A 116,486-nucleotide genomic window follows, 5' to 3' on the forward strand; every position below is an offset into this window, starting at 1 on the left:
TTTTTATTTTTTGTAGAAATGGGCGGGGGTTGGCCGGGCGCGGTGGCTCACGCCTGTAATCCCAGCACTTTGGGAGGCCGAGGCGGGTGGATCACAAGGTCAGGAGATCGAGACCACGGTGAAACCCCGTCTCTACTAAAAATACAAAAAATTAGCCGGGCGCGGTTGTGGGCGCCTGTAGTCCCAGCTACTCGGGAGGCTGAGGCAGGAGAATGGCGTGAACCCGGGAGGCGGAGCTTGCAGTGAGCTGAGATCCGGCCACTGCACTCCAGCCTGGGCGACAGAGCGAGACTCCGTCTCAAAAAAAAAAAAAAAAAAAAAAAAAGAAATGGGCGGGGGGAGTCTCACCATCTTACCTAGGCTGGTCTCAAACCCATGGGCTCAAGCGATCCTCCTGCCTCGGCCTCCCAAAGTGCTGGGATTACAAGTGTGAGCCACCAAGCCCAGTCTGTTAGAAACTTTTTTTTTTTTTTGAGACAGAGTCTCGCTCTGTCATGTGGGCTGGAGTGCAGTGGCGCAATCTTGGCTCACTGCAACCTCCACCTCCTAGGTTCAAGTGATTCTCCTGCCTCAGCCTCCTGAGTAGCTGGGATTACAGGCAAGCACCACCACACCCGGCTAATTTTTGTATTTTTTGTAGAGACGGGGTTTCACTATTTTGGTCAGACTGATCTGGAACCCGTGACCTCATGATCTGCCTGCCTCGACCTCCCAAAGTGCTGGTATTACAGGCGTGAACCACCGTGCTGGGTCTGTTATGAATTTTTTGAGGCCAAAGAAGATGTTGGATGTATCTCCTTCTCTCCCGCTTTACCTCCACGGACGTAACAGATGCTGGATACATATGGGCTACTTGAAGGAATGACCTGGTGTTCTTGTCCTCGAGGAGACAGGTTGCCTTATTAAAAGGCAACCATTCGCAGCACTTATGATAAAGCAGGAGCTTTACTTGCTGAGGTTACAGTGCAACCTCCCCCCCTCCACCCATTCTCTATCTTTACTACCAAGCATCCTTTGCCCTGTGACCTCTCTCTGTGATATATTTCCTACTTATCGTTGCTTCCAATAACACTTTTTCTGAGTACATCTGTCCCTTGGTCCCAGAGACGTGGTATCTCCTAAATTGCTCCTCCCAGGAAATAAATTTCTAATAGCTTTCTTGATAGATTCAATCCATGGTGACATTTATCTTGTAGAGGCACATGCTGGCATTAATATCACAAGTGTACATTGTTTCCAACTAGCAATGTCCTGTGAACTTTATCTCTCTCACCTGTGCAGTGGATTAACTGCCAGAACAGCCGAAGAGACCCCTTTGGAAAGCAATTTAACCCTGTCGTGACCACGCTGTGACTCAGTAGTTGGAATCGTGGGCATATGACTTAGAGAAACTCCTGCCTGGGCCGGGCGCGGTGGCTCAAGCCTGTAATCCCAGCACTTTGGGAGGCCGAGACGGGCGGATCACGAGGTCAGGAGATCGAGAGACGATCCCGGCTAACACGGTGAAACCCCGTCTCTACTAAAAAATACAAAAAACTAGCCGGGCGAGGTGGCGGGCGCCTGTAGTCCCGGCTACTCGGGAGGCTGAGGCAGGAGAATGGCGTAAACCCGGGAGGCGGAGCTTGCAGTGAGCTGAGATCGGGCCACTGCACTCCAGCCTGGGTGACAGAGCAAGACTCCGTCTCAAAGAAAAAAAAAAAAAAAAGAGAAACTCCTGCCTGTATGCACACAGGAAACTCACACAATAATGTTCTCAATGGCAAAAATTTGGAAAGTACACAGGGTCCATTGATGGGAGAATGGAAAAATACGTCCCAGCGCAGCCCCACAGAGAAATAGGAGACAGCAGAAAATTCCTACGTGACAACAGCATGAAAGAATCTTAGTCTCAGCTACTTGGAAGGCTGAGGCGTGAGGATTATTTGAGCCCAGGGATTCCGGGCAGACCTGGGCAACATAGTGATCCTCCCGTCTCGGCCTCCCAAAGTGCTAGAATTAGAGGCGTGAGCCACCACACCCAGCCTTTTTCTTTCTTTCTTTTCTTTCCTTTTTTTTTTTTTTTTGAGACGGAGTCTCGCTCCGTCTCCCAGGCTGGAGTGCAGTGGTGCGATCTCCGCTCACTACAAGCTCCGTTGCCTCCCAGGTTCATGCTATTCTCCTGCCTCAGCCTCCCGAGAAGCTGGGACTACAGGTGCCCGCCACCACACCCGGCTAATTTTTTTTGTATTTTTAGTAGAGACAGGGTTTCACCGTATTAGCCAGGATGGTCTCAATCTCCTGACCTCGTGATCTGCCCGCCTCAGCCTCCCAAACTGCTGGGATTACAGGCGTGAGCCACCGCGCCCAGCCCTTTTATTTTTATTTATTTATTTATTTATTTATTTATTTATTTATTTTTTGAGATGGAGTCTTGCTCTTTTACCCAGGTTGGAGGGCAGTGGTGCAACCTCGGCTCACTGCAACCTCCGCCTCCTGGGTTCAAGCGATTGATTCTCATGCCTCAGCCTCCTGAGTAACTGGGATTACAGGCATGTGTCACCACACCCAGCTAATATTTTTGTATTTTTAGTAGAGATGGGGTTTCACCATGTTGGCTAGACTGGTCTTGAACTCCTGGCCTCAAGTGATCTGCCCGCCTTGGCCTTCAAAAGGGCTGGGATTACAGGTATGAGCCACCGTACCTGGCCTTATGACACCATTTTTATAAAATGAAAATGGCTCAGTGTTATTAGCTATTAGACAAATGCAAATTAAAACCACAGTGAGATACTTCCATACGCCTATTAGAATGGCTAAAATAAAAACACTGACCAGGTATAGTAGTTCTGCCTATAATCCCAACACTATGGGAGGCTGAGGTGGGAGGATGGCTTGAGGCCAGGAGTTCCAGACCAGCCTTGGCAACATAGTGAGATCCTTGTCTCTACGAAAAAAAAAAAAAAAAAGCTGGGTGCACAACTGTAGTCCCAGCTACTTGGGAGGCTGAGGTGGGAGGATCACTTAGGCCCAGGAATTCAAGGCTGCAGTGAGCTATGATTGAGCCACTGCAGTCCAGCCTGGGTGACAGAGCAAGACCCTATCTCAAAAGGCAAAAGAGGCTGGGTGCGGTGGCTCACGCTTGTAATCCCAGCACTTTGGGAGGCAGAAGCGGGCGGATCACCTGAGGTCAGGAGTTCGAGACCAGCCTGGCCAACATGGTGAACCCTCCCCTCTCTACCAAAAAATACAAAAATGAGCCAGGTGCAGTGGTAAATGCCTGTAATCAGAGCTACTCGGGAGGCTGAGACAGGAAAATCTCTTGAACCCAGGAGGCGGAGGTTGCAGTGAGCCGAGATTGTGCCACTACACTCCAGCCTGGGCAACAAGAACAAAACTCGGTCTCAAAAACAAAAATAAAAACAAAATTTGGCTGGGCACAGTGGCTCACACCTATAATTCCAACATTTTGGGAGCACAAATGGGCAGATCGCTTGAGCTCAGGAGTTGGAGACGAGCCTGGACAACATGGCAAAACCCTGTCTCAGCCGGGCGCGGTGGCTCACGCCTGTAATTCCACACTTCGGGAGGCCAAGGCGGGCGGATCATGAGGTCAGGAAATCGAGACCATCCTGGCTAACACAGTGAAACCCCGTCTCTACTAAAAATACAAAAATTTGCAAGGGTGGTGGCGGGTGCCTCTAGTCCAAGCTACTTGGGAGGTTGAGGCAGGAGAGTGGCGTGAACCCAGGAGGCGGAGTTTGCAGTGAGCCAAGATCGCACCACTGCACTCCAGCCTGGGCGACAGAGTAAGACTCTGTCTCAAAAAAAAAAAAAACAACAAAAAAACAAAAAAAACCCATCTATAGAAAAAAAAAAAATTAGCTGGGGGTGTGTTGGTGCACGCCTGTTGTCCCAGCTACTCAGGAGGTTGAGGCAGGAGGATCGCTTAAGCCTGGGAGGTTAAGGTTGCAGAGAGCTATAATGACACCACTGTACACCAGCCTGAGCAGGAGAGCAAAACCCTATCTCAAAAAGAAAAAAAAAATCAACAAAAAGATTAAGATGGTACATTTTATGATATACATGTATTTACCACAATTTTAAAAAGATTGGGGCCGGGCGCAGAGGCTCACGCCCGTAATTCCAGCACTTTGGGAGGCCGAGGCAGGTGGATCACGAGGTCAGGAGATCGAGACCATCCTGGCAAACACGGTGAAACCCTGTCTCTACTAAAAATACAAAAAAATTAGCTGGACATGGTGGCAGGAGCCTGTAGTCTCAGCTACTCAGGAGGCTGAGGTAGGAGAATCGGTTGAACTCAGGAGGCGGAGGTTGCAGTGAGCCAAGATCACGCCGCTGCACTCCAGCCTGGGCAACAGAGCAAAACTCCATCTCAAAAAAAAAAAAAAAAAGAAAGAAAGAAAGATTATATAGAAATTATAGATTGTAGAAAAGGAAAACTGCGCCTTATAATGTTTAGGGATATGAACACATGATTAATTGAATTTCGTGAAGTCTGTGAGTTCCTGGAATGCCGGGAACTCATCCATCTTGGCGTCCCTGGCTGCCAGCACAAAGCCTGACACACGGGAGGTGTTTGGTGAGCACAGATGTGAGCAAGTGAACGTGGCTGTTTTGGGGACCTTGTGGCACGGTGGCAGTGTGCAACCTGCAGGGGTTTGGGGCAAACACACCTGGCTCGAAGCCTGTTCCCTTGGATCACAGGATGTTCTCATCCTATTCTAGTGAGTTCCTGATGAAACCTCTCGCTCTTAGCCTGTGGCCAAGCTCCCAGGATAGAACTCCAGAAACCAATCTGAGCTTTCTTCCAGAGCTGCAGCTGATTAACTTAACATCCTGGGGCGCAGCGTTCAAGGAGAAAAACAGGATGCTCTGAGAGAAGCTTAGCAGTGCTGTGCCGAAGCCAGCTCCTACTGGTGGGTAAGAGCTTATTTGTTCAAGTTTTGGGAAATTTGGGAACTGGTAGTTAATAGCTATGATTAAAAATTAGTCCAGGCGCGGTGGCTCACGTCTGTAATCTCGGCACTTTGGGAGGCTGAGGCGGGCGGATCACAAGGTCAGGAGTTTGAGACCAGCCTGGTCAACATGGTGAAACCCCGTCTCTACTAAAAAAAACTACAAAAATTAGCTGGGTGTGGTGGCGGGCGCCTGTAATCCCAGCTACTCGGAAAGCTAAGGCAGGAGAGTCATTTAAAACCGAGAGGCAGAGGTTGCACTGAGCCGAGATTGCACCACTGCACCCCAGCCTGGGACAGACCAAGACTCTGTCTCAAACAAATAAACAAACAAACAAAAATTCGGCTAGGAGCAGTGGCCCACCCCTGTAATTCCAGCACTTTGGGAGGTCAAGGCAGAAGGATCATTTGAGGTCAGGAGTTTGAGACCAGCCTGGTCAACATGATGAAACCCTGTCTCTACTAAAAATAGAAAAATTAGCTGGGAGTGGTGTTGGGCACCTGTAATCCCAGCTACTCAGGAGGCTGAGGTGGGAGAATGGTTTGAACCCGGGAGGCGGAGGTTACAGTGAGTGGAGATTGCGCCACTGCACTCCAGCCTGGGCAACAAGGGCAAAACTCTGTCTTTAAAAAAATAAAGAAAGAATAGGGAAATATTTTCCAGTATTCAGAAACGATTATGTGATTCATCACAGAAGTCATCCACATTTTTGGCCGGGCGCGGTGGCTCAAGCCTGTAATCCCAGCACTTTGGGAGGCCGAGACGGGCGGATCACTAGGTCAGAAGATCGAGACCATCCTGGTTAACATGGTGAAACCCCGTCTCTACTAAAAAAAAAAAAAAAGGCCGGGCGCGGTGGCTCAAGCCTGTAATCCCAGCACTTTGGGAGGCCGAGGCGGGTGGATCACGAGGTCAGGAGATCGAGACCATCCTGGCTAACATGGTGAAACCCCGTCTCTACTAAAAATACAAAAAACTAGCCGGGCGTGGTGGCGGGCGCCTGTAGTCTCAGCTACTTGGGAGCCTGAGGCGGGAGAATGGCGTGAACCCGGGAGGCGGAGCTTGCAGTGAGCCGAGATCACGCCACTGCACTCCAGCCTGGGAGACACAGCGAGACTCCGTCTCAAAAAAAAAAAAAAAAAAAAAAAGAAGTCATCCACATTTTTGATGAGCAAGTGAAGTTTTTTTTTTTTTTTTTTTTTTTAGACAGAGTTTCACTCTGTTGCCCAGGCTGGAGTGCAGTGGCGTGATCTCGGCTCAGTACAACCTCCACCTCCCAGGTTCAAGCAATTCTCCTGCTTCAGCCTCCTGAGTAGCTGGGATTACAGACACCTGCCACCACACCTGGCTAATTTTTGTATTTTTAGTAGAGACTGGGTTTCACCATGTTGGCCAGGCTCTTCTCGAACTCCTGAACTCAGGTGATCCACCCACCTTGGCCTCCCAAAGTGCTGAGATTACAGGTGTGAGCCACCACACCCAGCCTTTTTTTTCTTTTCTTTTTTTTGAGATGGAGTCTTGCTCTGTCACCCAGGCTGGAGTGCAGTGGAGCCATCTCAGCTCACTGCAACTTCTGCCTCCCAGGTTCCAGGGATTCTCCTTGCCTCAGCCTCCCAAGTAGCTGGGATTACAGGAACCTGCCACCACACCCAGCTAATTTTTGTAGTTTTTTTTTAGTAGAGACGGGGTTTCACTATGTTGACCAGGCTGGTCTTGAACTCCTGACCTCAGGTGATCTGCCCGCCTTGGCCTCCCAAAGTGCTGGGATGACAGGCATGAGTCACCACACCCAGCTGGTTTCTAGAGTTTCTTTTCTTTTTCTTTTTTTTTTTTGGAGATGGAGTCTCACTCTGTCACCAGGCTGGAGTACAGTGGCGCAGTCTCAGCTCACCACAACCTTCACCTCCTGGGTTCAAGCGATTCTCCTGCCTCAGCCTCCCGAGTAGCTGGGACTACAGGCACGTGCCACCACACCCGGTTAATTTTTTGTATTTTTAGTAGAGACGGGGTTTCACCATGTTGGTCAGGATGGTCTTGATCTCTTGACCTTGTGATCCACCTGCCTCGGCCTCCCAAAGTGCTGGGATTACAGGAGTGAGCCACTGTGCCCAGCCTGGAATTGCTTTATGACTTTGTGCCACATCCTGGCCGATGGATGCTCATAACTATTTTATCGCTCTGCAATCAAGGATTTGTGCAGATTAACGGAAACTGCGAGGGAACATGGGAAAATGAAAGGCGTTTAATTGTGGGAGCAAAGAGAACACAAAAAATTTATTTTTCGCTTTCCCATGATTGATTTATTTACACATATTATTATTATATTTTGAGATAGAGTCTCGCTCTGTTGCCCAGGCCGTGGCATGATCTCGGCTCATTGCAACCTCTGCCTCTCAGGTTCAAGTGACTCTCCTGCCTCAGCTTCCCCAGTAGCTGGGATTACAGGCACGTGCCACCATACCCTGCTAATTTTTGTATTTTTAGTAGAGACTGGGTTTCGCCATGTTGGCCAGGCTGGTCTCGAACTCCTGACCTCAGGTGATCCACCTACCTCCACCTCCCAAATTGCTAGGATTACAGGCGTGAGCCACCATGCCTGGCCTTACCAAGTTCTGATTGAAGTGAGATGCCTGTAAGAAAGATAAAGTTAAAATGAGGTTTTCACATGTCGAAATCGCTCTGATCAAAGTTCCAAACCCAAGGTTCTAGAAAGTGCAATGACTTTTTTTTTTTTTTTAAACAAGGGCAATTAAAAATTTCCGAGGCTTAGCAAGATCAAATGGGTGTGTGCAGTGCTCTCTCTGACATGCAATTTATGGAACTGTTTATTCGTAAATGTGATCTCTGTACTTCCTGTGAAGCATTTGAGGTCCTATTTGGAGAATTTGGTAAGTAGGAAGTCTCTCAGAAACACGGGGTCTTCAGAAACGCATCTCAACCTTCTGGGCCTCAGTTTCCACTTTTCTTGTTTTAGAAAGACAGGGTGTCTCTCTGTCACCCAGACTGGAGGGCAGTGGCACGATCATAGCTCACCATGGCCTCTAATTCCTGGGCTTAAGTGATCCTCTCACCTTCGCCACCCAAGTAGCTGAGACCACAGGCACGTGCCACCATGCCTGGCTAATTTTTAAATTTTTTGTAGAGACAGGTTTCACTTTGTTTCCCAGGCTGATCTCAAACTCCTGGGCTCAAGCTCTCTTCCCACCTTGGCCTCCTAAAGTGCTGAGATTATAGGTGTGACCTATTATGCTGGCAATAAAATAACTTAAAACGATTTTTTTTAGAGACAGGATCTCACCTGGCACCCAGGCTGGAGTGCAGTGGCGCAGTCATAGCTCACTGCAGCCTCAAACTCCTTGGCTCCAGTGATCCTGCCACCTCAAACCCCTGAGAAGCCTGGACTACAGGCACCTCCCACCATGCCCAGCTAATTTTAATTTTTTTTTTGTAGAGACAGGGACTCGCTATGTTGCCTAGGCTGATCTTGAACTCCTGTGCTCAAGCAATTTTCTCACCTCAGCCCCTCAAAGTCCTGGGATTACAGGCGTGAACCACCATGTCCCGGCCATAAATTCAGTTTTTAACTCAGGCAGTGAGCTGTGGTCTCTAATTTGCCTACCGCAATACATGGTGTGATTACATTGGGAGGCATTTGAGACATGAAACATGGTCATGTTTGTTTGTTTTGTTCTGTTTTGCTTTGGGCCATGTTCCTTTTTGTTTTGTTTTGTTTTCTGAGACAGAGTCTCGCTGTGTCGCCCAGGCTGGAGTGCAGTGGCGCGATCTCGGCTCACCGCAATCTCCGCCTCCCGGGTTCACGCCATTCTCCTGACTCAGTCTCCCAGGTAGCTGGGACTATAGGCGCCCGCCACTGCGCCCGGCTAATTTTTTTTTTTTTTTTTTGTATTTTTAGTAGAGATGGGGTTTCACTGTGTTAGCCAGGATGGTCTCAATCTCCTGACCTCGTGATCTGCCCGCCTCGGCCTCCCAAAGTGCTGGGATTACAGGTATGAGCCACCGCGCCCGGCCGGCCATGTTCTTTATTATGAAACTACTGTGAGTCACTTCTCTTAAGGGTCATGGATTTGACACATTTTTATAGAAACCCTACTAAGTGCCAAGCGTTGGATGAGGAAAACCCCTGCCCTCACGGAGTTTACAATCTGGGGGAGAAATAGGCCACAAATAAGATGCCAGGAAGAGCCACAGAGATTAATAAAGTAGGGAAGGAGCTTGGGTGCAGTGGCTCATGCCTATAATCCCAGCACTTTGGGAGGCTGAGGTGGGAGGATCACTTGAGTCCAGGAGTTCCAGACTAGCCAAGGCGACGTGGTGAAACCTTGTCTAAAAATTTAAAATAAAGGCTGGGCGCGGTGGCTCATGCCTATAATCCCAACACTTTGGGAGGCCGACGCAGGTGGATCACCTGAGTCAGGAATTCAAGACCAGCCTGCCCAATGTGGCGAAACCCAGTCTCTACTAAAAATTACAAAAATTAGCCGGGTGTAGGGGCAGGCACCTGTAATCCCAGCTACTCGGTGGGCTGAGGCAGGAAAATTGCTTGAACCCGGGAGGCAGAGGTTGCAATGAGCCAAGATCGCGCCACTGGACTCCAGCCTAGGTGACAAGAATGAAACTCCGTCTCAAGAAAAAAAAAAAGTGGGGAGGAAGGGGATAGAACTGTGGAAGCAGAGAGTTGAGGAAAGGTTGGAGTTTTTGCTTTTGTTTTGTTTTTTTCAGACAGTCTTACTCTGTCACCCAGGCTGGAGTGTAATAGCTTGATCTCGGCTCACCACAACCTCCACCTCCTGGGCTCAAATGATTCTCCTGCCTCAGCCTCCTGAGCAGCTGGGACTACAGGTGTGCACCACCACGCCCGGCTAATTTTTGTATATTTAGTAGAGACAGGGTTTCACCATGTTGCCAAGGCCGCCAATGCTTGAACTCATGAGCTCAAGCGATCTGCCCACCTCAGCCTCCTAAAGTGCTGGGATGGGAGGCGTAAGCCACTGCGCCTGGCCAAGGTTGCAGTTTTAAGAAGGCTGTTGGGGTAGGTCTCAATGAAAAGGTGACATTTGGGCAGAGGTGAGAGTGTACCCCACAGATATCAGGGAAAGAGGGCACAGCCCATGCAAAGGCCCTGAGGCTGGACCACGCTTGGTGTTGGAGGAGCAGTAAGGAGGCCTGTGTAGCTATAACAGAGTGAGCAAGGGGGAGAGAAGGAGGAGGGCAAGATGGGGAGGGGGTAGGGGTAGAGGACAGGGCAGGTCATGCAGCGCATTGTGGACCACAGGGGCGACTTGGGCTTTGACCGCCAAGGAGGTGGGAGCCATAGAGGGTTTCGGGCAGAGGAGGGACAGGTCCTGACTCGTGCTCCCGGGCGCCCTCTGGTGTCTGCTATGGGGAAGATCAAGTTTGCAGGGCGAGAGTGGGAGCTGAGAAACAGGTTGGAGGAGAATGGGCTGGTTCAGGCCTGCTAAGGTGAGGTGAGGCTGCACCAGGGTGCATTTTGAACATGGAGCCAACAAGACTTTCCTGGTGTAGTGTTTTGCAGGTATGAGAGAAAAAGTCAGGGATAATGAGAAATTTGGACCTGACCCCTCTGGAAGGATGGTGCTTCTGTTTGGTAAAATGGGAACGTCAGACCAGGCGCAGTGGCTCACGCCTGTAATCCCAGCACTTTGAGAGGCTGAGGCGGACGGATCACGAGGTCAGGAGATCAAGACCATCCTGGCTAACACGGTGAAACCCCGTCTCTACTAAAAACACAAAAAATTAGCCCCGTGTGGTGGCGGGTACCTGTAGTCCCAGCTACTCGGGAGGCTGAGGCAGGAGAATGGCGTGAACCTGGGAGGCGGAGCTTGCAGTGAGCTGAGATCCGGCCACTGCACTCCAGCCTGGGCGACAGAGCGAGACTCTGTCTCAAAAAAAAAAAAAAAAAAAAAAAAAAAAAAAAAAAAAAAATTAACTGGGCATGGTGGCACATGCTTGTAATCCCAGTTACTCAGGAGGCTGAGGCAGGAGAATTGCTCAGACCCGGGAGGTGGAGGTTGCAGTGAGCCGAGATCATACCACTGCACTCCAGCTTGCGTGACAGAGTGAGACTTTGTCTGGAAAAAAAAAAAAAAAAAGGAATGGCAGCAGGAGGTACAGGTTGGGGAGAAAGTGAGGAGCTCAGGTTCAGCTGTGTCTCCTGAAGTGGGCAGATCACCTGAGGTCAGGAGTTCCATACCAGCCTGGCCAACATGTTGAAACCCCTATCTCTACTAAAAATACAAAAATTAGCTGGACATGGTGGCGCACGCCTATAGTCCCAGCTAATTGGGAGGCGGAGGCAGGAGAATTGCTTGAGCGTGGGAGGCATAGGTTGTGGTGAGCTGAGATCATGCCACCGTATGCATTCCAGCCTGGGCAGCAGAATGAGACCCTGCCTCAAAAAAAAAAAAAAAAAAGCCTGGGGTAGTGCTTAGGTCGGAAGTTGGAGACCAGCCTGGCCAACATGGTGAAATCCCGTCTCTACTAAAAATACAAAAAAATTAACTGGGTGTGGTGGTGGGTACCTGTAGTCCCAGTTACTCAAGAGGTTGAGGCAGGAGAATCGCTTGAACCCGGGAGGCAGAGGTTGCAGTGAGCTGAGATCGCGCCACTGCACTCCAGCCTGGGCAACAAGAGCAAAACTCCATCTCAAAAAAAAGAAAAAAATAATAATATAAGAGGTTATCGCCATATTTATGAAAGGGCTTTGAAAATCCACACTGCTGTTCAAATTTGCTAGTATCTTTGACACTAATTAAACACCAAAACATTTAATTCCAGCCGGGCACGGTGGCTCACGCCTGTAATCCCAGCACTCTGGGAGACCGAGGTGGGCAGATCACCTGAGGTCAAGAGTTCGAGACCAGCCTGACCAACATGGTGAGACCCCCTTCTCTACTAAAAATAGAAAAAAAAAAAAAGCTGGGCGTGGTGGCAGACGCCTGTAATCCCAGCTACTCGGGAGGCTGAGGCAGGAGAATTGCTTGAACCTGGGAGGTGGAGGTGGCAGTGAGCTGAGATGGCATCACTGCACTCCAGCCTGGGCAACAGATCGAGACTTCATCTCAAAAAAAAAAAGAAAAAAAACCCAAACTTTCCCCATAGCAGAAGAAAGACTGGGGGAGGTTAGGTAGTTCCGGCCGCAGTAGAGAATGTCAGTATCTCGTAAGATCCTCTAGAGGGAGCCGGGAGCTGGGACGCGGGTCCATCCTCCTATCCCACGTCTTCCTGGTATCCCCAGTTCCCCAAGCAGGACGGGCCTGGGTGGAAAAGGTGGTGGGGTCAGCAGGGGTGGTCTCTGTCTTTGGAACTTGAAAGCCCTGTCTACCCTTCCAGAGTTGGGGGCTTGGAGGAGAGGGGGTGCCAAATTAGCACAAGGGCTGGCAAACATTTTCCTAAAGAGCCATATAACAAATACACACACACTAAATAAATATATACACAGTTTAGGCGGGGCATGGTGGCTCATGCCTGTAATCCCAGCACTTTGGGAGGCCGAGGCGGGTGGCTCATTTGAGATCAGGAGTTCAAGACTAGCCTGGGTGGTCGGGCGCGGTGGCTCAAGCCTGTAATCCCAGCACTTTGGGAGGCCGAGACGGGCGGATCACAAGGTCAGGAGATCGAGACCATCCTGGCTAACCCGGTGAAACCCCGTCTCTACTAAAAAATACAAAAAACAAGCCGGGCGAGGTGGCGGGCGCCTGTAGTCCCAGCTACTCGGGAGGCTGAGGCAGGAGAATGGCGTGAACCCGGGAGGCGGAGCTTGCAGTGCGCTGAGATCCGGCCACTGCACTCCAGCCTAGGCGAAAGAGCAAGACTCCGTCTCAAAAAAAAAAAAAAAAAAAAAAGACTAGCCTGGGCAACATGGCGAAACCCAGTCTCTACTAAAAATACAAAAATTGGCCAGGCATGGTGACGTGGGCGCCTGTAATCCCAGCTACTTAGGAGGCTGAGGCAGGAGAATCGCTTGAACCCAGGAGGTGGAGGTTGCAGCGAGCTGAGATCATGCCACTGCACTCCAGCCTGTGCGAGAGAGCAAGAGTCTATCTCAAAACAACAACAAAAACAAAACACAGACACACATACACACAGCCACCCAGCTTAAACTGTCTCTGTTACAACTCCTAAAATCTGCTCTTCCAGTTTACAAGAGGCCTTAGATAACCTGTAAGCAACTGGGCATGGCTGTGTTCTAATACGATTTTATTTTTAGACACTGAAATCTGAATGTCACATCATTTTCTGTGAATACTACCATGAAATAATTTTTTTTTTTTTTTTTTTTTTTTTTGAGACGGAGTCTCCCTCTGTCGCCCAGGCTGGAGTGCAATGGCGCGATCTCGGCTTGGGGGGCGGGGTGCCAGATTAGCACAGGAGCTGGCAAACTTTTTTCTGAAGAGCCATATAATAAATACACACACACTAAATAAATATATACACAGTTTAGGATTGAACTCGGGAGGCGGAGGTTGCAGTGAGCAGAGATCGCGCCGTTGCACTCCAGCCTGGGAGACAGAGCTAGGCGTCGTCTCCAAAAAAACAAAACAAGCTGGGCGCGGTGGCTCATGCCTGTAATCCCAGCACTTTGGGAGGCTGAGGCAGGCAGATCATGAGGTCAGGAGATGGAGACCATCCTGGCTAACACGGTGAAAACTTGTCTCTGTTAAAAGTACAAAACAAAATTAGCTGAGCATGGTGGCAGGCGCCTGTAGTCCCAGCTACTAGGGAGGCTGAGGCAGGAGAATGGTATGAACCTGGGAGGCAGAGCTTGCAGTGAGCTGAGATCACGCCACTGCACTCCAGCCTGGGCAACAGAGCAAGACTCCATTTAAAAAAAAAAAAAAAAGGAGAGACAAATTAGCAAATACGTGTTAAAGTACCCAGTGTGTGGGGCGGTGGCTCACACCTGTAATTCCAGCACTTTGGGAGGCTAAGGCAGGTGAATCACTTGAGGTCAGGAGTTCGAGACCAGCCTGGCCAACATGGTGAAACCTCGTCTCTACTAAAAATACAAAAATTAGCTGGACTTGATGGCGGGCGCCTGTAATCCCAGTTACTCAGGAGGCTTTGTCAGGGGAATTGCTTGAATCTGAGAGGTGGAGGTTGCAGTGAGCTGAGATTGTGCCACTGCACTCCATCCTGAGCAACAGAGCAAGACTCCATCTCAATAAATAAATAAATAAATAAATAAATAAATAAATAAATAAATAAAATAGAGTACCCAATGGAGAGTTCCCTTATATAACAGGAAGGCTTAAAAGAGCCTGGGTGGGCGGGGCGCGGTGGCTCACGCCTGTAATCCCAGCACTTTGGGAGGCCGAGGCGGGAGTATCATGATGTCAGGAGATTGAGACCATCTTGGTTAACATGGTGAAACCCCATCTCTAATAAAAATACAAAAAAAAAAAAAAAAAAAAAAAAAAACTAGCTGGGCGTGGTGGTGCGCGCCTGTAGTCCCAGCTACTTGGGAGGCTGAGGCAGGAGGGTGGCGTGAACTCGGGAGGCGGAGTTTGTAGTGAGCTGAGATCATGTCACTGCACTCCAACCTGGGCGACAGAGCGAGACTCCAACTCACACCCACACACACACACAGAAAAAAAAAAAATCATAATAATACTTATTAGTGGACTGAAATGTCTTCCATCATTACTTTTTCCCTCTGGTGAATTGTAATATTTCTTTTGTTTTGTTTTTGTTTTTCGAGATGGAATTTCACTCTTGTTGCCCAGGCTGGGGTGCAGTGGCGCAATCTTAGCTCACCGCAAACTGCGCCTCCCAGGTTCAAGTGATTCTCCTGCCTCAGCCTCCCAAGTAGCTGGGATTACAGGCGTGCACCACCACACCCAGCTAATTTTGTATTTTTAGTAGAGACAGAGTTTCTCCATGTTGGTCAGGCTGGTGTCGAATTTCCAACCTCAGGTGATCCACCTGCCTCGGCCTCCCAAAGTGCTGGGATTACAGGCATGAGCCGCTGTGCCTGACCTGCAATACTTTTTTTTTTTTTTTTGAGACGGAGTCTCGCTCTGTCACCCAGGCCGGAGTACAGTGGTGCGATCTTGGCTCACTGCAAGCTCTGCCTCCCAGGCTCACACCATTCTCCTGGCTCAGCCTCCCGAGCAGCTAGGCCCTTACAGATGCCCGCCACCATGCCCGGCTGATTTTTTGTATTTTAAGTAGAGACAGGGTTTCACCGTGTTAGCCAGGATGGTCTCGATCTCCTGACCTAGTGATCTGCCCGTCTCGGCCTCCCGAAGTGCTGGGATTACAGGTGTGAGCCACTGCGCCTGGCCAATACTTCTTTATTTATATTACTGGCATGATTATATACACAATGTTCAATAAAATAAAAAATTTTTACTCTATTTCTTTTCTTGCCATTACTATTACTTGTTGCATTTTATAATCATCACTGAAGCTTTTCGTCATTTGGAGAAGGCAATATTAAAACAGTGTTCACTGCCAGGCTCTGTGGCTCACGCCTGTAATCCCAGCACTTTGGGAGGCTGAGGCGGGCAGATCACGAGGTCAGGAGTTCAAGACCAGCCTGACCAACATGGTGAAACCCGATCTTTACTAAAAATACAAAAAGTTACCTGGTGTGGTGGCGGGCACCTGTAGTCCCAGCTACTTGGGAGGCTGAGGCAGGAGAATCGCTCAGGAGGCGGAAGTTGCAGTGAGCCGAGATCGTGCCACTGCACTCCAGCCTGAGCGACAAGAGCAAAACTCCATCTCAAAAAAACAGAGAAGGAATGAATCCTGCCCACACCTTGATCTTGCGGACTAGATAGGGAAGCATGCGAAGGGATAATTCAGTTTCTGGGGCCTGGAGATGCGATCCTCCTCAACCCCCGCAGGCCAACCAACTCCCATAGGATGAAGCAGAGGAGACACACCCTGCCTCTGCCCTGTTTCCTCCTCCGCCAACAGGAAGGATGCAAGCTGACCGCCTCCACAGCCAGTGGGGGCCTCCTGTCCCTCCTTTTCCAGGTGAGAGGGTCCGCTATGACCCTTGGACCCACCAGCCATAAAGCAATCACCGGGAGCAGGTGGTGGCGAGACTGGGAGGTGCGGACTGGACTGAGGGGTGTGGATGAGGAGATGAGATGGGGTAGGTGCCGGCTCTCAGTACCGCCCTGCTGACAACCTGTTGCCCTGAAACTGGGGACTGACTGACTTTCTTTTTTTCTTTTTTTTTTCTTTTTCTTTTTGAGACAGTCTCACTCTGTTGCCTAGGCTGGAGTGCAATGGCGTGATCTTGGCTCACTGCAACCTCTGCCTCCCGGTTCCAGCGATTCTCCTGCCTCAGCCTCCCAAGGAGCTGGGATTACAGGTGTGCACCACCACACCCAGCTAATTTTTTGTATTTTTAGTAGAGATGGGGTTTCACCATGTTGGCCAGGCTAGTCTCGAACTCCTAACCTCAGGTGATCTGCCCACCTCAGCCTCCCAAAGTGCTGGGATTACAGGTGTGAGTCACCGCATCCGGCCTATTTACTTCTTCTACAGTAATGATATCATTCAGCATCTTCCTGTCTTGGGTGAGGAGTGTGGAATGCCTCCTCAGTCTTGTTCCCTGTTGGATCCCAGCACCCGGTACACAACAGGTACTCAATAAATAACAGTCAAAGGAATGAATGAATGAATGAATGAATTCTCAAGCACAGTGTCCTCCATTCTTTAGGAAGGGCAGAGTGAGTCCCCCAAACTCATGGGATCTGGAGGTTCTGGCTCCAATGTCCTGTCTTCACCCACCCCTCTGAGAGCAGAGGCTGGAACTCCCAGGATCCACCCAGGACATCAGAGGGGAGTTGGATGCCTGGAGGGTCAGGTCCTAATCAGTGTCATTGCCCATGAGGCCGATCATAGTCCCCCTGTGGCCTGCCAGCCTCTGGCTGGCCCCTGGCACACCCACATCACAAGGGTTATACTCACTGCCTGGCTGTATTACAAGGGAGGGAAGAGGAGGAGGGGGAGACGGAGGAGGAGGAAGGGAGGAGGGAGAGGGGAAAGGGGAGGAGTGGGAGGAGGAGGGAGAAGAGAGGAGAGGGGAGAGAAAGGAGGAGGGAGACTAATGGAGAAAGAAGGGGAGGAGGGGAGGATGAGGAGGGGAAATGGAAGGAGAAGGAAGGAAGCACGGATGAGGGGGAGGAAGAGGAGAAGGGGGAGAAGGGAGAGGTGGGGAGGAGGGGGAAGAGGGGAAGGTGGGGAAGAAGGGGGAGGAGGGTGAGAGACAAGAGGAGGGAGAAGAGAGGAGGCAGAGGAGGAGGGAGAGGAGGGAGAGAAAAAGAAGGAGGGAGAGGAGTGCGGAAGGAGGGGAGGATGAGGAAGAGGATGGGGAGGGGAAGGAGAAGAGAGAAGGGAACAGGGAGGAGGGGGAGGAAGGAGAGGGGGAAGAGGAGAGGCAGTAGGAGGGAAAAGGCCAAGGAGGAGGGAGCAGGGAGGAGGAGGAAGGCAATAGGAACAGAGTGGAGAGGGAGGAGGCAGAGGAGGGAGAGGAGGAGGGGGAGGAGGGGGAGCTGCCGCCACCTGGACGCCCTCACTTGTTCCACCGGGAACTGGCCCACAAGCGAGGTGATCGAGGACCCCGGGGCAAGTCCCCCCCACCTCCCATCTGGAGCAGGGGACCTGGGTGTTGTCACCTCTTCTGCCTGACTCATGTGATGGCCAAGTGAGTCATATCCCCTTATCAGCTCCTCTGTCCTCCTGTGCAGACTGGGGACTGTCCTTAATGATCAGAGCTGTGCAGAGGCCAAAGGGCTAAGGCAACCGGGAAGGGACAGCCGGGCATCCGCTTGGCGTCACGGAACTGCAGCGAGACAGATTTCTTTTTTTTGAGACAGAGTCTTGCTCTGTCGTCAGGCTGGAGTGCAATGGCAAAATCTCAGCTCACTGCAACCTCCACCTCCCAGGCTCAAGCGATTCTCCTGCCTCAGCCTCCCTGTAGCTGGATTACAGGCATGCGCCACCACGCCCAGCTAATTTTGTATTTTTAGTAGAGACAGGGTTTCACCACGTTGGCCAGGCTGGTCTCAAACTCCTGGCCTCAGGCAATCTGCCCACCTCGGCTTCCCAAAGTGCTGGGATTACAGGCGTGAGTTACCTCACCAGGCTGGAAGTCCCTTTTTAGCACTTTCCATGGGAATGCTCCCAAGTGTGGTTGGTCCTTTATCCCTGGCTTTACACATGAGGAAACTGAGGCAGGGGGAAGCAGTCGTTTGCCCACAGTCACAGGGGGGGAAGTGGCAGAGCCAGGATTCTGTCCAATAGACCACATAGACTTTTTTTTCTTTTCTGAAAGAGTCTCACTCTGTCACCCAGGCTGGAGTGCAGTGGTACAATCTGGGCTCACTGCAACCTCCACCTCCCGGGTTCAAGCAATTCTCCTGCTTTAGCCTCTTGAGTTGCTGGGATTACAGGCGCAGGCCACCACGCCTGGCTAATTTTTGTATTTTTAGTAGAGACAAGGTTTCACCATGTTGGCCAGGCTGGTCTTGAACTCCTGACCTCAGGTCATCCGTCTGCCTCGGCCTTCCAAAGTGCTGGGATTACAGGCATGAGCACCTGTGCTCGGCTAATTTTTGTATTTTTAGTAGAGATGGGTTTTCACCATGTTGGTCAGGCTGGTCTCAAACTCCTCACCTCAGGTAGATCACCTCAGCCTTCCAAAGTGCTGGGATTACAAGCGTGAGCCACCATGCCCGGCTCACGTAGACTTTTTTTTTTTTAGAAACGGAGTCTCACTGTCGCCCAGGCTGGAGTGCAGTGGCCTGATCTCCGCTCACTGCAAGCTCTGCTGCCTCCCAGGTTCACACCATTCTCCTGCCTCAGTCTCCTGAGTAGCTAGGACTACAGGTGTCCGCCACCACGCCCGGCTAATTTTTTTGTATTTTCAGTAGAGATGGGGTTTCACCGTGTTCGCCAGGATGATCTCGATCTCCTGACCTCGTGATCCGCCCGCCTTGGCCTCCCAAAGTGCTGGGATTACAGGCGTGGGCCACCGAGCCCGGCCTCACATAGACTTTTATTTATTCACTTATTTATTGTTTATCTCCACCTTCCTGAGGTATCCTCTTAAGTTTTCCAGCAGCTATATTTTAAAAGTTCAGGGCAAAATTAAATTTCACTTAAAAAATATATTTGGGTTCCAGCCTTGCCAACATGGTGAAACCCTGTCTCTGCTAAAGATACAAAAATTAGCCGGGCATGGTTGTGGGCACCTGTAATCCCAGCTATTCAGGAGGCTGAGGCAGGAGAATTGCTGGAACTCAGGAGGTAGAGGTTGTAGTGAGCCGAGATCACGCCATTGCACCCCAGCCTGGGTGACGGAGCAAGACTCCATCTCAAAAAAAAAAAAAACCCAGGCCGGGCGCGGTGGCTCAAGCCTGTAATCCCAGCACTTTGGGAGGCCGAGATAGGCGGATCACGAGGTCAGGAGATCGAGACCATCCTGGCTAACACGGTGAAACCCCGTCTCTACTAAGAAATACAGAAAGTAGCCGGGCGAGGTGGCAGCGCCTGTAGTCCCAGCTACTCGGGAGGCTGAGGCCGGAGAATGGCGTGAACCCGGGAGGCGGAGCTTGCAGTGAGCTGAGATCCGGCCACTGCACTCCAGCCTGGGCTACAGAGCGAGACTCCGTCTCAAAAAAAAAAAAAAAAACCCAAAATTTAAATAATGATAAACTATTCCTTGTTTGATGACATCGTATTTTTTGCACAATGGGAAACTCCTGTGGTTCTGGGCCAGCACGCTGTTGTATGCTCTGCTGGATGGGTTTATGAGAACTGACAACAGTATGCAAACACATTAGGCAATGCAAGGCTTTATCCATGGACGTGTTCCATTGTCAAGCTTTTATTGACTTTACCCACTTGGTTCAAAACATGGGAGGAGCCGGGTGTGGTGGCTCACACCTGTAATCCCAGCACTTTAGGAGGCCGAGGCAGGCAGATCACCTCAGGTTGGGAGTTCGAGACCAGCCTGATCAACATGGTGAAATCCCGTCTCTACTAAAAATGCAAAATTAGCCGGGCGTGGTGGCAGCCACCTGTAATCCCAGCTACTCAGGAGGCTAAGGCAAGAGGATTGCTTGAACCCGGGAGGCAGAGGTTGCAGTCAGCCGAGATCGCAGCCAGTGTACTCCAGCCTGGGCAAGAAGAGTGAAACTCAGTATCAAAAAAAATAATAATAAAATTTAAAAAAAAATGGGGGGCCCAGCATGGTGGCTCATGCCTGTAATTCCAGCACTTTGGAAGGCTGAGGTCGGAGGATCACTTGAGCCTAGGAGTTTGAGAGCAACCTGGGCAACATGAGGAAACCTCATCTCCACACACACAAAATACAAACATTAGCCAAGCATGGTGCCACGCACCTGTAGCTTCAGCTACTTGGGAGGTTGAGGTGGGAGGATCACTTGAGCCTGGCAGGCAAAAGTTTCAGTGAGCCGAGATGGTGCCACTGCACTCCAGCCTGGGTGACAGAGTGAGACCTTGTCTCAAAACAAACAAACAAACAATGATGTGTTAGCAATAAAGTGACAGATAGTCTACAGAGGGAACATGTACTTAAACACATTGCTGGAAATGACTGTAGGAGTTTTACTTTAGATTCCGAGTTATTGTTGCTTTGAGATATGTAGTCGTGTTCAGTGGATAAAATGCTATGAGGTCAATGGCAGTGAAAAGTCCTTCTGTTCCCGCAAGTGCTTCTCCCTCCCCCTCCCCCTCCTTCTCCTTCTCTTTCTCCTTTTCCTTCTCCTTCTTCTTTTTTGACAGAATCTTTCTCTGTCCCAGGCTGGAGTTTAGTGGCATGATCTCGGCTCACTGCAACCTCCACCTCCTGGGTACAAGTGATTCTCCAGCCTCAGCCTCCTGAGTAGCTGGCATTACGGGCACGTGGCACCACGCCCAGCTAATTTTTGTATTTTTTAGTGACTGGGTTTCGCCATGTTGGGCAGGCTGGTCTCAAACTCCTGACCTCAGGTGATCTGCCCACCTTGGCCTCCCAGAGTGCTGGGATGAGACGTGTGAGCTACCATGTGGGGCCAAGTGTTTATTCTTATCCTCCCTGTTCACGGATACCTGAAATCCCTTCACTGAGGTGTACAAAAGGCTTCTAAAGTTCATGATAATAAGTATTGTTATTTTTGAGACAGAGTCTCACTCTGTGGCCCAGGCTGGAGTGCAATGGTGCAATCACAGCTCATCATAGCCTCAAACACCCAGGCTCAAGCGATCCTCCTGCCTCAGCCTCCCAAGTAGCTGGGACTACAGGTGCGCACCGCCACATCTGGCTAATTTTTCTATTTTTAGTAGAGATGCGGTTTCATCATGTTGGCCAGGCTGCCTGGCTAATGTTTTAACATTTTTGTAGATATGGGGTCTTGCTCTGTTGCCCAGGCTGATCTGGAACTCCAGGGCTCGAGCAATCTTCCTGCCTCAGCCTCCCAAAGGACTTGGATTACAGGCATGCGCTGCCATGTCCAGCTCCAGCAGATCTTGATAAGAGAAGGGGGAGGGATCTCTCTCGAGGGCGCTAGGGCTCCCAAGAGTCATAAACGGGGTGAGGAGAGGCAGAGAGGAGTCCAGAAGTCAAACTTCACCTACTTGATCCACCCACTGTGACGGCCCTGGAAAAAAACCTCCATGACAAATGCTGAATAAATATTATGACTGGCATCGCTAAAGCCAAAGCCAAGGCAAACAAAGCCCTTAAAATCCAACACAGAGCCGTTTAAAAGGAAATCAGAAAAATGCAGGGGTCAAGGGCGAGATAATTCTAGCAGCACCCAGAGAGGGACAGATACTGTTATTGGGGTCTCTCCTTGGGCCCCATGGGCCTTGGGGACCCGGATCGTTCTATGGGGTGGGGCCATCCCGGGCACTGCAGGTTGCTGAGCAGTGTCCCTGGCCACACCCACCCCACGCCAGGGCCACCTCCCTTTTTTGTAACAACCATAGATGTCCCCAGATATCAACCAGTGTCCTGGGGACGGGGGCGTAAAATCACCCTGGGTGAGTTGCTGCCCTGGATTAGGGGATTCCATGGGCCCCCAAGAGACTGCATCCCGTGATCCTCTGCTCTGCTGAGGTCCCAGGAGGCTGCACACATTGAAATCCATGCCCTGAGTGGGGAGGGAGGAGGAGGTGAATCCCAGGAAATGGGATCCCTGGTTTATACCCTCTGCCCCACTGGGAGTTTATTCTGGTGTCTGATGTGAGCAGGGATCCCACTCAATTTTTTTCCAAATAATTAATGCAGTCCTTCTCCCCCTGGACCCCGTGGCTGTGGAGTGGGAATGGTCTCTGGGGTGGGGCCGTCCTGGGCACTACAGGGTGCTAAACGGCATCTCTGACTTCCACCCACTCTATGCCAGGAGTACCTCACACTCATGACAACCACAAATGTCCCAGACATTGCACAGTGAGTGTCCTGAGCTTCAGCCTGGAAGGTTGAGGCTGCCGTGAGTTTTGATCACACCGCACTCCAGCCTGCCCTGGTGGAGGACAACTGCAGTAATATGAGTTAGTGTTAGATAAAAGAATCATGGCCGGGCGCGGTGGCTCACGCTTGTAATCCCAGCACTTTGGGAGGCCGAGGCGGGCGGATCACAAGGTCAGGAGATCGAGACCATCCTGGCTAACATGGTGAAACCCCGTCTCTACTAAAAATACAAAAAAAATTAGCCGGGCGCGGTGGCGGGCGCCTGTAGTCCCAGCTACTCGGGAGGCTGAGGCAGGAGAATGGCATGATCCCGGGAGGCGGAGCTTGCAGTGAGCCAAGATAGTGCCACTGCATTCCAGCCAGGGGGACAGAGCAAGACTCCGTCTCAAAAAAAAAAAAATAAAAATAAAAATAAGATAAAAGAATCATATCGGGCATGGCATACGGTAGCCCCTTACTGAATTTTGGTTTCCTAAATACGTATGAGTGATCCATTGAAAAATAAAAACCAGGCCTGAGCCTCAGTTTTGTCAACTCTCCAATGGGACCAAGAAGAGCTCATAGCAAGTCTCAAGGGACAAAGGTCACCCAGAGGCCAGGTATCTCCAGCCAGGGCTCTGCCTGGCCCGCCGGGACTGCTTAATCAATAGAGTAAATCATTACTGATCTACTGTTCCCCACATCTAGGAGGGGCACCCTGGAACCTGGGACCCCGTAACCTCATTCACTTTTATGGAGCATCTACAGGCCGGGCGTGGTGGCTCACGTCTGTAATCCCAGTACTTTGGGAGGCCGAGGAAAGTGGATCACTTGAGGTCAGGAGTTCGAGACCAGCCTGGCCAACATGGTGAAATCTCATCTCTACCAAAAATACAAAAATTAGCTGGGTGTGGTGGTGTGGGCCTGTAATCCCAGCTACTCGGGAGGCTGAGGCAGAAGAATCACCTGAACCCAGGAGGTGGAGGTTGCAGTGAGCCAAGATTGTGCTACTGCATTCCAGCCTGGGCGACAGAGCTAGACTCTGTCTCAAGAAAGAAAAGAAACAGAGAGGCCGGGCGCGGTGGCTCAAGGCTGTAATCCCAGCGCTTTGGGAGGCCGAGATGGGCAGATCACGAGGTCAGGAGATTGAGACCATGCTGGCTAACACAGTGAAACCCCGTCTCTACTAAAAAATACAAAAAATTAGCCGGGTGAGGTGGCAGGCGCCTGTAGTCCCAGCTACTCGGGAGGCTGAGGCAGGAGAATGGCGTGAACCCAGGAGGCGGAGCTTGCAGTGAGCTGAGATCCGGCCACTGCACTCCAGCCTGGGCGACAGAGCGAGACTCCGTCTCAAAAAAAAAAAAGGAAACAGAGAAAGAGAGAGAGGAAAGAAGGAAGGAAGGAAGGAGAGAGGGAGGGAGGGAGGGAAGGGAGGAACAGAGGGAGGGAGGGAAGGAAGGAAGGAAGGGAGGAAGGGAGGGAGGGAGGGAGGAAGGAAGGAACAGAGGGAGGGAGGGAGGGAGGGAAGGAAGGAAGGAAGGAAGGAAGGAAGGAAGGAAGGAAGGAAGGAAGGAAACAAGGAAGCAAACCAGGATGTGAATGTTTTTAGAGCAAAAAGGGCACATAAATTACCCCTTCCAACCTAGCGCATGGCATTTTGTCCAGCAAATAGAGAGCTTGATTTAGTCACCTATTTGCTAAACTTCCAACAGTGATGTTTAGCACAAACCAGACTCCTTGCCACAACGAACAGGGCTGTGCACGACCTGCCCCATCCCCTCCTTGCCTTCCCCTCCTCCCTCTCTTCCTCTCCTCACTCTGCTTCAGCCACAGGGACCTTGTCACTGTTCCTCCAATGCACTAGGCATGGACTTGCCCCAGGGCCTTTGCACAAACTGTGCCTCTGCCTGGGACACCTTCCCCTAGATCTCCCCAGGGCCAGTTCCATCTTATTCTTCAGGGCTGCACTGAACATTCCATTTTTTTTTTTTTTTTTTTTGAGACAGAGTCTCACTGTCGCCCAGGTTGGAGTGCAGTGGCGTGATCTCAGTTCGCTGCAACCTCTGCCTCCTGGGTTCAAGTAATCCTTCTGCCTCAGCCTCCCTAGTACTGGGATTACAGGCACGTGCTGCCATGCCCGGCTAATTTTTGTATTTTTAGTAGAGATGGGGTTTCACCATGTTGGCCAGGCTGGTCTTGAACTCTTGACCTCAGGTGATCCACCCACCTCGGCCTCCCAAAGTGCTGGCATTACAAATGTGAGCCACCACACCTGGCCTAACATGTCATCCACTAAAGGGGAACTTTGTCTGGGCACAGTGGCTCACACCTGTAAACCCAGCACTTTGGGAGGCTGAGGCAGATGGATCATTTGAGCCCAGGAGTTTGAGACCATACTGGCCAACACAGTGAGACCCCATCTCTATAAAAAAACAAAATTAGCCAGATGTGGTGGTGCACGCCTGTAGTCCTAGCTACTTGGGAGGCTGAGGTGGGAGGATCACTTGAACCCAGGAGTTGGAGGCTGCAGTGAGCTATGATCGTGCCACTGCACTCCAGCCTGGGTGATAGAGTGAGACCCTGTCCCCCACCACCACCAAAAAAAGAAGCAGGGCTCCTCTCTCTTGGTGGGGGGTGGAGGGGAGGTCAGAAACAGCCTCTCAGCTACCTGGGCTGATTCACAAATATCGAACATTCACGAAAATGTCAATACAGTGACCTAGAGCCAGAGGGGAAGAGCGAGGGTGCGAGAGGAGAGTTCCAGGCAGAGGGGTCAGCAGGTGCAAAGGCTCTAAGCAGGGACCAGTTTGGCTCCATAAATATTTGTTGACTCAATGAACGATAGAAGATTCTAGAGAGAATTGATTGCACAGAATCGGCCATGGGGACTCGGAGGTGGAGTCCAAGCTGGTCTCGGAGGGGGCTGGGGGCCGGAGGTTGGCAGGTGGGGTGAAGGATGGGAGCTGCTGGCAGGAAAACTGACTTCAGTGAAGATCTGGGCTGGTCCTCTTGGTTTGTTTCTGTCCAGGGAGTGGACGGGACCCATGTAAGGGCCCTGGGCTATCCCAGAACCCATCTAGGAATTCTGAAGAGAAAAGGTTCCGTTAACTGGCCGGGTGCGGTGGCTCACGCCTGTAATCCCCACACTTTGGGAGACCGAGGTGGGCCGATCACGAGGACAGGAGTTCAAGACCAGCCTGGCCAACATGGTGAAACCCCGTTTCTACTAAAAATACAAAAGTTAGCCGGTCGTGGTGGCCGGGACCTGTAGTCCCAGCTACTCGGGAGGCGGAGGCAAGAGAATCACCTGAACCCAAGAGGCGGAGGTTGCAGTGAGCCAAGATGAGATGGTGCCACTGCACTCCAGCTTGGGCCACAGAGCGAGACTCCGTCTCAAAAAAGAAAGAAAAAAAGAAAAAGTCCTCGTAAGTGGGGGAGAGGTCACGGCAGAGCTGAGGTACCCCAGACTTCGACCTTTGCCCGCTGAGGGCTGGAAAACCACAAAACACCCAGATAACGGTCTTCCCTCCCCTGCCCCCGCCTGTCCCCGTGTCACTGGCTCGCAACCCTGTCTCTCCACGCTGTCCACCAATCAGCACCTGGAGGCGGGCTGGGAGCTGCCCAGGACTGCTTCAGCATCTTTTGGGAGTGGTGACAGAGCCACAGAGGGCTGTGAGCTTGCCCGGCCCCGGGTAACGCTGGCGGTGGGTGGGCCTCCAGCTTGGAGCAGAGACCCCCCCCCAGGCATCTGCAGACAGAGCTGGATGGACCCATGAATATGGATTTAGCTGCTGGAAAGGTGAGCCCTGCTAGGTCCTGAGCGAGACTGGGAGTCTAGGCTGGGAAAGCCTCCCCAAGCTGCTAGAGCTGCGAGGAACCCCATCTCCACCCCCATTGTACAGATGGGAAGACTGAGGCCCAGAGAAAGGATGCAATGAGCAAAACTGTGTGTCTTTGCCCTGGGGTTGCCCTTGTCTTTCTTCCAAGTGCCCCTGCCTCCCAGGAGTGGGCATTTGGGGAGGCTGTGAAGGCCTGAGAGGCAAGCGGCATCTCTAGCTAGGGCCTCTCCCCAGCACTTTTTATTTTATTTTATTTTATTTTTATTTTTATTTTTTGAGATGGAGTCTCCCTGTCACCCAGGCTAGAGTGCAATGGCATGATCTCAGCTCACTGCAAGCTCCACCTCCCGGGTTCACACCATTCTCCTGCCTCAGCCTCCCAAGTAGCTGGGAGTACAGGTGTGCACCACCGCGCCCGGCTAATTTTTGTACTTTTCATAGAGACAGGGTTTCACCATGTTGACCAGGCTGGTCTCAAACTCCTGACCTCAGGTGATCTGCCCACCTCGGCTTCTCAAAGTGCTGGGATTACAGGCGTGAGCCACCGTGCCTGGCATACTTTTTTGTTTTTTGAAACAAGGTCTTGCTCTGTGACCCAGGTTGGAGTGCAGTGGGGCGGCCATAGCTCACTGCAGCCTCAACCTCGTGGGTTCAAGGGATCCTCCTACCTCAGCCTCCCCAGTGGCTGGGATGACAAGTGTGTGCCACCACAGCCAGCTAATTTTTTAAAATTATTTTTAGTAGGGATAGGGGTCTGCTCTCTATCTTGCACAGGCTGGTCTTGAACTCCTGGGCTCAAGTGATCCTCCTGCCCTAGCCTCCCAAAGTGCTGAGATTACAGGTGTGAGCCACCACATCCAGCCTCTCCAGCACTTTAAGAGAAATTGGCTCTCACACTGTGGAATTCTATCAACCTCAAAGTCCAGATTTGGAAGGGGAGTCCCAGCGAGGGGCAGTGGCTGGCCCAACCTGGAGGCAGAGCGGCCACTGAACTCGAGCTGGAAGGAGCCGCAGTTGTGCACACATGGGAGGTGGGGAGGAGAGGGGCTGTGTGTGACCCTCTCACCTGTTCCTCGCACCCCAGATGGCTTGTTCTGCCTGCCCCATGGACCCCATCGACAGCTTTGAGCTCCTGGATCTCCTGTTTGACCGGCAGGACGGCATCCTGAGACACGTGGAGCTGGGCGACGACTGGGGCCACGTCAAGGACCAGGTGAGGAGCCCACTGCAGTTGCCCCGGGGCCACAGAGCTCCAGGCGGTCCCACTGAGGCCCTGCGAAGGTCTTAGACCTGCCAGAGCCCAGCCAGAGCTCTGCTCGGCTCTACAGTGCACTAATGGGTCACGGTGCGTGATTTTAGCCAAGCACATCATTTTGCAGGTAGCATCAGCTCCTTCTCACGGGTGGGAAGTGGAGGCCCAGAGCAGGGTGGAAACTCATCCAAAGTCACACAGCAATTTGAAGTTAGGTTCAAACTCAAACTTGGGGCACCTCCCTGGCTGGGTTCAGTTCTCTTCTTCCTCTCCTTCCTCTCCTTCCTTTCTCTCTTTCTTTTTTATCTTTCTTTTCTCTCTCTCTGTCCTTCCTTCCTTCATCTTTTTTTCTTTCTTTTCTCTCTCTCCTTCCTTCCTTCTTTCCTTCCTTTTTTCCTTCCTTCCTCTCTTTCTTTTTTCCTTCTTTTCTCTCTCCTTCCTTCCTTCCTTCTTTCCTTCCTTTCTCTCCCTTTCTTTTACTCTCTTCCTTTTTCTTTTTTTCGAGATAGAGTTTATCTCTTGTTCCCTGGGCTGGAGTGCAATGGCGCGATCTTGGCTCACTGCAACCTCCACTTCCCAGGTTCAAGCGATTCTCCTACCTTCAACCTACCGAGTAGCTGGGATTACAGGCACCTGCCACCACGCCCGGCTAATTTTTTGTATTTTTAGTAGAGATGGGGTTTCACCATGTTGGCCAGGCTGGTCTCGAACTCCTGACCTCTCAGGTGATCTGCCTGCCGAGGCCTCCCAAAGTGTGGGGATTACAAGGGTGAGCCACTGCACCCGACCCTTTTCTCTCTTTCTTTTTCTCTCTCTCTCTTTTTTCTTTCTTTCTCTCTCTCTCTCTCCCCCTCTCCCTCCCTTCCTCCCTTCCTTCCTCTCTCTTTCTCCCTCTCCCTCTCTCTCTCTCCCTCTCTTTCCCTTCCTCCCTTCCTTCCTGTTTCTCTCTCTTTCCCTCTCTCTCTCTCTCTCTCCCCCTCCCTCCCTTCCTACCTTCCTTCCTCTCTCTCTCTCTTTCTTTCTTAGACAGAGTTTCACTCTTGTTTTGCCCAGACTAGAGTGCAGTGGCGCAATCTCGGCTCACCACAACCCCCGCCTCCCAGGTTCAAGCGATTCTCCTGCCTCAGCTTCCCGAGTAGCTGGGATTACAGGCGTGCGCCACCACGCCTGGCTAATTTTGTATTTTTAGTAGAGACAGGGTTTCTCCATGTTGGTCAGGTTGGTCTCAAACTCCCGACCTCAGGTAATCTGCCTGCCTTGGCCTCCCAAATTGCTGGGATTACAGGCGTGAACCACCGTGCCTGGCCCTTTTGTTCTTTTTTTTTTTTTTTTTTTTTGAGATGGAGTCTTGCTCTGTCACCTGGGGTGGAATGCGGTGGTGTGATCTCGGCTCACTGCAGCCTCCGTCTTATAGGTTCAAGCGATTCTCCTTCCTCAGACTCCCAAGTAGCTGGGACTACAGACACCCACCACCACGCCCAGCTAACTTTTGTATTTTTAGTAGAAATGGGGTTTCATCATGTTGGCCAGGCTGATCTTGAACTCCTGGCCTCAAGTGATCCACCCTCCTCAGCCTCCCAAAGTGCTGGGATTATAGGCAGGAGCCACTGTACCTGGCCCTGGCTGGGTTTTTTACGCTATGTTACTGTGTTTGAGCCTCAACAGCCCCGGGAGGAAGAAGCATTAATTCCATCTTGGAGAAAGGAAAGACACCTAAGGCCCAAAGAGGGTCACTGGTTTGCCTGGGGCCAGACAGCAATCTAGAAAGAGTGTGCACCTCCTAATTCCTATCCCTCCCTGTCCACCCCAGCAGGTCCAGCCAAACCCTGACCCTGACGACTTCCTCAGCTCCATCCTGGGCTCCGGAGACTCACTGCCCAGCTCCCCACTCTGGTCCCCCGAAGGCAGTGACAGTGGCATCTCTGAAGACCTCCCCTCCGACCCCCAGGACACCCCTCCACGCAGCGGACCGGCCACCTCCCCAGCCGGCTGCCATCCTGCCCAGCCTGGCAAGGGGCCCTGCCTCTCCTATCATCCTGGCAACTCTTGCCCCACCACACCCCCAGGGCCAGTGGTCCAAGTGCCCGAAGCCTCTGTGACCATAGACCTGGGTGAGTTCTGTTGTATGTCTGCCCACCGCCCTCACCTTGTTCCAGGGCCCTTCTTGTAAGTGACGAAATGGAGGCCCAGAGAGGGTTGGCATCTTGTCCAAGGTCACACAACAATTTGGAGTTGGGCCTAAACTCAAACTCAGGACACGTGTCTCCCTTGGCTAGGTGCTTCCATGTTTTCATGTGGATGCTATTGGGAGCCCATTTTCCAGATCGTGAGACTGAGTCTCATCGGGCTGAGCAATGAGATAAAACCACAGAGCTAGGATGCAACCCCGGCGGGTGGCTCAGGCACCAGGCATGGCTCTGACACGCACAGCCCAAAGTCAAGGTCTTGCCTTCTACGTGTCTACCCCATGCCTGGTTCCTAGTAGATTTTTTTTTTTCTTTTTTTTGAGACAGAGTCTCACTCTGTCACCCAGGCCGGAGTAAAGCGGTACAATCTCTGCTCACTGCAACCTCCGCCTTCCGGGTTCAAGCAATTCACCTGCCTCAGCCTCCTGAGTAGCTGGGATTACAAGCATGTGCCACCATGCCCAGTTAATTTTTATTTTTATTTATTTATTTATTTTATTTTATTTATTTATTTTTTGAGACGGAGTCCCGCTCTGTTGCCCAGGCTGGAGTGCAGTGGCGTGATCCTGGCTCACTGCAAGCTCCGCCTCCCGGGTTCACGCCATTCTCCTGCCTCAGCCTCCCGAGTAGCTGGGACTACAGGTGCCCATCACCACGCCCAGCTAATTTTTTGTATTTTTAGTAGAGATGGGGTTTCACCGTGTTAGCCAGGATGGTCTCGATCTCCTGACCTCGTGATCCGCCCGCCTTGGTCTCCCAAAGTGCTGGGATTACAGGTGTGAGCCACCGCGCCCAGCCTAATTTTTATTTTTTAGTAGAGATGAGGTTTCACCATGTTGGTCAGGCTTGTCTCAAACTCCTGAGCTCAGGTGATCCGCCTGCCTCAGCCTCCCAAAGTCCTGGGATTACAGGTGTGAGCCATGGCGCCCGGCCTGTAGATGCTCCATAAAAGTGCGTGAGGTTACGGGGTCCCAGGTTCCAGGGCGCTCCTCCTAGACGTGGGGAACAGCAGATCAGTAATGATTTACTCTGTTGATTAAGCAGTCCCGGCAGGCCAAGCAGAGTCCTGGCTGGAGATACGTGGCCTCCGGGTGGCCTTTGTCCCTTGTGCCTTGCTATGAGCTCTTCTTGGTCCCATTGGAGAGTCGACAAAACTGAGGCTCAGGCCAGGTGTGGTGACTCACGCCTGTAATCCCAGCACTTTGTGAGGCTGAGGCAGGCGGATCACTTGAGGTTAGGACTTCACCAACATGGTGAAACCCCGTCTCTACTAAAATACAAAAATTAGCTGGGCATGGTGGGGGGCACCTGTAGTACCAGCTACTTGGGAGGCTGAGGCAGGAGAATCGCCTGAACCCGGGAGGCAGAGGTTGCGGTGAGCCGAGATCATGGCACTGCACTCCATCCTGGGTGACAGAGCCAGATTCTGTCTCAAAACAAAAAACAAACAAACAAAATAACCAGCTGGGCACAGTGGTTCACACCTGTAATCCCAGCACTTTGGGAGTCCAAAGCGGGCGGATCACAAGGTCAAGAGATCGAGACCATCCTGGCCAACATGGTGAAACCTCTGTCTCTACTAAAAATACAAAAATTAGCTGGGTGTGGTGGCGGGCGCCTGTAATCCCAGCTACTCGGGAGGCTGAGGCAGGAGAATCACTTGAACCCAGGAGGCAGAGGTTGTGGTGAGCCAAGATTGCACCACTGCACTCCAGCCTGGCGACACAGCGAGATTCTGTCTCAAAAAAAAAAAAAAAAAAAAAAAACTCTGAGGCTCAGAGAGGTGAAGTCAGTTGCTCAAGGTCACACAGCCCTGCCCAACCAGGATGAGAACCAAAGGTTATCTGACCCGAAGTTTGTGTGCTCAGACAGCATGCCTACTGCATGCCGGGTACCAGGAGGGGACAACCAGAGGTGAATCAGACCTCATCCCTGCCCCTCGGGTGAGATAACGCCTGGCGGGCTGCAAATCTAACCTGTAATTCTGTGTGATAACAGCCACTCCCTTTTGAATCAGCTGGTGTCTCCTGACAATGTCCTGTGTCTTCCTCAGCCTTGTGGGACAGACAGAATCAAGCCCTGTTGAATTTGGGTCCCCATCTTTTTTTTTTTTTTGAGATGGAATCTCGCTGTGTCATCCAGGCTGGAGTGCAGTGCCGCAATCTCAGCTCACTGTAACGTCCACCACCTGGGTTCAAGTGATTCTACTGCCTCAGCCTCCCGAGCAGCTGGGATTACAGGTGCACGCCACCAGGCCCAGCTAATTTTTGTATTTTTTTTTTTTTTTTTTTTTTTGAGACGGAGTCTCGCTCTGTCGCCCAGGCTGGAGTGCAGTGGCGCGATCTCGGCTCACTGCAAGCTCCGCCTCCTGGGTTCACGCCATTCTCCTGCCTCAGCCTCCCGAGTAGCTGGGACTACAGGTGCCCACAACTGCGCCCGGCTAATTTTTTGTATTTTTAATAGAGACGGGGTTTCACCGTGGTCTCGATCTCCTGACCTTGTGATCCGCCCGCCTCGGCCTTCCAAAGTGCTGGGATTACAGGCGTGAGCCACCGTGCCCGGCCAATTTTTGTATTTTTAATAGAGATGGGGTTTCACCATGTTGGCCAGGCTGGTCTTGAACTTCTAACCTCAGACGATCCTCCTGCCTCGGCCTCCCAAAGTGCTGGGAATACAGGCGTGAGCCACCATGCCTGGCTGGGTTCCTGTCTTATAGCAGAGGGGAGACTGAACCACTAGTGAGGGCTGCCTCCTTCAACCCAGGCCATGGGAACTCCAAGCTCTGGCAAAAGTCCTACGAATGTTGAGATGAAGCATGTGAGACTTGGTGGAGGAGGTGGTTAGAGGCTGGAAGCTCAGGACTCCTCCCATCTCACACTCTCCCTGTTTCCGTCCCCAACTGCCCTGGTCAGAAATGTGGAGTCCAGGAGGAAGGACCTATGCTGAGAAACAGGCTGACCCGGTGCACGTGCCCCCACGATGCAATCTCACCGTGAAAGACCTCCTCCTTTCGGGCAGCGGCGGGGACCTGGTGAGCACCCCCACACCCTCCCACGGGGCGTTGGATCTGGGAAGGCTGCTCGGGTTCGAGGAACCTAAATATCCCCATTTCAGAGACTGGAAAACTGAGTCACAGAAAGGCATGGAATTTGCCCACAGTTAGAGAACATTCCAGTCCTGGGTTCACTGTCGCCTGGACTGGGGCGTCTTCCTCTGTAGTATTTAGCAGTAACAACAGCAACAACAAAAAAAGCTAAAACTGGCCGAGTGTGGTGGTTCACACCTATAATCCCAGCACTTTGGGAGGCCAAGGCAGGCAGATCGCTTGAGCTCAGGAGTTTGAGATCAGCCTGGGCAACATGGTGAAACCCCATCTATAGAAAAAATACAAAAATGAGCCTGGCATGGTGGCACATGCCTGTGGTCCCAGCTACTTGGGAGGCAGAGGTGGGAGGATCGCTTGAGCCCAGGAGGTCAAAGCTGCAGCGAGCTGTGATTGCACCACTGCACTGCAGCCTGGCCAACAGAGCAAGACTGTCTCAACAACGACAACAAAAGGAACAAAGCTAAAACTGAGGATGCACCTGCTATATGCCAAGCACTCTTCTAAATGCTTTATTTATCATCTTAAAAAATTTTTTTTGAGACACGATCTCACTCTGTTGCCCAGGCTGGAGTGCAGCGGCACAATCCTAGCTCACAGCAGCCTCAAACTCCTGGCCTCAGGCAATCCTCCTGCCTCAGACTCCCAAGTAACTGGGACTACAGGCGTGCACCACCACACCCAGCTGATTTTTCTTGTCTTTTTTTTTTTTTTTGAGACAGAGTTCTCTCTTGTTACTCAGGCTGGAGTGCATGGTGCAATCTTGGCTCACTGCAACCTCCCTCCGCCTCCCAGGTTCAAGCGATTCTCTGGCTCAGCCTCCCAAGTAACTGAGATTACAGGCATGCGACATCAGGTCCAGCTAATTTTGTTTTTCTTTTTTTGTTTTTTTTTTGTTTTTTTTTTGTTTTTTTTTTTTGAGATAGAGTCTTTCTCTGTCACCTAGGCTGGAGTGCAGTGGCGCGATCTCGGTTCACTGCAAGCTCCGCCTCCCGGGTTCACACCATTCTCCTGCCTCAGCCTCCTCGGCAGCTGGGACTATAGGCGCACGCTGCCACGCCTGGCTAATTTTTTTGTATTTTTAGTAGAGACGGGGTTTCACCGTGTTAGCCGGGATGGTCTCGATCTCCTGACCTTGTGATCCACCAGCCTCGGCCTCCCAAAGTGCTGGAATTACAGGCGTGAGCCACTGTGCCCTGCCTAATTTTGTATTTTTTAGTAGAGATGAGGTTTGAGGTTTCACCATGTTGGTCAGGCTGGTCTCAAACTCCTGACCTCAGGTGACCCACCTGCCTCAGCCTCCCAAAGTGCTGGGATTACAGCAGGCATGAGCCACTACGCCCAGTTTAGACCCAGCTAATTTTTCTTTTAATTTTTTTCTGTAGATATGGGTCTTGCTATGTTTCCCAGGTTGGTCTTGAACTCCTAGCCTCAGGTGATCCTCCTGCCTTGGCGTCCCACAGTGCTGGATTATAGGCATGAGCTACTGCACCCCGCCTGTAATCCCAGCACTTTGGGAGGCTGAAGTGGACAGACTGCTTGAGACCAGCCTGGGCAACATAGTGAAACCCCATCTCTACAAAAAAATTCAAAAATTAGCCAAGCATGGTGGCACGCCCTGTGGTCCCAGCTACTCGGGGAAGCTGAGGCTGGAGAATCGCTTGAGCCTAGGAGGCGGAGGTTGCAGTGAGCCAAGATAGCACCACTGCACTCCAGCCCAGGCGAAGTAGCAAGACCCTGTTTCAAAAATAATAATAGTCATAATAAAATTAAAAGAAGAAACCTCTCAAAAGGGCCGGGCGCGGTGGCTCACACCTGTAATCCTGGCACTTTGGGAGGCCGAGGCGGGCAGATCACGAGGTCAGGAGATCGAGACCATCTTGGCTAACACGGTGAAACCCTGTCTCTACTAAAAATACAAAAAGTCAGCCGGGCGTGGTTGCGGGCGCCTGTAGTCCCAGCTACTCGGGAGGCTGAGCCAGGAGAATGGCATGAACCTGGAAGGTGGAGGTTGCAGTGAGCCAAGATCGCGCAACTGCACTGCAGCCTGGGTGACAGAGCAAGACTCCGTCTCAAAAATAAAAAAACAACAAAAAACGCCATTTTGTGCATGAGGATATCTGTAGGACTGATTTCTGAAGGTAATGATTTCTGAAGGTAGAATGGCCAAGTCAAAGGACTGTGTGTTGGTTATTTTGAGTCCTGGTGCCAAGGGAGATTGTGGGGTGATAGTTTTTGTTGTTGTTGTTTTGAGACGGAGTTGCTGTTGCCCAGGCTGGATCTCGGCTCACTGCAACCTCTGCCTCCCAGGTTCAAGCAATTCTCCTGCCTTAGCCTCCCAGATAGCTGGGATTACAGGCGCCTGCAACCACGCCCGGCTGACTTTTTGTATTTTTAGTAGAGACAGGGTTTCACCATATTGGCTAGGCTGGTCTCGAACTGCTGACCTCAAGTGATCCACCTGCCTTGGCCTCCCAAAGTGCTGGGACTACAGATGTGAGCCACCTTTTTTTTTTTGAGATGGAGTCTTACTCTGTCTCCCAGGCTGGAGGGCAGTGGCGTGATCTTGGTTCACTGGAACCCCCGCTTCCCAGATTCAAGCAATTCTCCTGCCTCAGCCTCCCGAGTAGCTGGGATTACAGGTGCCCACCACCAGGCCCAGCTATTTATTTATTTATTGAGACAGAGTCTCACTCTGTCACTAGGGCTGGAGTGCAGTGTCACGATCTCGGCTCACTGCAACCTCTGCCTTCCGGGTTCAAGCAATTCTCCTGCCTCAGCCTCCCAAGTAGCTGGGACTACAGGCACACGCCACTACGCCTGGCTCACTTTTTGTATTTTTAGTTGAGACGGGGTTTCACCATGTTTCACCGTGTTGGCCAGGCTGGTCTCAAACTCCTGACCTCGTGATCCACCCACCTCAGCCTCCCGAGTAGCTGGGATGACAGGTGTGAGCCACCGTGCCCAGCCTGGGGAGATAGTGTTTTCAATCTGATGACTCTTTCATTTCCTGAAGGTGGTTGGTGTCCCTGCACCCGCCATCATTCCTCTGCTTTCTTCCGTAGCAACAGCATCACCTGGGGGTCTCCCACCTCCTGAGACCTGGGGCTGAGCACTGTCAGGAGCTGGTGCTCACTGAGGATGAGAAGAAACTGCTGGCTAAAGAAGGCATCACCCTGCCCACTCAGCTGCCCCTCACTAAAGTGAGTCTGGGGGGACTTCCAGCCCCGGGTCTATCTCCCCTTCGTGCACTTACCTGCGTGTGTGTCCCACATTTACTTATTTATTTACAGTCTTTCTGTGTCACCGAGGCTGGGGTGCAGTGGCACGATTTCAGCTCACTGCTACCTCTGCCTCCCAGGTTCCAGCGATTCTCCTGCCTCAGCCTCCTGAGTAGCTGGGACTACAGTCGCCCGCCACCTCGCCCGGATAATTTTTGTATTTTTAGTAGAGATGGGGTTTCACCATGTTGGCCAGGCTGGTCTTGAACTCCTGACCTCATGTGATCCTCCCGCCTTGGTCTCCCAAAGTTCTGGGCTTACAGGCATGAGCCAGTGCGCTGGCTATGTGTCTCACCTTTAGAATACCCGTACTAGAATGCTACGGTGTGTGTCACCAGATCCAAAACAATCAGCCAGAAACTCCATTGTAAATTCAACTGGGAGGTTAATTATCAACATCCAGGAATGAATGGCGGACTCCAGGTGGCAGCAATTTGGGTGCAGCAAACTGCTTTTTTGGAGATAGGGTCTTGCTGTGTCTGGCTGGAGTGCAGTGGTGCCATCATAGCTCACTTCAGCCTTGACCTCCTGAGCTCAACAGATCCTCCCGCCTCAGCCTCTCAAGTAGCTGAGATGACAGGTGCACGCCACTACACTTGGCTAATTTAAACTGTGTGTGTGTGTGTGTGTGTGTGTGTGTGTGTAGAAACGGAGTCTTGTTATGTTGCCCAGGCTGGGCTGGAACTCCTGGGCTCAAGTGATTCTCCGATCTTGGTCTCCCAAAGTGTTGTGATTACAGGCGTGATCTATCATGCCTGGCCCTGCAGACATGTTTTGATTTGACTGTACTGCATTTTATACATTTTTTAATTGCTTGACAATGTTTTTTCTGACCGGTAGATTTTAAATGAGAATTTGCCGGGCGCGGTGGCTCACGCCTGTAATCCCAGCACTTTGGGAGGCCGAGGCGGGCGGATCACAAGGTCAGGAGATCGAGACCACGGTGAAACCCCGTCTCTACTAAAAATACAAAAAAAATTAGCCAGGCGCGGTTGTGGGCGCCTGTAGTCCCAGCTACTCGGGAGGCTGAGGCAGGAGAATGGCGTGAACCCGGGAGGCGGAGCTTGCAGTGAGCCGAGATCGCGCCACTGCACTCCAGCCTGGGCGACAGAGCGAGACTCCGTCTCAAAAAAAAAAAAAAGAGAACTCAGTGACTTGAGGCCGGGCATGGTGGCACCTGTAAGGTGCTTCTCAGCCTCCCAGCTTCTCAGGAGGCTGAGGCAGGAGAATCTCCCTTGAACCCAAGAGGCAGAGGTTGCAGTGAGCCGAGAGGGTGCCACTGCACTCCAGTCTGGGTGACAAGAGCAAAACTCTATCTCAAAAACAAAAACAAAACAAAACAAAAAATCAAAAACATAAACAAAACAAAACCCAGAAAACCAACTCAATGACTTGAATGGCCTCTGTTCCATATTCTGAAACCTCCATAGGCACCAGTCAATGGCTGGGTAGCTGCTTGGGCTCTAGCTAACCACAGTCCCTACTCAGCCTGCTCCACTCTCAATGCCTGAGTTTGATATTCTCATCTGTTTTTTTTTTTTTCCTTTGAGACAGGGTCTTACTCTGTCGCCCAGGCTGGAGTGCAGTGACATGATCTTGGCTCACTGCAGCTCCCTGTCTGGAGTTCAAGTGATTCTCCCACCTCAGCCTCACTAGTAGCTGGGACTACAGGTGTACCCCATTATGCCTAGCTAATTTTTTTTGTTTTTTTTTCTGAGACGGAGTTTCGCTCTTGTTGCCCAGGCTTGAGTACGGTGGCGCGATCTCGTCTCACTACAACCTCTGCTTCCCAGGTTCAAGCAATTCTCCTGCCTCAGCCTCCCAAGTGTCTGGGATTACAGGCGCCTGCTACCATGTCCAGCTAATTTTTTGTATTTTTAGTAGAGACAGGGTTTCTCCATGTTGGTCAGGCTGGTCTTGAACTCCCCACCTTAGGTAATCCGCCTCCCTCAGCCTCCCAAAGTGCTGGGTTTATAGGCGTGAGCCACCGTGCCCAGCCTCTTTTTTTTTTTTTTGAGACAGTCTCGCTCTGTTGCCCATTTTGGAGTATAGTGGCGTGATCTCGGCTCACTGCAACCTCTGCCTCCCAGGTTCAAGCGATTCTCCTGCCTCAGCCTCCTAAGTAGCTGGGATTACAGGCGTGTGCAACCACACCCAGCTAATTTTTTTTTTTTTTTCCGTAGTAGAGATGGAGTTTCACCATGTTGTCCAGGATGATCTCAATCTCTTGACCTTGTGATCTGCCTGCCTCAACCTCCCAAAGTGCTGGGATTACAGGCATGAGCCACTGCACTCAGCATTTTTTTTTTTTTTCCGTAGAGACAGGATCCTGCTATGTTGCCCAGGCTGGTCTCAAATTCCTGGCCTCAAGCAATCCTCTAGGGTTGGCCTACCAAAGTGTTAGGATTATAGGTGTGAGCTACCATGTCCCATCTGTTTCTGTTTCTGTTGTTGTTGTTGTTTGTTTTGAGATAGGATCTCACTTTGTTGCCCAGGCTGGACTGCAGTGGTGTAATCTGCAGTTAGTAGCTCCTGGTCTCAAGGGATCCTCCTTCCTCAGCCTCCCAAGTAGCTGGGACTACAGGCATGTACCACCACACCCAGCTACTTTTGTTTTTGTTGTTTTGTTTTAGTAGAGACAGGATCTTTACTAAATGTTGCCCAGGCTAGTCTTGAACTCCTGGACTTAAGCGATTCTCTTGCCTTGGCCTCCCGAAATGCTGGGATTACAGCACTGTGAGCCACCGCGCCCAGCCTGACATTCCCATTTGAAGACACTTACTGGCCGGGCGCAGTGACTCACGCCTGTAATCCTAGCTCTTTGGGAGGCAAAGACGGGTGGACCACCTGAGGTCGGGAGTTTGAGACCAGCCTGGCCAATATGGTGAAACCCTGTCTCTACTAAAAATAGGCATGGTGGTAGGGGCCTGTAATCCCAGCTACTCGGGAAGCTGGGGTGGGAGAGTCACTTGAACCCAGGGGGTGGAGGTTGCAGTGAGGTTGACATCTCACCACTGCACTCCAGCCTGGGCGACAAGAGTGAAACAAGAAAGAGAGAAAGAGAGAGAGAGATTGAGGGAGGGAGGGAAGGAGGGAAAAAGGGAAGGAAGGAAGGAAGCAAGGAAAGAAAGAAAGAAAAGGAAAGAAAGGAAAGCAAAGAAAGAAGAAAAAGCATGTATCAATTAGTCTTGAAACACTTCCTGTCTCCAGGGAAAGGTACTGTTTCCAGAGATGGCCCCAAGGTGACACAGTGGTACCCGTGCCCAAAGTCCGGTGGGTAGTTGCCCATTTTACAGTATTGGGAGCTGGGAAGAGACCCTCAGACCCAGGCGCCTCCCAGAGACTCTGTGAGGGTGTGCGCAAAGCGTAGCTTCGAGTTATTAGGAATCTGCCTGTGGATCCTCGGGGATGTCTCATATGGAAAGAGGATGGGGTGAAGTTGTGGGGTAAAGGTTAGGTGAAGTGGGGTCAGGACAGTGGGGACTGTCCCACTGTCCCCAAAGTGAAGACTTTAATTATTTTATTTTATTTTTATTTATTTATTCATTTATTTATTTATTGAGATGGAGTTTCGCTCTTGTTGCCCAGGCTAGATTGCAATGGCACAATCTTGGCTCACTGCAACCTCCGCCTCCCACGTTCACACCATTCTCCTGCCTCAGCCTCCCGAGTAGCTGAGATTACAGGCACCTGCCACCGCGCCTGGCTAATTTTTGTATTTTTAGTAGAGACAGGGTTTCACCATGTTGGCCAGGCTGGTCTCGAACTCCTGACCTCAGGTGATCCGCCCGCCTCGGCCTCCCAAAGTGCTGGGATTACAGGCGAGAGCCACTGCCCCCGGCCTCCAAGTGGGGACTTGCTGTCCTGACATCCTCCTCCTCTCCATTTCACTTGGCAGTACGAGGAGCGAGTGCTGAAAAAAATCCGCCGGAAAATCCGGAACAAGCAGTCGGCCCAAGAAAGCAGGAAGAAGAAAAAGGAATACATAGACGGCCTGGAGACTCGGTGGGTAGTGCTGGACCCAGACTCTACACTCGGGGAGGGAACTGAGGCCCAGAGAGAAGGAGACGTGGCTAAGACCACACAGCTTAGGGTCTGACAAAATTGGAGGTGATTCTCCTCTCTGGAAGAGATCATGCTTCTTACTGATTGCAGGGATGGGAAGATGCCTAGAGATGGTGTAGGACAACGGTTTGGGAGACCCTTTGCCCCCTGGAAGGTGTGCGGAGAAAGGACAGTGTGACCCATCCTATTCTGACCCTCTGCCTGAAGATAGACACTTCCTTCCTTTTCTTGTGTGTGGCAGAGTCTCACCCTGTCACCCAGGCTGGAGTGCAGCGGTGCGATCTCGGCTCACTGCAACCTCCACCTCCTGGGTTCAAGCAATTCCCCTGCCTCAACCTCTCCAGTAGCTGGGATTACAGGCACCCGCCACCATGCCCAGCTAATTTTTGTTGTATTTTTGGTAGAGATGGGGTTTCACCGTGTTGCCCAGGCTAGTCTCGAACTCCTGACCTCAGGTGATCTGGCCGCTTCAGCCTCCTAAAGTGCTGGGACTACAGGTGTGAGCCACTGCACCTGGTCTGTCCCCTTTCTTTCTTTCTTTTTTTTTTTTTTTTTTTGAGACGGAGTCTCGCTCTGTCACCCAGGCTGGAGTGCGGTGGCGCAATCTGGGCTCACTGCAAGCTCCGCCTCGCGGGTTCACGTATTCTCCTGCCTCAGCCTCCCGAGTAGTTGGGACTACAGGCACCCGCCACTGCGCCTGGCTAATTTTTTGTATTTTTAGTAGAGACAGGGTTTCACCGTGGTCTCCATCTCCTGACCTCGTGATCTGCCCGCCTCGGCCTCCCAAAGTGCTGGGATTACAGGCGTGAGTCACCACGCCTGGCCCTGGTCTGTCCCCTTTCTTAAATGCAATCTGCTAAGCTTCTCATCATCTTTATCCAGGGTCATTCTCCCCACCACCCTATGTCCTGGGTAATTGTATCCCATTTCACAGACACAAAAACTGAGACCAGAGAGTGAAGTGGCTCAAGGTCATGGGTCGGTGGGGAGAGTTGAAACTTGAATCTCCTAGGATGTCCGGTTGTCCTGATATTTCATCTTCTGGAAACATCACTGCCTGAATCTAGGAGGCTCGGCGGGTTTTTGTTTGTTTTCGTTTTTTGTGACAGAGTTTCATTCTTATTGCCCGGGCTGGAGTGCAATGGTGTGATCTTGACTCACTGCTCGTCCACTTCCCGGATTCAAGCGATTCTCCTGCTTCAGCCTCCCAAGTAGCTGGGATTACAGGCGCCCACCACCAAACCTGGCTAATTTTGTATTTTTAGTAGAGATGGGGTTTCACCACGTTGGGCAGGCTGGTCTAGAACTCCTGACCTCAGGCGATCCGCCCGTCTCAGCCTCCGAAAGTGTTGGGATTACAGGTGTCAACCACTGCGCCCGGCTGGGGGCTCAGCTTTGAATGAAGCCACCTCCGTATTAATGCAGAAATGGGACCTAGGAACCAGGCCGATGTGGGTTCAAATCCCGGCCCCATCTGACCTGCCAAGTAACCTTGGATGACTGACTTCCCCTCTCTGGCCTTGGGTTCCCTGTTTGTAATGTGAGGCCTCCCGGGGAAGATGTCAGTGCGGCCGTCTGGTGACTGGCGTATGCTGAATGTCAATGTGTCTTTCTCCTTTCAGGATGTCAGCTTGCACTGCTCAGAATCAGGAGTTACAGAGGAAAGTCTTGCATCTCGAGAAGCAAAACCTGTGAGTCTGGGTCCTGCTGGGGCAGAGGACAAGGGAAGCAGCCCCAGAGTCCCTTGCAGGAAAAGCAGAGAACCCATGTGATGGCAGAATGACATAGGAAATAAGAGTTTCACCTATGGGTCAGGTGCGGTGGCTCACACCTGTAATCCCAGCACTCTGGGAGGCCAAGGCAGGTGGATCACCTGAGGTCAGGAGCTTGAGACCAGCCTGGCCAACATGGTGAAACACCGTCTCTACTAAAAATACAAAAAATTAGCCGGACATGGTGGCAGGCACCTGTAATCCCAGCTACTCGGGAGGCTGAGGCAGGAGAATCGCTTCAACTCGGGAGGCGGAGGTTGCCATGAGCCAAGATCACACCACTGCACTCCAGCCTGGGTGACAGTGCAAGGCTCTGTCTCAAAAATAAATAAATAAGTCTGGGCGCAGTGGCTCACGCCTGTAACCCCAGCACTTTGGGAGGCTGAGGCGGGTGGATCACAAGGTCAGGAGATCAGGACCATGCTGGCTAACACAGTGAAACCTGGTGTCTACTAAAAATACAAAAAACTAGCCAGGCGAGGTGGCGGGCGCCTGTAGTCCCAGCTACTCGGGAGGCTGAGGAAGGAGAATGGTGTGAACCCAGGAGGCGGAGTTTGCAGTCAGCTGTGATCGTGCCACTGCACTCCAACCTGGGCAACAGAGCAAGACTCTGTCTCAAATAAAATAAAATAAGTAAAATAAAATAAATAAATAATAAAGAGCCGGAGGTCCTTGAAGCATGGATGGAATTTGGACTTTAGTGGGGCTGGGGGACCCCGGAAATGGACGAGAAGCAGGACTGAGGCCCTTTAGGGCTCAGCGGAGGCCTGCCTGTCTCTCTAAGGTCCCTCTTGGAGCAGCTGAAGAAACTCCAGGCCATTGTGGTGCAATCCACCAGCAAGTCAGCCCAGACAGGCACCTGCGTCGCGGTGAGTCCTGGTGCCCCCAGGAAAGCCGGGTACCTAGGCTTCAGCAGAGGGGCCCATAGGGAGGTGACAGTGAGTCCAAGCTCTCCTCGTGCCACAACTCTAGTATGATCCAGTCTGGTCTTTGGGGCCTCAGTTTCCCTGCCTGTGGGATGGAGGTGCTTGTAGGGGAGGGGAGGGAGGGGGTGACCCTGCTGCTGTCTCCACCAGGTCCTGTTGCTGTCATTTGCCCTCATCATCCTCCCCTCCATCAGCCCTTTTGGCCCCAACAAAGCCGAGAGTCCCGGGGACTTTGCGCCTGTGCGAGGTAGGGGATCCCCACCTTTGAAACCCTCGTCTGGGCTCCCCAAGTCTCCATCCTAGGCCTCTGGGGGAGGGGAAGAAGACCCCTGTGCCCCTGTTCCCTGAGGCTGGGGGCCAGGGAAAGGAGCATAGGACCCCACCTCCACCTTGTCCCCTGTGATGCCCCCCTTCCCCGATCAGTGTTCTCCAGAACTTTGCACAACGATGCTGCCTCCCGCGTGACCTCTGATGCTGTGCCGGGCTCCGAGGCCCCAGGACCCCAACCCGAGGCTGACACAACCCAAGAAGGGTCTCCAGGAAGCCCTGGGGCAGACTGGGACTTCCGGGACAGTGCGAACCTGACCAATTCGACGGAGGAGGTAGATAATGCCACCCTGATCCTGAGGAATGCAACAGAGGGGCTGGGCCAGGTCACCCTGCTGGACTGGGTGGCACCTGGGCCGAGCACTGGCTCAGGACGTTCAGGGCTGGAGGCGGCGGGAGACGAGCTGTGAGCCCCGCCAGGACTATGCTCCCAGGCCCCTCTGCCCAGGGGTGCCTTAGGGATACTGCGCTGGACAGCGACCCACCTGGGGATGGGACGTGAGGCCGAGACCCCAGCAGAGATGCCAGAATGGGGGAGGCACAGCTCAACAGCCACACACCCAGGGCCTGACTAGGGCCCACGCAGGAACTGACACTCAGACACATGGCAAAGAGAGAGCCACAGGACCCGGGAAATACACACAGAGCCAGGAGCAGAAGCAAAGAGCAAACACACATACAGCCTGAAACAGACCCGGACAGACAGACACAGTCTGAAACAGACCCAGACAGACAGACAGACACAGCCTGAAACAGACTCAGACAGACACAACCTGAAACAGACCCGGACAGACAGACCCAGCCTGAAACAGACCCAGACAGACAGACAGACACAGCCTGAAACAGACCCAGACAGACAGACAGACACAGCCTGAAACAGACCCAGACAGATACAGCCTGAAACAGACCCAAACAGACAGACAGGCAGACACAGCCTGAAACAGACCCAGACAGACAGACACAGTCTGAAACAGACCCAGACGAACAGATAGACACAGCCTGAAACAGACCCAGACAGAGAGGCAGACACAGCCTGAAACAGACCCGGACAGACAGACAGACGCACACACACAACAGATGCCCAGCAACCGGCCTCCCTCGCACACTGGAAGGAGGCAGCCGCCGAGACTGCAGGGAGCCTGGCCCCGGAGCCCTGGGTGCGCCCTGGTCTTCGGAGCAGCCACGGCCCACAATCACCCCCCTTTTCTAAGACTGCCTGATCCGAAATAAAGTATTTTGACAGAACCTTGTTTTGGTGTGGAGGCGGAGTCTGGGGCTCCTCGACTCCCCAGAAGGAGGGGCTGGGCCAGCCTGGGATGGGGGAGAGAGGTGTGGGCTCCACACCCCCGCCAGATGCCGGCGCTGGAGCTGCGGTGGAGAGGCGCCGGGCACGACTTCAGCACCTTGGAGAGCGGCGGCGGGCTGAGTGCGGGGAGGCAGTCGTGGCGCTTTCAAGGTGTCGCGCCGAGGTTGCGGGGAGGCAGCTGCCTTCCCGGGGATCTGCGCGGTCCACCCTGCTCGTTTTGCGGGTGAGGACACGGAGGCGTCGGAAGTGGAGGGACTGCCCAAGGTCACAGCTGGGGAAGGTGGAACCCGTCTGCGCCTGCGCTCTTCTGTGGGGTCGCCCCCCACTGAGGGGTGTGTGCGCCTGCCAGGCTGCAATCCCAGTTGGGCCCAAAGCACTGGAGGGGGCTCATAGCCTGGCGGCAAATGTTAAACAAACAAACAAAAAATGCACATAAGTGTATAACTACAAACTGAGTGCTTAGAAAATGCCAGCTACCATGTTGACTTCATCAGAAAACTGGCCTGATCCCTCCAGAGGTGGGGTGGGTGAGGTGAGCCCTCTCCAGAGGCGGGAGAAGTGAGCCCTTGTTCCTCGCCCCCAGGCTTGAGGGGCAGGGATTGCAACGGAGCCCAGGCAGGTGGTTCAGGGAGGAGGGGACCACGAACTCCTGACCCGGGGGTGAGGACCTGCCACAAATTGGTAATTTAAACACTCACTGGGCACGGCGGCTCACGCCGGTTAAGTCCAGCACTTTGGGAGGCCGAGCTGGCCTGACTGCTTGAGCCCAGGAATTTAAGACCAGCCTGGGCCACAGAGTGAGACCCCCGTCTCTACAAAAAAAAATGCAGCCTGTAATCCCAGCACTTTGGGAGGCCGAGGCGGGTGGATCACGAGGTCAGGAGATTGAGACTATCCTGGCTAACACGGTGAAACCCCGTCTCTACTAAAAATACAAAAAACTAGCCGGGCATGGTGGCGGGCGCCTGTAGTCTCAGCTACTCGGGAGGCTGAGGCGGGAGAATGGCATGAACCCGGGAGGCGGAGCTTGCAGTGAGCCGAGATCACGCCACTGCACTCCAGCCTGGGAGACACAGCGAGACTCCATCTCAAAAAAAAAAAAAAAAAAAAAAAAAAAAAAAAAAAGCAAACAAATAGCTGGGTGTAGTGGCACAAACCTATAATCCCAGCTACTTGGGAGGCTGAGGCAGGAGAATCGCTTGAACCCAGGGAGGCAGAGGCTGCAGTGAACTGAGATCAAGCCACTGCATTCCAGCCTTGGTGACAGAGTGAGACTCTGGCTCAATAAAATAAAATAACATAACATAAACACACTGAGATGCAAGAAGGAAATTTTTTATTGCATTGAGGACTTTTCCAGAAGCCTGGTGGACCCACGTCTCCCTCCAGCCCCAAAGGCAGTGCAAAGCCTCTACTGTGTCCCCCACTTCGAGGCGGGTCTCCCCTCCTGCAGGGTCCATGGAGGAGGGGTAAGGTGGGGTGTGGGGGGCCCAGTGGGGAGGCCCTGGGGGCAGAGGGAGTTCACTCCTGTTTAAGCTGGAGACCAGGGAGGGCCCAGCCGCACCTCTGGACAACACTCCAAGTCAGAGGATGGGGTGTGGCAGGGGCTCAGCTGTTAGCTCTGGGGTGTGGCTTCTTCTCCAAACCCCACCAAAGGCCCCTAGAGCCCAGGGAGAGACCATGGAGGTCCGGTGCAACCCCTGGCCTACAGCACAGCTCTCAGAGCCCTGAGGCTCCCGGGGACAGAAACAAGTAACAAAGTGAGACCACGAGAGGAAAAGAATCCACAGTTGCTACAAAAAGCCCCACCCTCCCCAAGCACCCTGGTCAGCTGGGGACCGCCTCGGCCTTCACCCTTTTGGGGGGTCTGTTGGGGGCAGGGCTGGTGGGCCGCTCCCGTTTGGGGCTGGCGGGCTCTGAGCCGTTGTGCTGGGCGCAGGGCTCCTGCTTGGGGCCGGCAGGGATAGAGCCGTTGATCCGGGTGGGTGATTCCTCCTTGGGCTCCAGCTTGGGGGTAGGCGGGCGGGGCAGGGGTGGCAGCGCCCTCTCCAGCACGTGGGGGCCGTCCCAGGCGGGGATCTCCAGCCCCAGGTGCTTCATGAGCCGGGTCATGACCTCGTCGACGTAGCCGTGGATGCGGAGGTCAGCATGGCGGTCCTGCCGGGGGACGGGATGGGTCAGGCATGTGGGGCAGAGGGTGCATGGTGGCCCTGGGCAGGGGTGGGCTCAGACACCTACGTGCTTGGTGGGCTGCAGGTTGACGATGACCAGGCGGCCCCCCCGGCGCTTGGTAGCCAGCGGCAGGTTCCCACTGGGTCGGATCTGCAGTGATGTTCCCAGCGTGATGGACAGGTCGGCGTTCCTGGGGCCAGGGAGTGTGGGCTTAGCCTGATCCCTTCCCCAGCCCTGCTCCTGCCAACATCTCGAGCCAACCCTGGGGTCTGGCTCACACCTAGGTCATCTGTGCTCACTGGGGCGGTCAAGGCCAGCCCCGCTCCCGAGTCAGCCTTCGGGATCCTACCCCGCCCTCCTCTGCTGTCCGCTGGCAGGGTCATGGATCTGGGCCAGCCCTTAGACACTCCTAAGGAGCATCACAGTGTGGTAAGAGCTTGGATGGCTAGGGTGGGACCCTGGCTCAGCCACCTCCCGCTGGGCAGCACTGGATAGAGGAGACACCTGGCCAAAGCCTTGGTTTCCTCGTGCAGCACCCACCCAGAGCCATGAGGCGAGGAGTGTGTGTGTGTGTGTGTGTGTGTGTGTGTGTGTGTGTGTGTGTGTGTGTGTGTGTGTGTGTGTGTGTGTGTGTGTGTGTGCAGCCCCTGGCCTGGCCCACCTCCTCCAGGAAGCCTCCCCTGACTGCCTTGAGCCAGAGCCACTGCCCCGTGCTGGAGCTGGCTGTGTTTGTGCTGTCGCCCCGGCCCGCCCCACCATAGGCTCCCTGGGGGGGGTCAGACCTGCTGGCCTCATCGGCGAGTGCCAGGTCCCGGTCAGGCAGGGAGTCCTCCCAGTCTAGGATGGTGTCCCTCAGCTCCCCCCTGCAATGAGGAAGCCGAGGAGAGTCCACAGGGGCCTAGCAGCCTCCCCTGGAGCCCAGGGCATGGGTGGGGGTGGCTCACCTGCAGGCCCGCAGCCCCCTTGCCTTAGCCACGGTGCAGAGCCGGCCCGTGGCCTTCAGGCCCATGGTGCCCACGACTGTGTCCCGGACATACTGCCTGTGTCGGGGAGGAAGGGGGAGGATGGGGCTGGGTCAGCCCCCGTGGGTGACTCTCGCACTGTTTCTAGGGTGACGTTCTCCCAGGAAGGTGGGTGGACAGGTCACCAGAACTAGCACCCAGAGACACGAACGAGGAGCCTTCCAGGAATAACAGGTCAGGATGCTGTTCGGTGCCCACACACAGAAAACAAAGCAGGAAACTGTCTCAGACAAAGCTCGAGAGACAGGACCCCGCATGGGATCCCGGACCAGGAGAAACAGGAACCACTGGAGCATGGGGACAACAGGCCGAGTCTGGATTCAGGATTAGAGAAGGCGATGTCCACTTTACTTTTCCTGACTTTAATCGTCATACTGGGACGGGTGCGGTGGCTCATGCCTTTCATCCTAGCACTTTGGGAGGCTGAGGCAGGCAGATCATGAGGTCAGGAGTACACCACCAGCCTGGCCAATATGGTGAAATCCCATCTCTACTAAAAATACAAAAATTAGGTGTGGTGGCGGGCGCCTGTAGTCCCAGTTACTCGGGAGGCTGAGGCAGAAGAATTGCTTGAACCCGGGAGGTAGAGGTTGCAGTGAGCTGAGATTGCGCCAGTGCACTCCAGCCTGGGTGACAGAGCAAGACTGTCTCAAAAAAAAGGAGAAACACAGAGATAAGAAGGCCCCTGTAGCTATAGGCCCAGGACCACCAAGGGTGGCTGGCTGCCACCAGCAGCCACGAAAAGGCAGGAAAAATCCTCCACTACAGGTTGCAGAGGAGCACGGCCCTGCAGACACCTGGATTTTGGACTTCTGGCCCCCAGAACTGTCACAAATTTCTATTGCTCTAAAATGCTTATCTGCGGTAGGTTGCTATGGCAGTGCCAGGACATGGATGTACCCCCCCAGGAGGGAGGCATGCCCCAAAATCCCTCTAGGAGGCAGATATGCCCCTCAGATCCCCCCAGGAGGAAGGCATGACCCTCAGATCCCCCCAGGAGGAAGGCATGACCCTCAGATCCCCCCAGGAGGGCCACACCCCAGTCCCCCCACATCCTCTGGGTCTCTGGGACAACAGATTCGGCCCCCAACCCCTCTGGCAGAGCCTGCCCTGAGGAAGGGATGGTGGCTGCATGGCTCACACTGTGCACCCGCCTGGGGGAAGCCTGGCAGCCTCTGCCCCTGCACCCAGGTGGCACTCACGTCTTACACTTGGCACATTCTTCCACGAACATGTTCCCATGAAGCTCTGCCAATTTGTCCCTGTGGGAGAAGAAGAGGCTCGATGGTGGGAAGGGCTCCCTGGATGCCCAGGCTTTGGGGCTGGTGCTAAGCCCCTCTACTCCAGGAAGGCTTCCTGGACTCCTCTCCCACAACATTGATCAACTCCTTTCTGGCTCTTCTAGCTCCTGGCTCCACCACTCATCTGCTATGTGTCTCTGGGCAAGTGGCCCAACCTCTCTGAGCCCAAGGAATCATTAACCCCTGCGGTTGAACCCACCTTAGATAACGGGAAGCCCTTTCCACTCAGAAAATGCCCGTCCCCTCCGACAGCATATGGGAACCTCCTGATGTCACCAGGTCAGAAGCACAGGAATTCAAATTCCCAGTTTATAATGGAAGAAACCGAGGCAATGAGTGGCCCTGAAGCATGAGATCCAATCCCAGCTTTATTTTATTTATTTATTTATTTTTTTTTTTTTGAGATGGAGTCTCGCTCTGTCGCCCAGGCTGGAGTGCAGTGGTGCGATATCAGCTCACTGCAAGTTCTGCCTCCCAGGTTCAAGCCGCCAGCTCACTGCAACCTCCGCCTCCTGGGTTCAAGCGGTTCTCCTGCCTCAGCCTCCTGAGTAGCTGGGACTACCGGCACCTGCCACCATGCCCGGCTAATTTTTCTTTTTTTTGAGATGGACTGGCTAATTTTTTGTATTTTTAGTAGAAAGGGGGTTTCACCGTTTTAGCCAGGATGGTCTTGATCTCCTGACCTCGTGATCTGCCCGCCTCGGCCTCCCAAAGTGCTGGGATTACAGGCGTGAGCCACCGTGCCTGGCCTAATTTTTCTATTTTTAGTACAGACGGGGTTTCACCAAGTGGCCAGGATGGTCTTTTTTTTTTTTTTTTTTTTTTTGAGACGGAGTCTCGCTGTGTCTCCCAGGCTGGAGTGCAGTGGCGTGATCTCGGCTCACTGCAAGCTCCGCCTCCCGGGTTCACGCCATTCTCCCGCCTCAGCCTCCCAAGTAGCTGAGACTACAGGCGCCCGCCACCACGCCCGGCTAGTTTTTTGTATTTTTAGTAGAGACGGGGTTTCACCATGTTAGCCAGGATAGGCCAGGATGGTCTTGATCTCCTGACCTTGTGATCCACCCGCCTCGGCCTCCCAAAGTACTGGGATTACAGGCACAAGTCACCATACCCAGCCCTCCTTTGCTTTTTTTTTTTTTTTTTTTTTGAGACAGAGTGTTGCTCTGTCGCCCAAGATGGAGTGCAGTGGCACCATCTCGGCTCACTGCAACCTCTGCCTCCCGGGTTCAAGTGATTCTCCTGACTCAGCCTCCCGAGTAGCTGAGATTACAGGTGTGTGCCACCACGCCCAGCTAATTTTTGCATTCTTAGTAGAGATGGGGTTTCACGATGTTGGCCAGGCTAGTCTCGAACTCTTGACCTTGTGATCCACCCTCCTTGGCCACCCAAAGGGCTGGGATTACAGATGTGAGACACCGTGCCCGGCCTCTCCTTTGCTTTCATAAGCAGAGAAAAAGCTCTTCCTCACCCCTTACCCCTGGGTGCCCAGCTCCTTGTTCAACAACTGACCTGGCTGTCACCGGCTGCTTCAGGGGTGAGACCCGGCAAAGAGGGGCAGGGGAGGGCCACACCTCTATTAGGAAATCAGTCAGCCCCAGAGCACAGGTTCACTTCAGTGTTAGACACGTTTAGTGTCAGATTAATAAAGATGGAAATTAAAAACACAACAGGCCGGGCGCGGTGGCTCACGCCTGTAATCCCAACACTTTGGGAGGCCGTGGCAGGCGGATCACCTGATGTCAGGAGTTCAAGACCAGCCTGACCAACATGCAGAAACCCCGTCTCTACTAAAAATACAAAATTAGCTGGATGCGGTGGCACCTGCCTGTAATCCCAGCTACTCAGGAAGCTGAGGCAGGAGAATTGCTTGAACCCGGGAGGCTGAGCCGAGATTACGCCATTGCACTCCAGCCTGGGCAACAAGAGTGAAACTCGGTCTCAAAAACAACAACAACAACAACAACAACAAACTGCAACTTCTAGACCCTGACAGCTCTGCTCCACTCGGCCCTATCCCAAGGGAAATTCTGCCTCTGGCCCCGGCGGGGACAGCTCTGAGCCATGGGGCTCAGAAATCTCCACACACTGGGCCAAGAAAGATCCAGAGAGCTCAGGGCTAGAATCTTACAGAACCAGGAAAAGGGCACTTTCCCCCTAAAAACGCAAACCCGGTTTATGGGGCCCCAAGTGCTTTCCTGGGGGGGGGCGGGGCCCGGGTGTTACCTAGGGAAGCCTGAGCGCACATGGAGCCCGTCCACGTTCTGGCTGACCAGGAAGCGAAGGAGGCCCACGCGTTCCAGCTGCACCAGCGCCATGTGGGTCTTCGTGGGCCGTGCGCTCTCAAAGGTGGTGTCGAACTTGGGGGCCAGGCCTCGCTCCTCCATGGTCCAGACTCCGTGGGGACCCCTGAAGGTGACAGGCCGGGAGAGATGGACAGGCAGAGGGGAACAGAAAAAGAGACAGAGGGAGCATCAGAGAGGCATAGAGAGAAAGTTGGAGAGAGAGACAATCGGGAGACAGAGAGAGACAGGGAGACAGAGAGAGGGAATCAGAAAGAGAGAAATAGAGGGTGAGTCGGAAGAACAGGGAGAGGGGGATAGAACAAGACACAGACAGAGAGATAAAGAGTGAAAGACAAAGAAAGCAAGTCAGAGACAGAATAGGAGAGAGAAAGAGAGAGGGAGAGGCAGAGAGAGATGAATTCACACCAAGGCAAAAATGACTTGTTCTATTCAACCAGCACTGCTGCTGCAATGAGCCCGGACGATGCCCACATGGACCCAAGCCCTGCCCTCCAGAAGCCCTTGATCTTGGGGGAGACATGTGGACACAGACCCTCTGGCCCCAAGAGTCAAGCCTGGACCAGAGGAGGTACCCGGGCTTGGGGAAGCCCAGTGGAGGTGTTGGGGGCCCTGGGCTTCTCCAGGCCCAGGTATCTCTTTTGGTCCAGGCTTGACTGGGCTTCCTGGAGGAGGCTGAGCAGTTTCTTGAAGGGTGAGAGGGAAGATCAGCCAGAAGGCGTAAACAAAGGCCTGGGTGCTGGGAAGAGCTGGGAAATGCAGGTGTTTTGGGGATGCAGCAGGAGCAGGAGGGGCTGAAGTTGGAGAGGTGATTCAGGGCTGGAGCAGGAAGGGCTTCAGCTTCCAGCACAAGGTATTCAGAACTCTACACTGCCTGGCAATGGGAAGCCACAGCAGGTTATGGAAGAGGAGGAGGAGTAGAAATTCACGCCTTGGAATTCTTTTTTTTTTTTTTTTTTTGAGATGGAGTCTGGCTCTGTCGCCCAGGCTGGAGTGCAATGGCACGATCGTGGCTAACTGCGAACTCCACCTCCCGGGTTCAAGCGATTCTCCCACCTTGGCCTCCCAAGTAGCTGGGATTACAGGTGCCCGCCACCATGCCTGGCTACACTTGCAAGTGTGAAAGACTACATTTCCCAGCATTCCTTGAAGCCAAATGTGATCAGGCGACTGTGTTCTGGCCAATGGGGTGAGTGGAATGCTGGTTGTGACAGGGACACATCTTCATTTTGTTTTGTTTGTTTTTAGACAGAGCCTCACTCTGTCGCCCAGGCTGGAGTGCAGTGGTGCGATCTCGGCTCACTGCCTCCACCTCCCAGGTTCAAGAGATTCTCCTGCCTCAGCCTCCCAAGTAGCTGGGACTACAGATGTGTGCCACCACACCTGGCTAATTTTTGTATTCTTAGTAGAGACAGGGATTCATCATATTGGCCAGGCTGGTCTGGAACTCCTGACCTTGTGATCCCCCACGCCCAGCCAAGGGACACATCTTACGGGGAGGGGGTGTTACCCCTTTCCAGTACCCAGGACACATCCAGGAGAACAGCAGATGGATGGGTTCTAATTCCCAGATGTATATGGCTCGCAAGGAAGCCCCTGGCAGCCTGGTGGGCCTTGCCTCGAATTCCCCTGCACACTCACAGACCTGAAGTCGGGAATGCCAGAGGCAGTGCTGATGCCGGCACCCGTGTGGAACACCACATGGGAAGACTGCCAGACCAGCCTTGCCAGCTCCCACACCTTCCGCTCCAGCTCCTCCGGGGGGTCAAAGATCTGTAGGGGGAGAGAGCAGATGGAGGGGTCAAAACAGTTCCCCGAGTGGCAAGGCCACACACAAGCCACAGACTGAGCTGTCCCTGTCTTGCCTGAGGGAGGAAAACGGATTGGAAAAGGCAGCTTGTCCTCATGCCCCTCCTCTGCCTACAACCTTCCATGACTCCCACTTGCCTTGTCAAAGCCCTAGCCCTCCCCACGGCCCACCAGGCCCTGTACTACCTCCCCTGCCCCCTCCCTGCCCTCTTCTCCTCCCTCTCCCCGCCTCACTCTGCTCCAGCCACACAGGTCTCCTCCCTGTTCCTCCATCACACCAGGCACAGTCCTGCTTCAGGGCCACACCCTTTAATGCTCTTCCCCTAGATACCCACATGGCTCCCTCCCTCACCTCCTGTAACTTGTGGCTCAGATGTCACTTCTGTGACAGTGACGCCTCCCTTGGCCACCTGGTTTCCATGCAACCCCTAGTCAGTCTCTCTTACTAGAAAGAGGGGTTTTTATTTACTTATTTATTTATTTTATTTTATTTATTTTTTTTTTTTTTTGAGACGGAGTCTCGCTCTGTCGCCCAGGCTGGAGTGCAGTGGCCTGATCTCAGCTCACTGCAAGCTCCGCCTCCCGGGTTCACGCCATTCTCCTGCCTCAGCCTCCTGAGTAGCTGGGACTACAGGCGCCCGCCACCTCGCCCGGCTAGTTTTTTGTAGTTTTAGTAGAGACGGGGTTTCACTGTGTTCACCAGGATGGTCTCGATCTCCTGACCTCGTGATCCACCTGTCTCGGCCTCCCAAAGTGCTGGGATTACAGGCTTGAGCCACCGCGCCCGGCCGAAAGAGGGGTTTTTAATCTGTCTTGCTCCTGGCTGTGGCCCTAGTACCTAGAAAGTGCCTGACCCACGGTAGGTACTCCATAAATGTTGGTAGAATAAAGTGACTAACAGGCCGGGCGTGGTGGCTCACGCCTGTAATCCCAGCACTTTGGGAGGCCAAGGTGGGTGGATCACTTGAGGTCAAGAGTTCGAGACCAGACTGGCCAACATGGTGAAACCGCGCCTCTACTAAAAACACACAAATTAGCTGGGCGTGGTGGCAAGTGCCTGCAATCTCATCTACCCTATAGAGGAGGCTAAGGCAGGAGAATCACTTGAACCTGGGAGGGGGAGGTTGCAGTGAGCCGAGATCGTGCCACTGCACTCCAGCCTGGGCGACACAGAAACTCTGTCTCAATAATAATAATAAATAATAATAATAATAATAATAATAAAATAAAGTGACTAACAGCAGCATGAAGAGTGGGGCTTCTGGACGGGCGCACACCATCGGCTCTCATTAAATGCATGATTCAGAATGCATGGGCCAGCCTTTTTGGAATGGGGCCATCTTCCCCTCGTTTGCAGGAAGGATAGAGATGGAGACCCAGAAGGGAAATGACTTCCCCAAAGTCCCACAGTGCGCGGTGGGGGCAGCCGATCCCTCCACTTCCCCTCCGAGTGGCTGGAGGGATCTTTCTGGCACATTCTGTCCAGGCCCCTCGCCAGGGCAAAACCGTTCCCCATCACCCTCAGGATAAAGTACCAACTCCCCAGCCTGGCATTTGAGCCCCGTCCTGGCCCAACTCTGGAAACCTCCCAGGCCTAATCGTTCTCCAAATGTGTTTATTCCCACCTCCCTGCCTTTGCGCCTGTCGTCCCCTCCTCCTGGAACTACATCCCCTCTCTCCCCCATCAGCCCGGACAGGCTGGCCACAGAGTTGGGCGTGTTCGCGTCCCCCGGCGCGCAGGGGCGTCACTTCCCGCCCCTTCCTCACTGGGAAGTCCCTCCCATGGTCTAGCCTCAGTGCCTCCTGATATTCCCACAATGCCCCGCGGCCCCGGGGCGCGAAGCTCGGGACCCTCGGACGCGCTCACCTCAGGGAGGCCGCACTTGCCCTTGTCCGCGTACGGCGACAGCCCCGCCGCATAATTCACCGACATCCTCGCCTACCCCACGGGAACAATAAAGTTTCCCTTGTTGAGGCCGCTTCCGCCGGAAGCGGGGCGGGGCGGGGAAGAAGGAGGAACGGCGTTCTAGTCCTGCGCACCCGGCCTCCCACAGCAAGGCGCATGCGCCTCGTGCTGACGCCGCAGGCGCCATGTTAACTGCTGTCAGAAGGAAACCTGGCTCTTTGCATGCAGGCGTTCGCGCGGCTTGGGAAGAGGCTGCCCTATGACCCGGGCAGGAAATTGGGGCGGTCACCTACGTGACAGTTCTCCAGTCACCTCTAAAATGAGGGACACAGGCTATCGATGCCCCCACAACCCCTTTTACGGATTAGTAAATTCCGTAAGGACGGAGCCGGACGGCAGGGACCCCAGTCCAACGGTTTTGAATGCCACTCAGAGTTATCAGAGTATCTTTTTTTTTTTTTTTTTTTTTTTTTTTTTCTGTGAGGGGGAGCTTCGCTCTGTGGCCCAGGCTGGAGCGCAGTGGAGCGATCTCGGTTCACTGCAACCTCCGCCTCTCAGGTTCAAGCGATTCTCCTGCCTCAGCCTCCCTAGTAGCTGGGATTACGGGCGCCCGCCACCACGCCCAGCAAATTTTTGTATTTTTTAGTAGAGACGGGGTTTCACCATGTTAGTCAGGCTGGTCCTGAACTCCTGACCTCAGGTGATCCGCCGGCCTCGGCCTCCTAAAGTGCTGGGATTACAGGCCTGAGCCACTGCGCCCGGCCAGGTTATTTGAGTATCATCCAACTGGAGGTTCTGCGTTCTGCAGGACGGTCCTGCTCAAGGTCAATGGGGCTGGTGGCCTGGAGGACTCATTTAAGAATCATGTGTTGAGTACCTACTTTGAACAAAGGTGGTGCCATCTATGCCCTGGTGGCTGGGGGTGGACACAAACATGTGACCAGGTAATGGTGACATGGTGCGGTTGGGGTGCAATGGGTGACAAAGAGGGCACAGGGCAATGAGGGAGCTCACAGGAGGCACCTGACCCAGGCTGGGGGCATCCGGGAGGGCTTCCTGGAGGAGGAGATGTTGCAGCAAAGATCTAAAGCCAGGTAGAGCCGGTTGGGGGTGACATGAAGTACAGAAAGAATGTTCATGGTCAGGGGAACAGCAAGTGCAAAGGCTGAGAAGAGAGGAAGAGCATGGCTCCTTCCAGAAACTGAAATCAGTCCAGTGATGACAGGGAAGATCGTGGGTGTCTTCCCGCCAGAGCCAGTTGGCCAACAGGCAGTCCGCTGCCAGCCTGTCTCCTCCCTCGGCTCATCCTCGGCCCCCTGGGGCGGCCGCCCGCTCAGAGCCGATCAGGTGTCAGAGTGGAGCGGCTGGAGCTGCTCGTGGCCCAGCTGGGAGTGGGTAACCGGAGCCGGCAGTGGGCACTGTGGCCGGGAGCTCGGGGCACTGGAGCTGCAGGAGGTAGGGGAGGAAGGAGGTGGGAGAGGCCCAGGATGGAGGATCCCTTTAGGGCCCCAAGCCCCTGAGCCCTTGTGTGTGGGAGAAAGAAGCTGTGCTGGGTCCCAGCCAGGCTTCAGAGCTACCCGGGCACCCTGACACACACATGCACTCCTTCACCCACGCACTTCGCACTTGCCGGCCTGTGCCCTGCCTCACTTCCTCCAAGGCTGGTGCTCAACATCCCACCCGGCCATCAGGCCCTTCTTATTTACCATCACCTCTTCCAGCAAGCAGCTCCCTAAATTTAGCAGGCATTTTTCCCTCCCCCAAGCCCACAGACTGTCTTCTCCCAAGCAGCCTGTGAACTCCTCTGTTGGGTGTCTTATTACCCCCTGCTTTGGGTGTGATTGAATCCTCCAGTCAGAGGTAGAAGAAGAAAGGGTAGGTAGTGAGTGAATGGGTACTGGTGGAGGGGTAAGTGAATGGATGGGTGGGTAGATGGATGGGGGGCGAATAGATGGATTGGCGGTTCGGTAGATGGATGAATGGGTAGATGGATGGATGGATGGATGGATGGATGGATCGATCGATCGATCAATGCATGCATACATGGATGAATCGGTGGATGAATGGATGGACTGGTGGGTGGGTGGCTGGATGGATGGATGGATAAGTGGATGGATGAGTGGATGAGTGGATAGGTAGGTGGGTTGATGGGTGGGTGATTGGGTGGGCAGATGGATGGATGGATGGATGGATGGATGGATGGATGGATGGATGCGCGGATGGATGGATGGGTGGTTGGGTGGATGGATGGAGGGATGGATAAGTGGATGGATGGGCAGATGAGTGGATGGATGAATGGTGGGAGTTGGTAGGTGTTTGGGCAGGTGGATGGATGTGTGGGTGAAGCCTGAATAAAGGGTGATGAAGAACCATGAGAACACAAATTGGGTGGGTGAGTTTGTGGGTGGTGGCCAGTGGGTGGGTGTACAGTGCTTAGGTGGGAGGATGGATGCCCAGGTGAGTGCATAGGTGGTAACTGGGTGGAAGGGTGGCTTGGAGAATTCACAGGTAGGTAGGTGGACAGATAGAGGCCATCCCAACCCCTACTCCCTGGTAAGAGGCAAATACAGATTCTCCATCACAAAGATCCCTTTCAGACATAGGGCCTCACAGTCACACCCCTCAAAAAACACACCCCCTCGAGATAGTCCTGCCTGACCTCCGTGCCTGCATATGCGGAACATAGAACAGGCCCAGGTGTACAGACGTGCACATGCCCCACGCTCACGTCACACACATGCATGCAGCCATCGCCCCAGACCTCCACCCACTATGGGTGAATTGCTGTCACATGGAGGTTCCCTCTGATTATCTAGGAAACAGGCCTCTGTGCTGAGAGCCCTCAGCCCTGGCTTCAGTCCCCAGGGAGCCCCCGACTGTTGCAAAAGACAGAATCAGCCCAGACCCTTCCAGCCCATGGAGCCAGGGGTGAGGCAGAGGAAGAGACCCAGCCAGCGTAGGCGGGAACCCGATTTGGGGAGTTAGATCTCTGCTTGGGAACGAGAGGCAAAGCTGATCAGAGCAAGGGATTTTGGTAACTGGGTTTTGAAGGATGAGTAGGAGTTCAGAGAAGAAAAAGGAAACCATTCTAGGCAGAAATAACTGCACAGAGAGAAAAGTTAGACCAGAGAAGGCTTGATCGGTTTGGACAACAGGAAATAGCAGCGAGATGCATTTATGGAGCCCCTCATGTTTGGCCAGGCTCTATGTTGGGACCATACTGAAAACTGACCATGAGTTGCTCAAGAAAGGATCGTTTCTGTCATTTTATAGATGAGGGAAATAAAAACAGAGAGGGCAAGTAACCTGCCAAAGGACACACAGCAGGTAGGAGAGACAGCAGGTCTGTGTCTTGTTCTAGGGGGCCAGGACTGGTCAGGGAGGAGGAAGTGGCCCTTTTGAGGAGGGAGAGGCAAGGGACCCTGCCACCCACCGGGACTGGTGTCCCTCACCTTACCCCCACCCTTGACCTTCCTCAGGTGGCCTGGGAAGAGGAGAAACGCAGGGCACCGACCATGAAGACTCTCAGGGCGCGATTTAAGAAGACAGAGGTGAGTGTGAGGCCTTAGATGCCGGATACACGCCCCCCCAACTTCAGGCTTCTCTCTCCTGGGGCTTGGCTGAAGACCCTCCCTTTCATTCCAGTACCCACCTCTTCTCCTTTCCTCTCTGCTGCCCCCTAGCGTCCTGACCTCCCCCCTGCTCCCCGTACAAGCTTTCCAGCCCAGGCCTTTGCCCAGGCCCTAGTCTGCTCCCCATGCAATAGCTTCTCCCTACATTGCCACCTATCAGACCCTCCTCATCACAGTTTGGCCCCAGTACCACCTCCCCATCCAATCTCCGCTCTCCCCAGCCACAGTGACCCCTTGCTTTTCCAAGGACCCACTTTCCCTTGGACCTTGATCTTTTGCTTTGGAGCGTGTGTACTCAGCACATATTTAGATAGCAGGCGCTGCTCCAGGTATCGGGGAATCAGCCAGGGAATAGGGTAGGCAAAAATCCTTGCTCTCGTGGAGCCGACCGCTGAGTACGGGAGATGAACACGAAGCAAGATAAATAAGTGACAATGTGTGTTTTGTGTCGCGAAGACAGAGAAAACAGGAAAAGGGAATTGAAGCATCCTGGGCAGGGGAGGTGGCTGCAGTTTTTAAGAGGGTGGCCAGGGAAGGCTTCCCAGAGAAGGTGATATTGGAGCAAAGACTGGAAAGGGAAGGGGAGAGCTGGGTATGGTGACTCATAACTGTAATCCCAGCACTTTGAGAACCCGAGGCAGGCAGATCACTTGAGGTCAGGAGTTCGAGACCAGCCTGGCCAACATGGTGAAACTTTGTTTCTACTAAAAATACAAATATTAGCTGGGTGTGGTGGCGGCCACCTATAGTCCCAGCTACTCTGAGCTCAGGATGAGGCAGGAGAATTGGTTGAGCCCGGGAGGTGGAGGTTGCATTGAGCCAAGATTGTGCCATTGCACTGCAACCTGGGCAACAGAGTGAGACTCAGTCTCAAAAATAAAAAAATAAAAATAAAAAAAAAAGAAGGGGAAGGGGAGTGGGGGAGGGAGTTTGCAGGAATTGCATTCCAAGTGGCTGGAACAGCCAGTTCAAAGGCCGTGAGGTAGATCCAGCTGTCTTCTCTTGCATCCGTCTCTTTAGCTATGAACTCCTAGAAAGACATGCTTCTTCCTCCATCATCCTCACTCCCTCTCAGCTCCCCAAGTCCCTGTGGCGGCCAGTTCAGGGCACAGATGGAGAGGATGACAGGGAGGACTCCCCTCCAGGGACAGGCAGGCAGCCTTCCTGAGCACCTCTTTGTGCCTGGCCTGGGTGGGCAAACTTGACTTGGACCCTTTAATTTTCCCATCATGGGATACAACCTCCCCAACCGGTGTGGCCTGGAGAAATCAGGGAGTCTGCCTGGAGGAGGCAGCACCAGAGCAGAGCCTGGAAGAATAGGGAGGATTTAGAGAAGTGAAGGCAGGCATGTGAGGAGCGGAGCACGGACCCGTGTGGGGACAGATTCGGAGGCTGGACCAGGTCTGCTTGATTCACGGGCATGACAGGCGGATTCTCTTGGCAGGAGCGGAGAGTGCAAGTGAGTGGGAGTTCAGGATCTTTGAAAGCCATTTTTGAAAAGTCAAAAAGAGAGGCCTGTGGAACAAACCTAGATTTCATTTTTTATTTTATTTTATTTTATTATTATTTTTTGAGACGGAGTCTCGCTGTGTCGCCCAGGCTGGAGTGCAGTGGCCGGATCTCAGCTCACTGCAAGCCCTGCCTTCCGGGTTTACACCATTCTCCTGCCTCAGCCTCCCAAGTAGCTGAGACTACAGGCGCCCGCCACCTTGCCCGGCTAGTTTTTTTGTATTTTTTAGTAGAGACGGGGTTTCACCATGTTAACCAGGATGGTCTCGATCTCCTGACCTCGTGATCCGCCCGTCTCGGCCTCCCAAAGTGCTGGGATTACAAGCTTGAGCCACCGCGCCTGGCCGAGCTCAGGATCTTTAAAAGCCATTTTTGAAAAGTCAAAAAGAGAGTCCTGTGGAACAAGCCTGGATTACATTTTTTATTTTATTTTGTTTTTGAGATGTAGTTTTCCTCTTGTCGCCCAGGCTGGAGTGCAATGGCTCAATCTCAGCCCACTGCAAACTCCACCTCCCAGGTTCAAGCGATTCTCTTACCTCAGCCTCCTGAGTAGCTGGGATTGCAGGCATGCACCACCATGCCCGGCTAATTTTGTATTTTTAGTAGAGGCAGGATTTCACCATGTTGGCCAGGCCGGTCTTGAACTCCTGACCTCAGGTCATCCACCTGCCTTGGTCTCCCAAAGTGCTGGGATTACAGGCATAAGCCACCACGCCTGGTCCAATTTTTTTTTTTTTTTTTTGAGACAGAGTCTCTTTCTGTCATGCAGGCTGGAGTGCAATGGTGCTATCTCAGCCGACTGCAGCCTCCAACTCCTGGGCTCAAACGATCCTCCTGCCTCAGCCTCCCAAAGTGCAGAGACTACAGGCGTGCACCACCACACTGGGCTAATTTTTATTTTTTGTAGAGATGTGTTGCCCAGGCTAGTCTTAAACTCCTGGCCTCAAGCGATCCTCCTACCTCCTACCCAAAGTGGTGGGATTACAGGTGTGACCCACTGCACCCAGCCAAGCCTGGGATAGAATCAGGTGGCTCTGAGTTCAGATTCTTCCTCTGTCCCTGGTGTCCTGGGTAACTCTGGGCATGTCATGACCCCTCTGTGGCTTCCTTCAGTTGTTTGGGTTCATTTTATTTATTTTTGAGACAGAGTCTCACTCTGTTGCTGAGGCTGGAGTGCAGTGGCATGATCTCTGCTCACTGCAACCTCCGCCTCCCGGGTTCAAGCAATTATCCTGCCTCAGCCTGCCAAATAGCTGAGACTACAGGCGCCCGCCACCATGGCTGGCTAATTTTTTTGTATTTTCAGTAGAGACAGGGTTTCACTATGTTGGTCAGGCTGGTCTCAAACTCCCGACCTCAGGTGATCCGCCCACCTTGTCCTCTCAAAGTGCTGGAATTACAGGCGTGAGCCACTGCACCCAGCCCATTTTATTTTTAAACTATTTATTAATTATCATGTTACCTTTCATTTCATTATTCATTTTAATTTTATTTAAAACATTTTAATTTAATATCATTGAATACACTTTTATTTCTTTTATTTCTTTTAAGTTTTTCTTTCTTCTTTTTTTTTGTTTTGAAGGAGTCTCACTCTGTTGCTCAGGCTGGAGTGCAGTGTTGTGATCTTGGCTCACTGCAACCTCCGTCTCCTGGGTTCAAGTGATTCTTTTCTTATGCCACAGCCTCCTGAGTAGGTGGGACTACAGCACACTACCACGCCCATAATTTTTTTGTATTTTTAGTAGAGATGGGGTTTCCCCATGTTGGCCAGGCTGGTCTCAAACTCATGACCTCAAGTGATCCGCACACCTCGGCCTCCCAAAGGGTTGCCATTACAGGCATGAGCCATTACAGACATGCCTGGCCCTAAGTTTTTTTTGTTTTTTTGTTTTTTTTAAGAGATGGGATCTCACTGTGTTGTCCAGACTGGTCTCAAACTCCTGGGCTCAAGAGATCCTCCTGCCTGAGCCTCTCAAGTAGCTGGGACCACAGAAGTGCGATACTGTGCCTGGCTTATTTATTTTATTTTCATTTTTGTTGATTTTTGAGCACGATAGAGAACATAAGATGTGCTTTGCAGGTGTCAGCTCATTTAATCCTCACCACCATGTAATGAAGCCGGAGCTTTTATTATCTTCATTTTATAGATGAGGGTGGGAAGCCCAGAGAGGTTAAGACACCTGCTCAAGGTCACACAGCTAGTAAGTGAGACACAAGCCTTCCCCTAGGGCTGCATTACTATGAACATGATTGGCCTGGAGGTGGGAGGGGGGTGCATTGACTGAAAAGAGAACAGGTGGAGACAGACAGCGGGAGAGAAAGAGGTGAAAAATGGCTCATTAACTGCCTACAAAATGTGGCATTGGGTGAGTTTCATTCACTGTGGAGTGATCCTAAAATTTTTCTTCCCATTTGGAATCAATTTCTCAATTATAGTTGCCCTTTGAACAATTACAGCCCACCACCTGCACAGTCAAAAATCCATGAAGAGGCCAGGCGCTGGGGCTCATGCCTGTAATCCCAGCACTTTGGGAGGCCCAGGCGGATGGATCACCTGAGGTCAGGAGTTTGAGACCAGCCTGGCCGACATGGCGAAACCCAATCTCTACTAAAAATGCAAACATTAGCTGGGCGTGGTGGCGTGTGCCTGTAATCCCAGCTACTCGGGAAGCTGAGGCAGGAGAATCGCTTGAACCCGGGAGGCAGAGGTTGCAATGAGCCGAGATGGCACCACTGCACTCCAGCCTGGGCAGCGGAGCGAGACTCCATCTAAAAAAAAAAAAAAAATTCTGGCTCTGCATGGTGGCTCACACCTGTAGTCCCAGCAGTTTGAGAGGCAGAGGCAGGCAGATCATCTGAGGTCAGGAGTTCGAGACCAGCCTGGCCAACATGGTGAAACACCCTCTATACTAAAAATGCAAAAATTAGTCGGGCGCAGTGGTGGGCACCTGTAATCCCAGCTACTCAGGAGGCTGAGGCAGGAGAATCGCTTGAATCCAGGAGGCAGAAGTTGCTGTGAGCCGAGATCACGCTACTGCACGATTGCCCAGCCTGGGCGACAGAGCGTGACTCCATCTCAAAAAGCAAACAAAAAATCCACATGTAAGTGGACCTGGGCGTTCAAACCCATATCGTTCAGGGGTCAACTCCTGAATGCTTTTTTCCCCCAAGCATTCCCCAGAAGTAGTAGCCACTGTTAAATCAAGCCGTATGATTGCTTCATTTCCAAAGCACGGTTATATTTAATATTTAAATCAGGCCGGGCGCGGTGGCTCAAGCCTGTAATCCCAGCACTTTGGGAGGCCGAGACGGGCGGATCACAAGGTCAGGAGATCGAGACCATCCTGGCTAACATGGTGAAACCCCGTCTCTACTAAAAATACAAAAAACTAGCCGGGCGAGGTGGCGGGCGCCTGTAGTCCCAGCTACTCGGGAGGCTGAGGCAGGAGAATGGCGTAAACCCGGGAGGCGGAGCTTGCAGTGAGCTGAGATCCGGCCACTGCACTCCAGCCTGGGCGACAGAGCGAGACTCCGTCTCAAAAAAAAAAAAAAAAAAAAAATTTAAATCAAATCCTTCAAGAAGCGTGGGCGGCTAAAAAAGAGATGCCTCATTCGGGACGTGGGTGTGTTTTGATATGTTTGCAATGGGAGGGGTCGGGACAAAGTCAAAATTGGACGGGGACAGGATAGGTGTTAAAACCTCAGATGGGTGTGAGGGCCTCTGAGGGTGTCTGGAGCTGGAGGGGCCTGAGGTCGGCCCACAGCCTGCGGGAGCTGTTGCAGCAGATGGGAGGCCTGGCTGTTGGTGGGGAGCTGCATGGCCTCCATCCTCCCCTCCCGGGGCACCTGGCCATCCGTCCCTCCACCTGCCCTTCTCCAGTTTCGCAGCAGGCAGCCAGAGTCAAGTTCAGCTTTTGTTCAGCAGCCCCGAGGGAAGAAAGCAAACACCCGTGACTGCAGGGGCCTGGCCTCCTCCTGTCCCTGGGACCTTGTGTTCCGTGTCTTCTAGCCACTGCTACCCCTCTCCTCCTCTCCTTATCCCTGCCTGGTGGCCTCTCTGCGTGCCTTTCCTGGTCTCTAACACCGGCTTTTTCTTATTTATGTATTTACTTTAATTTAATTTGTTTTATTTTTGTTTATTTATTATTATTTTTTTGAGACGGAGTCTCGTTCTGTCACCTAGGCTGGAGTGCAGTGGCACAATCTTGTCTCACTGTAAGCTCCACCTCCTGGGTTCAAGAGATTCGTCTCTCTCAGCCTCTTGAGTAGCTGGGATTACAGGCGTGAGCCACCACCCCTAGCCTATTTATTTATTTATTTATTAGACAGAGTCTTGCTCTGTTGCCCAGGCTGGAGTGCAATGGCATGATCTTGGCTCACTGCAACCTCCGCCTCCTGGGTTCAAGGGATTCTCCTGCCTCAGCCTCCCAAGAAGCTGAGATTACAGGCGCCCACCACCATGTCCGGCTAATTTTGTTGTTGTTGTTTTTGTATTTTTAGTAGAGATGGGGCTTCACCATGTTGGCCAGGCTGGTCTCAAACTTCTGACCTCCAGTGATCCGCCCGCCTCGGCCTCCCAAAGTGCTGGGATTACAGGCGAGAGCCACTGTGCCCGGCCAACACTGTCTCTTTCTTCAGGGTCCCAACAGTTGGCATTGCTTACTCTGATGCCCCTTAGGCTGTCCGTGGGCCTCAGTATTTCCATCCATAAAATGGGAGTTACCTGGAGCTGTCCATCTGGGACCTCACTGACCTCCTGCCTTTGTTTTAGGTTTCAGGAAAATCTCCCAAGTGGCAAGATTGGGGTTTCTAGAGATTCACAGATGCCATACATCAATGCTTCGTGGAAAGTCCTCTCTCTCTTTCTGTCTTTTTTCTTTTCATATTTTTATTTTTTATTTAAGTATGCATTTTTTTTTTTTCAGAGATGAGGTCTCGCCACGTTGCCCAAGCTGGTCTTGAACTCATGGCCTCAAGCGATCCTCCTGCCTTAGCCTCCCAAAGTGCTGGGATTACAGGCATGAGCCACCACGCCTGGCCAGGCCTCGTATTTTCATTTTTTCACTGAGGCCTACGAAACCTGTAGTTGGTCCTGCATGGAATACAGCAGTGACTAAGATAGACAATAATCGCTGTCCCTAAGGAGGTGACATTCTAAGGAAGAGATCAGGAGGAAACAAGCTGGGCGCGGTGGCTCACGCCTGTAATCCCAGCACTTTAGGAGGTCAAGGTGGGAGGATCACCTGAGCCCAGGAGTTCGAGACCAGCCTAGGCAACATAGCAAGACCCCGTCTCTTCAAAAAAATTCAAAAATTAGTTGGGTATGGTGGTGTGTACCTCTGGTCTGTAGTTACTCAGGAGGCTGAGGTGGGAGGACCACTTGAGCCCAGGAGGTTGAGGCTACAGTGAACTGTGATTGCACCACTGCACTCCAGCCTGGGTGACAGAGCAAGACCTTGTGCCAAAATAAATAAATAAATAAATATAAGAGTAAACACAATATTTTAAAAAAGATATGTAGGTGGTGATAAAAGGCCCGGCGCGGTGGCTCCCACCTGTAATCCCAGCACTTTGGGAGGCTGAGGTGGGTGGATCACTTAAAGTCAGGAGTTTGAGACCAGCCTGGCCAACATGGCAAAACCCTGTATCTACTAAAAAATACAAAAGTTAGCCGGGCGTGGTGGCGGGCACCTGTAATCCCAGCTACTCGGGAGTCTGAGGCAGGAGAATCACTTGAATCTGGGAGGCAGGGGTTGCAGTGAGCCCAGATCCCTCCACTGTACTCCAGCCTGGGCAATACAGTGAGACTCCGTCAGAAAAAAAAAAAAAAGCAATAAAGGAAAAATATAGTCTAAGAAAGGGCTGTCAGAGAAGGGCTCTTGGAAGAGGCATCTCCAGGTGTGGACAGCAGTAAATTAAGCAGCCATGTGTGTGGTGGGGCAGATGCTCCAGGCAGAAGGAGCTGCAGACGCCAAGGCTCAGAGGTGGGACCCAGCCGTTTGAAGGACAGGAAGGAGGCTGCTATGGCAGCATGGGTTGCACCAAGGGAAATGTAAACAGAGATGACGGCAGGCGCGGTGGCACACGCCTGTAATCCCATCACTTTGGGAGGCTGAGGCGGGCGGATCACCTGAGGTCAGGAGTTCAAGACCAGCCTGGTCAACATGATGAAACCCCGTCTCTACTAAAAATACAAAAATTAGCCAGGCACGGTGGCGGGTGCCTGTAATCCCAGCTACTCGGGAGGCTGAGGCACGAGAATCGCTTAAAGCCGGGAGGTGGAGTTTGCAGTGAGCCGAGATCGCACCACTGCACTCCAGCCTGGCGACAGAGTGAGACTCCGTCAAAAAAGAAAGGAAGAGAGGGAAGGAGGGAGGGGAAATTCCATGAGGTCAGGGACTGGCAAAGAGGGGCTGCTCAGAGAAGGGTTGGCAAATTTTTTCTTAAAAGGCCAGAGGGTAACTATTTTTGGTTCGTGGTGTAGATCAGCCTCAGCTCTGCCATTGCAGCCTGAGAATAGCCTTTGATTATCTGCACTTTTTTTTTCATACCCTGCGTGTGGCATCCAGCCATCTATAAATGAATGGGCAGGGCTTGGCCCCAATGCAACTTTATTTATGGACACTGAAATGTGAGTTTTTTTGTTTTGTTTTGTTTTGAGGTAGAGTCTGGCTCTGTCGCCCAGGCTAGAGTGCTCTCGGGTTACTGCAACCTCAGCCTCCCACGTTCAAGTGATTCTCCTGCCTCAGCCTCATGAGTAGCTGGGATTACAGGCGTGCATCACCATGCCCGGCTAATTTTTGTATTGTTAGTAGAGACGGGGTTTCACCATGTTGACCAGGCTGGTCTCAAACTCCTGACCTCAGGCCATCAGCCCACCTTGCCCTCCCAAAGTGCTGGGATTGTAGGCATGAGCCACTGTGCCTAGCCAGAAATGTGAATTTCATATCATTTTTCACGTGTCAGGAAGGATGATTCTTATTTTGCTTTCCCCCGCCCCCCCAACGACTCACACGTGTAAATACCATTCTCTGCGGAAACAGGCAGTGGGCAGGATCTGGGCTGCTGTGAGCAGTTTGCATTTTAAGCTGAGTGAGGTCTCTGGAGGCTGCTGTGCAGGAGAGAGAGATGAGGTCTGATGCAGGGTTTAGGAAGCCGCCTCTGGCTGCTGGGGGAGAAGGGACAAGGCGACAAGGTCAGAGGCTGGAGACCGGGAGGGATGCATCCCAGAGGCAGAAGCTGCAGTGATGGGGCTAGACTACGGTGGTGACCATGGAAGGGGTGAGAAGGGGCAGAACAGGGCCCAGTGTGCAGCCAGTGGGCTTGGCCGGTGGACCGAATATGGGGCAAGAGAGAGGCATCAAGGTGATGCCAGGGCTTGGATGAATCCTGGAGGGATGCCATTATCCATGGTATACCTCAGTGGGCTCCGAGGGGCATTTGCTCTGATTTTTTTTTTTTTTGAGATGGAGTCTTGCTCCGTCTCCCAGGCTGGAGTGCAGTGGCGTGCTCTCAGCCTGAGCCACTGCACCCAGCCTTTTTTTTTTTTTTTTTTTCTCTCTGAGGCAGAGTCTCACTCTGTCACCCAGGCTGGAGTGCAATGGCGCAACTTCGGCTCACTGCAACCTCCGCCTCCCGGGTTCAAGTGATTCTCCTGCCTCAGCCTCCCAAGTAGTTGGGATTACAGGCATACACCACCACGCCTGGCTAGTTTTTTGTATTTTTAGTAGAGATGGGGTTTTGCCATGTTGGCCAGACTGTTCTCGAACTCCCTACCTCGGGTGATCTGCCTGCCTCAGCCTCCCAAAGTGCTGGGATGACAGGCGTGAGCGACCGCGCCTGGCCATTTGCTCTGATCTTGTATGGCATCCAGGAGGACAAGTGCAGGAGACAATTGGAAACTGAATCCCTGAGCTCAGAGATCCATTTCAGTCTCTTCTCTGGAGAAGCTCAGAGGACCTCCCCACTGAGGTGAAAAGAGAGAGGAGTTCCAAGGACACCCTCCTTCTCAAATGCCTGTCACTTTCCATTTTCCTGCCTTGGTTCCCACTCCTCCCTCCTCTTGTCCAAAGGTGTCTAAGAGGGCCAGGCGCAGTAGCTCATGCCCGTAATCCCAGCACTTTGGGAGGCCAAGGCAGGCCGATCACGAGGTCAGAGTTTAAGACAGCCTGGCCCACATGACGAAACCCCGTCTCTACTAAAAATACAAAGATTCGTGGCCGGGCGCGATGGCTCAAGCCTGTAATCCCAGCACTTTGGGAGGCCAAGACGGGCAGATCACGAGGTCAGGAGATCGATAGCATTCTCCTGGCTAACACGGTGAAACCCCGTCTCTACTAAAAAATACAAAAAACTAGCCGGGCGTGGCAGCGGGCGCCTGTAGTCCCAGCTACTCGGGAGGCTGAGGCAGGAGAATGGCATGAACCTGGGAGGTGGAGCTTGCAGTGAGCTGAGATTGCGCCACTGCACTCCAGCCTGGGCGACAGAGCGAGACTCCATCTCAAAAAAAAAAAAAAATACAAAAATTCGCTAGGCGTGGTGGCTCGTGCCTGTAATCCCAGCTACTCGGGAGGCTGAGGCAGGAGAATTGCTTGAACCTGGGAGGCAGAGGTTGCAGTGAGCTGAGATGATGCCACTGCACTCCAACCCAGGCGACAGAGCAAGACTCCTTTTCAATAAATAAATAAATAAATAATGTCTAAGAATAATCACAGACCACACCGACATGTGAATGAATGCTCAATGCTCACCCAGCCCTAAGCCAGTGGTCAGTGTGTTAATAGAGGGACACTTGCCAATGTTGGGACATCTGTGGTTGTCACAACTTGGAGGTGCTCCGGATGTGGAGTGGGTGGAGGCCAGGGATGCTGCTCAGCACCCTGCAGTGCCCAGGACAGCCCCACCCTAGAGAAAGATCCAGCCTCAAATGCCCACAGTGCCTCCTTGGTGCCTGTCCCATTATCTATCTAATTTAACTGTTAAGAAATTGAGAGGGAGAATTTCAGAGAGGGAAATCGATTAGCTCAAGGTCACACAGCAAGGATGATATAACCAAACTGAATTCAAGCCCCTGTCGCCTGTCTGCTGGGTCGTTCTTAAATTCTGGCTCTGGAAGTCCTCGTTTTTTGTTGTTGTTGTTTGTTTTTGTTATTATTTGTTTGTTTTGCAGTGGAGCCTCGCTCTGTCACCCAGGCTGGAGTGCAGTGACGCCATCTCGGCTTACTGCAACCTCTGCCTCCCGGGTTCAAGCAATTCTCCTGCCTCACATCCTGAGTAGCTGGGATTACAGGCGCCCGCCACCACACCCAGTTAATTTTTGCATTTTTAATAGAGACAAGGTTTCACTATGTTGGTCAAGCTGATCTCGAACTCCTGACCTCAGGTGATCCGCCCGCCTCGGCCTCCCAAAGTGCTGGGATTAGAGGCGTGAGCCACCGCTCCTGACCTCCAGGGCTCCTTCTAAAATGCCAGCTACGTGTAAGGGTCTTGGTTGTGCTCCCAGAGTCTCCAGGCCTGCGAATGCTGCGTGGCATCCAGTAGGTGCTCAATAAATACTTATTGCATGAAGGAGCACTCCCCCAAGTGTTCATCTGATGCATATTTGCGGAGCACCTGCCGTGGGCCAGGCAATGGGTACGCAGCAGTGACTAAGAGGAACCCAAGGCTCCTCCTCTGCTGGAGGAGCTGCGGGTCCCGGGAGTGGCGGAAATGGACCGGAAATGGCTAGAGAATGTCAGAGCTGTGCCAGGGCCAGCTAGCTGTTTCTGTGAGTCACAGTTTTATTGTGCGCTTACTGTATGCCAGGCACCGGTCGACTGAGTGCTGCGTAGTACTTGGGAATCCTCCCAGTAACCCTCCGCCGTAGGAACTATTTATTATGAAACCCATTTTAGAGAGGAGGAAAGTGAAGTCCAAAACTGGTAAGTCTGTTGGCCCAGTCCTATAGGCAGGAAAGGCTGGGGCAGGGGCGGGGTGCTGGATTCAAATTCAGGTGTGTAGGACTGCAGATCCCCATTGATGAATGAATGAATGAATGAATGAATAAACAAATGAGTGATTGAATGAATGAATGGGTGAGCCAGTGGGTGAATGAATGAACGAATGGGCATGCCAATGAATGAGCAAATGAATGTGAGAATGAATGAATGGTGCGGGAATGAACAAATGAATGAATGGGTGTGTGAACAAATGAATGGATGAATGGGTGAGCCAACAAATGAATTAACAAATGAGTGAATGAATGAATGCAGGAATGAGTGAATGCAGGAAGGAATGGTGCGGGAATGAATGAATGGGTGATACAAGAATGAACGAATGAACAAATGGATGAGCCAGTGAATGAATGAAAGGGTGAGCAAATAAATGGGTGAAGGAATGAACGAGTGGGTGAACGAATGACTGAGTGAATGAACGAATGACTGAGTGAATGAACGAATGACTGAGTGAATGAACGAATGAATAAACCAATGAACGAATGAGTGAGTGAATGAATGAATGGCTGAGCCCGTGAATGAATGAACGAGCGAATGAATGAATGAGTGACTGAAAAGATGAGCGAATAAACAAATGGATGAATGAACGAATGAACAAGTGAATGAACGAATGAATAAGTGAATGAATGAATGGGTGAGTGAATGAATGAAAGTGAGCGAATAAACAAATAGGTGAAGGAATGAACAAGTGGTTGATCGAATGAACTAGTGAATGAACGAATAAGTGAATGAACGAACGAATAATTGAATGAACGAATGGGTGAGTGAATGAATGAATGGGCGGGACGGTGAATGAATGAACGAATGGTTGAACGAATGAGTGAGTGAATGAATGAAAGCGTGAGTGGCGAGAGCCTGCCGGCCGCTTGGCGGTGCGAGGCTGCGGAGGCCCGGAGGCACCTGCGCGCCCTTGGCGGACTCGGAGGAGGCGGAGATGGACGCCCGCGGGTCCCCTGGAGATGCAGCCAGCCACTTGCGCGGGTGAGGGAACCCGGCCCCCGGCGCCGCGTCCTCATCCTCCTCCAGGCGACAAGGTCAGGAGGGGCCGGGGCGGCGCCCCCTCCCTCAGCTCCCAGCCCCCTTCCTGGGTCTTCCCATTCCATCCCGTGGGGGAGGGGGCTGTCGAGGGGGGCGAGGGGGAGGGGGCGGCACCAGGGAGGGCGGGACCGGGCGGGCGGGGCGGGGAGCTCCGGCAGCGCCCAGCCCCGCCTTCCGGCCGCTCCCCGCGGTCCCTCCAGCCCCTCCGGCCGCCGCCTCATCCTGGAACCCCGTGCGCCCCCCGCGCCCCGCGCCCCGGACGCCATGAAGCAGCTGTGTCTGTGCGCAGCCGCCTCCTTCGCGGTAGGGCCTGGGGAGGGGGCGCGGGAGCGGGCGGGGCGCGGGTACTTCCTCTTCCCTCTCTTCCCAGTCCCCGGCTGACCTGGACCACCCCCTCATTCCAGACCCGGGAAAGATGGGCGGGGGAGGGGACAGAGGTTGGGGCAGCTTTTGGGGGGATGGAAGAGACATTTGGGGAGACATGTGGACATGTTGTGGAAGACACTTGGAAACAAACGGGGACATTTAGGAGCATTTAGAGGGCATTGGGGGGTGCAGTTTTGGGAAAACATTTTGGAGACAGATGGGGTCACTGAGGGGACAACTTGGAGGCTATTTTGGGAGAGCCGATTTTGCGAAGAGGTACTGGTTTGGAGAACAGTTTTGAAGAACAGTTGAGGGATGTTTTTGGAGGATATTTTTGGGACATGACGGGCTCATTGGGAAGGATGGTTTTACAGAACACTTCAGGAATTTCGGGGAGACATTTTGTAATGCATTTCAGGCTATAGTTTTGGGAGGAGAAGCCTCGGGATGTTTAGGGGACAGTGGTGGCATTTCAGGGCAGTTGTGGATAAACAGTGCAGAGAATGCTCCTGAGAGACGTTTAGGGGGCCTTTTAGGGGTTCAGATGGGACTTTGGAGGGTAGTTTGGAAAAGACTGATGGATCCATTTGCTGGGGGCGATGTTGCAGGAGTGGTTTTCACTAACGGATGAGTTGTGGGACAACTTTTTTTGTTGTACACACAAGGGGTCTTACTGTGTTGCCCAGGCTGGCGTCAAAATTCCTGGGCTCAAATGATCCTCCCACCTCAGCCTCCCAAGCAGCTACAGGCATGAGCCACCACGCCCTGCTGACTTTTTTTATTTTTTGTAGAGACGGGGTCCTACTGTGTTGCCCAAGTTGGTCTCAAACTCCTGGGCTCAAGCGATCCTCCCACCTTGGCCTCCCCAAGTGCTGGGATGACAGGCGTGAGCCCCCGCGCCTGGTCCAGGGAACAACCTTTTGGAAACAGATGCCAGGGGGCTGCTCAGGGGATGATGCTGGTGGTGGGCTTTTGTTGGACAACTGGGGTGATGGGCCTGGGGGCAGATGCTGGGGGTCGCAGGCTTGGGGAACACTGTCTGAGGACCCCCTCGCCCAGGACCACCTCCCCCTGCAGCTGCGGCTCAGCCCCTCTGACCTTGGCTCCTGCCCGCCCTGCGGCCCCTGCCCCATCCCGAAGCCGGCAGCCAGAGGCAGGCGCCAGGCAAGTGCCCAGGGGCAGGTGGTGAGAGCCCGGAGGCCCTGTCAGGGGGCACGGGGAGGGGGCAGGGGCCAACCCTGCCCCACGCACCTCTGGGTGTGCCCTGCAGAGTCAAGACTGGGGCAAGAGTGACGAGAGGCTGCTACAAGCTGTGGAAAACAACGATGCACCTCGGGTGGCCACCCTCATCGCCCGCAAGGGACTGGTGCCCACGAAGCTAGACCCCGAGGGCAAGTCCGCGTGAGTGCCCGTGACCCGGGAGAGAGATGGCTGAGGGGTGCAACCTGCTGGCTGAACCCTTGTCTCTCACTTCCAGGTTCCACCTGGCAGCCATGCGGGGTGCAGCCAGCTGTCTGGAGGTGATGATAGCTCATGGTGCCAATGTCATGAGCACAGATGGGGCAGGTACTGCCAGCTGGGCCCCAGGGAGGGAGGAGGAACTCAGCCCAGGTGCCCAGTCTGAGCATCCAGCCAGGCCCTGATTCCAGGCCTCAATGTTGCCCGCTGAAAATGGGGGAGGCTCCCTCTGGCGCCCCTCCCCTGGCCCCAGGGAGACACACAGGGGCATGTTAGGATGGGGTGTCCAAAGACAGAGACTGTGGCTGGCACCGAGCAAAGCGAGTGGACAGCTTGTGGATGGGGAGTGACTAGGATTCAGGTATTGGTTTAGTTGGTTGAGGAAATAGCTGGCACAGGGAAGTAGCTGGGGCTTGGGGGATAGCTGCAAAGTCTCTGGGGTTTTGTTGTTTTGTTTTGTTTTTCTTTTTTTAGGGGAGGGACACAGTCTCCCTTTGTCACCCAGGCTTGAGTGCAATGGGCATGATCTCAGCTCACTGCAGTCTCCACCTCCCGGGCCCAAGAGATTCTCCAACCTCAGCCTCCCAAGTAGCTAGGACTACAGGCGCACACCACCACGGGCCCAATTAATTTTTCTATTCTTAGTAAAGATATGGTCTCCTTGTGTTGCCCAGGCCAGTCTTGAACTCCTGGGCTCTAAGTGATCCTTCCACCTCAGCCTCCCAATGTGTTGAGATTATAGGTGTGAGCCACCATGCCCAGCCTGGGGAAGTTTCTAGAAAGTGACTGAGGCAGAGGAAGAACCTGGGGCTTGGGAGATAACTGGGACTATTGGACGAACTAAGCTTTGAGGTGTATCTGGGATGTGGGAGTATCCGAGATCAAGGAAGTGACTGAAGGGAATTACTTGGAGTTTGGAGGAGGAACTGGATTCGTGAGAGTAGCTGAGCTTGCAAAGTATCTGGGGCAGGAGAATAACAAGTAGAGTTTGGGGAATATCTGAGGTATGTGGGATAGCTGGGATCTAGAAGTAGCTGGAGTTGTGGGAGCAGGTGGAGCTGTGGGAGTAGCTTGAGCTCTTGGAGTAGCTGGGGTACAAGGAGAACTTGTATGTATGTATGACTTACCTGGGGACCTGGGGGGAATAACTGAGATAAAAATGTGTGGCCAAAAGGACTAGTTGGGGCTCAGGAGGCAACTAGCATGGGGACACAGTTAAATCTGAAGCTTTAGGGCCACAGGCATGATGGGCAGGGTATATGGAGTAGCTGGGGATTCTTGGAGCATCAAACAGGGACAGAGTTGGCATGTGGAAGAGCAAGGGTATGTGGATTGGAAGAACATGTACGGCAACTGTGGGTTTTGAAGGGCAGAGCTGAAACTTTGGTGTAGTTGACCCTGTAGAGTATCTGGGGATATGGGGAGTAGCTGAGGCAATAGGGCTTGAGGAATAGGGGGGTGTGGAGAGTCACTGAGGTGGGATTGTCTGGAATACAGACTAGCCACGGCTTGGAGAGTCTCTGGGTACAGGGAATAGCATGGTTTTGAGAAGCACCTGACGGTGGGGCACAATGGCTCATGCCTGTTAATCCCAGCACTTTGGGAGGCTAAGATGGGAGGATCGCATGAGCCAAGGAGTTCAAGACCAGCTTGGGCAACATAGCAAGACCCCCGTCTCTACAGAAAATACAAATACAGTAGCCGGACATGGTGGCACTTGCTTGTAGTCTCAGCTACTCGGGAGGCTGAGACAGGAGGATCACTTGAGCCTAGGTGTTGAAGCCTACAGTGAGCTATGGTCACACTGCACTCTAGCCTGGGTGACAGAGCAAGATCCTGTCTGTAGGGAAAAAAGAGAGAAATACTAGGGTTCAGGGGCTTTGCTAGATACAGAAATTCATCACAAGTCATTGACATGGCTTGGGGAGCAGCTGGGAGCTACTTGAATAGCTGGAGCTCCAGTAAATCTTCTTTCCTTCCCCAGGTTACAATGCCCTCCACCTGGCCGCCAAATACGGGCACCCACAGTGCTTGAAGCAACTACTGCAGGTCATTTACTTTCTTATCTCAGCTACTCCGTTGGCCCCTACTACTCCTGAGTTCCAGCAGTTCCTTGAACCCCCAGATGCTCTATGAATCCTAGATATTCCTTGGCCCCTTTTACTCCAGAACCCTAGCTACTCCCTGGATAACCAGATACTCTCAGACCATCCACATGCTTCTCTTATTTAAGATATACTCCCGAGCCGGGCGTGGTGGCTCAGGCCTGTACTCCCAGCACTTTGGGAGGCTGAGGCCGGTGGATCGCCTGAGGTCAGGAGTTCGAGACCAGCCTGGCCAACATAGTGAAACCCTGTCTCTACTATAAATACAAAAAATTAGCTGGGAGTGGTGGCGTGTGCCTATAATCCCAGCTACTAGGGAGGCTGAGGCAGGAGAATCCCTTGAACTCGGGAGGCGGAGGTTGCAGTGAGCCAAAATCACGCCATTGCACTCCAGCCTGGGCAACGAGTGAAACACCATCTAATAAAAAAAATATATATATATGTACATATACTCCCAGTGCCAGGTATTTCCTGAGTTCTGTTTCTCCCCAAGCCCTAGGTCCTTTCTTAGACCCAGACACTCGCAGAGTTCCCAGCTACTCCCCAAATTCCCAGCTGCTTCTCAGCTCCCAGCTATTTTCTTTTCTCACCAAGTTTCATGAAAATGGAGTCACGTGGGGACCAGGGAAAGGTGGGGCTGAAGTATAGCAGAGCCCAGGGTGGGGAAGACAGTCCTAGAGAAATCAGGCAGCAAGAAGGATGGCTCCGCCTCAAAGGACTCGCCCCATCCCCAGGCTTCCTGCGTGGTGGACGTCGTGGACAGCAGCGGGTGGACTGCCCTACACCATGCAGGTGGGTGCAGCCCAGCCCTGCCCTGACCCCGTAGCCCAGAGGGTGCTAGACTTGGGGGTTATTCTACCCAGGACCCAAGGGATCTGACATGCTGTGAAGCTTTCTGTTTCCTCCTTTCTTTTTTTTTTTTTTTTTTTTGAGACAGAGTCTCACTCTGTTGCCCAGGCTAGAGTGCAGTGGCGAGATCTCAGCTCACTGTAACCTCCACCTCCCAGGTTCAAGCAGTTTTCCTGCCTCAACCTCCCCAGCAGCTGGGACTATAGGCACCTGCCACCACGCCTCCTAATTTTTTTGTATTTTTAGTAAAGACGGGATTTCACCATGTTGGCCAGGATGGTCTCGAACTCCTGACCTCAGGTGATCCACCTGCCTTGGCCTCCCAAAGTGCTGGGATTACAGGCGTGAGCCACCACTCCTGGCATTCCTTTTCTTTTTATGAAATAGGGTCTTGCTCTGTTGCCCAGGCTGAAGTACAGTGGTGCAATCATGGCTCACTGCATCCTTGACCTCCTGGGTTCAAACAATCCTTCTGCTTCAGCCTCCCAAGTAACTGGGACCACAGGCACGCACCACCATGCCTGGCTAATATTTTAAATTTAGTTGTAGATACAGGATCTTGCTATGTTGCCCAGACTGATCTCAAACTCCTGGGCTCAAGTGATCCTCCCACCTCAGCCACTCAAAGTGCTGGAATTACAAGCGTGAGTCACCCCACCTAGCCTCCTTTTTTTTTTTTTTTTGAGATAGAATCTCCCTCTGTCGCTCAGGCTGCAGTTCAATGGTGCAATCTCGGCTCACTGCAACCTCCACCTCCCAGGTTCAAGCAATTCTTCTGCCTTAGCCTCCTGAGTAGCTGGGAATACAGGCCTGTGCCACAACACCTGCCTAAAATTTTTTTGTATTTTTAGTAGAGGCAGGGTTTCACCATGTTGACCAGGCTGGTCTTGAACTCCTGACCTCAGGTGATCTGCCCGCCTCGGCCTGCCAAAGTGCTGGGGTTACAGGCGTGAGCCACCATGCCAGCCCTTCTCCTCCTTTTTTATTACCTACTGTATGCCAGGCACTGGAGCCCATCATAAATCCCAGTTACCCTTTGAACTGCAGGCTTTTAGCCCATTGCACAGATGAGGCTTAACTTGTCTGCAGGTAAGTCGTAGGGAATCCAGGTCATCTGACCTCAAGGAGCAGCCGATTGTACTCCTGGTCTTTGTGAGGATGAGGAGAGGTCCCTAGGGTTTAATTTCCTTTGAGGAGCTCCTAGGAGATATCAGGAAAACCATAACTTCAGGCAGCTGGCACCCTCATAATCACCAAATCCAATCTCCTTCCCAGAGGGAGGGAAAGGGGCCCACGGATGTGCACCAGAACCCACAGCCCCCGATCTGTCCGCTGTGCCCATGAAATTCAGGCGTGGCTTTCGCTGCCGACTCACAAAACATCTGTTCTTTTGGAAACTCAGAATAAAATTGGGCTTTTGGGATTTTAGTCCCTGAGTGAGAATTCCCTGCAGTTGGAGTATGCTGCCACCTAGTGGCAGCAATGCCTCTGGTCACAATACAGGAGCCCGTTGGTTTTTGTCATTCAACAGTTACCGAGCACTTTGGAAGGCCCAGGCAGGCAGATTACTGGAGGTCAGGAGTTCGAGAATAGCCTGGCCAACATGGTGAAACCCTGTCTCTACTAATAATAAAAAATTAAGGCCAGGCACGGTGGCTCACGCCTGTAATCCCAGCACTTTGGGGGCCCGAGGCGGGCGGATCGAGACCATCCTGGCTAACCCGGTGAAACCCCGTCTCTACTAAAAATACAAAAAATTAGCTGGGTGTGGTGGCAGGCGCCTGTAGTCCCAGCTACTCGGGAGGCTGAGGCAGGAGAAGCGCTTGAACCTGGGAGGCGGAGGTTGCAGTGAGCCGAGATCGCACCACTGCGTAGCCTGGGCAACAGAGCAAGACTCCATCTCAAAAAAAACAACAACAGAAAACAGTTATTGAGTACCTACTGTGTGTCAGGCACTGTTCTACATGTTGTAGATAAGGTTTGCAGCAATCAAAACCTCATACTCCCTCAGACACACAGCAGGTACCCAAATAGAGTTTATTGACTAAAAAATGGATTTTTGTGCATAGACTGTATGTCAACCTGCTGGAATTCACACCCAGGGATTCCAGAGACTGTGTTCTTGTCTCAGCTGCACAGCCTCCTGGGGAGCCTCCCTGTCTCCACTCTGGTCCTGCGCAAATGGCTGTAGGAGGGATCTCTTAAAATATAAATAGGCCAGGCACAGTGGTGCAGGCCTGTAATCCCAGCGCTATGGGAGGCAGAGGTGGGAGGATTGCTTGAGCCCAGGAGTTTGAGACCAGCCTGGACAACATGGCAAAACCCCGTCTCTACTAAAAATATAAAAATTAGCCAAGTGTGATGGCTCATGTCTATAATCCCAGCTACTCGGGAGGCTGAGGCAGGAGAATCGTTGGAACCCAGGAGGCGGAGGTTGCAGTCATCCAAGATCATACCCCTGCACTCCAGTGTGGGTGCAGAGGGAGACTCTGTCTCAAAAAATAAAAATAAAAATAAAATAAAATAAAATAAATAAACACAGAAGCGGGGCCGGGCGTGGTGGCTCCACCCTATAATCCCAGCCCTTTGGGAGCCAGAGGCAGGAGGATTGCTTGAGCCTGGGAGTTTGAGACCAGCCTGGGCAATATAGTGACATTCCATTTCCATAAAAAAAATCCAAGGCCGGGCGCGGTGGCTCAAGCCTGTAATCCCAGCACTTTGGGAGGCCGAGACGGGCGGATCACGAGGTCAGGAGATCGAGACCATCCTGGCTAACACAGTGAAACCCCGTCTCTACTAAAAAATACAAAAAACTAGCAGGGCGAGGTGGCGGGCGCCTGTAGTCCCAGCTACTCGGGAGGCTGAGGCAGGAGAATGGCGTGAACCCGGGAGGCGGAGCTTGCAGTGAGCTGAGATCTGGCCACTGCATTCCAGCCTGGGTGACAGAGCAAGACTCCGTCTCAAAAATAATAATAATAATAAAATAAAAAATCCAAAAGAAAATTAGCCAGGAGTGGTGGTGCATGCCCACACTCCCGGCCACTCAGGAGGCCAAGGCGAGCAGATTGCTTGAGCCCAGGACTTCAAGAAAAGCCTGGGCAACATAGCAAGACCCTGTCTCTAAAAAAACAAAATAAAGTAAAAATTAGCCAGTCATGGTTGCACATGCCTGTAGTGTGGGTCTCATGCCTGTAATCCCAGCCCCTCAGGAGGCCGAGGCAGGAGGATTGCTTGAGCCCAGGAGTTCAAGACCAGCCTGGGCAACACAGTGAGACCCCGTCTCTACAGAAAGTAGAGGGAACCACAGTGCTTGGGACTAGCAGTTGGCAGACCTAGATCCTAGATCTGACTCTTCCTGTGACCCCACTGGGTGACCTCAGGCCTGGTTGGGCCTCGCTTCCTGCATCTGTAAAATGCAAAATTTGCCTTTGTTACAAATCTCCCAGGGTACGTGGGAATTTCTCATGAAATAAAGGGGCAGGGTCACACCCAGGCAGAAAGTCCCCAGAAAAGGTTGAAGTCTCACTCTACCCCTACTCTTCCCCCTTTTGTTTTTCTTCCTTTCTTTTCTTGTTTTTTGAGACAAGGTCTCACTCTGTCACCCAGGCTGGTGTGCAGTGGCACCATCATGGCTCACTGCAGCCTTGAACTCCTGAGCTCAAGCAGTCCTCCTGCTTCAGCCTCCCAAGTAGCTGGTTCCACAGACACATGCCACCACACCCAGATAATTTTTGCTTTTTTTTTTTTTTTTTTTTTTAGAGACAGGATCTTGCTATGTTGGCCCAGGTTGGTCTCGAACTCCTGGGCTCAAGTGATCCTCCTGCCTCGGCCTCCCAAGGTGCTGGGATTACAGGGTTGAGCTACCACACCAGACAACCTTTTCTCTTTTGCAGTGGCTGGTGGTTGTCTCTCCTGTTCAGAGGTGCTCTGCTCCTTTAAGGCACATCTAAACCCCCAAGATCGGGTAAGCTTCTGGGATCTCTTTGGGGAAGATGTTATGCTTGAGGTATGCTGCCACCAAGTGGCAGTATCTCAGGCACCCTTTGAAAGCCTGAGAAAGTTCAAGGTGAAAACTCAAGGGCGGTTATATAGGCTTCTGCACCTCCCGGGGGTCAGTTTCTCATGCCATCGCATGCCTCCTCCTCCCTACCAGTCAGGTGCAACACCCCTCATTATAGCAGCTCAGATGTGTCACACAGACCTGTGCCGTCTCCTACTGCAGCAAGGGGCTGCCGCGAATGATCAGGACCTGCAAGGCAGGTGAGCATCTCCCCTCCCAGCCAGTCCACCCTATGCTGTGTGACCTTGGGCAAGACTCTTAACCTCTCTGAGTAAAGCGATCTAGCCAGCCTCCTCTTCCCAGCCCGGCCTGGGTGCTGAGGTGGGCGTGGGGGCTTGGGGGATGTTCTCATCTCCTCAGTAGCCCCCTCCCCTGGTAGGACGGCCCTGATGCTGGCCTGTGAGGGGGCCAGCCCGGAAACAGTGGAAGTCCTGCTGCAGGGCGGAGCCCAGCCGGGCATCACCGATGCGCTGGGGCAGGACGCGGCTCACTATGGCGCGCTGGCGGGGGACAAGCTCATCCTGCACCTTCTGCAAGAGGCGGCCCAGCGCCCCTCCCCACCCAGCGGTATGCAAGCCCCATCTCCCCGCTGCATTTGCTTCTTGGCAGCTTCTTGTCACCCCTTTTCTTTATCGTGAATAGTTTCAAGGTACCCCCGACTGTCTGCATTCTAGGAGGTCCCAGAGCTTACCCAATTCTACTCAGAACAGTTTCAAGGAGCCCCAGGGCATTTAGAGTAGTCTAGGAGGGGGTCTGCTTCTCCTTTCATGGGTCATCTGTACAGTAAGAACTTTGTTGGCCATTGGTGGCTCACGCCTGTAATCCCAGCACTTTGGGAGGCCAAGGTGGGTGGATCATGAGGTCAGGAGATCAAGACCATCCTGGCTAACATGGTGAAACCCCATCTCTACTAAAAATACAAAAAAATGAGCCGGGCGTGGTGGCGGGCGCCTGTAGTCCCAGCTACTTGGAAGGCTGAGGCAGGAGAATGGGGGTGCGTGGTGGCGGGTGCCTGTAGTCCCAGCTACTTGGAAGTCTGAGGCAGAAGAACGGGGTGAACCCGGGAGGCGGAGCTTGCAGTGAGCCGAGATCGTGCCACTGCGCTACAGCCTGGGCAACAGAGCGAGACTCCGTCTTAAAAAACAAAACAAGGCCGGGCACGGTGGCTCAAGCCTGTAATCCCAGCACTTTGGGAGGCCGAGACGGGTGGATCACGAGGTCAGGAGATCGAGACCATTCTGGCTAACACGGTGAAACCCCGTCTCTACTAAAAAATACAAAAAACTAGCCGGGCGAGGTGGCGGGCGCCTGTAGTCCCAGCTACTCGGGAGGCTGAGGCAGGAGAATGGCGGGAACCCAGGAGGCGGAGCTTGCAGTGATCTGAGATCCGGCCACTGCACTCCAGCCCGGGCCACAGAGCGAGACTCCGTCTCAAAAAAAAACAAAAAACAAAACACAAAAAACAAAACAAGGCCGGGCGCGGTGGCTCAAGCCTGTAATCCCAGCACTTTGGGAGGCTGAGACGGGCGGATCATGAGGTCAGGAGATCGAGACCATCCTGGCTAACACAGTGAAACCCCGTCTCTACTAAAAAATACAAAAAACTAGCCGGGCGAGGTGGAGGGCGCCTGTAGTCCCAGCTACTCGGGAGGCTGAGGCAGGAGAATGGCGTAAACCTGGGAGGCGGAGCTTGCAGTGAGCTGAGATCTGGCCACTGCACTCCAGCCTGGCCGACAGAGCGAGACTCCATCTCAAAAAAAACAAAAACAAAAACAAAAACCAAAAAACCAAAAAACAAAACAAAACTTTGTGTCTCCTAAGAAGGGCATCCCTGCTAGGCAAGGTGGCTCATGCCTGTAATCCCAGCACTTTGGGAGGCCGAGGTGGGCGAATCACTTGAGGTCAGGGGTTCGAGACCAGCTTGACCAACATGGTGAAACCCTGTCTCCACTAAAAATACAAAAATTAGCCACACGTGGTTCAAACAAATCTCCTGCCTCATCCTCCTGAGTAGCTGGGACTCCAGGTGCCTGCCGCCACGCCTGGCCAATTTTTGTTTTTTTAGTGGAGTCGGGGTTTTACCACATTGGCCAGGCTGGTCTCGAACTCCTGAACTCAGGTGATCCACCCGCCTCGGCCTCCCAGAATGCTGGGATTACAGGCATGAGCCACCACACCCGGCCTGTCCTCTCTTTTTAAGAGTCCCAAGTTGCTCTATCAGCACTCTACCCAAGCACCAGATTTCTACCTTAAAGGCCCTGATTCTTGGGGAAATCAGGAACCCCCTACAAGTCCCTGGGGCCCACCAATGCCCTTCCTGGGGCTGGGAACAGAATGTCTGACCCTGCTTCCCTCTCTCCCCGGCCCTCACAGAGGATGACTCAGGCGAGGCGTCATCTCAGGTATGGACCCCTAAGCAGTGAAGGAGCCCCTCCTCCCTGCAACCACACTAACTTCTCCCCTGCCCCAAGCTCTGTGAGAAGAGAAGGAAGTTAGACCTGGGAAAACCTGTTTGGAAAGAATCCTACCTTCAGGGTATGCTGCCACCAAGTGGCGGCAGTGTGCCCAGCCTAACTCCCAGAACTGGGTGAGAATACTGGGGGGATGGGGCCAAATTATGGGGCTGGGGTCGGAGGGCAGTGGGGACTGAGGTTGTTGAGGGTTGTTGTCTTCAGGGAGGGAAGCAGATCTGGCCTCTTCCCCTCTTTCAGTTTTTTTTTTTTTTTTCCCTGCGAGACGGAGTCTCGCTCTGTTGCCCAGGCTGGAGTGCAGTGGCTCGATCTTGGCTCACTGCAACCTCCACCCCCTGAGTTCAAGCGATTCTCCTGCCTCAGCCTCCCTGGTAGCTAGGATTACAGGCACCCACCACACCTGGCTAATTTTTGTATTTTTAGTAGAGACGGGGTTTGACCATGCTGGCCAGGCTGGTCTCAAACTCCTGGCCTCAAGTGATCCACCCGCCTCAGCCTCCCAAAGTGCTGGGATTATAGACGTGAGCCACCGTGCCCAGCCCCTCCCAGTTTTTTTGTTTGTTTGTTTTTTGTTTTTTGTTTTGTTTATTTTTTGAGAGATGGAGTCTCGCTCTGTCACCCAGGCTGCAGTGCAGTGGTGTGATCTCAACTCACTGCGACCTCCACCTCCCGAGTTCAAGTGCTTTTTCTGCCTCAGTTTCCTGAGTAGCTGGGTGCCACCACACCCAGCTAATTTTTTGTATTTTTTAGTAGAAACAGGGTTTCACTGTATGTTGTTCAGGCTGCTCTCAAACTCCTGACCTCCAGTGACCACCCGCCCTGGCCTCCCAAAGTGCTGGGATTACAGGTGTGAGCCACCGCGCCCAGCCCCTCTCCCAGTTTTAAAGCATCTCTGTTCCACAGAGGAGTGAAAACATGTGGGCACTGTGGTCTAGCTGGGCAAAGAACTGAGGCACAGAGAGGAGCAGAGAGTGAAGAGTAAGATCTGGAACTTACAGGGAGGTGGTCTTGTCTGCGTTTTGCTGGGATAAGCAAGGGGGAGGAGGCAGGGGCTGGTTCCGTGTTTACGGGAAGTCAGGACATGACTGGGGCTGGCTAGGTTGGTTTACTGTCGGGGAGGCTGGCATGGACCCCGATCTGCCCCCTTCACCCTCTCTCCCCTCCCTTCCCAGAACTCTATGTCCAGCCATGGAAAGCAGGGGGCCCCCAAGAAGCGGAAGGCGCCTCCACCTCCCGCCAGCATCCCCATGCCGGTGAGAGATGCTCCGGGTACGGGAGGAGGCGTGGGGAGCCCCCAGGCACAGGGTGGGGCTCTGGCTGAGGCCTGGGATGGGGAAACCTTAGGCCCCATCTAAAGGCCGCGGGCCGGGAGGGGAACAGGATGATCGAGATGCCTATGAGGAGATCGTGAGGCTGCGCCAGGAGAGGGGCCGCCTCCTGCAGAAGATCCGGGGCCTGGAACAGCACAAGGAACGGAGGCAGCAGGAGGTTAGGAGGCCTCCAAGATTTGGGTGTGGGGCCAAGCCCGGGTGGGGTCAATGCAGGCATGAAGAGCCCCCTACTTTTCTCCCACCTTCCCTCCTCCGTCTCTCCCCCTCCCCACTCTGCTGCGGCCACCTGGGCCTCCTCGATGTTCCTCCAACTCACCAGGCGCGGTCCTGCCTCAGGGCCTTTGCACGGCCTGGGTCCTCTGCCTGGAATGCTGTAGCCCCAGATGTTCCCACAGCTCTTTACCTCACCTACGTTATAGGCCCCTTGCCAAAGACACCTCCCATGCCCACTTCTTAAAATTGTTAACACACAACCAGGCGCAGTGGCTCCGCCTGTAATCCCAGCACTTTGGGAGGCCGAGGCAGGTGGATCACCTGAGGTCGGGAGTTTGAGACCAGCCTGACCAACATGGAGAAACCCCAGTTCTACTGAAAATACAAAACTAACCGGGCGTGGTGGCACATGCCTTAATCCCAGCTACTCAGGAGGCTGAGGCAGGAGAATCGCTTGAACCTGGGAGGCGGAGGTTGCTGTGAGCCGAGATCGTGCCATTGCACTCCAGCCTGGGCAACAAGAGTGAAACTCCATCTTAAAAAAAAAAAAATTGTAACACCCGCTCCCCCCTGCCAACTCGCTAGTTCGCTTTATTTTTTATTTATTTATTTTTTGTTTTGTTTTGTTGCCACTCTTGTTACCCAGGTTGGAGTGTAATGGCACAATCTCAGCTCACTGCAACCTCTTTCTCCCAGGTTGAAACAAGTTTCCTGCTTCAGTCTCCCAAGCAACTGGGATTACAGGCGACCACCACCACGCCCAGCTAATTTTGTATTTTTGGTAGAGACGGAGTTTCACCACATTGGTCAGGCTGGTCTCGAACTCCTGACCTCAGATGATCCACCCACCGCGGTCTCTTAAAGTGCTGGGATTGCAGGTGTGAGACACTGTGCCTGGCCTCTTTATTTTTATTTGCAGCACTTACTGCTATTGGGCATCCATTTATTTTATGTATGTCCACCCATTTGACTATGAGCCTGTGAGGGCAGGCATGGCCGGTCGTGCCTGGGTCACAGTATGGGCATCATCAATATTGATTGGGTGAATGAATATTCAAGTGAGTGGATGAATGAATGGCCGAAACCAGGGTCTGCCCTAGAAGAGGCACTCAGTAAAAACTTTCTGGCCGGGCGCAGTGGCTCACACCTGTAATCCCAGTACTTTGAGAGGTTGAGGTGGGCGGATCACTTGAGGTCAGGAGTTGGAAATCAGCCTGGCCAACATGGTGAAACACTGTCTCTACTAAAAATACAAAAAAATTTAGCTATGCCTGCGCCGTGGCTCACGCCTGTAATCCCAGCACTTTGGGAGGCCAAGGCAGGTGGATCACCTGAGATCAGGAGTTCGACACCAGCCTGGTCAACATGGCAAAACCCTGTCTCTACTAAAGTACAAAAAATCAGCCAGCCGTGATGGTGCGCACCTGTAGTCCCAGATACTTGGGAGGGTGAGGCATGAGAATCGCTTGAACCCAGGAGGCTGAGGTTACAGTGACCTGAGATTGCACCACTGCACTCCAGCCTGGGTGACAGAGCATGTCAAAAACAAAAAAAATTAGCTGGACCTGGTGGCAGGGGCCTGTAATCCCAGCTACTTGGGAAGCTGAGGTAGGAGAGTTGCTTGAACCTGGGAGGCAGAGGTTGCAGTGAGCCAAGATCGCGCCACTGCACTCCAGCCTGGGCGACAGAGCAAGACTCCGTCTCAACAACAACAACAACAAAAAAAAACAAAATAAACTTGTCGAGTGAATGAATGAGCGGATGGAACAGTGCCTGACATACAGCAGGTGCTTAATAAGTACTTAGTAATGAATGGCCAGAATGGTGCATACTGGCACACAGCAGGCACTCAATAAATACTTAGAAATGAATGACTGGTCAGAATGGTGCATGGTGGCACACAGTAGGTGCTCAATAAATACTGAGTGAAAGGTCAGAACAATAGCACGAAGTAGGCACTTAATAAATAGGAATGAATGGGGCCCAGCATACAGCAGGTGCCCAATAAATACTTAGTAATGAGTCATTAAACAGAATGGTACCTGGTACACAGCAGCCACTCGATAAATAGTAATGAGTAAGCAGGCAGAATGCAGTAGGTGCTCAATAGTTGCACATGGCCTGCGTGAATGTGCATGGAATGGAGGCTATGAAGCAGGAGGTGGGGCAGGGAGACCTTCTGCCCAGATCCAACCCCCTGTCCCTGCTTCTCCCATCAGTCCCCGGAGGCCAGCTCCCTGCACAGCCTGGAGAGACAGGTAGGTGGGAAGGTGGGGAGGAGCCGGCCTCCCCCTGCCCAGCCTTTCCTGCCAGAGGCAGCTGAGCGTCCACTGCTGCTCACAGGTGCAAGAGCTGCAGCAGCTGCTGGTGGAGAGACAGGAGGAGAAGGAGAGCCTGGGACGGGAGGTGGAGAGTTTGCAGAGCCGGCTGTCCCTGCTGGAGGTAGGAGCAGTGATGAGTCAGGGCTGGGCTGGAGCTGGGGCTGGGTGGGGGAACTTCTCTCCTGCAGCAGTGAAAAGACAGCCACACCAGTGCACGCACAGCCTCACACACATGCAAACGTACCCACCAGACACATGCACTCACAAACCCATAGTCACAGCCGGGCGCAGTGGCTCACGCCCATAATCCCAGCACTTTGGGAGGCCGAGGCAGGTGGAGCACGAGGTCAGGAGATCGAGACCGACCTTCCTTCCTTCCTTCCTTCCTCCTTCCTTCCTTCCTTTTTTTTTTTTTTTTTTTTTTTTGACAGAGTCTTGCTATGTCACCCAGGCTGGGGTGCAATGGTGTGATCTCGGCTCATGGCAACCTCTGCCTCCCGGGTTCATGCCGTTCTCCTGCCTCAGCCTCCCGAGTAGCTGGGACTACAGGTGCCCGCCACCATGCCTGGCTAACTTTTGTATTTTTGGTAGAAATGGGGTTTCACCATATTGGTCAGGCTGGTCTTGAACTCCTGACCTCAGGTGATCCGCCCACCTTGGCCTCCCAAAGTGCTGGATTACAGGTGTGAGCCACCACACCCAGACCCAGAAAGGACTTTTCTTTAAGCATACGTATACACACAGGGATGGATAACCACTCTCTAGGCACGTGGCAGAGCATAGATAACAGCAGGCACACCCACAAACACACAGTTTACAGACACGCAAGAAACACATCCAAGAATACATCATCACACACGCAGGCACTGTGTATGCATCCGTCCCATGCAGTCACGCACAGACAACATGCCCACAAATACATACACATGCAACAGATACTTCTTTTTTTTTTTTTTGAGACAGGATCTTGTTCTGTTGTCCAGGCTGGAGTGCGGTGGCATGATCATGGCTCACTGCAGCCTTGGCTTCCCTGGCCTCAAGCAATCCTCCCACCTCAGCCTCCTGAGTAGCTGGGACCATAGGCGTGTGCCACCACATCTGGCTAATTTTTTTTTTTTTTTGGAGAGATGGCGTCTCACTATGTTACCCAGTCTGGTCTCGAACTCCTGGCCTTGAGTAATCCTCCCATCTCTGCTTTCCAAAGTGCTGGGATTGCATAAGCCACTATGCCCCGCCAGTATTTCTGAAAACACATAATTATGCAAACATATATACATACAGACAACCATAGACACAAACACAGAGATCCACAGACACATTAAAAACACAGCCCAAGCCTGTAATCCCAGCACTTTGGGAGGCCGAGACGGGCGGATCACGAGGTCAGGAGATCAAGACCAGCCTGGCTAACACGGTGAAACCCCGTCTCTACCAAAAAAGACAAAAAACTAGCCGGGCGAGGTGGCGTGCGCCTGTAGTCCCAGCTACCCGGGAGGCTGAGGCAGGAGAATGGCGGGAACCCGGGAGGCGGAGCTTGCAGTGAGCTGAGATCCGGCCACTACACTCCAGCCTGGGCGACAGAGCGAGACTCCGTCTCAAAAAAAAAAAAAAAAAAAAAACACACAGCCACACACACCCGCCTAAAACTCAAGCATGAGGCCGGGCACCGTGGCTCACACCTGTAATCTCAGCACTTTGGGTGGCCAAGGCGGGTGGATCACCTGAAGTCAGGAGTTCGAGACCAGCCTGGCCAACATGGGGAAACCCCATCTCTACTAAAAAATACAAAAATTAGCCGGGCATGGTGGTACATGCCTGTAATCCCAGCTACTTTGGAGGTTGAGGTGGGAGAATCACTCGAATCTGGGAGGCGAAGGTTACAGTGAGCCGAGATCGTGCCACGGCACTCCAGCCTGGGAAAAAGAAAAAAAATGGGGCCAGGCACAGTGGCTTACGCCTGTCATCCCAACACTTTGGGAGGCTGAGGCAGGAGGATGGCTTGAACCCAGGAGTTCGAGACCAGCCTGGGCGACGTGACGAGACTGCATCTCTGCACAAAAAAAAATTAAAAATTAGCCAGGTGTCGTGTTCCACACCCATAGTCCCAGCTGCCTGGGAGGCTGAGGTGGGAGGATTGTTTGAGCCCAGAAGTTGGAGACTGCAGTGAGCTATGATCGCACCACTGCACTCCAGCCTGGGTGACAGATTAAGACCCTGGCTCCAAAATAATAATTTTAAAAAAGCAGGGGAAAGGGGAGTGGCAAAGGACATAGAAGGCGCTCACTAAATCCTTGTGGGCCAAATCTGGTGGGCCAAATGCAGCCATCTGGTACTCATGGGAGACATACAGATATGTGAACAGCCCAGTCCCCACTGGAGTCTTGGTGGGAACACACAGGGGCTGAGAGCAGAACCCCGAGCTGGACTCTGCTCCCTACCCCCAGAACGAGCGGGAGAATACTAGCTATGATGTGACCACTCTGCAGGATGAGGAGGGTGAGCTGCCTGACTTTCCAGGTGAGCCCCCACCTCCCCACGCACTCCTGGCCGCCTTGTCCCCTGGGGCCCTGGGAGACGGAGCCTGGACCTCTAGGTGTGGGGGAGTTTGAAGCTGGGAGGGAGGTATGTACTCTTCCGTTTTTTAAATTCTGCTTGCCTAAGTCTGCCCTGGGGACCCTGATCCACCACTCCAGCCCTCCACCTCCTGTCCCCTGTGGCCCAGGCCCCTGGGGCCTGACTCTGTGTCCCCCTCCAGGGGCCGAGGCGCTGCTGTCCAGGCAACTCAGCCCGTCGGCCCAGGAACGCCTGGCCTCGCTGCAGGAACAGGTGGCTGTGCTCACCAGACAGAACCAGGAACTGATGGAGAAGGTCCAGGTAGGGAAAGTGAGGCTGGGGACAGATCTGAGGACCTAGGGCTGGTTCCCTGAGGTCAGGGTGGGCAGGGAAAGTGGCAAAGCTGCCCTGTGTCCCCACGGTCACATCAACCCCTGCCAGACTCCTGCCCCCCACCCCACTCCCCAGATCCTGGAGAACTTTGAGAAGGATGAGACACAGATGGAAGTGGAAGCTTCAGCAGAGGTCATCCCTCTTGCCCTCTATGACTCTCTCCGGGCCGAGTTTGACCAGCTGCGCAGGCAGCACGCTGAGGCCCTGCAGGCACTGAGGCAGCAGGAGACACGAGAGGTCCCCAGAGAAGAGAGGGCGGCCTATGGGGAGAGTGAGGGTGTTGGAGCCACAGCCACCAAAAACGGGCCAACCCACATGGAGCTAAATGGCTCAGTGGCTCCAGAAACCAAAGTTAATGGAGCTGAGACCACAGATGAGAAGGCTGCAGGAGATGAAACCATGGAAGCCAGGACTATGGAAGCCACGTCCACGGCAGCTGAGGCCACGGGAGCCACGGCCACAGAGACAAAACCCACAGGGGCTGAGGTCAGAGAAATGGAGACTGTAGAAGAGGAAGCAAACATGGAAACTAAGCCCACAGGAGTGCAGACCACAGACACAGAGGCCACAGGAGTGGAGGCCATGGGAGTGGAGGCCACAAAAACAAAAGCAGAGGAAGCAGAAGTGTTGGCCTGCAGAGTGGGTGCTGGGCAACCAGAGCCCCCAGTCACAGGGACCACAAACATGGAGGCCACAGGCTCTAGGGCCACGGGGGTAGAAGCCACAGGATTCGGTGCCACAGGTGTAGAGAACCCCGGGGTAGAGGCCATGGCCCCGGGGGTCTCTGCTGGCCCTGTCCTACATCCTGGTGCTGCAGAGGCCTCGGAAAAGCTTCAAGTAGAGCTGGAGACCAGGATTCGCGGCTTGGAGGAGGCGCTCCGGCAGCGGGAGCGGGAGGCAGCTGCGGAGCTGGAGGCGGCCCTGGGGAAGTGCGAGGCCGCGGAAGCTGAGGCGGGCCGGCTGCGAGAGCGCGTCCGCGAGGCCGAGGGCAGCGGGGCCAGCGTGGAGAGGGGTGGCGGCGACACTGCACAGCTGCGGGCCGCCCTGGAGCAGGCCCGGGAGGATCTCCGAGACCGGGACTCCCGCCTGCGGGAGCTGGAGGCGGCCTCGGCCTGCCTGGATGAGGCTCGCGCCAGCCGGCTACTCGCCGAGGAGGAGGCCCGGGGCCTGCGGGCGGAGCTGGCCCAGCGGGAGGAGGCGCGGCTGGAGCAGAGCCGGGAGCTGGAGGTGCTGCGGGAGCAGCTGGCCACGGCCAAGGCCACGGGGGAGCAGCAGCGCACGGCGGCCGCGGAGCTGGGCCGGGCACGGGACGCGGCCGAAGCCCGAGTGGCTGAGCTGGCTGCGGCCTGCGAGGAGGCGCGGCAGGGCCTGGCCGAGCTGCGGGAGGCCTCCGAGGCCCTCCGCCAGTCCGTGGTGCCGGCCACTGAGCACCGCCGGCTGCAGGAGGAGGCCCTGGAGCTGCGGGGCCGGGCAGCCAGTCTGGAGCAGGAGGTGGTGGCCACGGGCAAGGAGGCCGCCCGGCTGCGCGCGGAGCTGGAGCGGGAGCGTGTGTGCAGCGTGGCTCTCTCCGAGCACGAACGCATCGTGGGCGTCCTGCAGGCCAACGTGGCACAGCTGGAGGGGCAGCTGGAGGAGCTGGGACGGCGGCATGAGAAGACCAGTGCAGAGGTCTTCCAGGTGAGCAGGCTGGCCCCCACCCAGCACCCCAGCGGCCACGTGGCGGCCTTTTTTTAGCCCCCCAGCCCTGAGGTGTTTTGACCCCATCGATTTTACTTGAACAGACTTATTTTATTTTTTAATTTAATTTTTTTTATTTTTTATTTTTTGAGAGGGAGTCTCGCTCTGTCGCGCAGGCTGGAATGTAGTGGCGCGATCTCGGCTCACTGCAAGCTCCACCTGGGTTCACAGCGTTCTCCTGCCTCAGCCTCCAGAGTAGCTGGGACTACAGGTGCCCGCCACCACGCTCAGCTAACTTTTTGTATTTTGTTTAGTAGAGATGGGGTTTCACCGTGTTAGCCAGGATGGTCTCGATATCCTGACCTTGTGATCCACCCCCCTCGGCCTCCCAAAGTGCTGGGATTACAGGCGTGAGCCACCGCGCCCGCTGGCTTCCTTCCTTCCTTCCTTCCTTCCTTCCTTCCTTCCTTCCTTCCTCCCTTCCTCCCTTCCTCCCTTCCTCCCTTCCTCTTCCTCTTCCTCTTCCTCTTTCTCTTTCTCTTTTTCTTTCTCTTCCCCCTCTTCCCCTTCCCTTCCTCTCCTTTCTTTTTGTTTTTCAGACAGGGTCTGGCTCTGTCACCAAGGCTGGAGTGCAGTGGCACAATCATAGCTCACTGCAACCTCCACCTCCTGGGATCAAGCAATCCTCCCACCTCAGCCTCCCAAGTAGCTGGTACCACAGGTGTGCACCACCATGCTCATCTAACTTTTTAATTTTTTGTGAAGACGGGGTTTTGCTATGTTGCCCAGGGTGGTCTCAAATTCCTGAATTCATGGCTGGGCGCGGTGGCTCACGCTTGTAATCCCAGCACTTTGGGAGGCCAAGGTGGGTGGATCACCTGAGGTCAGCAGTTCAACACCAGCCTGGCCAACATAGCAAAACCCCATCTCTACTAAAAGTACAAAAAGTTAGCTGGATGTGGTGACGGGTGCCTGTAATCCCAGCTACTCAAGAGGCTAAGGTAGGAAATTCGCTTGAATTCAGGAGGTGGAGGTTGCAGTGAGCCAAGATGATACTACTGCACTGCAGCCTGGGTGACAGAGGGAGACTCCATCTCAAAAAGCAAAAACAGAAACTTCAGCATCAGAGTCCACTGGATTAAAAATAATGAAATCTAGCCAGTTGCAGTGGCTCACACCTGTAACTCCAGCAATTTGAGAAGCCAAGGCGGGCAGATCACATGAGCCCAGGAGCTCGAAACCAGCCTGGGCAACATGGCAAAACCCCATCTCGACAAAAAATACAAGAAAACAGGTTGGGTGTGGTGGCTCTTGCCTTTAATCCCAGCACTTTGGGAAGCTGAGGCAGGCAGATCACCTGAGGTCAGGAGTTTGAGAACAGCCTGGCCAACGTGGTGAAACCCCATCTTTACTAAAAATACAAAAATTAGGTTGGCATTGTGGCACGGGCCTGTACTCCCACCTACTCAGGAAGCTGAGGCATGAGAATCGCTTGAACCCGGGAGGCGGAGGTTGCAGTGAGCCAAGATTGCACCACTGCACTCCAGCCTGGGCAGCAGAGCAAGACTCTGTATCAAAAAAAAAAAAAAAACAAGAAAACAGTAGCCAGGGTCGGGCACGGTGGCTCATGCCTGTAATCCCAGCACTTTGGGAGGCCGAGGTGGGCGAATCAAGAGGTCAGGAGATCGAGACCATCCTGGCTAACACAGTGAAACCTCCGTCTCTACTAAAAATACAAAAAATTAACCAGCCTGGTGGCAGGCGCCTGTAGTCCCAGCTACTCAGAAGGCTGAGGCAGGAGAATGGGATGAACCCAGGAGGCAGAGCTTGCAGTGGGCTGAGATCACGCCACTGCACTCCAGCCTGGGCGACAGAGCGAGACTCCGTCTCAAAAAAAAAGAAAAAGAAAAAAAAAAACAACGAAAACAGTAGCCGGGCGTGGTGGCATGCACCTGTGGTCCCAGCTACTTGGAAGGCCGAGGTGGAAGGATCCCTTGAGCCTGAAAGATTGAGGGTACAGTGAGCTATGATCGCACCACTGTACTCCAGCCAGGACTGCAGCTCTGGAGCAACAGAGCAAGACTCTGTGTTTAAAAAAATCCAGGCCGGGCGCGGTGGCTCAAGCCTGTAATCCCAGCACTTTGGGAGGCCGAGACAGGTGGATCACGAGGTCAGGAGATCGAGACCATCCTGGCTAACACGGTGAAACCCCGTCTCTACTAAAAAATACAAAAAACTAGCCGGGCGAGGTGGCGGGCGCCTGTAGTCCCAGCTACTCGGGAGGCTGAGGCAGGAGAATGGCGGGAACCCGGGAGGCGGAGCTTGCAGTGAGCCGAGATCTGGTCACTGCGCTCCAGCCTGGGCGACAGAGCAAGACTCCGTCTCAAAAAAAAAAAAAAAAAAAAAAAAATCCAAAAATACAAAAACAAAGTAGAAGGGTCATATGAATTCTGGGGTCTAGCATCATTGGAGTCTTTAGTGTCCTGAGAGTCACGCGTGGGCTTGGGCCGCAGGTGCAGCGTGAGGCCCTGTTCATGAAGAGTGAGCGACATGCCGCCGAGGCGCAGCTGGCCACAGCAGAGCAGCAGCTACGGGGGCTACGGACCGAAGCGGAAAGGGCTCGCCAGGCCCAGAGCCGGGCCCAGGAGGCTCTGGACAAGGCCAAGGAGAAGGACAAGAAGGTGGGTGCCCCCTCTCCCACACCCGGTCAGGGAGGCATTCACTCAGCAAAGGTTGAGGACAGTCTATGAAGGTCCCCGCTGCAAGGGCCTTGGAAAATCAACCCATTTTCCAGAAGGGAAACTGAGGCTCAGAAACAGAAGGGGACCTGGTTACAGCCTCTGATAAGTCAGACACACAGAGGCTGCTGTTCCAGCTACTAATTATAACCACAGTTACTTTTATTTTATTTTATTTATATATTTTTTGAGATGGAATCTCGCTCAGTCACCCAGGTTGGAGTGCAGTGGCGCCATCTCGGTTCACTGCAAGCTCCGCCTCCCGGGTTCACGCCATTCTCCTGCCTCAGCCTCCCGAGTAGCTGGGACTACAGGTGCCCGCCACCACACCTGGCTAATTTTTTGTAGTTTTGGTAGAGATGGGGTTTCACTGTGTTAGCCAGGATGGTCTTGTTCTCCTGACCTCATGATCTGCCCACCTCGGCCTCCCAAAGTTCTAGGATTACAGGCATGAGCCACTGCACCCAGCCTTATTTTATTTTATTTTATTTATTTATTTATTTATTTTTTTGAGACAGAGCCTCGCTCTGTCACCCAGGCTGGAGTGCAGTGGCCAGATCTCAGCTCACTGCAAGCTCCGCCTCCCGGGTTTACGCCATTCCCCTGCCTCAGCCTCCCGAGTAGTTGGGACTACAGGCGCCCACCACCTCGCCTGGCTAGTTTTTTGTATTTTTTAGTAGAGACGGGGTTTCACCGTGTTAGCCAGGATGGTCTCCATCTCCTGACCTCGTGATCCGCCTGTCTCGGCCTCCCAAAGTGCTGGGATTACAGGCTTGAGCCACTGCGCCCGGCCGGCCTCGAACTTCTTAGCTCAAGTGATCTGCCTGCCTCAGCCCCACAAAGGGCTGGGGTTACAGGCGTGAGCCACCGCATCTGTCCCCACAGTTACATTTATTTTTTATATGTTTATTTACTTTTGAGACGGAGTCTCGCTCTGTTGGCCAGGCTGGAGTGCAGTGGTGTGATTTCGGCTCACTGCAAGCTCCACCTCCTAGGTTCACACCATTCTCCAGCCTCAGCCTCCCGAGTAACTGGGATTACAGGCACCCACCACCACGCCTGGGTAATTTTTTGTAGTTTTAGTACAGACGGGGTTTCACCATGTTAGCCAGGATGGTCTTGATCTCCTGACCTCGTGATCCACCCACCTCAGCCTCCCAAAGTGCTGGAATTACAGGTGTGAGCCACCGCGCCCGGCCTAGTTACATTTATTGAGTGCTTTCTGCATGCCAGACCTTATGGACTTGATGCATTTAATCATATCCAGTTCTCACAGGATAGGTGCTTTTATTATCCCCATTTGAGGAAACATAAGCACAGAGGGGGGAAGTCACTTACCCAGGGTCACACAGCCATGCAGTCTTTCAGCTGGGTTTGTACCCGCGCTCCCACATTCCCACGTTTGTTCCTAAACAATGATGATAACAGCAGCCTCCAGTTGTTAGATTGGGAATTTTTCACACATTACCTTTGTTTTTTTGTTTGTTTGTTTGTTTTTTTGAGAGAGAGTCTCGCTCTGTCGCCCAGGCTGGAGTGCAGTGGTGCGATCTCGGCTCACTGCAAGCTCCACCTCCCAGGTTCACGCTATTGTCTTGCCTCAGCCTCCCCAATAGCTGGGACTACAGGTGCCCGCCACCACGCCCAGCTAATTTTTTATGTGTTTTTAGTAGAGATGGGGTTTCACCATGTTAGCCAGGATGGTCTCGATCTCCTGACCTCGTGATCCACCCGCCTCGGCCTCCCAGAGCGCTGGATTACAGGTGTGAGCCACTGCGCCCGGCCTTACACGTTACCATTTTTAATCTTCCTGCAACTCTAAAAGCCAGAAAGCCTTTTTTTTTTTTTTTTGGGGACAGGGTCTCACTTTGTCACCCAGGCTGGAATGCAGTGGCACAATCTCAGCTCATTGGACCCTTGACCTCCTGGGTTCAAGCGATCCTCCTGCCTCAGCCTCCTGAGTAGCCGGGACTACAGGTGTGTGCCACCACACCTGGCTAATTTTTTTGTTTCTTCTTCTTTTTTTTTTTTTTTGAGACGGAATCTGGCTCTGTTGCCCAGGCTGGGGTGCAGTGGTCAGATCTCAGCTCACTGCAAGCTCCGCCTCCTGGGTTTACACCATTCTCCTGCCTCAGCCTCCCGAGTAGCTGGAACTACAGGCGCCCGCCACCTCACCCGGCTAGTTTTTTTTGTATTTTTTAGTAGAGACGGGGTTTCACCGTGTTAGCCAGGATGGTCTCGATCTCCTGACCTCGTGATCCGCCCGTCTCGGCCTCCCAAAGTGCTGGGATTACAGGCTTGAGCCACCGCGCCCGGCCTTGTTTCTTTTTTTGAGAGAAAGTTTCACTCTGTCGCTCAAGCTGAAGTACAGTGGTGCAATCTCGGCTCACTGCAACCTCGCCTCCTGGGTTCAAGAGATTCTCCTGCCTCAGCCTCCTGAGTAGCTGGGATTACAGGCATGCACCACCACACCTGGCTAATTTTTGTATTTTTAGTAGAGACAGGGTTTCACCATGTTGGCCAGGCTGGTCTTGAACTCCCGACCTCAGGTGATTCAGCCTCCCAAAGTGCTGGGATTACAGGCGTGAGCCACCATGCCTAGCCTGTTTTGTTTTTGTTTTTGTTTTTTTTGGTAAGAGACAGGGTTTCAAACGCCATATTGCCCAGGTTGGTCTCAAACTCTTCAGCTCATGTGATCTTTCTGCCTCAGCCTCACGAAGTGGTAGGATGACAGACGTGAGCCACTGCACCTGGTTTCAGAAAGTATTTTTGTCCCCATTTTCCAGATGAGCAAACTGAATCTTTAAGAGATGAAGTTAGTGGCTCAAAATCACGCAACATGTCACTGGACAGGAGATGAGACACCCAGAGTCCCAGGCGCTTCAGCATAAAGAATGACCCAGCCTCGACTCACTGTGTGACCTTAGACCAGACACTTCACCTCTCTGAGCTTCAGTTTCCGCCTCTAAACAGAGGGCAAAATTGCAGTTAGGATGATGGTTTATCTATAGCCTGGTTTCTTCCCCTGCGCACTGTGGATGTCGAGGCAGGATCGTTTCCTGGGCTGGGGCTGTCCTGGGCATTGGAGGGGACTGAGCAGCATCCCTGACCTCCACCCACTCCATGCCAAGAGCTCCTCCAGGTCGTGTTGTCCTCACACAACACCCAGTGTCCCCTTGGGGGGCAGAATTGCCTCAAGTTGAAAACCCCTGATGTATAGTAATAATAAGGCCCTGCATTTATTGAGTGCCTACTGTTGACCAGGCACAGTTTAAACATACTTTCTGTGGAGGATCACAGCTACTACTAAGTTAAGAACTTGGCCGGGCACAGTGGCTCACGCCTGTAATCCCAGCACTTTGGGAGGCCGAGGCAAGTGGATCACCTGAGGTCAGGAGTTCGAGACCAGCCTGGCCAACATGGCGAAAACCCGTCTCTACTAAAAATATAACCATTAGCCAGACGTGGTAATGGGCACCTGTAGTCCCAGCTACTCAGGAGGCTGAGGCAGAAGAATTGCTTGAACCTGGGAGGCGGAGGTTGCAGTGAGCGGAGATCACACCAGTGCACTGCACTGCAGCCTGGGTGACAGAGCGAGACTCTATCTCAAAAAAAAAAAAAAAAGACAAAAACAAAAAACGTGAAAACCAATTTTAGCTTGTGGGTTGTATAAAAACAGGCTGTGCTGGTAACCATAAGCATCTAAAATAGAAATAAATAAATAAATAAATAAATAAATAAATGAAATTAAAACAGGCTGTGGGCCAGACGTGGCACTCAGGCCAGAGTTTGCCTGGGACAGGACCTTCCCTCGAAGGCCTTTATCCCTGGCCTTTTCCTGCGGCTGCAGAGAGGTCCTCAGCCCCCAGCCCTGGGCCCAGGGTGATGGCTGACAGCACTCGCACCCCCAGATCACAGAACTCTCCAAAGAAGTCTTCAGTCTTAAGGAGGCCTTGAAGGAGCAGCCGGCCGCCCTGGCCACCCCCGAGGTGGAGGCCCTCCGTGACCAGGTGAAGGATTTACAGCAGCAGCTGCAGGTAAGGGCCGGGCCGGGCGGGGGCCGCGGGACCATCAGGATGGAGGAGTCCAAATATTTACCAATCAGCACAGCATGGGTGGGGATCCCAGGAGAGGGGCTGGGGTGGGTCGGTGGCGTCCACATCACCTGCATGGTGCGGCCAGGAAATATTTCCTTTATTTCTTTTGAGACAGGGTCTCACTCCATCACCCAGGTGGAGTGCAGTGGCACAGTCTCGGCTCCCTGCAGCCTCAGCCTTCCGGGTTTAAGCAATTCTTGTGCCTTAGCGTCCTGTGTAGCTGGAATTACAGACACGCACCACCACACACCCAGCTAATTTTTGTATTTTATTAGAGACGGAGTTTCCCCATGTTGGCCAGGCTGGTCTCAAACTCCTGGGCTCACATGGACCTCCCAAAATACTGGGATTGCAGATGTGAGCCACTGCTCCTGGTACCCACTCCCCCTTTTTTTTTTGGACACAGGATCTTGTGCTATCAGGCTGGAGTGCAGTAGTGCAATCATAGCTCACTGGGCAGCCTCAAACTCCTGGCCTCAAGCAGTTCTCCACCTCAGCCTCCCAAAGTGCCTGGCCATATTTCCATATATCTATAACTATATCTATATCTATGTAAAAAGACAAAAATATATATATAGATATAGATAGATAGATAGACAGACAGACAGACAGATAGATTTTTTGAGACAGTCTCACTCTGTCACCCCGGCTGGAGCGGGTGATCTTGGCTCACTGCAACCTCTGCCTCCCAGCTCTCAAGTTCAAGTGATTCTCCTGCCTCAGCCTCCTGACTAGCTGGGACTATAGGTGTGAGCCGCCTTGCCTGGGAATTTTTTTTTTTTTTTTTTTTTTTTTTTTTGAGATGGAGTCTCGCTCCGTTGCTCAGGCTGGAGTGCAGTGGCACAATCTCAGCTCACTGCAACCTCCGCCTCCCGGGTTCAAGCGATTCTCCTGCCTCAGCCTCCCGGGTAGCTGGGACTACAGGCACCCACCACCACACCCACCTAATTTTTTGTACTTTTAGTAAAGACGGGGTTTCACCGTGTTAGCCAGGATGGTCTCGATCTGTTGACCTCGTGATCCGTCCGCCTCGGCCTCCCAAAGTGCTGGGATTACAGGCATGAGCCACCGCGCCCAGCCAATTTTTGTATTTTTAGTAGAGACAGGATTTCACCATGTTGGTCCAGGCTGGTCTTGAACTCCTGACCTCAGATGAGCCGCCAGCCTCAGCCTCCCAAAGTGCTGGGATTACAAATGTGTGCCACTGTGTCCGGCCATCTTTTCATATTTTAGCAGTCGTCCATCAAAATACAGGCTTGGGGAGCAAAGGGCACTTTTTGGTGTGTTTTGCTGTGGGGGAGGTGGTCCTGTTCTTCTGAGCACCCCTCCCTCATACCTCCAGGAAGCTGCCAGGGACCACTCCAGCGTGGTGGCTTTGTACAGAAGCCACCTCCTCTACGCCATTCAGGTGAGTGGCCAGCTCCCGGGCGCCCGGTGGCTTTGGGCAGGCCACGATTTTTCTCTCGGTCTCAGTTTCCCCTTCTGTACAGTGGGAGGCTGGTCCTGGGGAGAGGTTCGTGGCAGGTGGGAGCCCACCTGTGTGCATTTCCCTCCTGGCTGGCTTGGTCTTTGGGAGTGGTGGAGGGGCCTGGGGCAGCCGTCGGGGGTACACTCAGGGTCCCCCTCTACTCCCCCCACCCTAGGGCCAGATGGATGAAGACGTGCAGCAGATTCTCAGCCAGATTCTGCAGATGCAGAGACTCCAGGCTCAGGGCCGCTGAGAAAGGCCAGGCCCAGTGGCTACACTGACCACACCCATGCAGGGGCCTCACGCCCCTGCAGGCCCCTTGCAGACCGGCTTCACTTGGCCCCATCCGGACCCATGCACTTGGAGACCAGCCTGGGTCCCTGCCCGACCGTCCCCAGCTGGCTCCATCGCCCCACCTGGTCTCCGCACGCAGGCACTGGTCAGTCTGGACCCGGGGTGTCACTGCCCCTCCCCCACCACCGGAGAATCTGTGAGTCCCTGTGTCCTCCACATCCAGACGCCAGCCCAGGAATAAAGGCATTCTGTGCACAGGACCAATGCGTGCCGTCTGGTTGCTGGGCTTCCCCTGTGGGGAGGGAAGGGGGTGGCCCAGAAAAGGAAGCACTCACACCCCTCCCCACCTGCCCCACAGCACAACAAATCAACCATCAGGATAAACTCCAACTTTTTTCTTCCTTTTCTTTTTTTGAGACAGAGTCTGGCTCTGTCGCCCAGGCTAGAGCGCAGTGGCGCGATCTCGGCTCACTGCCAGCTCCGCCTCCTGGGTTCACGCCATTCTCCTGCCTCAGCTTCCCAAGTAGCTGGGACTACAGGCGCCCGCCACCACGCCCAGCTAAGTTTTGTATTTTTAGTAGAGACAGGGTTTCACTGTGTTAGCCAGGATGGTTTCGATCTCCTGACCTCATGATCCGCCCGCCTCGGCCTCCCAAAGTGCTGGGATTACAGGCATGAGCCACTGCACCTGTTTTATTATTATTTTTTTTTTATGTGGAGTCTCCCTCTGTCACCCAGTCTGGAGTGCAGTGGAGCGATCTCAACTCACTGTAACCTCTGCCTCCCGGGTTCTCGTGATTCTCCTGCCTCAGCCTCCCAAGTAGCTGGGATTACAGGCGCCTGCCACCACGCCCAGCTAATTTTTGTATTTTTTCTTTTTTTTCTGAGACGGAGTTTCATTCTTGTCCCCAGGCTGGAATGCAGTGGCATGATCTCGGCTCACTGCAACCTCTGCCTCCTGGGTTCAGGTGATTCTCTTGCCTCAGTCTCCCCAGTAGCTGGAATTACAAGCCACACACCATTACGCCTGGCTCGTTTTTGTATTTTTAGTAGAGATGGGGCTTCACCACGTTGGCCAGGCTGGTCTCAAACTCCTGACTTCAGGTGATCCACCTGCCTCGGCCTCCCAATGTGCTGGGATGACAGGTATGAGCCACTGTGCCCGGCCTTTGGATAAACTCCATCTTTTTTTTTTTTTTTTTTTTTTTGAGACGGAGTCTTGCTCTGCCGCCCAGGCTGGAGTGCAGTGGCGTGATCTCGGCTCACTGCAAGCTCCACCTCCCGGGCTCACACCATTCTCCTGCCTCAGCCTCCCGAGCAGCTGGGACTACAGGCGCCCGCCACCGCGCCCGGCTAATTTTTTTTTTTGTATTTTTAGTAGAGATGGGGTTTCACCGTGGTCTCGATCTCCTGACCTTGTGATCCGCCCGCCTTGGCCTCCCAAAGTGCTGGGATTACAGGCATGAGCCACTGCGCCCGGCCCGATAAACTCCATCTTAATGCAATATTTCAAAAAGGCAAAATGGGAGCAAAAAAAGTGCATGATGAACTAAGTATGGAAATGTCAAAGGCAGGCAGGATTGGCTGCATGCAGTGGCTCATGCCTGTAATCCCAGCACTTTGGGAGACCAAGGTGGGAGGATTGTTTGAGCCCAGGAGTTGAAGACCAGCCTGGGCAACATGGGGAAACTCCATCCCTATCAAAAATACAAGAATTAGCTGGGAATGATGGTGTGCACCTGTGGTGCCAGCTACTCAGGAGGCTGAGGAGGGAGGATTGCTTGAGCCCAGCAGTTAAGAGGCTGCAGTAAGCCATGATCGCACTACTGCACCCCAGCCTGGGTGACAGGGCAGGACCCTGCCTCTAAAAACGGGAAAAAAGAAAAAAAAAAAGACACTCTCCTAAATCCTAAGCCTGGCCATGGTGGGAGCCCCTCCCCCCAACCTCTCCCTGCCCCTTGGCAAATCCCTCGAAATCCCCACGAGTTTCTTGGCATTTTTCAGCAAACACAGGGGAGGTGGGAGTGGGAGTGGAGATCCCCGAGCCTGTCCAGCCTGCCCCTGGGGCTTTCCTTTATTCTGGGCATACTGATGACTGGGACATCTGTGGTGGCAGCTGCTTCCCCAGGCCTGCACTTGTGTGTCTCTCTGTCTCTCTTCTCCATGTCTCTCTCTTTTTTTTTTTTTTTTTTTTGAGACGGACTTTCACTCTTGTTGCCCAGGCTGGAGTGCAGTGGCGTGATCTGGGCTCACTGCAACCTCCACCTCCCGGGTTCAAGCGATTCTCCTGCCTCGGCCTCCAGAATAGCTGGGATTACAGGCACGCACTACCACGCCCATCTGATTTTTATATTTTTAGTAGAGACGGGGTTTCACATGTTGGTCAGGCTGGTCTCGAACTCCTGACCTCAGGTGATCCACCCATCTTGGCCTCCCAAAGTGCTGGGATTACAGGCGTGAGCCACTGTGCCCAACCTCCATGTCTCTGTCTCTATCTCTTGGTCTCCATCTCTGTCTCCCTCTACCTTTGTGTCTTTCTCCTCTCTTACCTCTCTCTCTCTGTGTCTCTTTTGCTCTGTCTCTCTCATCTCCCCATCTCCCATCTCTCTGGCTCTTTCTATCTCTGTCTTCTTTTTCTTTGACACAGAGTCTCACTCTGTCTCCCAGGCTGGAGTGCAGTGGCGCGACCTCAGCTCACTGCAACCTCCGCCTCCCAGGTTCAAGCGATTCTTCTGCCTTAGCATCCCAAGTAGCTGGGATTAGAGGTGTGCACAACCATGCCCAGCTGATTTTTGTATTTTTAGTAGAGACGAGGTTTCACCATATTGGCCAGGCTGGTCTCAAACTTCTGACCTTGTGATCCGCCCGCCTCAGCCTCCCAAAGTGCTGGGATTAGAGGCATGAGCCACCGCACCCGGCCCTCTGTCTTCTTCTCTTATCTCTCTCTCTCTGTGTCTCTCATCTCCCCGTATCTCTATTTCTGCCTTCCTCTCTTGTTTCTGTCTCTCTTTCTCTGTCTCTGTCGTCTCCCCATCAGTCTATCTTTTTTGTTGTTGTTGTTTTTGAGACGGAGTCTTGCTGTGTCACCCAGGCCGGAGTGCAGTGGTGTAATCTTGGTTTACTGCAACCTCTGCCTCCCAGGTTCAAGTGATTCTCCTTCCTCAGCCTCCAGAGTAGCTGAGATTACAGGCACCTGCCACCACGCCCAGCTAATTTTTGTATTTTTAGTAGAGACAGGGTTTCGCCATGTTGGTCAGGCTGGTCTCGAACTCCCAACCTCAGGTGATCCATCCGCCTCAGCCTCCCAAGGTGCTGGGATTACAGCCGTGAGCCACTGCACCCCACCATCTCTCTATCTCTGTCTATCCTACTCTCCCATCTCTGTCTCTCTGTCTCTGACTCTTCTCATCTCTGTCTCTCTGTCTTCCTCGCTTATCTCTGTCTCTCATCTCTCTGTCTTCCTCGCTTATCCCTGTCCCTCTGTCTCTCTTCCTCTGTCTGCTCTCTGTGTGTCTCTTTCTGTTTCCATCATCTCCCTGTCTCTCTCTCTCTGTGTGTCCTCCTCTCATCTCTGTGTCTCTGTCTCTGTCATCTCCCTGGCTCTCTATCCCTCTACCTCTGTGTCCTCCTCTCATCTCTCTCTGCCTCTCATCTGTCTCTCTGTGTCTCTGTCATCTCCCCGTCCCTCTAGCTCAGTGTCCTCCTCCTGTGTTCTCTGTCTCTCTGCCTCTCTCTCCAGTGTCTGCCTCTGTCTCCCTCCATGTCCCCGAGCCCCTGCCTGCCTGCCTGGGGTTTCCCCGACTGCAGGGCAGCGGAAGGAAGGCCAGCAGGACACGCTGTGCTGGGAAAAACCAGCAGGTCTCCACTTCTCCCTTTCACAGCCTCCTCCCCCTGCCCCCACCCTCGGGGCCTTCCGCGCAGGGGTGGCCTGCACTCCCCAGGGGGCTGGGGCTCCTCCGCACCCTAATTCATCTCCCTAGGAGCCCGGCCAGTGAGTCAGACCTGAAGGAAGTCGAAGGGGGTCCTTGACCCTGGACTGGGCTTTCCCCTGGGCAGGTCCCAAGTCCTCGCCACCTCCCCTCTCAAGTCTCCCATGACGTTCCCACCCCCACTCCTGAGAGCAGAGCTGGCCGCAGCCATGACCTCGCAGCTTCTCCTGGCCCTTGTCCTCTGGGCTGGCTGCCTGCCCTGCAGTGGAAGGAAAGGTATGTGGGGTCCCTGGGGGGCCTGGGGGACCCAGGCAGACGGACATGACGCGCGGACTAGCCTCGGATCATGTCTGAGGTGGGAACTCACAGGCCTCCTGTGTGCCCACTGGTGGGATGGGGTTACCCTCCCATTGTACAGATGGAGGAACTGAGGCACAGAGAGGCAGTGCCACATTAGGGGTGGAAGCATGTCACCTTGTGGGTGATAGGGACTGGCAGTCACAGCTTAGAGGTATCCATAGAGCTGCACAGACATAAGTACGAATTCAAGTCATAGTCATTCATTTTGTTTCTTTTGGTTTCTGTTTTTTGAGACGGAGTCTCTGTTGCCCAGGCTGGACTACAGTGGCACCATCTCGGCTCACTGCAACCTCCACCTCCTGGGCTCAAGCGAGATTCTCCTCCCTCAGTCTCCCGAGTAGCTGGGACTACAGGTGCCCGCCGCCACGCCTGGCTAATTTTTTGCATTTTTAGTAGAGACGGGGTTTCACCGTGTTAGCCAGGATGGTCTCGATCTCCTGACCTCATGATCCACCTGCCTCGGCCTCCCAAAGCGCTGGGATTACACGCTTGAGCCACCGCGCCCGACCAGGTTTCTGTTTTTTGAGACGGAGTCTCTGTTGCCCAGGCTGGAGTACAGTGGCACCATCTCGGCTCACTGCAACCTCCACCTCCTGGGCTCAAGCGAGATTCTCCTTCCTCAGTCTCTCGAGTAGCTGAGACTACAGGCGCCTGCCACCACACCCGGCTACTTTTTGTATTTTTAGTAGAGACAGGGTTTTACCATGTTGGCCAGGCTGGTCTCCAACTCCTGACCTCAGGTGATCCACCCTCCTCGGGCTCCCAAACTGCTGGGATTACAGATGTGAGCCACCGCGCCCGGCCGACATTCATTTTGCACTAGAGAACATTTCCATGTCCTTGAAGACAAAATGGTTACAGCAGGGCATGGTGGCTCATGCCTGTAATTCCAGCACTTTGGGAGGCCAAGGCGTGAGGATCACGTGAGGCCAGGAATTCGAGACCAGCCTGGGCAACATAGTGAGACCGGCCCCCACCAATCTGTACAAAAAATTTAAAAATTAGCTAGATGTGGTGGCACGTGCCTGTAGTCCCAGCTACTTGGGAGGCTGAGGTGGGAGGATCACTTGAGCCCAGGAATTGGAGGCTGCAGTGAGATATGATTGTGCCACTGCACTCCAGCCTGGGTGACAGAGTGGGATACCTTGTCTCCAACATAATAATAATAATAATAATAATAATAATTTATAGGCTGGGTTTGGTGGCTCACACCTGTAATCCCAGCACTTTGGGAGACCAAGGCAGGTGGATCACCTGAGGTCAGGAGTTTGAGACCAGCCTGGCCAACATGGTGAAACTCCATCTCTACTAAAAATACAAAAATTAGCCTAGCATGGCAGTACATGCCTGTAATCCCAGCACTTTGGGAGGCTGAGACGGGCGGATCACGAGGTCAGGAGATCGAGACCATCCTGGCTAACACGGTGAAACCCCGTCTCTACTAAAAAATACAAAAAACTAGCCGGGCGAGGTGGCGGGCGCCTGTAGTCCCAGCTACTCGGGAGGCTGAGGCAGGAGAATGACGTGAACCCGGGAGGCGGAGCTTGCAGTGAGCTGAGATCCGGCCACTGCACTCCAGCCTGGGCGACACAGCAAGACTCCGTCTCAAAAAAAAAAAAAAAAAATTACAAAAGAGAGAACGCAGTAAAACCTCTCCCTTTTACCCAAGTTCCTCTCTGTAGATGCTTAAACCTCAGCTTCCCTATCTGGAAAATGGGCTAATAGTTCTCACTTTGATGCACTGCATTGGGGATAAAAGATGACAGACGCCTTTCGTCCATGTACCTATTTATTCCACAAGCCTTTATTAGGCACCTACCATGTGCCTGGCACTGGCTGGCAACGTGGCAGGAGCCCAGCGCACAGGAGGGCTGTGACAATCTGGGGGTAAACCAGAAGCTCACTCTTTCTGTCTCCCTGCAGGGCCCCCAGCAGCTCTGACATTGCCCCGGGTGCAGTGCCAAGCCCCTCGGTACCCGATCGCTGTGGATTGCTCCTGGACCCTACCACCTGCTCCAAACTCCACCAGCCCCGTGTCCTTCATTGCCACGTACAGGTCGGAGAGCCTGGAAGGGGGCCTCAGGGACACTGGACTTCCTGGAGAGCCTAGAACTCTGGCCCTGAGAGCCCTGGGGTCAGGAGAACTGGAGACCCAGACATCCTGAACCCCAGGCCGATGGAATTCTAGGGCAGCCCTGCCAAATAGAAATATACTTTTAGGGCCAGGCACTGTGGTGCATGCCTGTACTCCCAGCGCTTTGGGAGGCTGAGGAGGGCGGATTGCTTGAGGTCAGGTGTTTCAAACCAGCTTGGGCAACATAGTGAGACACTATCTCTACGAAAAATTTTAAAAATTGGTCAGGTGCAGCGGCTTATGCCTGCAATCCCAGCTACTCCAGAGGCTGAGGCAGGAGAATTGCTTGAACGCAGGAGGCAGAGGTAGCAGTGAGCTGAGATGGCGCCATTGCACTCCAGCCTGGGCAACATAGCGAGATTCCATCTCAAAAAAAATAAAATAAAATACTTCCTGGGTTGGGCACCGTGGCACATGCCTATAATCCCAGCACTTTGGGAGGCTGGTATGGGAGGATCACTTGAGGTCAGGAGTTTGAGGCCAGCTTGGGCAAAATAGTGAGATCCTGTCTCTACAAACAATTTTTAAAATTAGCTGGGCATGGTGGCTCATGCCTGTGATCCCACAACTTTGGGAGGCCGAGGTGGGTGGATCACGAGGTCTGGAGATCGAGACCATCCTGGCTAACATGGTGAAACCCTGTCTCTACTAAAAATACAAAAAAATAGCCAGGTGTGGTGGCGGGCGCCTGTAGTCCCAGCTACTCGGGAGGCTGGGGCAGGCAGGACAATCACTTGACACAGGAGGTGGAGGTTGCAGTGAGCCAAGATCGTGCCACTGCACTCCAGCCTGGTGACAGAATGAGACTCCGTCTCAAAAGAAAAGAAAAAGAAAAAAAATTAGCTGGGTATGTTGGTACCTGCCTGTAGTCCCAGCTACTCTGGAGGCTGAGGTGAGAGGATCACTTGAGTCCAGGAGTTTGAGATCAGCCTGGGCAACATAGCAATATCCTGTCTGTACTTAAAATCAAAAAAATTAGCTGGATGTAGTGGCACACATCTGTAGTCCCAGTTACTTGGGAGGCTGAGGTGGGAGGATCACTTGAGCCCAGAAGTTAGAGACCAGCCTGGGCAACATACTGAGACACCTGTCTGTAGTAAAAAAAATGTAAAAATTAGCCAGGAGTGGTGATGAGGCACCTGTAGTCCCAACCGCTCTGGAGGCTGAGACAGAGAAGATCCCTTGAGTCAGGAGTTCAAGGCTATAATGAGCTAGGATCCTGCCACTGCACTCCAGCCTGGGCGCCAGAGGGAGACCCTGTCGTGAATGAATGAATGAACGGATGAAAGAATGAATGAACGAATGAAAGAATGAATGAACGGATGGATGGATGGATGAATGAATGAATGAATGAATGAATGAATGAATGCTGACATCCCAGAAACCTTTAGAATACGGGACCCTAGTATCTAGCTTGGGTTGTAATCCCCGACCTGAGCCATCAGGGGCACTGTGATGTTGGGGCCCATGCCCCGCTCCCGGGAGGGTGGCACGGCCACCACCAGGACCCCACCCTGGGATGCCCATCCGCTGCCCTTTCCTGTTCCTGCCTCTCCTTGGGGTCCCGGGTCAGGCCCGGCAGCAGGAGGTGCTGAGGCCACAGGCGCTCCCCGAGACGCTCAGCGAGCCCCACCCTGTGCAGGTTCGGCATGGCTGCCCGGGGCCACAGCTGGCCCTGCCTGCAGCAGACGCCAGCGTCCACCAGCTGCACCATCGCGGATGTCCGGCTGTTCTCCATGGCGCCCTACGTGCTCAATGTCACTGCCGTCCACCCCTGGGGCTCCAGCAGCAGCTTCGTGCCTTTCATAGCGGAGCACATCAGTGAGTGCGGGCGGCCCTGGGCGTGGGGGCGGAGCTGCCGTCTCCTTCCAGCTCCCCCCACCCCACCTCACTTCCCACCTGTCCTCCAGTCCTGCGGCTGCACCTTCACACTTCAGCAAAAATCTGACTCCTTCTTCCTCCTCCTCTACCAGTACGTGGAGCACCCCCATCATTGACAGCCCAGTCCCCTCCATCCTGAGCCCTGGCCCCACAGTCTGTCCTTCCCAAAGCAGCCACCAGAGGGCGCCTGAGAGCACCTGCGTCAGGGCCCGCCCCTCTGCCTACAGTCCTCCATGGCTCCCACCCGCCTTGGGGTCAAAGCCCAAGTCCTTCCTACTGCTCACCAAACCCTGGACAACCTGCCCTGTCTCCTCCATGCCCTCCCCTCCTCCCTGTCTCCCCCTTGCTCACTCTGCTCTAGCCACATGGGCTTTCTCGATGTTCCAACATGCCCGGAACGGTTCTGCCCCAGGGCCTCTGCATGGGCAGTGTCCTCTACGTGGAACACCTGTCCCCATGACTTATTCCCTCACCTCCTTCGGGTCTCTGTGCCTACATCACCTCCTCAGTGAGGCCTCTCCTGAGTAGATTATTACAAATTGCAAGCCCTGGCTAGGCCCGGGGGCTCACACTTGTAATCCCAGCACTTTGGGAGGCCGAGGCAGGCAGATCACCTGAGGTCGTTTGAGACCAGTCCTGGCCAATATGGTGAAACCCTGCCTGTACTAAAAATATAAGAATTAGCTGGGCGTGGTGGCAGGTGCCTATAATCCCAGCTACTCAGGGGGCTGAGGCACGAGAATCACTTGAACCCGGGAGGCGGAGCTTGCAGTGAGCTGAGAGCGTGCCACTGCACTCCAGCCTGGGCGAGAGAGCGAGACTCCATCTGAAAAAACAACACAAAATAAAAAATGCAGCCACTGCCGTTCTTGCACTCCGCAGCTTTCTCCTCTATTCTGTGTGACTACGGATTTCTCATTTCCTGCCTTCCCTCTGAGGGATTACGAGTTCCATGAGGACAGGGGTAGGTCAGTTAAGGTCACTGCTGTGTCCCCTCTGTGGCAGCCCCAGGCACAGTTTCTCAATAAATATTTGTTGGCCAGGCGCGGTGGCTCACGCCTGTAATCCCAGCACTTTGGGAGGCGAGATGGGCGGATCACAAGGTCAGGAGATCAAGACCATCCTGGCTAACCCGGTGAAACCCCGTCTCTACTAAAAAATACAAAAAACTAGCCGGGCGAGGTGGCGGGCGCCTGTAGTCCCAGCTACTCGGGAGGCTGAGGCAGGAGAATGGCGTGAACCCGGGAGGCGGAGCTTGCAGTGAGCTGAGATCCGGCCACTGCACTCCAGCCTGGGCGACAGAGCGAGACTCTGTCACAAAAATAAATAAATAAATAAATAAATATTTGTTGGTTGAGTCAGGCATGGTGGCTTACAGCTACTCGGGAGGCTGAGGCAGGAGAATCGCCTGAACGTGGGAGCCAGAGGTTGCAGTGAGCTGAGATCGTGCCACTGCACTCCAGCCTGGGTGACAGAGTGAGACTCCGTTTCAAAAACAAAAAACAACCAAACCAAATATATATATAATATGTTGGTTGGTTGAATGAATGAGTGAGTGAATGAATGACTGGACTTATTGTCCCCTGACGCTGCTTCTTGCTTGTCCGTCAGTCAAGCCCGACCCCCCAGAAGGCGTGCGCCTAAGCCCCCTGGCTGAGCGCCAGCTCCAGGTGCAGTGGGAACCTCCCAGGTCCTGGCCCTTCCCGGAGATCTTCTCACTCAAGTACTGGATCCGTTACAAGCGTCAGGGAGCTGCCCGCTTCCACCAGGTGAGGAGGATGAGGGGGAGGCCGGGAAGCGCGGTGCCCGGCAGAGGGAATGGCTTCTACCAAGACCACCAGGTGTACTGGGCTCTCGCGTAGAGCTTGGGATTCCAGGTGCATTAAATAAGGGCAGTCCAGGCCGGTGCGGTGGCTCACGCCTGTAATCCCAGCACTTTGGGAGGCTGAGACGGGCGGATCACGAGGTCAGGAGATCGAGACCATCCTGGCTAACACGGTGAAACCCCGTCTCTACTAAAAAAATACAAAAAAACTAGCCGGGCATGGTGGCGGGCGCCTGAGGCAGGAGAATGGCGTAAACACGGGAGGCGGAGCTTGCAGTGAGCTGAGATCCAGCCATTGCACTCCAACCTGGGCAACAGAGCGAGACTCCGTTTCAAAAAAAAAAAAAGCAGTCCGGCAATCTGATTCCTGGGCCTCTGACTAAACAGATGGAAAGCAGGGGCTCGCACAAGCAGTTGCACACCCGCTTTTGTTGTTGTTGTTCTTGTTATTGTTTTGAGACAGAGTCTCGCTCTGTCGCCCAGGTAGTGGCACAATCTCGGCTCACTGCAAACTCTGCCTCCCAGGTTCAAGCGATGCTCCTGCCTCAGCGTCCGCAGTAGCTGGGATTACAGGCACGCGCCACCACGCCCGGCTAACTTTTGTATTTTTAGTAGAGATGGGATTTCACCATGTTGGCCAGGCTGGTCTCAAACTTCTGCTCTCAGGTGATCTGCCTGCCTCGGACTCCCAAAGTGCTGGGATTACAGGTGTGAGGCCTTCATCTGGCCAAATTAACCATTTCAAAGTGAACAACTCTGGTCGGGCAGGGTGGCTCACACCTGCAATCCCAGCACTTTGAGAGGCCAAGGTGGGAGGACTGCTTGAGTCCAGGAGTTGGAGACCAGCCTGGGCAACATAGTGAGACTCCCATTTCTACAAAAAATTTAAACATTAGTTAGGTGTGGTGACACACACCTGTGCCCCCAGTTACTCAGGAGGCTGAAGTGGGAAGATCACTTGGGCCTGGAAGATTGAGGCTGCCGTGAGCCGTGTTGGCACCACTGCCTTCCAGCCTGGGCGACAGAGAGAGACTCTGTCTACCAACTTAAATAAATTAAATAAAATAAAAAGCATGGTTAGGCTGGGTGTGGTGGCTCATGCCTGGAATTCCAGCACTTTAGGAGGCCAAGGCAAGCAGATCACTGGAGGTCAAGTGAAACCCTGTCTGTATTAAAAATACAAAAGTTGGCCAGGCATGGTGGCTCATGCCTGTAATCCCAGAACTTTGGGAGGCTGATGCGGGCAGATCACGAGGTCAGGAGATTGAAACCATCCTGGCTAACACGGTGAAACCCCGTCTTTACTAAAAATATGAAGAATTCGCCAGGCGTGGTGGTGGGCGCCTGTAGTTCCAGCTACTCCGGAGGCTGAGGCAAGAGAATGGTGTGAACCCGGGAGGCAGAGGTTGCAGTGAGCCGAGATCGCGCCACTGCACTCCAGCCTGGGCAGCAGAGCAAGACTCCGTCTCAAAAAAAAAGGGCTGGGCGTGGTGGCTTATGCCTGTAATCCCAGTACTTTGGGAGGCTGAGGCAGGTGGATCACGAGGTCAGGAATTTGAGACCAGCCTGACCAACATGGTGAAATCCCACCTTTACTCTAAAAATACAAAAATTAGCCGGGTGTGGTGGTGGGCACCTGTAATCCTAGCTACTCAGGGGGCTGAGGCGGGAGAATCACTTGAACCTGGGAGGCAGAGCTTGCAGTAAGCTGAGATTGTGCCACTGTTCTCCAGCCTGGGTGACAGAGCGAGACTGTCTCAAAACAAACAAAAATTAGCCAGGCTTGGCGGCGGGCGCCTGTAATCCCAGCTACCTGGGAGGCTGACGTGAGAGGATTGCTGGAGCCCGGAAGCAGAGGTTGCAGTAAACCAAGATTGCCCCACTGCACTCCAGCCTGGGCGACAGAATAAGACTGTCTCAAAACAAAACAAAACAAAACAAAAAGCATAATTAATATAGTGGGACCAGGGGTAAAGGGAGGTATGGGATCCTAGCCCAGAGATCCTAGTTGAGTTCCGAGGAGGAGAAAGAAGAGGATTCTAGGGATCGGGGTGTCCTGATGAACAAAGACCTTCATGGGTGAGACATCCGCAGGGGCTAGTGTGGTCCAGGAAGGATTCGTGAGAGAAGTGGCTCTGGGGGCCAAACAGACAGAGGCTGGGATTGGGAGGAACCCATGATGCTATTTGGGGTGGGGCCGTACAGCTGGGGCCAGCGTCCTGGATTGGAGCCTGCAGCGGGCAGGGAGGACTGCGGGGTCCGTGGTGTGGTTCTGTGCACAGTGGCCCCTCTCCATCTTCTCGTTCTAGTGACCTGACGCTCTCTCTTCCCTCAGGTGGGGCCCATTGAAGCCACGTCCTTCATCCTCAGGGCTGTGCGGCCCCGAGCCAGGTACTGCGTCCAAGTGGCGGCTCAGGACCTCACAGACTACGGGGAGCTGAGTGACTGGAGTCTCCCCGCCACTACCCCGATGAGCCCGGGCAAGTAGTGAGGGCTTCCCGCTGCCTCCAGACACGACCTGGGTCCTCGCCACCCTAAGCCCCGGGACACCTGTTGGAGGGTGGATGGGCTCTGCCCAGGCTGGGCTGGAGTCCTTGCTTTGCTGCTGCTCAGCTGCTGGGCAACCTCAGATGACCAGCTTTTCCCTTTGAGCCTCAGTTTCTCTAGCTGAGAAATGGAGATGTACTACTCTCTCCTTTACCACAGTGCGGGGCTTACTGAACCGTCACTGTGAGATCTTTTTTATTGTTTATTGTTTAATTAGAAAAGAATTATTGTTGGGCTGGGCGCCGTGGATCGCACCTGTCATCCCAGTTATCAGGAAGCCAAGGTGGGAGGGTGGCCTGAGGTAGGAGCTCGACACCAGCCCGGGCCACACAGTGAGACCCCATCTCTGACAAATTAATATAAAATAAATTAGCCAGGTGTGATGTGGCACACCCACAGTCCCAACTGCTTGGGAGGCTGAGGTGGGAGGATCGCTTGAGTCCAAGAGGTTAAGGCTGCAGTGAGCTGTGATCATACCATTGCCTTCATGCCTGGGCAACGGAGCAAGACCTTGTTTAAAAAAAAAAAATCTGGCTGGGCGCGGTGGCTCAAGCCTGTAATCCCAGCACTTTGGGAGGCCGAGACGGGCGGATCACGAGGTCAGGAGATCAAGACCATCCTGGCTAACACAGTGAAACCCCGTCTCTACTAAAAAATACAAAAAACTAGCCGGGCGAGGTGGTGGGCGCCTGTAGTCCCAGCTACTCGGGAGGCTGAGGCAGGAGAATGGCGTAAACCCGGGAGGCGGAGCTTGCAGTGAGCTGAGATCCGGCCACTGCACTCCAGCCTGGGTGACAGAGCGAGACTCCGTCTCAAAAAAAAAAAAAAAAAAAAAAAAATCATAGTTGAGGCCGGGCCTGGCGGTTCACGCCAGTAATCCCAGCACTTTGGGAGGCCGAGGCAGGCAGATCATGAGGTCAGGAGTTCAAGACCAGCCTGACCAACATGGTGAAACCCCATCTCTACTAAAAATACAGAAATTAGCTGGGCATTGTGGCGCATGCCCATAATGCGAGCTATTTAGGAGGCTGAGGCAGGAGAATTGCTTGAATCTGGGAGTCGGGGGTTGCAGTGAGCTGAGATTGCGCTACTGCACTCCAGCCTGGGCAACAGAGTGAGACTCTGTCTCAAAATAAAAACAAAGAAATCATAGTTAAAATGAAAACTCCAGCTGGGTATGGTGGCTCATGCCTGTAATCTCAGTACTTTGGGAGGCTGAGGCAGGTGGATCACTTGAGGTCAGGAGTTCAAGGCCAGCCTGGCCACCACAGTGAAACCGTGTCTCTACTGAAAATACAAAAATTAGGCAGGTGTGGTGGCGGGTGCCTATAATCCCAGCTACTCGGGATGCTGAGGCAGGAGAATTGCTTGAACCTGGGAGGCAGAGGTTGTAGTGAACTAAGATTGTGCCATTGCACTCCAGCCTGGCCGACAGAGTGACTAAGACTCCGTCGGAAAAAAAATACAAAGAAATGAAGATTCCTCCCTTCGATTAGATGAGATCCGGCGAGGACTCAGCCCTAAACCAAAGGACACAGACACCACAAATCCCCACTGCCATACTGTCAGGGCTAGACCAGGGGACATCATGGGCCTGGGGATGTCAGGGTGGGGGGCTGGAGGTTCCACCTGGAGTGGGACAGTAGAGTCCATTCAGGGGCGGGCATGGTGGCTCACACCTGTAATCCCAGCACTTGAGAGGCCAAGGTGGGTGGATCACAAGGTCAGGAGTTCAAGACCAGCCTGGCTAAGATAGTGAAACCCCATCTCTACTAAAAATAATAATACAAAAAATTAGCCAGGCATGTTGGTGTCTGCCTGTAGTCCCAGCTACTTGGGAGACTGAGGCAGGAGAATCGCTTGAACCCGGGAGGCGGAGGTTGTAGTGAGCCAAGATCGCGTCACTGCATTCCAGCCTGGGTGACAGAGTGAGACTCCAACTCAAAAAAAAAAAAAGAATCCATTCAGATTAGCAGTTAGGCTGATTCACTTCCTTCTTTTTCTCTTTCTTTTTTTTTATTGAGATGGAGTCTCGCTCTATTGCTCAGGCTGGAGTGCAGTGGCGCAATCTTGGCTCACTGCAAGCTCCACCTCCCGGGTTCATGCCATTCTCCTGCCTCAGTCTCCCCAGCAGCTGAGACTACAGGAGCCCTCCACCACGCCCGGCTAATTTTTTGTATTTGTAGTAGAGACGGGGTTTCACCGTGTTAGCCAGGATGGTCTTGATCTCCTGACCTCGTTATCTGCCCACTTCAGCCTCCCAAAGTGCTGGGATTACAGGCATGAGCCACTGCACCCAGCTGGTTCACTTCCTGAAAACCTGCCCAGATGTCAGCTCCATTGAGGATAGACACCCATAAGGTATGAGTGGCTCTGGGGAGATTTAACTGAACAGTGGGCAAGGAAGGCAGCCAGGCCCTGAAGGAGAGAGAAACAGCCTTGGGCTTGTCTGTGGGTTCCACTTGGGTCGCCAGTCAAAAGTCACCTCCTCCAAGAAGCCTTCCCTGACTACCCCATCTGTGGCAGGTAGAGTAACACTCCGCAATCCCTCAAAGACATCCATGTCCCAATCTCCAGAGGTCATGAATATTTTGCCTGACGCAGCCAAAGGAACTTTGTGGGAGTAATTACATTAATAATCTCAAAGATCTTTAAAGATTAAAGATCTTTCATCAAATTATTGAAAATGGGCCAGGCATGGTGGCTCACGCCTGTAATCCCAACACTTTATGAGGCCAAGGCAGGAGGATTGCTCGAGGCCAAGAGCTCCAGACCAACCTGGGCAACATAGTGAGACCCTCATCTCTAAAAAAATAAAACAGGCCGGGCATGGGGGTTCATGCCTGTAATTCCAACACTTTGGGAATCAAAGGCGGGAGGATCATGAGGTCAGGAGTTCGAGACCAGCCTGACCAATATGGTGAGACCCTGTCTCTACTAAAAAATACAAAAATTAGCCAGGCGTTGTGGCATGCACCTGTAGTTCCAGCTACTCAGGAGGCTGAGGCAGAAGAATCACTTGAACCTGGGAGGCAGAGGTTGCAGTGAGCTGAGATCGCACCACTGCACTTCAGCCTGGGCAACAGAGCGAGACTCTGTCTCAAAAAAATAATAATAAAATAAAATAAAATTTAATAAAATAAGTTAGTCAGGTGTGATGTCATGTACTCATAGTCTCCCAGCTAATCAGACTGAGGTGGGAGGATCTCTTGAGCCCAGGAGATCAAGGCTGCAGTGAGCTATGATCTCACCACTGCACTCCAGCCTGGGCAAAAGAGCAAGACCCTGTCTCAAAAAAAAAAAAAAAAAAAATTGGCCGGGCTCAGTGGCTCACGCCTGTAATCCCAGCACTTTGAGAGGCTGAGGTGGGCAGATCACGAGGTCAGGAATTTGAGACCAGCCTGGCCAATATGGTGAAACCCCATCTCTACTAAAATACCAAAAAAAAAAAAAAAATTAGCCAGATGTGGTGGCACACACCTGTAGTCCCAGCTAATTGGGAGGCTGGGGCAGGAGAATCACTTGAATCCAGGTGGTGGAGGTTGCAGTGAGCCAAGATCGTGCCACTGCACCCCAGCATGGCAACAGAGTGAGACTCTGTCTCAAAAAAAAAAAAAAGTATTTCTAAAAATTTAATAGATGCCAGGCACAGTGGCTTACGCTGATAATCCCAGCACTTTGAGAGGCTGGGGCAGCTGGATTGCTTGAGCTCAGGAGTTTGAGACCAGCCTGGGCAACACAGTGAGACACCATCTCTACAAAAAATACAAGTTAGGCAGGCATGGTGGCACATGCCGGTGGTCCCAGCTACTCTGGAGGCTAAGGCAGGAGGATTGCCTGAGCCCAGGAGGTTGAGGCTTCAGTAAGCTATGATCATGCCACTGCACTCCAGCCTGGGTGAGACAGTGAGACCCTGTCTCAATAGAAAAAAAAAAAGACTAATAGGGATGGGGTCTCACCATGTTCCTCAGACTAGATTCCAACTCCTAGTCTCAAGCAATCCTCTCACCTTGGCCTCCCAAAGTACTGGAATTACAGGGCTGATGAGCCACCATGCCCAGTCCATTTTTTATTTCTGACCTGTAAAACTATAATGAATGTTGTAGACAGACGCAGTGGCTCATGTCTATAATCCCAACACTTTGGAAGGCCAAGGTGGGAGGATCACTTGACCCCAGGAGTACTAGACCAGCCGTGGCAACCTATCACGACCCTGTCTCTCAAAATAATAATTTAAAATGTAGCTGGGCATGCTGGCGTGCACTTTTAG

At 53.2% G+C, this 116,486-nt stretch overlaps 4 protein-coding genes across 51 annotated transcripts; 3 read left to right on the plus strand and 1 right to left on the minus strand.

Moving 5' to 3' along the window:
• The first annotated feature begins 26,064 nt into the window (after positions 1-26,064).
• On the plus strand, positions 26,065-44,407 carry CREB3L3 (cAMP responsive element binding protein 3 like 3). 3 transcript variants are annotated; one of them, XM_045379930.2, is made up of 10 exons: positions 26,065-26,210; positions 27,335-27,463; positions 29,313-29,613; positions 32,601-32,719; positions 35,857-35,994; positions 39,971-40,077; positions 41,760-41,828; positions 42,694-42,778; positions 42,986-43,082; positions 43,259-44,407. In XM_045379930.2, exons 1-10 carry the CDS (start codon positions 26,184-26,186, stop codon positions 43,570-43,572), a joined length of 1,386 nt encoding a protein of 461 aa, XP_045235865.2. In that variant the 5' UTR covers positions 26,065-26,183; the 3' UTR covers positions 43,573-44,407. The 3 variants fall into 3 exon arrangements, with proteins under 3 accessions (XP_045235865.2, XP_045235866.2, XP_065392421.1); XM_045379931.2 differs by having other exon boundaries at positions 29,316-29,613; XM_065536349.2 differs by lacking the exon at positions 39,971-40,077.
• A 1,380-nt stretch (positions 44,408-45,787) lies between these two features.
• SIRT6 (sirtuin 6) lies at positions 45,788-55,029 on the minus strand. Of its 7 annotated transcripts, none has more exons than XM_045381377.2 (8): positions 54,940-55,029; positions 52,909-53,036; positions 51,187-51,369; positions 48,865-48,924; positions 47,585-47,680; positions 47,423-47,503; positions 46,707-46,790; positions 45,788-46,625 (listed from the first exon to the last, which is right to left on the minus strand). In XM_045381377.2, exons 1-8 carry the CDS (start codon positions 55,003-55,005, stop codon positions 46,577-46,579), a joined length of 747 nt encoding a protein of 248 aa, XP_045237312.2. In that variant the 5' UTR covers positions 55,006-55,029; the 3' UTR covers positions 45,788-46,576. The 7 variants fall into 7 exon arrangements, with proteins under 7 accessions (XP_045237312.2, XP_005587603.2, XP_005587606.2 ...); XM_005587546.4 differs by having other exon boundaries at positions 46,707-46,830; XM_005587549.4 differs by lacking the exon at positions 52,909-53,036 and having other exon boundaries at positions 46,707-46,830.
• A 146-nt stretch (positions 55,030-55,175) lies between these two features.
• On the plus strand, positions 55,176-99,800 carry ANKRD24 (ankyrin repeat domain 24). Of its 40 annotated transcripts, XM_065536064.1 has the most exons (23): positions 55,176-55,354; positions 55,787-55,922; positions 58,458-58,529; positions 72,593-72,679; positions 72,786-72,916; positions 72,993-73,081; positions 74,958-75,022; positions 75,813-75,870; positions 79,821-79,891; positions 80,081-80,187; positions 80,367-80,554; positions 82,361-82,389; positions 83,631-83,711; positions 83,839-83,946; positions 86,222-86,260; positions 86,346-86,444; positions 88,768-88,840; positions 89,079-89,197; positions 89,345-90,946; positions 93,460-93,627; positions 97,593-97,718; positions 99,121-99,186; positions 99,422-99,800. In XM_065536064.1, exons 3-23 carry the CDS (start codon positions 58,494-58,496, stop codon positions 99,497-99,499), a joined length of 3,420 nt encoding a protein of 1,139 aa, XP_065392136.1. In that variant the 5' UTR covers positions 55,176-55,354; positions 55,787-55,922; positions 58,458-58,493; the 3' UTR covers positions 99,500-99,800. The 40 variants fall into 40 exon arrangements, with proteins under 40 accessions (XP_065392136.1, XP_065392135.1, XP_073881505.1 ...); XM_065536063.1 differs by having other exon boundaries at positions 55,176-55,922; XM_074025404.1 differs by lacking the exon at positions 72,593-72,679.
• Positions 99,801-103,439: 3,639 nt separating this feature from the next.
• On the plus strand, positions 103,440-112,608 carry EBI3 (Epstein-Barr virus induced 3). The gene is made up of 5 exons (XM_005587557.4): positions 103,440-103,745; positions 105,753-105,885; positions 107,606-107,784; positions 109,456-109,613; positions 112,005-112,608. The coding sequence occupies exons 1-5, from the start codon at positions 103,634-103,636 to the stop codon at positions 112,155-112,157; spliced, it is 735 nt and encodes a 244-aa protein (XP_005587614.2). The 5' UTR covers positions 103,440-103,633; the 3' UTR covers positions 112,158-112,608.
• The last annotated feature ends 3,878 nt before the right edge of the window (positions 112,609-116,486 follow it).

Source organism: Macaca fascicularis, chromosome 19 (assembly GCF_037993035.2).
Source record: "Macaca fascicularis isolate 582-1 chromosome 19, T2T-MFA8v1.1".
Classification (NCBI taxonomy): Eukaryota; Metazoa; Chordata; class Mammalia; order Primates; family Cercopithecidae; genus Macaca; species Macaca fascicularis.

What these genes read in the sequence shown, in the direction of transcription:
- EBI3 (XM_005587557.4), top strand. Translation starts at nt 103,634, where the DNA reads ATGACGTTCCCACCCCCACTCCTGAGAGCAGAGCTGGCCGCAGCCATG. An exon ending in GCCCTGCAGTGGAAGGAAAG is followed by an intron (nt 103,746 to 105,752) that starts GTATGTGGGGTC and finishes GTCTCCCTGCAG; the next exon opens with GGCCCCCAGCAGCTCTGACA. An exon ending in GAGCTGCCCGCTTCCACCAG is followed by an intron (nt 109,614 to 112,004) that starts GTGAGGAGGATG and finishes CTCTTCCCTCAG; the next exon opens with GTGGGGCCCATTGAAGCCAC.
- CREB3L3 (XM_045379930.2), top strand. Translation starts at nt 26,184, where the DNA reads ATGAATATGGATTTAGCTGCTGGAAAG. An exon ending in TGGATTTAGCTGCTGGAAAG is followed by an intron (nt 26,211 to 27,334) that starts GTGAGCCCTGCT and finishes CTCGCACCCCAG; the next exon opens with ATGGCTTGTTCTGCCTGCCC. An exon ending in AGACAGGCACCTGCGTCGCG is followed by an intron (nt 42,779 to 42,985) that starts GTGAGTCCTGGT and finishes TGTCTCCACCAG; the next exon opens with GTCCTGTTGCTGTCATTTGC.
- SIRT6 (XM_005587546.4), bottom strand. Translation starts at nt 55,005, where the DNA reads ATGTCGGTGAATTATGCGGCGGGGCTGTCGCCGTACGCGGACAAGGGC. An exon ending in GCAAGTGCGGCCTCCCTGAG is followed by an intron (nt 53,037 to 54,939) that starts GTGAGCGCGTCC and finishes CTCCCCCTACAG; the next exon opens with ATCTTTGACCCCCCGGAGGA. An exon ending in CTCGCCGATGAGGCCAGCAG is followed by an intron (nt 46,831 to 47,422) that starts GTCTGACCCCCC and finishes CCCTGGCCCCAG; the next exon opens with GAACGCCGACCTGTCCATCA.
- ANKRD24 (XM_015440827.4), top strand. Translation starts at nt 72,143, where the DNA reads ATGAGTTGTGGGACAACTTTTTTTGTTGTACACACAAGGGGTCTTACT. An exon ending in CAGGCGAGGCGTCATCTCAG is followed by an intron (nt 82,390 to 83,630) that starts GTATGGACCCCT and finishes CTCCCTTCCCAG; the next exon opens with AACTCTATGTCCAGCCATGG. An exon ending in CCGCCAGCATCCCCATGCCG is followed by an intron (nt 83,712 to 83,838) that starts GTGAGAGATGCT and finishes GGAGGGGAACAG; the next exon opens with GATGATCGAGATGCCTATGA.